This window comes from Anser anser, assembly GCF_964211835.1.
Source record: "Anser anser genome assembly, chromosome: 4".
NCBI classification, from domain to species: domain Eukaryota; kingdom Metazoa; phylum Chordata; class Aves; order Anseriformes; family Anatidae; genus Anser; species Anser anser.
The window spans coordinates 72415133-72544815 of NC_139724.1; the positions used below are offsets into that span (position 1 = coordinate 72415133).

The 129683-nt window shown below is 47.8% G+C and overlaps 2 protein-coding genes and 1 long non-coding RNA gene across 21 annotated transcripts; 1 reads left to right on the top strand and 2 right to left on the bottom strand.

Moving 5' to 3' along the window:
- Positions 1 to 1727: 1727 nt before the first annotated feature.
- On the bottom strand, positions 1728 to 18618 carry LOC310898964. The gene is made up of 3 exons (XR_014583879.1): positions 17524 to 18618; positions 3588 to 3657; positions 1728 to 3207 (listed from the first exon to the last, which is right to left on the bottom strand). It is a non-coding gene; the product is annotated as an uncharacterized lncRNA (long non-coding RNA).
- Positions 18619 to 28614: 9996 nt separating this feature from the next.
- Positions 28615 to 50149, top strand: ATOH8 (atonal bHLH transcription factor 8). Its single transcript, XM_083834768.1, has 3 exons — positions 28615 to 29396; positions 40822 to 41013; positions 48579 to 50149. The coding sequence occupies exons 1-3, from the start codon at positions 28953 to 28955 to the stop codon at positions 48582 to 48584; spliced, it is 642 nt and encodes a 213-aa protein (XP_083690894.1). The 5' UTR covers positions 28615 to 28952; the 3' UTR covers positions 48585 to 50149.
- Positions 50150 to 102020: 51871 nt separating this feature from the next.
- On the bottom strand, positions 102021 to 128740 carry ST3GAL5 (ST3 beta-galactoside alpha-2,3-sialyltransferase 5). 19 transcript variants are annotated; one of them, XM_083834528.1, is made up of 9 exons: positions 128561 to 128598; positions 121965 to 122067; positions 120898 to 121202; positions 114492 to 114613; positions 113128 to 113242; positions 110189 to 110532; positions 108613 to 108799; positions 105957 to 106115; positions 102021 to 104681 (listed from the first exon to the last, which is right to left on the bottom strand). In XM_083834528.1, the coding sequence occupies exons 4-9, from the start codon at positions 114533 to 114535 to the stop codon at positions 104418 to 104420; spliced, it is 1113 nt and encodes a 370-aa protein (XP_083690654.1). In that variant the 5' UTR covers positions 114536 to 114613; positions 120898 to 121202; positions 121965 to 122067; positions 128561 to 128598; the 3' UTR covers positions 102021 to 104417. The 19 variants fall into 19 exon arrangements, with proteins under 19 accessions (XP_083690654.1, XP_083690655.1, XP_083690656.1 ...); XM_083834529.1 differs by lacking the exon at positions 121965 to 122067 and having other exon boundaries at positions 128561 to 128696; XM_083834530.1 differs by lacking the exon at positions 121965 to 122067 and having other exon boundaries at positions 120898 to 121105; positions 128561 to 128580.
- Between the last annotated feature and the right edge of the window lie 943 nt (positions 128741 to 129683).

Here is a 129683-nt window from a genome sequence, read left to right on the forward strand (position 1 = left end):
TGACTTTACATCTTCACTGACGGGTAATGGAACTGATTTTCCCATATGCAGAAGGGGCACTGAATACCAGAAAGTTTTCACCTCTAAGTGTTTGTCTTAATTAAATGTGTTGAATGAGTCTTGGAAGAATGGCAATTAAGAGGCTCTTGTCTGCATGCAAATTAACATCTAGTGGGGGATGACGGGATTGAAACAAACACAGCAATGGAATTATTCAAGGTCAGTATGGGACTAAGAGTGAGCTGCCAATGTAGAGGCTGAGTTTTAAACCATGCCCAGGCTTGACAGCAGAAGAATCCAGCACACCACCAGTGTCTGAAGCCCTTGCTATAGAAGCGAATGCAGTAATATGTCCTCATGAGCTCATAGCCCACCTTTTGCTTATTTGGCAACCAATGCTTGCAATGTGACATCTGTTAACGAACACCAACCTTTCCATCCATAAATTGCTCTCACTGTCCTACTCTGTGAGTCTTTTCTTGAGCAACAAGATGTTTGTATGCATTAGCTACCTGTAGTGGGACTCTTCAGCCTGGGGAATAGACGATTCAGGGGGGATCTTATTAATGTGTATAATTACTTGATGGGAGGGAATGAAGATGACAGAGTCAGACTCTTCTCAGTAGTGCCCACTGACCAGACAAGAGGCAATAGGGACGAATTAACGACATGAAATTTTTACTGTGATTGTGGCCAGACACTGCAACAGGTTGCCCAGAGAGGCTGTGGAGATATTCAAAACCAGACTGGGCAGCGTTCTAGACAATCTGCTCTAGGAAACCTCAACCATTCAGTGACATTGTAATAAAGCATTGCACAACAGCCGCATTGATCTTCTTTGAAGACCAAGTACAAGAATATTCAAAGCACAGCATTATTCAGTAGCCTGCTTATTGTCCATTGGCAAATTTCTCATTGGCATATTAAAGTATGCATATTTTCAGATTGTGTTTTCAGTTGCTGGCAATTTGACACATTATAAAACAATAATTATAATTGGAAGTGCAGCAGTGATTGAATCCAAGAAGCATGTTTGGCTCCAGACTCCCAAACTTTCAGGAAGTTCCAGTGCAGATCTGCACATCGCACCTGGTTCCTGTCTGTGTAATGGGCAGAACCAGCTTTTCTTATCTGAACAGCCACCTGCTATATCAAGAAAACCCAAAACCCGCAGCTTTGAAGACATTCTTGTTTAGATTCAGACTCAAATTTTATACCCCAAGTCAAGAATGTAAATGTAAAATTTTCAACCCATTCCACTCCATCCTTCAAGAAAAATGTGTTAATACAGAAGAAAAAGGTGTTAATACATATTTTAAAAGAAAGGAAGTCATTGAATTAGACTTGAACAAGACAAGGAAAAACATTTCTAAACAGATTTGATTTTCATTTTTCTGGCAAGATTTTCAAATAACTTTTGGTGACACATATTGCTGAAGTGGAGCCAGAAAAAAAAAAAAACTGTTTACCACAAATTGTTTTTCTAGTAAATGAGAACCATGAACCATTTAATATATTTTTTTTCAGTCTTGGGATAGCTCTTTTTAATCAACTAAGCAACCTGAGTCTGCAGAGGAGAGCTCTCCCAAGGCAACAGCCCTTCCCTATCTGAAGAACCAGGCACAAGAAGGGAAATCCTGAGTCCCAGATCCCAAAAGAGAATTATTACATTACACCAGGAGGGTCTAACCTCACAAGCTGAGAATGCATTTCCTTGGCACCTTTTCCAATAAGCATGGGCTCCATTACAAACAAATGTGTATTATTGCAAATAACGTGCCCTGATGGAGCATAAATTCAGACTATATTTTTTTTTCTCATTTTGTTTTCTGCTGGGGAGTTCTGGTGAAACTTATTTTCCTGCCATTGCCTACATTCTTCATATCACTGGAGTTCTCTTAAACCGCATTTAGTGTGGATCAAAGTCCTGACTCAGAATTTAAAAGATCCCCTAAAAGAAGAAAGCATCACTCCAAGAGCATTGCTCTTTTTCTTATTCTGTCACACCCCCAAAAATATTCAGTAGAGTCCTTTTGCTGCTACTTGCACATGTACATGAAATAATGATCTAAATTTCATTAATAACTGAACAGATTAGTCTCAGATCAAACTCTTTCTATATAAAGCAAATTCTTTCTGCTGTCTAACAAAAAAAAAAATCCATTCATTACCCTAATGGTGAACTCAAGTAAGAAAGCTTATTTATCCACTCTGAGGTATTTTCTGCTTTCCTATGAATTAGCAGTTGCCACTGGACCACGGGCATAACAGGTTGTGCCCCCCAAAGTGATGCCCTCCTGCTGGGTCACTTTGTCCCTGAGGTCAGACCCCAAAGTCAGCAAAGAAATTAGCAATTTTCTAGTTTGTTGGGTCTAACCTATGTGACTCTCAAGACTACATAAGGCTGAAATTTCTGTGCATATCCACACACTACAGTTTCTTTCCCCTCTGATATTTTGTCATCTACAAAACTCCTCCTTCACCCACCAGGAACACCACTTTGGGGATCACAATAATACTATCAAAATCCAGGTAAATCTGAGTGCAGCCTGTAGCTTTCAGTCATCCTAGGATAACAATTTATAGTGAATGTCTGTTGTTCATGTCAGTCCTACCTGACAACTCTGGAGTTTACGCAACCAAGAACAAGTTGTGGCTTCAGAAACAAGAAATGTCTTCAAGTTTTTCTCCTGGGGAATAATTTTTCAAAGGTAAATCTGAAATAAGGCTCCCTTATTAATATATATCTTTCTCAATCCTCAAAAAAATGGCTAAAATAGATAAGTAATTTCATTTTAAAACTTTATGGTCCTTCTAAACATTAGCCAATGTGGAAATCTATAGATTTTAATCTATCATCTGCAAATACACATATGTATGTGTCCTTAGATGAGACAGGCAGACCTACTTTACTGGGTGGGACATAGTTTGGCCACGTTCTCCCCATCTCTTACTGCTCCATCAATACGTTTTGATGTATATTGTCCCGTCCAGTTAAAAGGTATCATCTGCTGAGCCTACCAGCATTTCTTCCTTACAACTGTGGTAAGTCTATGCACATAGCCTCCTTGTCCTGCAGCTCCTGGCTTTGGCACCAACTGTGCAGCAGAGACCTGTCTTGGAGGTTGGCTTAATTTTGTGTTGAAATTTCATGAAGTCTTAATAACTTCCACCTCCTTTGCAGCCAAAACTTCACTCCTTTTCAACCTGGAAAAAATGAAGATGCAAACAAAAGTCTGGGAAACGAATGCTGAACTGAAACAGTTTACCAGGATTAGGTCTATAATTGCTTAATGGGTAAAGCAGGTACCTTTTAGCCTCTTGCTTTGCCTTACTTGTGGCAATGGAGAAGAAATAAAGACCAGCTCAGTATATGAAATCAGCAGTCCAGATCACCCTAGGCTGTTGTTAACTACATTTTATTTTTTTTACCACAAGGAACCTCAGGGAATACAATCTGACATCTAACAAGATTTCTTGGTGAGAACTATTGCCATCATCTCCTTATTAACAGTTTTATCACATTCTGAAAAGAAGTTATTGGGAAAATATTGTAGCAGAGAAATGATAAATATTATTTAAAATACCTCCTCCATCCAAGTTTGGCAAGTCCTGAAAACGCTGAGCGAAGGTACATCATGCAATAGGTAACCAGGCCTGAAATCAAACAGAAAGCATTGCACAAGTTTGGTTCACATCTCGACAATAACTCCATACAGCTTCATCTAACAGACAAATAAGGAAAATACAATATTTAAATAATAGCATGGTGTGATTGTATTCCCTTCCTGACACTCCAAACTTGGCGCCAGACCTGCCGGGGGTTTCGCTGACTGTTGAGGATGTGTCTGACAAACCTGGCTTGAGTCTTGGGCTTTTAACCAAACAGCCGGTGTGTTCTAGATAGTTATTTGTCCCCAGATGCCCTGATGTAACAGCCAGGTTTAATACAACTCTCCCTTCAGCTGCTGGAGGTATTGGTAGTTGCCCGTCATTATTCCCTTTTCTGTTTCTAGCAGATGGGAATTCTCCTCTGGGGATGAAGCTGATCAGCCTTAGAGTCTTGCAAAAATAGAAATGACGTAAATTGAGATGATAAGGCATGTTTGGAGAGGGGCAGAGATATTTAGGGAAGAAGCAGCAATGCACTGGGGAAAAGGAAGGTGCATTTTAAGTGCTTCTGGGAAATTCAGGCCCAGCCCCTGAAGTTCAGATTTATGAATCTATTCTGGTTTTCTGAAATGATTGAACACACAGTTTAATAATATGGATCCTCACTTTAAAAGCCTCACTAGCATAAATCACAGATCTGCATTGTCTGCAATATGCATGCCACGTTTATTACCTAGGTTCATGGCCAACACTTAACTTAATTTAGTGCATACCCTTTCATGTAATGTATTCCAAGATATGCATCACTTGACAATTCAGCACCACGGTGCTCAAAACTGCCTATGGTATCAATCTATATGATGATTAAATCTCATCATTTTTTAACATACCAGGCTTTCAGAGCACTAGATGGTGCTAGAGAATGCTCTTAGCCAGCTCCGGGGGCTGCATTCCTGTAAACTCTCTCCATGTACCATTTATTTTTTGTAGGATTTACCAGTCTTATCTGGATCAAGCATCTATATTCTCAGCAGTGCTTCAGATCGGCTGCTGATATTGTCCATCACTCTTCCTTGTCGTGTGATGAGATATTGTTTGTTATTGCCAGAAGCAAGCTGTCAAAACCATGAGTCAGGCTCCCCAGATCATAAGACAGCCTTAAAAACCAGGGATATATATATTTTGTAGTGTGTACTTTTTATTTGCATTCTGGTTCCTAAGCTTTAGGACTGATATGATGATGTTAATGTGCTCCCTAGGAAGGGGTAGCAGTGCTGGGCACTAAAAGCATCTGCCATTAGGGCCAGGCATGGGGCTAAGCTGCAAGGTTCAAACCAATGTCCAGACCTTGACCTGGGGGTGTTCTGGAGCAGGGCTATGACCCATCCAAAGTACAGGAACTGCCCTCAGAAAACACCAGGTGGAAAGGACAATTAGGAAATGGAGTGTTTTTCCCTCCCTGACAGCTCAGCTGTGAGGCCAAACATACAGCAAGACTCAGGTGCTTCGAGGCAGGCCATGTATCTTTGGTAGACAGGTGCTGAACCGACACCAATTTCACAGTGCTGGCACTGTAAGCGGGGCTCCCCAGCTGTGTCTATCCCACAAAGCCACGGGGCTGCAGACAGCAACTGCTGCCGGACAGCTGGAGGGGCAGCGGGTTATTGGGCTGCTCCGGGACAGCCCCAAGGTGCAGCTGGTGGTGGGCAAGATCCTTCCCCCCACGAGGCAGCTGCACACAAGAGGAGAGTAGCCTCCCCGGGCACCGACACCGCAAGGGCTTGGCCTCATCCTGCACTGCACAGTGTGGGTTGGAGCCTCCTCCATCCCACCCGGCTGTGGGGTCATGCTCATCAAAAGCCCAGCTCACATCTATATGGGTAAATTTGGGTCAGGTGTGATGGGCCAAGGCTGTGGCACATCTCCTGTGGTTGGTTCTTCCTGGGCACGGTGGAGCTACCCCATGCTCTCGAAACAGCCAGCAACACAGATGGAAATGCTGGGGTTCAGCCATTGGCCCTGCCGTGCTTCATCCCACCAGGAGCACAAACGAAGGGTGGTGCAGAACAAAAAAACATTGGATGATATGGGAAGGAAGAGCAGAAATTTGGGAAAGCCGGGTCAAAATCCAGATGGATGTTACGGGCTCTGCATTTGCACCTCTCCAGTGTCATGGACCAAAAGCAATTACTTCTCGGGATTTATTTAATCTTGGGTTTCTTGGTGACACGTGATTGCGTCCCGCTCCAGATTGATGATGGTGTTTAATCCAGATGGAAAGAGTTGAAAAATTCAGACATGATGTCATGGAACTACGACATCATCGCTAAAACAACCAATCAGATAACAGCTAAATAATGACATTTCCAGGAAAACAACATTTATTTCTGTGGCAGTTCTAGTGCAATTAAGACCTGAAAGGGACACAGTCAGATCATGTTAGGACCATAGCTTAATATTTTCCAAAAGATCAGTGGAAATGCTCCCGTGGCTTTTCCTTTAGCGCAAACCAAATCGATTGTTGGTATGAATTTAAATATATCGCAGAGGGTGAAGCTGCAAACCAAGAGAAATCCCACTGCTGTGCTGCTTGCCCCAGCTGAGCAAGTGCTTAAACGCAGTGAGAAAATCACCGTGTTGCCACATCTCTGTCTCATTTTATGTCACCCACAGTCTTCTAACAATACGGCAGGGCTAGAGATTTGCTTTTAATTGATTAGGAACCTACCAACCTCCCTCTGTGTGCCTTTTATTTATATTAGCAGTCTCAAAGGTTGAAGTATTCCCCTTCAGGTTTTATTCTGCCAGAGAAACGGGTTTGCTGTCATCACTCCTCACCAGCACAGCCTGAGACCAGCTTCTCCTCAGTCTCTCCCTTCCACCATTTGTCTTTACTACCTCATAGCTGTCAGCTTTTCCTTTAGCTGCTACTATGACATGAGCACAGGGTTATTTTGGCTAAAAAGCACTCAAAATGAGGAGGGGCAGAGGGGGGCAATTATTGATCTTAAAATGGGAAACATCCCTGGGATGGTATCCTTGACTAAGGGCTGCAATCCCCAGGTTGAAAACCTCCATCAATGCCTACCCAGTAATAAATCCAAGAGAATTATATGGGATCATGACTCATTATAGACAATTCTGTGATTCTGTAGTGGTGGACTCGAGTTGGACTAGATGAACTTAAGGGTTATTTCATCCATGCTGCCTCAGTTTCCCTACCTGTAAAATACGCATAGTGGTAGCTGCTTGTTTGACAGTGGAAGATCTTGTTTAAGGAGTAACAGGGTTTTCTATGAGCCCCTTGTATTTCCTTCCCCAGCTGAATAGGTATTCAAAAAATAGACAGAAATTCATGCGAGATGCAAACCCAAGGATCTGGGAGAAGCAAATAGCCGAAATTACTACACAGCCCTCATTGCACCACCCCATGAGAAAAGCCATGTTCAGGCCCTTTCTGTTTGGGTGATGGATGTTTCAATGGACAGTCAGATAAATATATTTATTTTCCCTGAAAAAAAGAAGCCTTGTGCAGAAAAGCCTACTATATTTTAATGTCACTGCAACTTTCAGTTGGGCCAGAAGTCTAAACATTTCTTTCCAAGCCCTTGGCTTCCCAGAGGAATTTTTTTCCAAATGGTTAGTGAAAATGCAGACAAATGGGTCAAATATCACAGGAATTGTAGAATGAAAGATGGGGTCCATCAAGACCAGAGGGTGGGCAAACTGCTCTAGGTGACACTGTTTGAGTAGGGGTTGGACCAGGTGGCCTCCAGAGGTCCCTGCCACCCTCAGCCATCCTTGTGAAGACAAGAACAGGAAGGCTCCTTCCTTTATCCCGTTCAAGCTGTTTGGCATCCTGCTGGAAGCACTGGGTTTGGGGGACACACGATGCATCCCAAGAGGGTATGAAGGGGGAAGGCGGATGAATTCTCACCCCTGCATGAGATCCTGGTAAGAGCAGCCCATTGGGCAAGCGGCTGTCACTCTATGCAATTAGATATAATTAATAACACACAGCTCGGAGCGGGGCCAGCAGGCACCAGTGGTGGTCCGGACCGTTCCCAGCCATGATGGGGTGCTGGGTGCTGCCACCCACCTACCTTCCAGGTGGCAAGGCCGTGCCCTTTTGGGGAGCCCCATACATACATGCTGCCATACATCATCCCGGCTGGCCGGGCAGCAGCCCTAACCTGGGTCTGTCCATCAGCCCGGAGCCAGGCTGTCCCCTCGCTCCCCTCCCGCCACCCCCTCGCCGGCCGCCAGGACTTTGTGTCCTAAAAGCTCATTCTTTCCATAGCGTAAAAAATAAACCAGCATGTGCTCCCTCTCCAACGCCGCCCATCTCCGCAACGGCCCCGGGTGGGTTGTTGTCGTAGTTGGGCTCGTTGGGCTCGGTGTCTGCTTAAATAACAGAATTACAGCGGGCCTAATCCTGCAAAGTGCTGAGTAACAGCTCGTTCCCAATAAATTAAGTAGGCACTCAGCGCCGCGGCCTGATATTTGTATCCATGTCCTTCTGGATTATCAGTCTCTCCTCCTTGCTCTCTCCCCGGCCCCTCGGGGAGCAATTATCTGTGAATGAGAACAGAATAACTCTTTTAGCAGAAGGTTTCCACACTCGCACACAAGGAGCGCTCTGAATGGATTTATCATGCTCACTAAAAAGGGAGGTGGAAAAAAAAAAAAAGTCCCCCCTTCTCTCTCTCATTTTTTTATTTTATTTTATTTTAAGGAGAAATCCCTGAAGCGGCAGCCATTCCCTGGTGGCTCCCCGCACCAGAAAAAAATAAAATAAAATAAAATGGATATAGTAAAACTTTTTAAGGGAAGCATGAATCGGTTCTTCAGAAAAACAAGGCAGCGGTGCCAACTGGAAATGTTTGCTTTGGGGGTGAGTTAGATGGCTGGCGTCAGCCAGGGCTAAAGACATGCCAGCGGAATGCAATATTGGGGAAGCAGCAGGTCACTCAATCACTGGCAATTTGCCCAGGAGCAACTGGATGCCTTCAGATTTTTTTTTCTTGTGTGTGTGTGTTGCTTTTTTTTTTTTTTTTTTTTTTTTTTTTCTTTTTCCAGGCAAACAGAGCCTTAGCAGTTTCAGGGCCGGTGAGAGCTGGAGAATGGTATTTCTGAGAGGCACGCTCCTGCAGGAATATCCCTCGGTCTGCGCGGCTGTGCAGCGGTGACATCTGGCAGAAGAAGCTGCGTTTCTACAGATGGGGCTGAATCTGGCCCGCGGCCGCACACAGCAGAAGATGCGGCACCACATGCAGGGAAAGGATGGGGCAACGGGAAGGGACAGCAGTGCCAGCACCTCTGAAAATACCCTCCGCAGAGAAGAAATATTTTTTTTCTTCCACTAACAAATATCAAACACCAGAGAGGAGTTTTTGCTTATATTTTCGGGAGGCAATAGGTTTTTTTTTTCAAGGTTAACTTGCTTACAAGAGTAGAGAAAGTAAGTGAAATATAAGAAGAAAAAAATATTTTGAAAAAAACACATCAACATGGAGGAGGCAAAGCCCCAACAGGCAATTTTTCTGTATTTTTTCATGGCTCTATCGCTTGTGCAGAGTGCCAGGTTGCAAAGCCTGGGGAGGGAGGGCTCCCAGCAAGCCCAGCTCGTAGCTGCCACCCTCGTTAGGGATTTGCCCTTTTTGCTAACAAGGGAAATTGGTGTCCAGTCAGCGGCTGAACGCAGCACATCATGTGCTGATGTCAACCATGGCACTTCTCCAGAGGTGAAAAAGAACAATAAAATTGTCCTCACCACTGTCCCCCTTCACCCACATGGGTAAAACCCAAATGTGAGATGGAGAGGAGCTCCCACGGAAGCATGGCCCTGAATCCATGGGGTTCGATACTGTTCAGAGGTCATCCTCCATGTAGGCAACCTGATCAACCCATGAAGAAATCGGAGAGAAAGAATAGGTTTTTGGAGGCAGATCCCAGCTATGATCAGAAGGTTGGGATCCCTGAGAGGTCTCCTGAGTGGGGTCATGCAGAGGCATTCAGGAGGAGACAATTAACTGCATGTGCAATGCAGCCACTGACGGCAACCAAGTGACAAGCTCAAGAATTTCTTGACCACCTCTTGGCTCCAATTCTTTGGGCTTTCTTGAGGGCATTGGTCCAAATTTTCTGCTGGTGGTAACCCCACCAGGGGCTCTACGCATGCTCTGCCAATGTCCCCTGACCTGGCAGCTGTCCTTGCACTGCCATGCCATGGTGCCTGGTGCCTGCCACCAGTCCACCCAAGCTTGGAGACCATCAGGCATTGAACAGCAGCTTTATCTTGGGACTCATTCCCCACCTGAAATGCAGCTTTTCTGCTACTCCTGGCTTTCAGAGCAGCTGCTCCAGCAAACGCGATCATAGCATGATCATTCTTGTCTCTCCATTGACTCCTTTCTTTTTACATTTTCCTTCTGGCTTTGGATCTTGATCCAACTGTGTTACAGAACACACCTAAAAGCACTCAGCATCCCAGCTCTCCATCACTCTTCTTTTCTGCTTCTCTTTTCATCTTAAAAGAATCATATTTGGAACAAGAGATGGTCATTTAATCACTGGACAAGGGCTTTAGTTAAAATGAATTGCATTCCCAGGTCAGTCACTACTTTCTTGTGTGATCTTGAGAATGTCCCTGCCCCAGATCTTTGTACTGTCAGATGGATATTGCAACCTTTTCTTTTCCTTGCTAAGTCTTTCTTTGCTCTCAGGAGTGGAAGGAGACTCTCTTGCAATGTGCATGCATGGCAAACTCGTGAAAAGAATTTGGTTTTACTGTAAAGTATCTTGAACAATTATTTAATAAAACACCCTAGTTCTTTACAATGATCTGAGGGAAAGAACATTTCCCAACTTCTTTTCTAGATGATTAATCTGGCTTTCTCTCCTTGCAGAAAGGGTCATATCAGAGCATCCAGCACGTACAACCTCTCCAGATACCATAATGGCCACCTAGCCATGGCACCTCATCACCTGCCCGCAAGAACCTCCTGCTTCCAGGATGACCTCTGGTGTGGTTCAAGAGGAGCACTGATGGGCAGTGATTAAAGACAGAGTGGACATACTCAGTAACCCAGCAAGATCCTTGTCACAGTGAGCTCTCCCACCCAACCTTGTACTCCAGGGCTGCAGCACCAGGCAGGTCACCTGCTGGAGATGAGAAGGATCAAGCCCTTCTCTGCTTCTGTCTCAAGTGTTGCTGTGTTGCTTGGGCAAATCATTTTTGCTTTCTGTACCTCAGTTTCCCCATCTGGAACATGGAAAAAGTGATCTTGGCTTCTTTTTAAAGCCCTTTGAGATGTGTAGATGAGGAGCCCTTTTAAAGAGGTAAGCAGTATTATAAGCAGCGGACTCTCGTCTGCCAAGAACCAGAAGTGATATGAGGGTGATGAAATTCAGGCCACCTCATCAGCAAAGCATGTTGTCCTGGCCTTCAAGACAAGGTTAGGGCTCTCGGAGAGAGCCCGTTCCTTTTTGGGACAGAAAGGAGTGGACACAGACCCAGCACATGCTTTCCTATTATTAGTCATTTGTATCCATGCATTGCCACAAATGTATATGGCCCTTAAAAACCCAACCAAAGCAAATGCATAACCTAAAGCCATCTAACCCAGGAGCTCAACTGTGCAACATAAACTGATTTTAAGTCTCCAGCTAATTTCCCCGTGATGGCTTGAGCAGGATGGGTGCAACCAGCCCTCAACAAGCCCCCAAGCCCCACCACCTCCATGAGCCTTTCAGTAGGGCTGGAAGGGGACAAGAGCCAGCAGGTGGACCTGCCTGGGGACCGAAGCTGGAGAGAGCATCGAGGCTTCTCCAGAGGACCATGCAGGACGGTGACACACGGCTTGGCCGAGGCAGGAAAGCTGGACGGAGGCAAGCCACAGGCATGGGAGAGCTTGGTGAGGACCTCACAAACGAGGCCGGAGGCACGATCGAGAGCTGCTTTGCACGACGAGGCCAAATCCGTCCCTGGCACGGCTCCGCTCCGGCCACCTCCATATGTTTGTGTAATAATCCCGCTCCGGCCGCTCAGGGAGGCACCGGCTGTGCGGGGCTGGCGTGCCAGCCCGGAGGCCCAGACGCCAGGACAGCACCAGATGCCGGGCATATTTTGTCAGCTGCGCGGCAGCGGGGAGTCACACGGGGCCCGGCGTGCACCTGTGCGACCCTGAGCCGGCCTGCTATTAACAGCCGGCAACAGCGCTCGGATGCCGTACGGCTGACCGCTCCGTTCCCCAGCGCGGTGATAAATTAGCCTCCCCGCTGGCAGCCCCGAGCTCTTCTGCAGCAGGGATTGATGTGAATGCTGAGCGAGGCCAGCCCGGCTCCGCAGCCTCCTGCCTCTGCTGCATGGCCCCGTGGCCCTCCTGCACCTCAGCACCCTGTTGTGCACGGGGTGCCCCCTGCTCCCAACACTCTCCAGTCAGCCCCTTGAGGTGAGGTGGTTCTGAAGGTCTCCTGTTGCAGCTAATTAACATTTGGGGTCTTCCACAATGTTTGAGACTGGCACTGTTTTCCTGGAGAGGAGATAAGATAGGGAGGGTCAATGTGAGATGTGAAGTTGCTGGGAGGTGCTTGAAGCCAGAGAAAGCACCCAGAGGTAAAGTTACAGCAGACACTGAGTATGAGGGCTAAAGCTTTCTCAGATTTGGGGGACAAAAGCTAGAGGTGTCAGGAAAGGAAGCACTGATGGAGAAAGCTGCATTTACCTCTTCTCTCATTTGCCCTTTGTGCCCTGAGTGGGCACAAAGTTCAACATGAGCCAGCAGTATGCCCTTGCTGGAAAGAAGGCTAATGGTATCTTGGGCTGCTTTAGGCAAGTATCACCAAGAGGTGATTCACCGACAGCTCATCCTTCCCCTCTATTCAGCACTGGTGAGGCCACACCCGGAGTGCTGGGTCCACTTCTTGCCCTCCCAGTAAAAAAGAGCCGTGGACATTCTGGGGAGAGCCCGACAGGAAGGCACAAAAAGGGCCTGGAGCACATCTGCTATGAGGAGAGGCTGGGAGAGCTGGGGCTGCTCAGCCTGGAGAAGAGGAGGCTCAGGGGTATCTCATCCATGTTTATATACACCTGAAGGGAGGCTGCAAAAAGGATGGAGCCAGGCTCTTTGCAGTGGTGCCCAGAGCCAGGCCAAATGGCACTGGACACAACCTGGAGCACTGGAGGTTCCCTCTGACCATCAGGAAGCCCTTCTGTGCTTGGTTGGTGACAGTGCTTGGTAGGGGCATTGGACAGGATGACCACGAGAGGTCCCTTCCATCCTCAACCATTCTATGATTCTGATAAGCACCGGCCCTGCAAGACTTGCAGGAAAATTCCTGCCATGTCCAACCCCTGTGGAAGAGACACACAACAGGTAAAGTGATGGTCTTCACATTTTCTATTTTCTTTCACTGCTGACCCAAAACAAGCAAAATCTGACTCATTAACAGAGCTAGTTAGCATCAGGATGAAAGGTCCAATAGGGACTGCAGACTCTTGGGAAATAAATTTTGATGCCTTGGGACTCAGAAAAATGATTTCCCAGGCATCATGTGCATAACACAGCCGGCTTTGTGACTTTTCCTCTTTTTCTTCATCAGTTCTTGGTTCTAGCACAAAGATGATTTTTAATGCCAAATCATTGTGCTTCTTCCCTCTTTATTTCAGGCCGCAGGCTCACCACATTCTGGATTGGTTGCAACCCATCTGGTTTCACTAATACTTCTAATATAATATTTATAACTAGCTAAGGGCTGATCATATGACGGGTGTAATCAATAAGTCATGTGCCAATTGTGGTTATTCTACACCTCAAGCCATTTTTCTGTATTTTGGCATTCAGAGCCTGTTGGGGTATTTGCATGTTTTGTTGTTGTTCCTTTCCACCTTTGCAGCTGGGCATTAAAGACGGCTTTCCTGAGTCTCAGTAATTGAGAAAAAAGGCACATCACTTTGTTTCCACCCAAAAAAGGAAATGAGATGAGAGAATCAACCAAAAGCTCTGCTTGCCAGATACCACTTGCCACCATCTTTGGCTTTGCTGAAGGAACTTGCGCTTAGGGAAGTTGTTCAATCTAAACAAAACTGTCTTTTCAACAAGTTTGTCCTTTGCTTCGCCAGAAGGCTTACCCAACAGGAACCAAAACCAGGTCTGACAGTTTTAGCTCACCCGTGGCCAGCTGTGGCAGCCCTACTTCAAATTCAATGGGCACAGGACATTTCCTGGCAGATTATCGGGTAGCAGGGAGAAAAGACCACCTATATCAAAGGGGTAGGGCCCATTGCTTGCAGAGACCTCCTTCTTGTTCTCTCTGCCCTTCTCACTCTACATGGCTACAGTGGGCTTGAAGGGGAAGGAATGTCTTGGTAGATGCTCAGATAAAGCAAGAGGCCCCTCCAGAAAGGGACACTATCAAGTAACTTCAAGAAACTTTGGTTGAAGCACTTCTGAGGGTGGAAAAAAAAAAAAAAAAAAAAAAAAACACTTTTAGCTTCATTTTGAAAAGAGCGAAAAACCAAGGTTTTACCTTGGTGTAAAACCACTGGAGTTGCACCAGGCCAGGATTTGGCCCTGTGTGGCTGCATGGAGGCAGAAGAGTGAACTCTCCCTTTCCACGGGTGCTTATAGCTGGCCACAGCCTGAGAGCAGATGATTTAATGATTCATTCTGGCAAGCAGGGAAGCATGACTTCAGGTTTGAGCTTCCCACATCGCTTCTACCAGCTCCCCCTGGAGAGCCAGCACGTCGGTGGCCAAGACGATTGCACGTCGCAGAGCCAAGCGGTGCTGCCTGTTGAGCCCTTGAGCAAGAGCACCACGGAGGGTCCCTCCATGACACCGCCGTGTGGGAACTCAGAAGGGAAGCAGAGGCTGTGTGGCAGCCCCAGGAGCACAAATTAAAACATCTCCTTCTTGTGCTGAGGCTTTCAGCGGTGACAACTGCTACCTTGTGAGTCAGTGTATTCAGAACGGCCCAGCACTAACAGGATTAACAAGCTCTTCACTGCTTGGATCGCTTCACGGTGGGAAGATCCAAAATCAACTGATGGAAAAAGGATAATTCCTCCTGCAGAGGGAGCAAATTGTTTGTGGAACCAAATGATCAAACAATGAATCTGAGTGCTGCAAGACGTCCGTACGTGGAGACACACACCCAAATTCGGCTGGGTGCTTGGGCTCGCAGTGCCATCGCTTGGTTGGGACCCCCTGACCACACTCAGGTGCAGCATTGTGAGACAGTTGGTGTTTTGGGGAGGGTCAAGGTTTGAGTTGAGGGTGGGAGAGGTGAAAGGAGAAAGGAACCAATGTTCTCTCAGGCACTTCTCACCTGCTCAACCTCAAGGCCGGAGGCTCAGCTCCAGTCAGGAGCTCACACTGTCGAAGCAATATTAAGTCCTGAAAAGCACCAGCTCTGCTTCACCTGAAGCATCACAAATAATGTATCCATGCCCAAAACCATACAGGGACATGCAAAACCTTTCTTTTCTTTGCAGAGCTGGGTTTCTCCTTCCCCACAGACACTGCACGGCCTTGTGCCTTGCACAAAACCCTGTCTCCAAGGAGGAAGATACGCTCAAATTCTCCCAGTACCAAGCTTGCCAAACTCATTTTCTCATTCATCTATCTCTCACGGGGTTTGGTGCTGAAGAGGAAGAACTGGCTGAGCACCAGCACCCAGTAGATGGCTAGAGTTTGTGATAGATGAAGCAGCAAGTCTCCACCGTCAAGCCTGAGAATCACTCAGTGGGCCTAGTTTCCTGCTCAGGCCATATCTCTACTATGCGCCAAGGGCTGCACTGCAAAGCTAGGGCCCTGCCTGCTCAAGGCATCCTGATTTGGGGTGGGTTGATCATCTCAGCTTGGTACACGTGCTCAGAGATGGGCAAACACCAGAATGCCATGTTCCTTTGGGAACGAACTAACTTGCTAGCACCAGGCACCAAAAGCAGCCATGCTCAGCAGACCAGGGAGGTGACAGTCGTGTGGCCCCAGAAAGGGTTACAGCTACAACCTGAGGCAATATTCCTTCCCCGTTCACATAACCTGGTATGTGGGGTCCACTTCTTAGGAAAGAGGAATGCTCAAAGAGACCTCATGAGTGCAAATGGTTTATGCTAAAGGCAGTCATGCGTTTAATGTGTGTGCATACTTTCAACTCTGAGAAGCTTTAGGACCCTGTCAGAAATTGTTATGAAAAGTTTCATACATGTTGTGTTTTCCTTTTGTCTTTCCCATGGCAAGGAGCTAAGCCATTTGACAGGCATGAGTGAAACTTATCTAGCCAGGACCCGACTAAGGGGTTCCAGTGTTCACACAGAGCTTGACACTTCAAAATGACATTGTTCGGGCTCTTCTCCATCTGGAAGAGTGAATGAACTACAGCTGGTCTGAAAAAAGAGTTTTCTTCTTCTACAAAATAAAATAAAATTTAAAACCCCTATCTTTTAGTTTAAAAAGAAAAAAGAAAAAGAAAGAAACAGCTGAAAATAAACTTTCTGCTTCTAGCTGAAAAGCTTCAGTAAACATCTGAAATTTCATGCTGAAAACAGACACTTCCCAAAAAAATGCATAATCCATAATGGCATTTTCTGTCAGAAAACATTTGAGAGGTAAACATTTTTAAACATCCCTGGAAATGCTTTTTTGCCTAGCAAAGTTCAGCGCATGTTAAGAATTTTAGATATAGCTTGGAATACTGTCAACTGGACTTTTAAAAAGAATTTTTTTTAACCCTCCTTCCAGGTAAGCTCAGCAATAGATCCTCATAATGTCTCTGTGGCTTTCCTCCCACCCCATTTCCATCCTGATTGTCACTACATTTAATAGTTATAAAGATGTGTACCTGCAGATTTAAAAGCAAATGAGTCTCTCAGGAATTTATCACGGTCTCTAAATCTCATTAGGAGTGATTGGTAGCACGAAAATGGTTGTAAGTTAGGGTGAATGCTAAAATTAAAGCACCTCAGTTTTTTTTTCTGACTGCACATGATGTTTAGCTCTGCTAAAAGGGGGTGGAAAGCACAAGAATAAAAATGTCCACATGAAAACTGGACTCATGTCCACACTGCATATTTCAATAGGTTCGTGTTTCAGGCTGGCTAAGATTGCTTTTTGGTCAGTTTAGCCTGGTATCACAAAGAGAAACATTATCAGTTCTTTCTGTTGTGTTAATATCCAATTTATGTTTCAGCATTGCAATTTCCTGCCTGCTCTTTGAACAGCTATCAAAGGACTAGACAACAGATCATGGTACACATTCTTCCCATGGTGACATCTGCTAAACTAGTCAGTCTGTTCCTATACAGCCCACTCAGCGCATCCTAAAATATTTTATAAGCCACCAGTGAAACAGAGAATGGTAATATTGGTCCCTGACCTTTATTCAAGCCACCTTGATGTTCACTGCAGATGGAGAGTCACACTTCAGCAGCCAGAATTTCTGGGTCCATTCAGCTTAGGGTTTCTGTGTTACCTCCAAACCCAATAAATTTCACTTAATGCCATCTGGCACTTCATGTCCTTCACTGTTTTTCATCTGACAGTACTGGCAAATCCGCATGTGAGGCTCAATCCAAAAGCCTCTGAAAACCAATGGAAAGATGGTTTTGGATCATAACTAAAAGTGCAAGACTTTATTTAGCAACATGCCTTCTACAGCTTTGCTGGAAGATGCTCTTCTTCGGAACAAGCACTCAACCAGCAGTGGGCACTTTCCAAGGAAAGTACACCAAGGAAAAGGTTGGTCTGATTACGTTTAGAGAAGCTAAGAAATATCATTAATAAGATAACTAACCTAAACTCTTACATGTGAGAGCACCATTGCTAATTTTGTGTTGGGCAACACCACTGATAACACGGATATCAATGTGTTTCACAAACATAGGCAAGTTCTGCTAGGGACTACTTACAGCTAATTTTCAGAGTTATTCATAGGACTTGCAGTCTCTGCGTCACAGTCTCTCCTGTGCACTCTGGCTATATCCCAACATGTTTTCCATACCAGTGATGACTTCAGCCTGAATTTCCTGTCCTCTAGCCAGAAAAATAAACAAACAAATAAATAAATAAATAAATATTTTTTAATTACTCAGACACCTGAGAGTTTTCTTGAAGGCTTGATTGGTGGTTTGACCCAACCAGTTATTACTCAAAGAGTGCTTCCCATTCTTCTCCGCCCTCACTATCTTTCTGGGTTGTGGTTGTATCTCCTTAGCCATATCTCTGCTGCCTTTGAGCCCTGGTTTCTAATCCCCATCTGCCTGACCTCCCCTTCTGCCTATTCCTTGTTCTAGATCCTATCCTGTGACACTGCTCTTCCTAATCTTCAACAAAATCCTAGGCTGAACTTTGATTTTGTTCTTGAAACAGCTCCTGCATAGATTCTGAGCAAATTTATGGCCTTTTATCTCACTTTTCTGGACCACTGTGTTCTTCACATTCCCATCCATTGATCACAGTTGTCCTCATTCACTTCTTTTGAGCCCTGCCTGAGCCTGACCCCCTTACTGGCACCCCTTAATAAGCAGGGACCTGGTTAAAGGGCATGGCTGAGTAGCAGTGTCATTAACTGTTTGATAACCAGCAGATCTATACCGCGTGCCACATGGGTCAGTCACAGAAAATACCACTTTTTTTAGCTCCTCAAGATTGTTAGATGCAGTTATTTTCCTGGTGTTGACAATCATTCTGAGCACTCCCTATTCAACCAGAAAGCTTGGTCCTCTTTTCTCCCGCACAGAGACTGAGCTGAGCAGTACCTATGAAGCTGATGGCCCAGCAGGCTGGAGGAAAGAGTTTAGCTTAAATTTACACCCAAGACTGTTCAAAAACAGTAGTGAAGATTTTGGTAGTATGTATAATAGCAAATAAAACAGGCAAAGGCTATTTTCCAGCTATAAGGCCAATTGTCACAGCATAATAAGGGTCTAGATGGATAAATGCTCCTTGCCCCCCAGCCCTAGAAAAAAAAAAAAAGAAAAAGAGAAAAAAGAAAAAAAAAAGAAAACAAAACCCCCCCCCCATGTTGACCACTTGTGAGCTTTCCACTGGGAATCTCTCTTAGCACAGGCCATCCCCAAACCTTGCCTGCAAGTCGTCTGAGAAAACTAACTTGGCCCAGACCCAAACTGTCCCATGGAATGTGCTTGTGATCTAACAGCATGGACAACAGCCCGTGCTCTGGTGTGATCTGGCCCTCTGGGTGCATACCAGAGGATAGCCCTCTTCTGACAGTCTTTCTTCCCTACAAGAAAAGCTGACTATTTTTTTTTCCAAGAAGGGCCTGGCTGGTGCATTGATACAGTCCTGCTACAAACATCTTCACCTGGGAGGGGCAGGAGCAAATTCAACAATAATAACGAACCAATCCATCTATCAGCCAGCTGAGGACTATCACTCCTGTGACTAGCCAAGGGAAAAAGTGCCAAATCGCAGACACGGCAATGGAGGATCAACCTCTTCACATTCTCGCCATGATAACCCAGATGGATGGACGTGTCCAGTTCTCAGCACTGAACAACTCAACCCAGATAGCAGGATACCCAAAGGCAAGCCTGAAGGTAATCTCCTACTCTGAGGAAGCTTCATATTTGACAATGTATTAACGTCTCCCAACCTTCTAGGCTTTATAGAGAGACTTTGAAGTCTCTATCAAGGGTCAGCTGCTGTACCTCAGCCCGTCACTACTTTCTCTTTTACTTTTTGCCACTCTGTTCACTAGGACACCGATGAGTGTAGATGTCAGAAATTCACAGACCATACTGTCAGAAAGATGATAATGTCCACAGAGCATTCATTTATGTGGTGTGAAATGTGTTAGGAGGCCAAGGTGGAGGATTTTTATTGCAGAGATGGCTTGATTCTTGGCAGTGTTTATATTTTATATCAGAATAAACCTAGGAAGACATTTACTGACTAGTACTAAACCAAGTTCTGCAGTGAACTGACATATGTGTTACCAATCACATCTTTCATACATTAAGTAGTGGAGCTTTTTCTCTATTTGTAGGATGCTGACAGGCAGGAACAAAAAAATGAAGAGCTGTACTGAAAGGAGTTGAAAGGGAAAGTTAGGATTTAAATTATTTCAGTACTCACAGAGTCTATTTTAAAAGTACATTTTTTTGGTGCTAAATGTTAATAGATATCTCAAAACAACAACAAAATTAAAAAAAAAGGGGGGGGGAGAAAAAACAAAAAACTTTAAAAGAACCCCTAAAACCCAGAATTGTTAAACACCAAAGTAAAGTTTATTAGAAGTAAAATATGAGAATGATGTTCAGAAAGGAAATATAGAAAAGACATACACTTAGGCTAGCCAATGCTAAAATTAATATAAATATATTTAAAACCATTCTGAAGAACAATTTCCTAAAGCTCTAAAAGCTATTAATAGAAACTGCTCCGAACACACCCAAAGAAAGTGGTTTGCCAGAGGACTGGCTTGGCTAATAGATGATCTATATGCGATAGCTGAGCACTCAAGAAATATTATCTCATGATAGCAAAGTCAAATAAATACTTAGGATGCATCCCGCACTGCAGCTTTCCTTACTGGGAGCACGTCCGAAGAGATATCTCAAATTGAAGCGTCAGTAGAAAAGATTTTCAAACAAACTGATAAAGTGAATAAGACAAATCTACAGGACCAGATGGTATTCACCCAAGAGCTCCATTGGAATCCAAAGAGGAAATTGCTGAATTTCCACAGCGCAGAGCCAACCTGCTGTTTAAATCAGCCTATGTCAAAAGAATAGAAGCAGTAAACATGATGCGAAATGAAATAGCAGTTTCCAGAGATGGCTCATTGAAGAAACAGAGACAAGTGTGATTCTGTATAAGGCGAAGTGATAAATGTTCTAAAAAAGAAGAGTAGACAAATCAGGGAGCAAGATTTAATAGGTAAGAGTCAAGTATTGCATCCGTAGCTTTAAGTCATGTCTCACCAGTCAAGTCATCTGTGGGTGTCATGGAGCTGTGGGGGTAGCGATCTGTGTAATATGGTCTACCTGGATTTCCAAATGCTGGAACCTATTAGGTTATTCCTGAACAAGGAAGAAAGTCCTCTCATTGTCTCAACAAATGGTTACAAGTAGGAGACCAAACAAGGAATAAATGACCACGTACCTAACAAAGGCGGCCAGTCTGCAGGACTGGGTGAGGTTTCGTGCTGCTAGGACCTCTGGTGTTCAACACATATACTTATTGTAGACAAGCTATAAGAACTGAAAAGCAAGGCGACAACTTTTTACTGACGATACTGAAACAACTAAAATATTTCAAACTAAAGCTGTGAAGAAGAAAAAAATCAGAAGGACTTAGAACGCTCAGTGATTCTGCAATAAAATGGAACTCAAAATTGAGAGTAATATAAGTAATGAGGAAAAAAAAAAGAAAAACAATAATCCTAAGGATCCATGCACAATAATGAGCATTGCGTGAGCTACTACTGTTGGAAATAAGATCCTGGAGTTACTGTGCATGGTTTTGTAAAAATGAGAACTTACTGCTCTACAGGGATCAAAAAGGCAAAGAGAAAATTAAAAACTAGTAGGAGAAGCGTTCAGAAAATGTAAAAAACTTTTGAACATAGCTCCAGTGCACCCATCTCATATAGGATATAGCAGAATGAGAACAGTTACAGTAAAGGGCAACAAGGCACCTGAGACAGGGAGGAGTTTCCAGAAAGGAAGAGCCAAAATAGGCTAAAACTGTTCATTTTGGGAAAAAAAGAAGGCAGAGGCGATCTGAATGATGTCTGTGAAGTCATGAGTTGCATGGAGAAGATGAAGAGAAAATAATTATGTATCATTTCTCAAAATATCAAGGGCCAGAGATTAACTAATGAAACAATTAGGCAGTGAGTTTAAAACAAAGAGAAAGGAGTTTTTCTGTCCCAAATGAGTTATGGAACTCATTGTGAACAGAAAAAATTACAGTAGGGTTAAAATACTGAAGTGGATAACTCTGGCAGGGCTACCAAAACCACGGACCAAACTCAACCTTTAGTTCTCAGTTGTGGACTGCCAGAAGCTGGGTTGGTGTACCAAAAGTAGGACCACTCTGCAGTCAACTTGCTTCCTTTTTTATTATTATTACTGTTATTTATTTATTTTGACTTTCCCACCATCATTCTGTTTTATTACTCTGACCCTGCGTGACTCCGGACTCCCATGTCCTTATCTACTAACATGCCTCTAAAGTAATATATCCCAATGTGGAGTCCAAACTGAACCAGAAATAAGCTGCTACAAAGAAAAATATCGAGTTACGCTATTGATATACACTATTAATAAATTCAGACCTTCTAATGAATGGTCAACAGCAGAAAACAATGAACTTTATCAGGCAATAAGACCTCCTTCATGAAGATGAGCCTCTCTAGGAATCCTCTACTACCTCAAACCCAAGACTTCTGCATGATTATGGTGACTGCCCACTGGAGATGTGGGTACTTAGATCCTGTAAATTAAGTTCTTAGTGGTAGTACTCTTCCCTTTTCACCAGCAAAAGCTCTTTTACACCCAAAGAATATGACTAGAGAGTTTATAATAAATGTGCCTCTAATGGCACTCTCTTTACTGTAATCACTAAGAGTCATTGAGGATTCTTGGGACCTTGCAAACCACACTCAACGGCCACCATTAAAAAATCTGGCAGACTAGCGCTTGCTTTGCCCTCACCCACAAAAGTAAACTCCTATTCAAAATATATATGTTTGAACTAAAATAGAGACTGTAGTAACTCTACCTATGTTATATTTAACATTCGCTGTCCTTTTTCTGAATCCAAAAAATATTAAGTGAAAGACTTCAGCATCCTCACACCTCATCCTTTTTTCCTTTTTTCCTTTTTTTTTTTTTTTGTTTCGTTTTGTTATATTTCTGCCTCAATATATCCACGAAGAAGACAGCTCTATCCAAGGCCATCTCAGCCTCTCGTTCACCTGCATTCCAGAGTTGGCCAAGAGCCGTGCAGCGAAACAAGCAGGGCTGGAAGGGAGCGGTGTTGGAGGTTGACCAAGAATATTGGCTTGCCCTCACTGACCAGAGAGCAGGAGCAATGCCTTGACAAGCTAAAGGAGGAAGAGTTTGAGCTAACACGATGCTGGGTGTCTTGTTGTTGCTGTAGGGCACAGGGAGCCCAGCGAGGAGGTGGGCTGAGGCAAGGAAGGACTCGGTACTGCTGCTCACCAGAACCCACAGAGACCACGAGCACTTTAGAAACAACCCACAAGAGAAGTATCGGCAGGGCAGGGACTGGACCTCGTGTCCACCTCTAGGCACAACCCCTCTCCTGACCACACGAACAACCTCGAGCCACAGACAGGTCCGAAGGAAACAAATGGGAGGATTTTTACTGGTTTCAGTGATGGATCAGTTCAGACTGGGATGGAGCCAGACCAACTGTGCATAAATCAGTGAATTGGCTCACAGATGAAGAAAGAGTTGAGGTTTGCTTTCAGCTCTTTCTCCAGCTATTCAACCTCCCATACATCTCGCAACCCTGCAGTGCAGAAGCCCATATCTGCTCTTCCTGAAGTCAATGGAAGAGTTGTCCGTGGCCTTGACAGCTCCAGAGTCGCTCTAAAAGCTGATACAGTGCGGCTAAGCCTCTCAGCAGGTTAGTGGAGACAGATTTTTCATCTTGCCTTAGCAGGAGGAAGGCAGCAAGGCACTGGCCCTGAGTAAAGTAGTACTTCCGCTGGGGCTGGGCTGACAGCTTCAGGCTGAGGTTTTTAATTTTCAATAAAATTGTTCTTTATAAAACTGAGCCTTTCAGTCTATAGTGGAGTGCATCCAAGCCAATATGCGTGACTGCCAGGCACCCAGCAGCTCCCACCAAGATGTACATCGATGTTTCAGAAAGTCAGATACCTAACCAGGAATCAAAGGTATTAAGACCAGAGGGATCCTGTATGAGTGTTCAGTCCAGCTTCCCACACAGGAAAAAAAAAAAAAAAATAAAAATAAAATAAAATAAAATAAAATAAAATAAAATAAAATAAAATAAAATAAAATAAAATGAAATAAAATGAAATGAAATGAAATGAAATGAAATGAAATGAAATGAAATGAAATGAAATGAAATAAATAAAATAAAATAAAATAAAATAAAATAAATAAAATAAAATAAAATAAAATAAAATAGTACAGTAAATCCTGCATCAAGCTTAACCTATAGCTTATATTTTTAAAACCTCTCCAGTTTATATGTATATGCTAACTACACTTCAAGCAGTGTGGACTCAATTATCCCTTTAGGTAATATATTGCAAATATTGTTATGTTCATTGTAACTACATAGTTCTTATCACAAGGCTCATCTCTTCTGCCTCTGGATTGCACTCCTTCATGATAGACTAGAAAGCCACTGGGCAGCAGCGATGTCCTCTTTGTGAAGATGTGAGTAGGATAACAAGCATCTCACCCACAACCATCTCACCCCTTGCTGCCATACAGTGACAAAACATATTTTTCAGACCTTGGGTCACTCTTACATCCCCTCTTTAAACCTTCTGGAAGAGAGGAGAGGAGAGGAGAGGAGAGGAGAGGAGAGGAGAGGAGAGGAGAGGAGAGGAGAGGAGAGGAGAGGAGAGGAGAGGAGAGGAGAGGAGAGGAGAGGAGAGGAGAGGAGAGGAGAGGAGAGGAGAGGAGAGGAGAGGAGAGGAGAGGAGAGGAGAGGAGAGGAGAGGATTAAATTTCATCATTTCGTCTAAGAAAATAAAATAAAGATGCTGACTGCCATAAGCACTTTTTCCTCTGAGTGCATATTGACTGTGTTATGTAAAAAACAAGCATTTAAAAAGAAATACAAAGTTAAGCCAATGACAGATGTGACTCCAGTGCACATTGGGTGTGAATAATTCTCATTTGTTACCTCATTTCACTATTGTTCCTCAGTTTCATATTATCCAAGAAGACTATCCTATAATCCTGCCCATGCACATTTGCCAAGTCTCCAAATAGCTTTAAAAAACCCCACTGATGAGAGACCACCAACTTTACGATTTCTTGCAGCTCCCACTGTACATTTTATGGGTATTTAGCAATGCTTTCCTAATGCTGGAGAAATTTCTCTTCTCTTCATTAGTAATAGATGTGTTTCATCAGCCTTCTCTCACTTTCTCTCTCCTCTCCTGCCCATATTCTCAAATTGCTGATTTTTAAGATGTATTTTTCATAGAACTGTAAAAATAGTATATTTTTTTCCTTTTCTTTTTTCTTTTTTTTTTTTTTCGGATTAGGGACTGGACAAACTTTTAGCCTGCCAAGCCTTTTTTTATTTCTTTTTTTTTTCTGTTGTTGTTGTTTAAATACTTCATAATAAAAGAATGTGCTCCTGATGGAATTTTTATTGCAAAAAAAAAAAAGTTCTCCCATTCTCCTTTTTTGTATCTTACACACTTCAAAACACAAACTGAAATTCTATAACCTCCAAGAAAGAGGGCTGCTCAAATGCTGCCAACCTAGTAAAGATAATGTCACAGTACATGGCACAGACGTAAAAGTGAGAGGAAGAAGATTAATGCTGCATCTCCATCTTGCCTGGGTGACTCAACTTTACATTGACATACTCCGTGTGCCAATTGCGATCAGACTTCTGTTTTTGCTCTTCTACAGCACTTTAAAACAATTCCTCTTGCCTAAGGAGGTTGCTGGAAAACGTACATGGGAGCACACATTCCTTTTTAACAAGTGCAGAGCCCTAGTTTTTCACAGCAGTTGGAAGCGTGTTCTGGTTTTCAGAGAGCACAAAGCTGTCATCAGCCACATCACCTTTCAGAAATATTCGAGACGCTTTCCTGAGGATGACATCCCACTGCTCGTTGTCCTTCAGCCTCAGCTTTGGGGCCATTTCCCCAGCAGCCTCCCACAGCAGGTCTGTCCGCATTGCCTATCCTGGGAGCTGAAGAGAAGCCCTTCAAACACCCCAGATTGCACCTACTGCTAAATCTTGCCATTTAGCCACTCGATTGTTTCTGTCTCCTTTTTTCTATTTATCATTAAAAATACATATTAAATGAAGACACATTCTAGAGTTTCACAGTCGTGTCTTAATACGGTATCAGTTTTAGCAGAGGTGTTTCACCCACTGGCAGGAGGCAGAGATCAGCTCAGGACATGGCACTGCAGTGTCAGGGCGAGCTCAATCCCTTACTGGATCCACACTGGATTTAATCCATGACTTTGAGTAACTCGGTGCCAGATGATGCCGGAATGAGAGGTTAACACTTCTCCAGCAATAGTCTGCTCAGATTTTTACCCAGGCTTTGTATGCCCTTCGCAAGGGACTGGCAAAGGGTTCATTTCCTTATTTATTTACCCTTAAGGCAGAGGTAGCAAAGCTGCGTGGCACCACAGGACTGTTAGGACTGACGCCGAGTGGCCAGAAGAAAGGAAAAGTCAGAGGTTTCTCTGCTTCTCACAGCCACAGTCCTGTTCCTCCACGCTTCTCTCCCACAGGCAGGCAATTCCCTCCATCTGTTTTTTACCTCATGTCATCATTTTGGCACGTAAGTGCCGCACAGCAGAATGAGCTGCTACATCCGTATGGCACGGAGCAGCCAGCGCCGCGCCCAGATTTATTTTGTCCCCAAAGCCGTGTCACTCCAGTGGCGTGGCACCAGGCTGTGCTCCTCGGAGCCACAATACCCACACAGTACAGCCCCACTGTTGTGATTTCCACCAGCAACGTGGGCTCCGTGAGCTCAGGCATTGCTACCCATCTCCATTACATGTGGCAGGCGTGCCAAAGGGCTCCGGAGCCACCGTGGCTTGCACAGAAGGGCAGGACCCTTGTGCTTGTTTCATGGAAAGCCTAACTTTCGGTTAAATACCGTAGCCCGGCAGAAGAGGCTGTGCAGAGAGACCCTTTCATCACGGTTTAAATCTTTCTCCCTTTGGTGCAGCTTTGAGCAAGCTTCCATTTCAGCCACGCTTTGGTTTCAGCCACCCTAAGTTAAGCAGCAGCAAGGCTATCGGATGCTAACATGCAAAAGTTAAAGGAAGCAAGGTTCAAAGTTAAAGGAAGTTCAAGGCAGCTTGCACTGCTTTGAGTAGTGGAGCGCAGGCAGGTTCTTGCCCCCGGTGCGTGCTGGTGTGCACGGCTGGCAGCTGGCACTGCCACATCATCTGTGAACGGGGCTGGCCGCGGCACTGCGTGCCACCCCACGGGACAAGGACCACCACGTCCTGGCCCATAAACCATGGAGCCCTGATTCAGCCCAGTCCTCTTGTGATATCCATACCACAGGGATACTAAAATGAGAGGAGGGGAAGGTCTGACACATGGTTACGTGACCAGAGAGGCACAGGTTTAGGTTTCTTCTTGGAAGCGCTCTGTAATGCAGCCACCGCCAACGGAGACGCTGTATAACCAGCACCCAGAAAGTATCCATGCCTTAAGGTCATCAGGAAAAACAAATGGTGCAAATAGTTGCAAATTCCTTTGTCTGGAATGGGCTTCACCTATCTACCACCCAAATGGATTTGATCCACAGAGCCAAACTAGAACAGCAGGGGATTTTAGGGAGGCAGGATTTAATGGCTGAGTGAAATTTGGCCAAGGTCTTGGGTTTAATCCTCCTTCTCTTGTGAGAAGAGCCTCAGAAGGTTTAATGTAGGCTCCTACTGAAAGCCAGATCTCTTGAATGATGAGGGTAGAGCCTGCTGGCAGGGCTGGTGCCACTGCCACCCAGCAGGACATTCGGGAGAAACCAGGTCAATTATGAATCCCGTTGTTGGCTCTCATCTTGGAGAGTGAGAGGAGGTCAGAGACGAAAGATGGAGAAAATGGTCATTGGGGCATTAGTAGCCGAGGGTCAGGCACTTCTGAGTTCAACTGGCTCACCTAAGTCCTTGTACGACAGAAAACCAAACTCCAAAGATTGCTTGGGCAGAGGATTTCATGGAGGAGGTGGCGTGGCCATCACAGAACCAGGACTCGGCATATCTTTTCTAGTATCTCCCCTTGTTATGTCAGCTCTGGGGCAGCCTGGCCATGGAAGCACAAAGCAGAGGACCTGAGCCACCAGGCAGAGCTTGCCTTGCTGCTTGGACCTCAGCTGGGGCACCGGGAGCACCCCCTGCTCCCCCCACACGGTGCCGACGGGTGCTGTGTGCCATGGAGGAGGGCTAGGAACCAACTTCCCTTTTCCAGCAGTGAATACAAGCATCTCACAGCTTACAGCCCGTTGGTTCTCAACATGGCACAATCTCTGGGGGCTCCAAGTGACTGGAAAACAGAAGCCAGGTGCCCAGATAGTGCAGATACCCCTAAAAAAGCCAGAGGACCTCCTGAGGTCCCTTCCAACCCGCATTTTCCTACAACCCCGTGGCACACAGCTCATCCCCGGCTCTGCCACTGCTCTGGCGGTGACCCCAGGCAAGTCCCTGTTATCTCCATCCCTTTCTCACCCCATCCTCACCCCGCCCTGGGGCTGCTTGCCCCAGCCAGGAGACTTAGGTGGGGGGGGGGGGGGCCGGGGCCAGCAGCATTTCCCCCCGCGTCCTGGCTGCCTCGTTCTCCCTGCAGGAGAATAAGGATCCCAAGCGGATCTGGAGTCGGTAGCAGAGCGGTAACCGAAGGAGAGCGGCTTTTGGGGAAGGCACGAAGGGCAAAAAAGGGGCGAAGGGAGAGGACCGGGAGGGTGCTGGAGCCTCCCCCGCTCCCCATCCCGCCGCGCACGGCTGGGAAGGCGGCGTGAAGCCGGGCACCCCCCGCCTCGCAGCTCGGCATTTCGGTGGGGGAAACGAGCGTTAGGAAGGGAAAAGTGTGTGTGTGAGGGGGGTGCCGGCAAGCACAGCAAATCCCCGATTTCCCCGGGGAGGGAAAGGGGTGAGAAAAAAAAAAAAAAAATTAAATAAATAAACCGCAGAGCGCGCACGGTGTGGGTCGCGGCGAGGCTCCGGGGGGCAGGATTTCTCTTCCATCGCCTGGAAGGGCGAGATTAAAGAAGAAAGTGGGAGTGGGGTGGGAGGGAAGAGAAGGGAAGAGGGGGGGGGATGAACAAAGGAGATTGGCAGCACAGCTGTTTTGGGAAGAGAAAAAAAAAAAAAAAAAAAAAGCCAGCCTTCCTGTTTCTTTAAAGCCGCTCATCTGCGCCGCGGCGGCGGCGGCGGGCCGGCTGCCGGCGCTGCGAGCGGACAGCCAGCCAGACGGACGGACGGACGGACAGAGCCGGGGCTCCGCTGCCCGCCGAGACCGAGGGGGGAGCAGATGGGAGGCTGGAGGCACGGGCAGGCAGCGGCCCCGGGAGCGGAGCGGTGAGGCTCAACCTTGCGGCTCCCCCCCCCCCCCCCGCCCTCTCCCCGACCTCCCCCAGCCGCCGTGCGCCATGCGGAGCACCCCGCTGAGCGAAGGCGAGCCCTGGCCTCGCCTCTGCACCTCGGAGCTGGGCTCCCTGAAGCGGCTGAGGCGCAAGCAGCCAAGCTGCAAAAGTTTCCGCGTCCAGCTTCAAGTGCTGAGCGGCAGGAGGCCGGGGCTCCGGGCCCCCCCGACTCCCCCCGACGCCCCGACGGCCGCTTGGGACCCGCGGGGCGCCGCGCTCCGAGCCGCAGCCTCCGCTCCGCCGCCGCCGCCCCCCGCAGCCTCCGCCGCAGCCTCCCGGCCTCCGCCGCCGCCTCCCGCCGCTGCCTCCCCGCGGCCCCGGGCCTCCGAAGCAGCCGGAGTGTCGCCGGAGATCAAAGCCCTGCAGCAGACCCGGCGGCTGCTGGCCAACGCCCGGGAGAGGACCCGGGTGCACACCATCAGCGCCGCCTTCGAGGCGCTGAGGAAGCAGGTACCTGCCGGCCGGCCGGCCGCCCGTCTGTCTGTCTGTCTGTCCGTCCGCTCCTCCCCGCCTGGTTTCCAGCCCGCTTCGGGGTGCTGCAACCCCCCCCCCTCTGGGAGGGAGCTGGGATTTTGGGGGAGAAAGGCTGCTGTGGGGTGCAGGGGGGGGAAGCGGGCTGGGAATGCCTGGAAGCCCCAACCTTACTTGTAACTCTACTGACAGTATGGATAAATAAGGGGTTTTGGTTTTGCTCGCGCTCGGAAACTTTTGGACCTTTTCCCCCAGAGGCAGGACGGAACAGAGGGAAATGAAATAAACCCCCCAAACCCCGCTCTGAGCAAACAGTGAGGGTGAAGGGAGGCGTGTGCCCAAACTGCGGGTCGGGGTGATGCTCCTGTCCTGGGAGCACGTGTGCTCGCTGCCTCTGCTGCTGGGGTGGGTGGGCTGCCCCCCCCCCCTCAGTGATTTTTGCGCAGGGTACCTCGCCCCTAAGGCCCCGTGGGGTTCCCACAGCCACCCCCGAAGCTTTCAGTGTGACAGCTGAGTTAGGCTGGGCTCCCTTCCAGGCTAGTTTCCCGTGCTTTTTACTATAGCGCCTGCTTGAAGTGTGTACAGTGCCGGGCTTTCTCCTCGAGAGGTCTTGAAAAATCCTCGTGGGCTCCCGTGAATGAATAATAGGGGCGTTCTCGCTGGCAGGGTGGAGCTTCCGAAAGGTAAACAGTGTTTTGGACAAAATCCATCCATCCCCATCACCTCCCTGGCACGTGGAAGGTGATGGGGGATCTGGGGAAGGAAGCAACGCCGTGCCCCGGTGTCGAGGTTCCTGTGCCTTCCCCGTGGGGATAAATCAGTGCCCGACCCCACTAGGGCCCTATATACCTCCGTGTGGGCAGGCACCCCGCAGCAGCTCGCTGCTGGCCAGGGATCTGCTGTCAGGCTGCAACCCCAGCCGTGCCGGCTGTGCCACCAGCTGCCAGCAGGACTGATCCAGGTGCTCAGGAAGGAGGAGATGTGCAGGGCTTGGAGGGCTGCAGATTTATCTCTGAGACATGCCGAGCATCAGACACCCCAAGCTGGTCCCTCCAGCCCGGTGGGGGCAGCTCTGCAGGCAGGGGGCTCACAGACCCCCACGGGCAGGCTTTTGGCTACCGTCTTCCAGCTTTGCCCCTATTCCCCGAGTGTGCTCGCTTTAGGGCTCAGCCCTGCATGTTCCCACCTCATTTTCTCTCCGGGATGCCTCAAGCCTTTCCCAGTGACCGCTGGGTGCTGGGTGGCTGCACCCCGAGGATTAATCCTGCCCCAGCACCCAGCTCCGCAAGGCTCCCACCTGGCAGGGAGTGCAGGCTGAGGCCGTGCGTCAGGATGAGCACCTAAATCAGAGCGGTTTTAATCACCACGTGGCTGCGGAATCTGACAGCTTCTGCTCTAATCGCAGCAATCCAGGACGTGCTGGGTGCTGTACCTCCGGTGCTCAGAGACTGCCCCTTGTAAATGCAGGCTCCAGGCCGGACGGATTTTGTTTCTGTAAGCCGCTTCCCTATCTCGGTTGTTTGGCGACTGCGTGAAACGCGCTTGGAAGTGTCAGTCTAATTCTCCATGGACAGACATCTACACCACCAAAACCGCAAGGGGAAGTAGCACTGATTTCCCAAATCACTGGCAATCTTGTTCTAGGCTGAGCCTCAAGCGCAAGTCAGGCAAGCAACAAATTAAAGCCGCGCTCTTTGGGGAAATGGGCAACTCTTGAAAAGCCTCAGATTCCTGGCCTTGGCCCTGTCTCCATAAATCATTTCAGCCCTGGACTCAGCTGGGAGCCCAAAGAGCCCGGAGAACAAGTTGCTGTCCTCTCTTCCCGTGAAAGCCAGTCTCCAGGGTCGGCACCGGAGCACACTGGCGGGGCTGTGCTCGCCCTGCGGAGAGAAAGCGATCATTCTCCAGGAAACGTCTGCTGCGAGGTTTTCCGAGCGGTTTGCTGAGGAGTGGGCTGGCCGTCCCGACCGGGCGGGTGACATTTGGATTCATTTCTGGCCGGGCTGCCAGCGGCGTGCTTGGTGCCGTGCGTGACATCAGGTGACAGGCGGCCGCCTTGCACGCCCGCGCGGCGCTGGCTTGTCACTCAAACCATCCGCGCCCGTCAGCGAGGTTTTGGGGAGCGGGTCGGAGCCGGGGATGTTGCTTTCTGCCACCTCTTGGCCAGCGGGGCTGTGAAGCGAGAGCACGGGGAGGTTCGTTTTGGGAGATGGACGCCCTAGGGGGGGCTTTCCTCGCGGTCTTTTCACACCCCCAGGTGTACAAAAAGCCTTCAGCCCCGCGCAGGGTGAAATCCCCGGCTGCTGTCAGCCGGCGAGGCTGCACGCAGAGCTCGCTTTGCTTCTCCTTCTTCCCCTGTCCCCTCCTTGTCAGCACGGATCAGGCTCTTAACCAGCTGGGAACCTTTTCCTGAGGCTTTGAAACTGATACGTCCCCGCAGAGCTCCGAGGAGCGCAGCGGCTGCGTGCGGCCGGCCCCGTGCCCTTCCCCGGGCCGGGATCGGGGTGCGGGATCCGGCGGCACCCAGCACCCCCAGGGACCTCGTCCCCTTCCCCACCCTGCTGGGGGGCACGGGGCTGGAGACACCCCTCCTTGGGGATGTGCAAGAGGTGAAACCCAAATCAGGGTCGGGCCCACCGTGGGCAAGCTGTAGGGTGCCTGACCATGCCAGGTGAGGAGGAGGAGGAGGAGGAAGGGCAAGGCATCGCAGCGTGATGCCCGCTCTTCCCAACCCCAAAGCGAGCGGCTGGCACGCAGCGTGCCGGGCAGACGGGCGGCAGCGGCGTCCCCGCGTGCCGCAGCTGTGTGCATATGGCACACGTGTCTCGGCTCGCCTGGGCTGGCTCCCCAGATGGCAGGAGGCTTCTTGTTGTTGTTGTCTTCGTTCGTGGTGGAGAGAGAGCCGACCATGGATCGTTTCACACAAGGAGAGGCTGATCCAGCCATGCCGCTGAGCCCGTAGCTTGCCTCCGAGGTGGGAGATGGATGGGTGGCTGCTGGCTCCAGAAGGCAGAGCCCGCTGTTGGGACACATGTGCCATGGCCACTGTCCTCACACCTTTGTGTCACGGCCACGAGGAACCAGGATCTCTCACCGTAAGGGTCACGATGCTGGAAGAGGGACCAAATTGCTCCTGAGATGCAGCCCCTTCTCCTCAGTCCCGGCACTTGTGGCCTTCAGATCTCAGCCTGGAGATGGTTTTGCTCCCTGCATCCCCCAGGTTTCATTTCTCAAAGTCTTCTCTTGGTGGAGGCCTCGAGGCTGACAACATGCTTCCCTACGGAAAACACCGCCTCGCTGTGTGCCTGCTCCAAAACACCTAAAAGAAGGGGAGACACCTCGCTGTGCTTTGCTCTCCCTCTGCTGCTGCCTCTCCGAGCATCGCTCCTGGGTGCTGCCCCTGCCCCTCCTTCCACCTCCTTGGTTATCCATGCAGGCACTGCCCTGCAGGCTCCTGCACCGTGTCCTGGAGGGCTCCCCACGGGCACCCAAACACCAGAACCCTTCCCCCCAGCACCTTGCACGCTGGAGGGTCGCGCTCGCGCTTCTTGGCTGTGCCGACAGACCCTAAGGTGGCAGCAAACTCTCCCTCGGTGGATGGAGACAACCGCAGCAGCCTCTCCGATCTGCTCGCTTGCACATCTGGTTCCTCTCCGGAGCACTGCTGTCCAGCTCCTCCTCGAGAAAGAGCTGGGGTCTGCGCCGGGAGCAAATGTGTCCGCAGACATTTATTTTCCCTTGAAGTGCATCGGCATTTTCCTAAATCTTTTCACCACTGCGTCAGCAGGGCTCTCTCCGCTTTAGCAGCTGACAAGCTCGCTCTCTGCACTCCTGTGGGTTCTGGGGATATTTTTGAGTTTTATGGGGCTTTTTAGCTGCTGGAGCTGAGTTTTTCCCCCAAGTAGCATCCTTTCACTTGGAGCTGCTGGCATCCACGTGACTGCTGTGGCTTGTAGTTAAATCGGTGCAGAAAATACCCCGCTCGCTCCCGCCGGGAGCCTGGTGGCACATCAGGAGCAGCGGCCCCAAGGCTATGGGGTGGCGTTGGTGCAAGCCATCTGTAGGGCTTTGCAGGAGCAAGCTGGGCACTAAATGCAGGCAGGATCTGCAGCTCGAGCATTGCCTTCATCACAAACCCACGGAGCCTGAGACTGCTTTGGGGATGCATCACCACGTGCTCACCCTCTTTGTGCATCTTCCCGAATTTGTCACCTTCTTTGTCACCTTTGCAGACACAACACCGTGTCCAGCTGGTGTTGGCTGTGTCCTTGCTGCGTGGCAGGGAGGCTGAGAGCTTCTTCCATCACCTGCTCCCCGGGTCTCCCATCCCAGTGCTCTGCTCCCCCCGCGATCCCCCGTGCCTTGCCATCATTAACCGGGGCGGCTCGGCGACTGGAGCCAGCCCAGAGGGATGCTGCAGTTATTTAGAGCGTGGTCGGGGCAGAGCAGGCTGGCACTGGGGTTTAACAGCCACAGCAGATGACAAAATACTGGCCTGGAGCAATGCACGGAGAGAGAAAATAAGGGAGAGCCCAGACAAAAGGACAAAACTCCTGAAAACAATGCGTGCATGTCACCAAGGAGGAGGCTTGTTCGCTCCCTTTGCTGATTTTATCCTCTGATACAAATCCCGCTGCTGTCGGGAGGTATTTGCTCTGCCTGCCGCCGCCACCCCGCGCTAACCTCTGTGTTTTCTTTCGGCTCCCGCTGAAATCGGAGGAAGGAGCCTGCTTTCCTCCAGCCGGGCTTCGCGTCCAGCCCCTGCTCCCGGCCTTCAGCCACTCTCAAATTACTCTCCAGGCTGCAGGCCCGGTGGCGGGGAGGTGGGATGCTACCCTGCAGCACGTCCCCCGGGGTCTTTGTCCCCAACCTGCGTCTCCTTGGCCCCATACCTCTGGTTTCACAACACAATGCATCCCACCCCAGTCCCAGTTTGCTCTGCTGGGGACAAGGGAGCAAGAAAACTCCAGCTCTGCCTGGTGGCCACAGCTTTGATGGAGCTTGGTCTCCTCTTCCCCGGCAGAATTTGGCCCATTCAGAGGCAGAGGTGACAGCCACCCTGCTAAAATGTCACCTAATAAAGCGTTCCCCACTTGGGGTGGCCCCTTGTGGAGGAGATTTGCTGTGCCCCATAGCCCCAGCCTCTCTCCTGTGATACCCCCTGTGTGGTTGTTATTTTGGGAGGCGGTTCAAAGCGCCTACAGTAAGGTAAGGCTTTGCTGCAGTGTGATATTATTCATGCGTGACACTGAGGGTATGTGCTGCCTGCTCCGAGGATGTGCAGGAAGCTCTGAGGGTGTAAAACATCCCGGGACGGTGCTGGAGGACCATCCAAGCCAGAGCGGAGCCAGGCCCGGGGCAGCGTTAACCAGACTGCTGTTTGGAAGGGATCCCTGGGGTGAACTCACCCAGCACCACACCTAGGTTTTGTTTGGAGGAAGCCAATTCATTCGCTCCAAGGAGTGAACTCATGTTCCTGCAATGCGAGCGCCGGGGGAGCCAGGGGCTGGGAGCGAACCAGGAGCACGGTTATTTCACCGCGTGGACCCACCCGAGAGGAGAAGGCGCCTGGGTCGGGGCCGGTGCTGCCGCCCGAGCGATGCTGCTTTTGTTCTTGCTGACGTTTTTAAGCTCAGTTTGGCCGCCGGGTGCTTTGCTGGTGGCAGAGAGACAAAGCCTCCCACACCGACGGCATAAAATAGCTGCCCGTCGCTGGCCGAAATAAGGAGCTGCGGAGCACCCGACGCCGCGACGCCCACGGGACCTGGGGCTTGGGACCACATCCAAGGCCGCTCCCCTGCAGACCGTGCCGTTTGCCCGCAGAGCTCGCAGGATTGGGCCTGCTGGGTGCAAAGCCCTGCTTTGAAGGGGCCCTGAAGGTCCCACTCGTTGCAGTAGATGTCGGTGGCAGCTTCTGCCTCCGTGCCATGGGCAGGAGGAGCGATGTTTGGGGAAGAGAGAGGCATATCAGGCTTTGCTGATGTCCTCAGTGCTGCAAAGTTCCCTGTCCGGGAGCTGTACATCACAGGAGGTGTGTGATGAGCCCATGGGATCACGGTTCATCCTTTGGGGCGTTGCTCAGAGGCTCTCCTGGGTCCTGGCTTCGGGCACTTCATGGGCTTTGTTTCATGGGCTGCTTCCCTGGTGTGGTGACTGCCATCTCCATATCCACCCACGGAAAGCCTGGTGTGCCGGGGGGGGACCGGCAGGACCATGAAAGGATGCTGCAGCTCCACCTGGAAGGATTCCATCATGTACGAGTCGTCATCGTCCCTCCTGGGGTGTCAGGAGGACTCGGGGGATGGACGTAACTGCGAGCAAGGTGGGGAAACCAAGCCCTTTACCGGCAAAAGTGAACGCACCAACAACCAGTCAGACCCACATGCGTTCACCCCAAACCACACAGAGAGAAAAATGCCTGCTCCAAACCTACTCCAGGAAGTAACATGACTCAAAACCAAGCGGTGATGCTCTGCACAAGGCCTTCAGCCTTTAATCAAGGCCGTAAATCTCTCCTCCTCCTCCCAGTAGCTCCACAGACGCCAGCCCTGCAGAGGTGACAGGCAGGAGAAGTTCCCTCTGCCCCGACCTGCTGCATGTCCCCGAGATGCCTTCACCCCAGCAAACATCCAGCTCATGCCGGGGTGGAAGGAGCGATGTGAGGACGCCAGGACTATGAAGCACCGGACATTTATGTGAACCTTCTGGAAATATTTTTGGCACACAGCACCGCACAGACAATGAGGCAGTGAAGTTTCACTGCGTGCTCTGAAAGGACGGGAGGAAGAGGCAGCCAAATTCTCTCCCGGGGGGGCCCTGACATGTTTTAACTCCCAGCGTAAAAATAAACCAGATGAATTAGAGGGCAGGTAGATTCAGCAGCTTACGGCGTGCTGCGGAGGAGCCGGCTGTCAGGAGGGCTTAGCTCACGGCGTGCTGCAGGCGTTCGTCTGCCTCCCCGTCCCCACTGCTGCAGCCCAGGGGCCGAATTCCCCTGAAATTCCCAACCTCATCCCCCTGGCTCCTCTCCTGTGCCCTGGGTGGGAATCGACTCTGTCTCGTGTCTCTGGTGGACGACAGCGAAGTGCCTGGCAGATGGCCCGTGGACTTCAAAGGGAGCATCTCTGGGCTTCCGAGGGCACCGCCTCTGATCGCAGACGTCAAGGATGGAAGAGATCTGTTAGGTCACATCCCGTCCCATCTTCCTGCCAAAAAAAAAAGAGCTCTTCTGCTTGGGAATCTGTCTCAAGAGCACCCATCTTGCCTTGCGTCAGCCCGGGGGTCACTGGTAAGGTCCCTGAGGCTGCAGAGCCCTATGGCCATGACCAGCGGGCATCCTCCGGCCGAAGCCCTGGTCCCTGCTGATCTCCCAAAGCCAAGGAAGATGCCAGCATCCCTTCCTTCCTAGCAGACAGCTGCATTCTTTCGGATCGGTGTGAAATTTCAGTTGCAGCCCCTTCCTAATTCCTTTTAATCATTGCGAATGTAGCGGGCAGGACGGTGAGCTGCGCTGCCGAAAATCGATGAGGTCAGATTAGGGAAACGATTTAATTAACAGCAGGGGAATCCGAGCTCTCCCCTGCTTCCTCCTGGCACCAAGCAAACCCTCTCAGCTCCCGTCTTCACAGCTCTCCCTGTCGGGCTCTGACGTGATGAGCAGGGGAGGAAGGCAGGAGGAAAAGGGTCATCGGTCCCCAGGAGCATGGCAGACACCTGCCTGTGCTTCCTCCTGATGAAGACCCGCATAACACAGGTCCCTTGGGAGCTGGGAGGATGGCACCTGCATGGCCATGCTGGCTTCAGGCATTTTTTTCCCGTTTCGAAGATACTCTGTCCAGTTTGGGTTGAATTTTGAAGATTTCTTGGCATCCAGGTGTGTCACCGACACCCTTCACTCAACCCGAGCAGAGCTGTCCCCTCCTTGCTGCTGTCTCTGTGCTAATGAAGGGCCCAAACCAAATTTGCTTTCTTCACCCCCCTCCCACACACACCCACACACACTTGGGGAAGCTTTGGATCTGGATCTGAACTAAGTGGCTCATTCCTCTCTCAATTTCCCATGTTTAATTCAAAAGGAAGCATTCAAATGGCAGGAGCCGAGCCAAGACAGGGAGGGTTCCTACAAAACAGTTATTCTAACACCGTTACCATGGCAAAAAAAACTCTTATCTCCTAATGTTCATGCCCTGCACCCATCGCTGTGGTATCTGAGGTGAAACTCTTCCCGTGTACGCACGGGGCAGCTCCAGTTTGGACTTTGCTGCAGCGTGTGGGAAACGGGGTTGTGTAATCCCAGCCGAGGGCTTGGTCAACTCTGTTAACACTGAGGTCTTTTCTTGGAATCTGTAGCAAACATGCCCCACAAAGCAGTTTGGTTTTGATTTTGTTTCTTCTTTAAATAATAATAATTAAAAAAGAACAGCACAAAGAGAGCAAAACAGATGAGGGGAATAGGCGCTCGCCTGGCTTCTCGTGTTGTAACTGGACAGCGTCTGTGCATCAGCCTCAAGGACTTCGTGGTCTCTTTTCCTTCCACTTGATTTAGCTTCCTCCTTGCTCTAATTCTGAAATTATTCCCACATTTCACTGAATCTTTCCATTTTAGTTTCCGCCTTGCTTTGGTCTTCCCCGCTGCCGTTTGATCTGGGATCTCCACTGCTCTTGCTACATCAGTGTCGAAAGAGGCTTGGGTGTTTCTGCCGCCCGAAGCAGTGCTTTCAAAATAACCCTCAGCTTATTGCATCTGGGGCCAGGTATGGCCATCTGAAGGCAGATGAGATGTTCCTCTTGGCGTTAGTGTTAGCAGCAGAGGTTTCTGTTCTGTGCAAATGCCACTGGAGGCCAAAGCACTGGGTATTCCCTGAGGATAAATAGATTCCTGGCCTCCACAGAGGTATCAGTAGGAGATTATACGTACGGAAAAATACCCTTTGAAGCTTGTTGGCTTGTTTATGGAGAGGTCAGCTACTGCTGGGCACCTCAGCTGTAACACAAATGGCCCACGGGGTCAATGGCATTGTTCCATTAAAATCCCCGTGCTCATGGATAAGGGTGACCCAGCTGGTATGTAGCTGTTTGGATTTCCCTAAGCGTTATGGCAGAGCTCCTCCCTTGAAGTGGTTGGAGAAATTAAGCAGCTCGGACTCTCCTGTGGATTGGGAATTGGTGGAAGGGCAGGGAACATTGGTAGGGAAATAGGGCTGTCACGGGTGGGTGAAATGGATCCTGGCTTGGCATTTAGCCCTGCTCCGACCAGGGAGTGGGGCTGGAGACCCCAGAGGTCCCCCTGCTTGAAGCTGTGTCTACATGTTGGTGTGTGTAAGTGAGCAGCAAGATGGGAAGTTTGCTGGCAATGCTCAGCAAAGGTACAGATATTTGTTGCGGGCAGCCAGGATGACAAGAACTACAGAAGGACCGTATGATTCAGAGTGACCAGGCAATACGTGGCAGGTGAAGTAGTGTAGATCTAAAATGATGAGTAAAGGAAAAACCATACCAGATTTCCATGTGAAATGATAGCTTCTGAGCTGACTATAATCTCGGAGCAGAGACCTTTACAGTTTGTGTAGGTTGTTCAATGGAAGTGCCTGGTAGTGGTCACAAATCAGATCAGGAGTGATCAGAAAAGGAATAGAAAATAAAGTAGGGAACATCAGCATCTGTTAGATAAATACACAGAGCACCCACAACGTGAATACTGCGTGTGGTTCTGGTCCTCCCAGCTCCAAAAGGAAATGCCAGGACTAGGGCAGGTTCAGGGAAGAGCAACAAGAGTGCTCAGAGGCTTCCACACAACAGTCAGCTAAGGAGGTTAGCTCTTCTCCTTCTGGAAAAGGGGAAGGAGAGATGATGGAGGACTGAAAACGTGAGTGTCACAGCGGGGATGAACCAGTTGTTCTATCTTCTCATACAAGAACTGGGGGAGCTGAGGTGAAGACAGTGGGAGCCAAGTTCAAACAAGCAAAATGAGGGCTGTGTTATTAGGAAGGGGGAGGAAACTTTGCAAAAGGATGTTGTGGGTGCTAGAAATTGACAGGGGTTCAACTTACTCAACCAAATTCATCAACATTTGTGGGTTGCTAATACAGAGAAAGCACATCTAGCTGGGTTCATGGGGCTGGCATTGGTTGGAGCCTGGCAAATATTTGGGGAAATACTGTGTTTGAGCTGTTCTACCCTTCCCTTGGCATCTGCGTGTGGCTACTGTGGGGTTAGTGGAGGGGCAGAACCTGTCTTACCTTACCTGAAGTCAGGGACGTGGCTCCGGGGATGAGCCTGGCAGAGCAAAGGGAAGCTCAGGCGTGAGCATGGCAAGAGGCATTAAAAAAACTCCAGCCGTAAGTGGAGCGTGACACCCTAGAGGGATGAGGAGGATGGAAGCTGGTATGGAGGCAGATGGTTGAGGGACACTCGGCCATTCCGGTGATTGATGTTGTATGAAAACTTAGATTGACGGGCGCTCGGACAGCCCGGGTGGCTAGGATGGATTTCAGATAAACGCCCGGCTCCAGTTTCCCGTAGGCAATAGACTCTTGTGCATTAAAGGCTGAATGACCTTTAGCAATTTTGCAAACTAGCAAAGGGGGCCCCAGGCCTATTTGAGCTCAGAAGATTTCTCTTAAAGCTGGACACATCGAAGTTGCGTGCCTAAAATTGAGCGCACATGTAGCGCTTTGCTGGATCGTGATCTAAAGGCAATCAAACCTTCTGCAGCAGAAAACGTACACCATGCATTTATTTAGACACATGCTGTTTAGTTTGAATCGTTTGAATGTTTCACATTACACTAAAAATCTTCGAGGGTGAAGAGGTAACTTGCATCAGATATCATGAGGGTCCTTCCAGAGGGGCAACGTGACGGGTGCTTCGGCAGATGCTCAGCATGAGGCAGCAGGGTAGGAATTGCAGAGCAGATCTGGAAGCTGTAACCAGCGCTGTCTGAGCACGAAAGCACCAGGTCGTGACACATGTCCCTTATGCCACCATCGTTGCCTTATTCCACCAGGCCCCGATGGCTCTGTAGCCATACAGTTACTTGGGGCGAGTAACGCGGCGCAAGCGAGGGGCTGGCACGAGGGTCTGAGGTTTCCAAAAAAAACAGGGTCTGGCCTCCGAGAAGCCAACTGAGCGACAGGCAGGCGTCCTGGGCCGTATCCTGCCATGGCGTGTTCAGCAGAACTGCCCCGCTGAAATCAAGAGGGTTCGTGCTGCTTCGTTCCCGCGGAGATCAGCGGGGGAGTTCTTCTGCAAAACCTGTTGGGACCATATGGCTTCGTATCAGCAGAGCTCCTATTTGTGTTAAAAGCTGCAAAGAAAATAACCTACAGTTGTTTTGTCATGCTTCGAGCGAGGTATTTTGTTTATCTGCCCTAATTTTTTTTTCTTTCCCTGTTACCCTTTCTAGGTTCCCTGCTATTCTTATGGTCAAAAGTTGTCCAAACTGGCCATCTTGAGAATAGCCTGTAACTATATCCTTTCCCTGGCCAGACTAGCAGACCTGGATTACAGCGCTGACCACAGTAACATGAGCTTCTCTGAATGCGTGGAGCAGTGCACTAGGACCTTACAAGCAGAAGGAAGATCTAAAAAAAGGAAGGTATGTTACAGCCTCCCCCCGCCCCCCAAATAACGGTAAAAGTTACAAAAGAAGGGGAAAAAAAAAAAAAAAAAGAAAAAAGAAAAGAAATCCAAAGCGATTTCCTTCCTTTCTCAGCCTTTGAAATTTCCCCCGTTCTTTATTCCCCGTCTTTCTCCCACTTCTCAGCTCTCGCTTTTTCTCCTCTGATCTCGCAATAACTGCATTCTTCTCTAATCAAAAGCTTTGCTCTCCTCCCTGTGCTCCGCGCCGGGCTCTTCCTCTCGTTAGTCACCCGGAGCGTTTTAACGCGGGCATGATCCTATTAGCGTTGTCTTGTGGCGGTTATTTGTTAAAAGAAACCAGCCGCCAGTCGCCTGTTGGAGAGCACAAAACGCCATCGCCCAGCTGTGTTTTCTGTTTGGTTTAATCCAACACTTATCTCTGCGAAAATTGCCCGACAACAACACCAAAAAAAAAGAAAAAAAAAAGCAGCTAATGGAGACGTTGGACATATAAACACATTAGGAAGATGTACGACCTGAAGGACGTGTGGGTATCTTGAGGAAACAAGGCTAAATCTAATTACGCATCGCATTCCTTTAGGTTACTTAACACTGAACCAATTAGGTGAAATCATCATCAAGCTGGGGTAGGAGGAAGCGGAGCGCTCGGCCAGCTTTCCTCTTGGAAAGTGACATGGGTAAATTAAAGGAGTGATTGATGTCTTTGTTCGGGCTTTTATGACAAAAAGAGTTTTGTAAACTCGAATTGAACTTCCCCCTGCTTTCTGGGCTCACTTGTCATGCAGGATAATAAATCAGCAGGACTTTAATGGATGAATGGACAGCCAAGTTGGGGAGCAGGCTCCTTCCCGGTGTCGTTAAGGTCTGCCTCCGATTCGGGCAGGTTTCCTTGGTCTTCCTCTTCTTCAGCCCAACAGATCATCCTGCAGAAGCTCAGTTTATAAATAAACACAATAGCACACTCCCTGTCGCTTCCTCTGCCTGTCCCGGGCCATGTTTATGCCCCCGGAGCAGCAGTGCCAAGCGAGATGTGCGCAGAAAGATGTGGTCCTCCTTGCTTGTGGCTGAGGAGGTGCAGGGGATGGGTCTGGGGACGGCCTGAAACTGGGGGGTCATTGCGGGGTCCATGGCCTGAAACGGGGGTCCGTGGCACCACAGGAGGTGTTATCCCAGGGACCCAGTGTGGTGCCACCAAACCCAGGGCAGGAGGTGGGAGCTGGGATGTGGATCCCCAAGTGGGACGTAGGAAAAGGAGGAGGATGAGCATCCTGTATGGCGCTCGGGCAGACTTCATGGCTGGTTTTGAGGCTTTCAGTGCCCGGTGGGCTGAGACTCATTGTCTTGGCTTATGCGAAGCGACGCGAGCTTCAAGACAGAAAACTCCGAGCCAGATTTCAGACGGCTCCAAATCCCAGGGTGTTCACATCTGAGGGTTAGGGCTGGGCCCACCCTTAATTAAAAAAATAAATTAAGAATGAAAATCCTTCCATTTATGGCGTTTGCTCTCTACAGTTCTCTCGGAAGCGTGTGCGTGGAGAAAAGCCCCGAGCCTACCGAAAGCATATGAACAATGAAACTCTCACGGGGCACTGGCCCTGCTGCCTCCATGCAGGCCACCACCAGCCCCAGAAACAGCATCACCAGCAGGCAATCTGCATTTTCTTCTCATCCTCCAAGGACACCTTCTCCAAAGACCCTCTCCTAAAGGAAATCTGGGCTTTGTCCCCTTGGGGACGGTCCCGGTCCTGACCCTGCCTTGCTTTTCTTTCTGGAAAGGGTCTTGAAATCTATTTCTGCCATATAGGAAAGTCCGAGTTGAGGATTGTCTGGGCAGCCCAAGACCCTGTGGATTACCCTTGCTGATAGGAGTCATTTTATTTTGAGTGCCATTTTCCCAGCTGAGGGCAAGAGCACGTTCAGTTGAAGGTGAAGCCAAAACCAGTAGGTATCGTGGAGGAACCCCAAGCAGTCAGCAAGTCCCAGGAGAGAGAAGATGCAAAACCAGGGTTGAGGGGACGCCCCTTAAGGTGTCTCCCTTTCTCCTGGAGCCAAGCAATGGATGGCTTAGTGGGCACGAGGCAGGGAAAGGCTGTTGTCAGAGCGGAGCTATAGATCTGGGATAACCGGGCAGTGAGGATCCGAGCTCTGGATGTCAGGTGGTGTGAAAGGATGTCTCTCCTGGGGGGTCTTGCGCGGGCGGCTGGATGAGGATACAATGGCTTGGCCCGAAATCACCACGCGCTCATTAATTTGGAAATCGGCACGTTTTTCTAAGCCCTTGTGTGGTTTTAATCAGGTCTCAGAAACCACTACTCGCTGAGCAGTTCCTCTGAATTATCGACTTTGGGTCTTTTGTTGTTGTTGTTGTTTTTCCCTTTTTGTTCTCCTTTAAAAATAAAATCCCAGCAAGCCCAAACGCAGACCTCCGGTGCTTGAGCCACGCTGCTCTGGTGGCAGCGCCCCGATCCGCTGTCCTCTCCCTCTTGTTGTGTCTCTCCCTGCCTCTATCTCCCTCTCTCTCGGCTCCCCGGCAGATCACAGCGTGCTGGGCACCATGAGCTTTTCACACAAAAAAGTAGCTGGTTGGAGTTTGTTTTGGCAGGCCGGAGCTCCAGATGTTGCATTTGCTGGATGGTGTGTAGCCTTGTGCTTTGTTTTTTGAGGGCGAATTATCTGCTATCCCTAACGTTAGGTTGCTGTGCAGACTTAGCTGTTGCAATAGGAAACTTAATGGGTGTTTTTTTCCCCCCTTCCACTCCGTTGTGTTAATTAGAAAAGTTGGCGTTAGCCTTTCCGACTATTTTGGCTAGGCAAAAAAAAAAAAAAATCCCCTTCCAGTCCTAGCTGCCGGTATAGAGTGATTTAAGTTGTTGCAATTGAGACTTGACCGAGGGTGTTTGGTGATTGGAGATCTCATTTATAAGTGGCCAAGGGGGTAACTGAAGGCCTTCAAATGTCTTTTTCCTAAAAAAATAAGCTGCATTGAAAGGGGGGAGGGGGCAGCGGGTTCTGAAGAAATCTTCATTTTTGGTTGGTTATAAAAGTGCTCTGGACCGAGCCCTGGCCTTCACAGCACACGCAGGAGTCACATCACGATGGAGATTTAGGTTGTGGCACCCCCAGCAGAGTCCCGAGTCCCCCTGGGGCTGTGCTCGGGTCCCATCCCAAGCGTCACCCGAATCCAAGCATGGATTTTGTGGGGCTTCTGCTATGGGACGCTATTCACAGCCCTGTCCCCCAGTGCCCTGCAGGATGGCTGACTTAACTGGTCTGTTTAGGGTATTAGGGATGAAGGGTGCAGAGCTGCACTCCCCAGCCCCACAGAGCTCCTGCCCCATATCTATGGGGCAGCCCCCACCCCCCCACCAAGCAGCACAACCGCAGCCCTTGGGTCAACACAGAACAGCACCTGGCCCCCAACAAACACCCTATGCAAAGCACCCCATTCCCCACAACAGCCAGAAAACCCCTCGAAGTCAAAATTAAAAATAAAATTTAAAAAAAAAACTAATTTTGCCCCCTAAAAAACCTCCCCTCTTTGCTTTGCACCGGTCGCTCTGCTCAGCAGCAGCGGCGCGGCGTGCATGGGAGCCGAGCCGGAGCGGGGAGGGAGGGCTGGGTGGTTGGGTTGGGTGGTTGTGTGTGTGTTATTTTTTTTTTTTGGCTTCCCCCCCCCCCCCCCCTTCTCCCCGGCTCTTCTGGCAGTCGCAGACTCCAGATGTTCGGAGCGCGAGCTGGGAAGTCCTGCTGGCGCCACTTGGGGCAGAGGGCAGGGGAAAGGCACGCGAGCTGGAACCCGGAGTACTCAGTCACTGCAGGACTTGGCGCATTCCCCAGCTCGCTGCTGGCACATTCCCCGGCTCTCTCCTGGCCATCTGTTCCAAAAAAACACTTTCAGAACCTCATCATCACTCAGGATACAACACTGCGAGCAGCTGTTAGCAAGGCAGAAGGAAAAAAAAAAAAAAAACCATGCGAAAGGTCTCTTTGTGAGAGAGGAAACTGGGTTATGAATAACAGGCGAGCAGTTGGAGCTCAATAAAAGTTTTCGGCTGGAATTTAGTTTCTTGGGTTTTTGAGTCCCCGGGCCTGCGTGTGTGTGTGGATGCGCACAGACGCAAGGAATTAAAAATTAAAGATGCTATATATATGTATATATATATATATTCCCCGATAATTAAATGATATAGGAGCGTACACGGAATGAAAAGCCGCTCTATTTGTTGCAGTCTGTTGCACCGAAATTGCTCACGTTATGTATGTAATTACTGCATTATAGGAAATAGTTATTGTGGTGTTCTGCCATGCCTTGATGCCGCCTCATTGCTACTTTGCTCAGAGCAGATTTCCCACTGTAGGTAACGCTTGTTCCCACTGAAATAAACGTTCAGAGCAGTGCTTTCTGCGGGCGCAGCTACTTGCCAGAGCGAGCAAGTCAGGGGCTGAGGCTGTAGAAGAGAAATGGTAGCGGCGGGCTCCATTTGTGTGGCACCGAAACCACTTGCTTGGAGCATATTTTTTCTATAACTCTGCATCGGGATTCGGGATTTATTTACGCAGAGCCCCGAGATAAAGCCACGGCTCCCAGCCCTGCTTCGCGCGGCCGGTCCCGGCTGTCGGTGCTCGCTGGTATTGATCAGCTGATATCGATTATCGCAGCGCGATCGATAAACCCTTGGTGATCTGCGTGGCATTTCTTCCCCACGGACTGTGGTCCTGTGTGCCGGGGGGGTGCTGGTAATGAGGTCCATAGCTCCCTTTCTCTGCAGTTTGACTTAGCAGAGGTTCCTCTTTAAAAATAGCTCCCTTTCCCCGCTCACACTTGCAGGCGCGGGCGGGCAGGCAGCCAGCCTGCTTCCCCGGGGAGGAGTTGGACCACAGGAGAGCAGCGACCCTCCCCGTCTGTCTGTCTGTCCGCCTGCGGGATGGCAGGACGGCAGGAGGGTCCCCGGGGGGGGGCTGGATCCCCCACGAGTTATCCCTGCCCCGTGCTTGTTGCTCCTGCTTTGAGATGTCCCCACGTCCCAGCAGCCCAAAGGGCAAATGTGACCAGGGCAGAGGTGGGAGGCTGAGGGCTCCCCGCAGGCCAAGCAAATTAACGGGGCTGCGAGGTTTTCCTTGCCGAAGGGACGTGACGTGGGACCCCACTGATGTACGACAGCACCAAGCCCCTTTCCTCCGAGGGGCATCCGAGCGGCTCCAGCGCCTGCCTCCCATGGTGGGCTCCGTGCTGTGTTACCCAGGGTAGGGCAAGATCTGCCCCGCAGCTATCAGGTAACTGCAGAAAAAGGAAAATGGGACTCGAGGAGACGGGAGAAGCCCTGGAACAAAGGCTGACTCAATTCCAGCAGTGCTTTGATTTATAGAGATTGAAATGCTCCAGGATGCTGCGAACTCACCAAGGTCGTTGGGCCAGTTGTCAAATTCAAGAGCCAGGGGAGTTCTGATTATTAGTTTAAAGCAGACCCCGTTTAATAAATGTGTCTTTGGAGCTCCTGGCTGGAGTGGGAGAGGGTGGGGGAGAGGCAGGGCGCCCCTTCCCACCCAGCACACCCCACCGTGAGCCCCTGGGGACCGATGGCACTGCTGAGCTCCTCCAGCACGTTGCAGAGGGCTCCCTCCCTCCATCCTCCGTCCCACATCCCTCATCCCAAGTCTGTGGCACTTCGACCTGCCTTCGGTCACCCCCCTTCTCTTCATCTTTCCCAGCTGCGATATCAGGCACGATTTATTCAGCATTTTAAAGAGCCCCCGAGGCACCAGAGAGGGAACCGGAGTCCCTCTGACTCCGGTGGCTTTGGATGAGGGCACGAGGCTGCTCCTGCGGGGTAATTCCTTCCTGCGGTGGAAAGGGGTTTGCTCACCAGGATTGCTGTCCCAGACAGCGACAGGGGATTTGTCTCTCTGCTGGCTTTTAATATTAAAGAGAGCATTTGTCACTTCCCTCCTTTTTCTTCTTTTTCTTTCCATGTGTGATGAATTAAACTACCGGCATTTCTTTTACAGCTTATTAATATACATTATTTATCGTTGGAAATTCGTTTTAGGCATTTCCTAACAAACGTTTGCGATACACAAGGCTGTTTAATATTCTCACACCTAACCCTCATTTACTCAAAATCTCGAGTCCCAGTTAATTGGGGCAGTTGTTCCTCCTGCTCAGGGCAGCGCTAGGTAGTGTGTTTGCAGAGACACCAAATCGTTGATGATAATTGCAATAATGAGCTGAGTTTTCATATTCAGTGTGTGCCAATCCACAGGGTGAGCTCAAGCTCCCCAGGGTCTGCACTTGGCAGGAGCGGGTGGCAGTGGGGGTCTTGTGTCCCCCGTCCCCTTAACCCGGTGTGGATGCTCAACTGGGATGGGTCATCTCACAAGCAGCAACCCTAATTTTAGTGTTAATAAAATAAAACATTGGTGTCTTAATAATACATTCATAGATCATAGCACCATCAAGGTTGGAAAAGACCTTCAAGACCTTCAAGTCCAACCATCAAGCTGACCTAACAAGTCACACCACTTTCTACCTTAATGTTATAAAATTCAGTAATGGAAAAGGGGAAAGAGTACAGCAACAAAATGGCTTGAGGAAAAAAAAAATGCTTTTCAGCCCAGCTTTAAGGAGTTTGACCTTTTTAGATGGTCAGCAAGATGACTAGTCTGTCTGGAGAATTGATGACCGTGTCCAAAGGACCATCAGGGATGCACTGCACCCCAAAAGGCTCTTAAATCCACTGGCGAAAAGCAAGAAACAGTGGTTGGACTCAGAAAACGGGATCTGATTTCCAAGTTTCTAAATTCCTCAGTTACTTAAAGGAGGATTTAGGAGCCCACGTGATGAAGGCAGTTTGGCCAACTGCGATGTGACCTCATGAAAGAGCAGGCCCAAAGGATTTTACTGTGTTTTGAAGTATGCTAACGATTGTTTGTGGGATATTCACAGGGCTTATTTTAATGTCAGAGGGGGTTTAGATGAGGTTTTCCCTGTCCGGAGCTGCTGCACGTTGGAGCTGTGCGTTTTCCAGTGGCAGCTGCGAACCTGGCCTTAGCATTGTGTACTGAACCCAGTTACCCAAACACACCTGCCTCAGCCCCTCCTGCGGGCTGAGAAGCCGTGCACGTGGGGATGAATCCAATAACCAAAATACCACCGTAAACCCCACCTCCTGCCCGAGTCCGGGCTGCCCCAGCTCACTTGCTTTCCCTTTGTAGTACAGAGATTGACTTCTGAAACTGAAAATGGACCCGGAGGTCTTTTCCAAAGCAGGCGTTTGCCATTGTTTCTCATTTCATGCAGCGGGAGCTGGAGCCAGCACCGAATTACCTTGTTCTGTTTCCTCCTCAAACCTTCCTTGTTCTCTCTTTCTCCCAGCCCCTCTGCTCTACGAACTCTGGCCGCGGCCGTCATACCTACACGGTGATGCTGTACAAGCCAGACTCTTAAAAGCTTGCACCGTGGGTCAATGAGTCCCAAGGAAACCCCAGCGTGCGTCACCCAGGGTCGTTCGTGTGAGGACGGCACGTGCTCGCTGTTCTGACGATGCCTCTTTCTCTTTCCAGGAGTAATAACCGGGAAGGGAGGGTGGAGGAGCTTCCAGCCAGAGTTACATCTGTTCTTGGCAAAGGTTGCGTGATCCAGATGAAGACTGCAAGCAGCTTTTTTGCAGAAACCCCTTTTCGAGATGACGATTGGCCAAGGAACGTTCTTCATCTCTGGAACAGAAAGGAAACAAAAAGGACGACGATGCTTCTTATTGTTTTTAAGCCAGCCACCTTTTAGTACGTGCAATTTATTTAGCACTTTTCCCTTTGCTTAACTGGGAAATGTTCCCCTCTCAGCTCATGTGTACAGTCGTTTTTTGTTGTTGTTGTTGTTGCTGTTGTGCCAAAGATTTGATGGAGCTTCTACACTGTGTCTTATTTTTGCCTTAACGTTAAATCCTCGAGCCAAAGAGAAGTCAGAGGCGCCGCTCAGATCATGGCGAGTGGGCCGGCCAGCTCTCGGGGAATTTTCGGAAATTTCGGGATCCTTCTGCGAGTTCCCTCTTAGTCCTCCCGTCCTGCAGCCCTGCAGCCAGCCTTCAGTGTGGGAGCGAGCTGGGACACAGCACGTGGGGCTTCAGCCACCAGGTTATCACCTTCCTTGGAGCTGCTCCGTGGTTCTGCCTCTTTGGCGATGGCCCGACCTTCCACGGGGCAGCAATACCGACACGCAGTGAGAGCTGAAGCAGGATCTGTGGTGATGTTTTTCTAATAAAGAAATAAAATTGAAATAAGTAGAAGCTAAGTGCTATGTAAAGCAATAAAGGAAAATCAGAGGGACGTTCAGCTAGGCAGAGTGAAACGCAGCGAGGCGGTTCAGCGCGCGTTTCGGTTTCATGAAGGCATTGTTTCCATGGGGTTTTCGAGTGGTCAGAAACCCATGTAATGCAAAGGCATTTGAATCCTATACTGTACCTTTCACTTCAAATTGAAGTAAAAAGAAAGAAAAAAATGGAGAAACATTTGCTTGGAGTAAGCAGACTTTATAGGTAAACGCAGTTCGTGTGCAGGACATCTGCTAATGATGGGGGACAGAGCTCTGTGTTCACGTAAAATAACATGGGTTTCCAAACCCAGGAGATGAACGTATTTTGTTTCCAGTAAAGGGAAAGGTTGTTAGCGAGGCTGGGTTCAAATCCCAGTTACAGCAGCGTAAATCAAGCACCAGGGGGGTCTGAAGCTGGCCCGGAGCTGGGAGGGCACCGCTGAGCACCCTCAGGCGAGCCCCTGCTTCGCTCCTCCGCCCAGCGGTGAGGCCGGACTTGAGCTCCTCGAGGCTGCCCGCTGATTTCCCTGCACGAGCCGATGCCCTGAGCAGTGTGCAGGGGAACGTCGAGCATGCCAAAAACCTGAGCTTGCTTGAGCAGCATCGGGGGTCTGTGGGAGGACCACGGTGACCCCCTCCCCACTCTCTGCGTCCCCTGCCCAAGGCGGGGAGGAGAGAGGTCCCGCTGAGGATGCTCGAGATGCCCAGGGCACGCAGGGGACAGCTGTGTCCAGATCCCCAGCTTTTCATTATCCTGCTCACCACCCCCTGCCCTCACCGCTGTTCATTATTAGCAGCCCAATAAAATACATTTTTAGATTGACGTTTGTATTTCTTTCTTAAGCGTGTTTTTTGACCCTTTCTTTCACTTTATACATTAAATACGTCTTTTTGGCTTATAATTGGGAGAGGGGCTGAGTGCACCGACTCGTGCATGGCCACAGGAGCACAAAAAAACACTCTGAGGTGTTTGCACCCACAGCAAGGGGCTGGGTTTAAAGTGCATTTGCTTTCAAGGGCCATGTTCCTCGTGGCACACACAGGCTATGCAGCGGAGCTAGGGGCTATGGAAACGCTGGGCATTTCTCTCCTCAAGCAGCATCAAATATGCATTAAATTTCTGTAAATTTGAGAAATGCCATGTTTTAATCCTGAGCTCTGCGGTGGCTCTCAGTTTGGGAGAGTTAATGATTATCAGTACAGCAAGGTCTGCAGGGAGAGCCGGTGATACAATACCGCTGATCTTTATTTGCCTTTTTCCCCCTTTTCAATCGCTGCTGATAGATAAGAAATTTGCTGCAAGTGCGTAAGCCACAAGCTGGGCAGCACCGTCAGGCTGTGATTGGGGCTCTAGGTCACGCAATATCGTTTGTCCCTCTGATGAGGGAAACATTAACCCTTCAGATCAGGTTGCTAATTTACACACATTCCCAGTTTCACTTCCCTTAATCGTGCCCTGCTATTCACACCCTATCCATTTCCCTCCGGTAAATGTCTCTAGAAGTTAAAAACTGAATTACTTTCCTTGATTTAAGTGAGCAAGGCTCTGCCAGAGGAGACAAGGTGTTTTCTGGCTGGGCTTTGGAGTCCAACTGGGAGGTGAGATAAAGCCAGGGGGCTGGCAATGATCCCCCATAACACTGCCCCGTGTGTCCCAGCCCAGCCCAACTCCACCAACCAGCTCCAAAACCAAGAAGAAGGGTAAATTTTTACCAAAGGATAAAAAATACGTTGGTGTTTTCCTTGAAAACCACGGTGGAGATGACGCTCCGTTGTCCTGGCTGGGGTCAGCCGAGGTAGGGAGCTGACCTTGCCTCACTCCTGCCCAGCAAACACGGCAGGTGATCGCCCTCCTCATCCAATAACGTGGTGACGATGTTTGTTAGCATGCTGGAAAAGCAAAACCCTCCGTGTTGTCACCCTCCTGCCAAAGCAGAGCAAAAGCCTTGGCTCCCAGACTGGGATGCACAGGAGAAGCTGGTGGGTCACCTCTGCCGTTGTCCTGTGACATCCAGACCAACTGGGACCCACCATAGGACAGAAAGGTGATGTGTCCCTGAGCAAAGGGGACCCTGAACAAAAGGTGGGGGCTTTCTGATTAAAAAAATCATGTTTCTCCTCCCTGGGGCTGCTGAGGTATGGACAGGCTAGACAGGACCAGATCCTGCTCTGACAGCATGAACCTGCAGCAATTCCTCAGAGGCCAGTGGGATGTTTATTTTATTTTATTTTCAGATCCTGAATACCGTATTAAACCAGAACTCATACACCAAGCCAATAACATCCCCCTGACACAAAGCACGGCACCTCGTTGCTGCTCACACCACGCCTGCTGCCTCGGCTGACAGCTGCAGTGGGTGAAGGGCAGTGACATTTCCCCTCATTTCTGACCTAAAGGTTTGTGCAGAAGTTCGATGGTGAAGGAGATTCCAAGGGTGAGGACCAAGGAGAAGACCATCTTATGAACATAGCACCACCATCATTCCCCCACTAGGCTTGTTCAAGAAGAACAAGAAGACCATTCACAGAAGCAGCCATGTCTGTGTGCCCCATAAAACCAGATTATTGTTTCATTCAAAGGTTTTCTTTTACTCACAGGTGGTGGGATTTCACCAACATAAATGTTTGGTTGTGGTTTTTTTTTTTTTTCACATACCTGTGCTCTCATGTCATGCTGCTCCTCACATGCGCACATGCACTTTCATGGGCAGAAGGTTTTCCCATCCTTGTAAAACATATCCCTGCCCTGAAGTGCTTCCAGCCCCAGCCTGGAGCAGGGACAAGCACGGTCCACCCCTGCCAGGTGTATGGGAAGACGACCAACACAACCTCATTGCACCCCACCAGACCCAACAAGACCCGAGCTGAGCGCCTGCTCTACCACCCATGAACAGGCTGACCTCTCAGTACCCCCGTGGCTGGGAAAAAAATTGTTTTGGCAGGCTGGAGTTGGTCCCCATGGCTCCAGTTCATCGTCGCTGCTCTAGCTGGGGTATTTCCATGCCGAAATAGGATGGCAGACAGACGACGTGGAGACCTCTGCCCAAGCCAAGCTGTCGAAATGCAAGCCAGGTCCCGTCGATAACTACGGAGTGGTGCCTGAATTAATATTCCCTGGTTTTCAGCAGAGCTTTTACTTAATGCTTTCTAACACCTACAGCTGGCTCCCAACCACATGCCCCTGAGCATGCCTCAGGGCAGACTCCAGCCTATGGGTTTTTCTCCCTGTATTATCCCTCCGAGGTGCTCTTGAGAGGTGAACAAAATTCCCATCAACTTGGGTGATGCGGAAAAAGGGGGCTTGGCATTGCAAATCCAGGGTCGTGCCATCAGAGGTGCTGATGGGCTGTTGCAGACAGAGCCCAGAAAGCAGGTTAACCCGTCGGTGGAGGAAAGATTTCAGCCTAAACCGTGCAGCAGGTATAAATAGGCAGCTGCTGAAACAGAAGTCATCGCCCGAGCTTTTTGAAATACTGGCATGGAAAAAAAAAGAGGTCTCCGTGGCATCTGCCCTCCACCTAGCTGCCCTCTGGGCTGCAATGATGCACCTTGGGCTGCCAGGATGGCCGTGCCTAAATCAACCCCCTAACCAGCCCAAATCCCCCATAAAGGAACATGCATCAACCCAAATCACCCGTAAAGCCGTACCCACAGGTTTACAGCTGGCCGGGTACCCCGCCGGTGCCATTAACTCACACCACGCTGCTGCTGCCTGATGGATGCCAGCACTAACACCTCTCCCCCACAGGCTACCCGCGTTTGCCAGGGATCCGTGGTCGCCTTTCGGGGAAGGTTTAAAGTGCCTCAAAGCACCTTTATTACAAATTGGGCCAAGCCCAGCTCTTCCAAACTGGAAGGTGAGATTCACGAGTTGCACATCTCACCTCGGTGACCCGATGGCCCAATTCTGCTTGCTGCTGCTGCTTTTGTTGGGTTTACTCCCCTTGTCTACAGCCTGGATGGCCATCTACACCTCCCGGAGGACTTCTATAACCTCTAGACTTATGGAGGACCATCTCACCCCCATAACTAACTAGGAGAGCCATCATCTAAGCACGACAATGCAGAACCCTGCCAGGTGGCTCCTCCGATGAATACAATTGTCGTATTTACCACATGTGCACATGCACACACAGAAAACTGGAGGGGGTTTCAACCATAACTTTTGGATGCAATGTTTCACAGGCTCCAAGGCATTTCACTGGGAGTTTCCCTACCCCTGCCCCTGCCCTGCTCTGTGTCACAGTGGCACCGGTTACACTGCAGCTGTAAGATGTGTATGGCAATTATTCGTAATTGTATTCACTTGCTCCATATAAAAATATCAGCACGGTTGCATGAATGATTTGTGTAATGATATATTTGCTGTTATTAGGACCTAATATGTTATGCCTGTAATTACATACTGTGCCCCATATAATAGGCCTGGAATTGCTGTGTAAATTTTGGGTAATTATAGAAAACTATGCTACAAACAGGTCCCCCTAGACCAAGTTGAGCATTCACTACCAGGAAATAACCATTATTAAGGGCTCTGCAATAGACAAACCGATAGACCGAAAGCCAAAAGCTGTCTGAATATATAGCAGCAATGATTGTGAAAAGAAAGAGCTTGTGAGTATATTGGGGGGGAGAAATCTCTAGTGCAGGGCAACAAGAGAAATATCAGCCCAGGTAGTGCTACGCCTGGGGAACATTTCTCCTAACTCCATTTTAGGTGCTGTTCTGGCAGAAATCCGAGGGATCCCTGGTGCAACGCCGCGTTTTGCTTCAGCTCCAAGTCGCACAAGCTCGCTCAGATGCAACTGCTCCAAGTGAAGTGGAAGCAGTGCTCATCATTAGGAAAAAAAAAAAAAAGCAAGTTATAACACTGCATCTAGATTAAAAGTCTGCCAGAGGTCATTACAGCTTACTGCATAGTCAGGCTTTTCTAAATCGGCTGGAAACATTGACATTGATTAAAATTTATCCTCTCCTTCCCAGATGCAAGAGCTTTTCCAGATTTCAACACACTTCTTTTTTTGTAAAGCTGATCCTTCCCCCTCCTCACTGCAGTATCTGCACATCTTCTGTTGAAAATCAATAGCAATAGCAGGGTCCCTCATGGGCTTCTTGCAGTCATGAGCCTTTCTCCCAAGAATGGGCCAGGGTGGGAAGAAATGAGATCAGCCATCTTTATGGCTGAGTGAACAGTTACAGGCTTTGAGGGCTTTCTCATGGTCGTGAGCCTCAGAACAACTTCTGATTATTTTAATTTCACTGCAGCCTTCCAGCTTCATCAACTACACTGCCAACTTCTATTAAGGTTCCATTAAAAGCCAATGAAACACAGGGCTTTTTACAATACCCTTGACGGAACAATTTCCCTTTCTGGATACAGTAAAAAATTTCAGCCAAAAATACATCTTTTTGGTTAAAAAAAAAAAAAAAGGAGACAATTTCAAGCCGATCAAAATATTTCATAAAATGTTGTCAGCTTTCTGAGCCAGAAAAAACAACCTAGAATAGGCTAATTTTCAAAGTAAAACATCAATTTTCCTTTCTGCCTATCATAATTACATTTGTTTCCACTTGCTTATTAAAAGCCCTAGATATCAGACAATATTTCACTTTGTACCGAGCAAAGTGTTTTGTTCAGATCAAAACATTTTCTACAGCACTTCATTACTGATAGATGCTTGGTAATTGAATTTTCTTGTTATTAGTTTTACCTTTTGCTTCAAGGATCCTAACAGCTCTTTGCTTTAAGTTTAACTAAACTTAGCAACAGAGAGAAGGACAAAGCCTGCCCTCAGATATAATCAGCTGAATTCGAGCAAATCATGATTAAAACAAAATGTGTAGTAAAAGGTGAGGGCTGGGGGGAAGGATAAAATTTAACCCCAAGTTACACATAGAATAAGCTTGCCCAATACACTGTTGAAAGGTTTTAACCCATAATATGCCAATAACTAAAATCTGTGGCTTTTCACAGCAGTGTTGAAATACCAAGTCTAATTTGGGAACGCCCATGCACGTGCTTGGGCCTCCTGGGGTTTTGGGGATTTTTTTGTAACATCAAGCACAAGCGACCACTTTGGTGCCCAGTGACCCAGTATCAGGGATGGGTTTTGCGCAGGGAAGGATTGTGTGGCTTCAAATACTGGGAAATACTGTTAAAATTAAGTTCCTGCCCCTACTAACATGCTTCCTTCCATTTGGCACTTTGCTCTAAAAGAGATGACCAGGGCTGGCCCCCGCCCCATGTACATAAGTGTCCATAAAATGTGGGCTTAAACGTATGGGCTTGTCAATGAAAAGGAAGATCTCATGGCTCTACCCCTTTTGATGCGTTATAATTGTATTGAACTCATGAATTATACCACAAATCACTCTGCTGGGCTGCCATGGGAGGGAAAACAAGGGAGTTTCTTGGGAAGAAGAAGCCCAAGAAGGCCAAAAATGAGACAAGCTGGCAAGACCCAAGGACTGGCTTGAGTCCCTGGTTGAGGAGCTGGCAGGGAAGGGCCATGGGAACAAGGGCTCATGTGGGGAGAGCCGTGATGGACCAAGATCCCCACCCCATCACTAGGACGTGTGTTGGAGAAACCAGCGGTCTGGCACAAAGCACTGAGTGGGTGCTCCTTGCTAGAGTGATGTCTCTTCTGTAAGTAGAAGGGAGAGGATCTTACATAAAAATACTGCCTAGTTATCATGAGACAGTCATAAGACAGGCTTGAGGGAGCTAAACGAAGATGAGAGATAAAAACCTTCCTTCTGGAATCTCCTAATTTACCAGTGCTTGGGTTTGCAGCCTCGAAGCAGTTTGTATGCGTACACCACCTACGCACTCCAGCGCTGCCCTGAGATTTACGGACTGCACATTTGTACGTGTCCCGTTCAAACTAATTGCCATGACCTCACATAAAACAGCAATAATCAACTATCAATAATACTTTGGGAACTGGAAAAAAAAATGGAAAGGAAAGAAAAATGCTCATTCTTAATAAAAACTGGTGCTGTCAGGAAATTGAACCTTCTGTTAGCATTGGTTACAGGAGCCAAAAACATCGCTGCTGAATGTTTCTGGGGAGCATATGCTTTATGTAGCTGAAAGATACTCTTCTACATCAGGCCTTTGTAATTGCACAGACATGGAAAATCAGGTAGAAATCGTAAAGATTTCCTTTTCCTCTGGTAGCTAATCAGCCCAGGATGCGTTTATGTACAAGCAGAGGGCTGTCTCCATCCCAGCCCCTCTCTTCCCGGATCCCCAGGATGCAGCCCGAGGTGCAGTGTGCTGACATTTCCCTAATGAATCAAGCCATTTGCTCCAGAATTACAAGATGTGGGGCCAATATTTTCAAAACCTGCCTTCAAAACTCTGGCAGCAATTTAATGTGGTCGTGTTTCCGAGTGCAAAGTTCTTCATGTATGAATGCTCGCACTCAGGGTTTATTTGCTTGGACTGCACCGACATCTGTGTGGGGAGCGTGAACCCAAAGTTTTCCATGTGCCAACTGCTCGTGGGGGAAAATGGGTCTAATGGTTTAGAATACAGATAAGGACTGATTTGGAGATCCTGAGTGGTGTTTAGAGCAATAGAGCAGGGAGTGAGTTAGAGGAGGGGACAATGAGCCATTTTTACAGTGCCTTGAAGCGAGCCCAGCAGTATTGCTACATTCCCTACGTCTCCCATTCCTTGCACTTCACTAAGGGGGTGAGAAGTGCCTTTCTGCACCAGTCTGGGAGCGATGCAACGCAGAACACAGTGCACAGGTCCCACGGGTGGCCTCAGGCCTGGACACAGCCTGGTCACATCGGCATCATCCAAAAACCAAGACTAATTAGTCCTCGTGGGAGCAGAGCAGTGCTGGGGCTGCGGTGCTCGCAGGGATGAGATCAGGAGCTGAGTGGGGGCCTATCCTTTGGGTGCACTAAGCCTCGCAGACCCTGCCTGGGGACCCCTAACACCTCATCTGTTATGCTCTGCTTGGAAGGGAAGGGCCACGGCTCCACCTGAGCTCGATTTTTGCACTATGCTTGTAGTTCTTAATTATTAGAGACATTCGCTGTCTCAGATGCATGGAGGGGGGGGACTGTGATGTAGCGTGCACACAATAAGTGCAAAACAGAAAGATGCCCCTTGCCACAGCCCCCCCATAAATCTACACCAGCTTTCCACCATCCCCATTTTTTTTTTCTATTTTTAAAGAAAAAATAAATTTAATGCAGGAAAAAGAAATAAAAAAAAAAAGAAGAAGAAGAGTTGCAGCTTTTACAGAGGAAAGTGTGCTTGCTCAGGAAGCATGAAATTAAAAGCTCTCAGGCATGTGTTTGCCCAGCTCCACGCCGCCTGTACCTCGCCAGCTCCGCAGAGGGCTGGGAGCTCACTAATTCCCTCCATGGCCTCATCCTGCAAGCACGCAGCCCCACGAGCGAGGCTTACTCATGGAAACGCTATGCCTGCATTCCCGGCCGCGAGCGGCTCGGGAGGGACCTGCTGGTGGGCGCCCGGGGACACGGCTGGCACCGGCCGAGCCGTCAGCCTGGCACCGACGGGAGGGCTCCAGCAGCAGGGCAGCAAGCCACCCACCTCGGCCGGGAGCATGGGATCCCACGTGCTCTGAAGGACACCCTCTGGCCATGGCCGAGGCCACACTTGGATGTTTTCTGACAACGCAGGCAGCAAAACCTGCTCTTGGAAGAAAGGGGATTCAGGCAGCTCTCAGCAGGCTGCTGAGACACATCCAGGAGTTTTACTGGAACCAGCTTGCCTGTCTGTCCACCCCTGTGTTATCAGAGCATGTCCTGAGCTGTATTTCCCTTTCGAAAATTCATTTGCTGTACATCCCATGGTCCCCTCCAGCAGCAGGTGGAAAATTCGAGGCTGGGTGCGAGACACACAAAGCTGGCTCCTGCCTGTTGCCCCCCCAGCAGTGACAGTGCCTTGCTTGGTGCCCTGCTCCTCATCCTCCCAGCTCAGACTCAATGGGGCAAGCTGGTCTCTGCTCCACCGATCACATCTCCTGGGGCAGGAGAGGACCCCTGGGGTCTGGAAGCTGCGGCACCTCCCGGGTTGTCCAGCCCATGCGATCCCCATGGGAGGCTGTGGCCATGCATTGTGCCACACTGTTGTAACCCTGACCCTCCTGTGCCCCACCAAGCACCCTCCCTTCCCCTTTCTGGTGGCTCAGTGTGTGTCATATCACGCTTTGGAAGAGAAGAAAGCTGAAGGACCTGCTCTTCTCTGAGAGCTGGGGCAGCAAAAGTAGCGTGCTTTCTTTCAAACCCAACAGGTTTTAAAAGGTTTGCCCCCACTGGGGACAAATCCCCCTGGGACTGAGGTTTGTGCCCATCACGACAGAGGCTGAGGTACTTCCCAGGACCCCAGAAATCCCCCGAGGACCGTGGTGACCCCCCCAGCACAGCCCCAGCCGTATCGGTAACGGTGCGCCAACGTGCACGTAATGCCTTCCAGACTCCTCCGGTTTGACTGAGCCGTATTTTGACATCTCGGGGAAAACATTTTGCAAGATGCACAGTCAAAGCCTCTTTCAAGCCGAGATGTTGTGGAAAGCGGCGCGAGCTCTCCAAGGCACTATCTCTCTCTCTGCCAGCTGCTCTGATGAAAGCTCCCTGTGCAGGCCAGAAGATAGAGCAGGGAATAATACATTCCTTTAAATAGCATCCTAGCTGGCTTGGGGAGCCCACGGCCATTTTAACTCACTTATAATTTGCCTGTGGTTCAGCCCTCTCTTCTGCTCCAGGCACCGCGGCCAAGCGAAGATATGGGGAACCTTTAAAATGGCATTAGCTGGTCCACGACCATCCAGGGAGTGCTTGTGTCCATGTCCTTGCCTGAGCAATATTGCACGCTGCACTGTACCTTCCCTGTAATGTGCTGCTCAGACCTTAATTACCCAGAGGTAACTGGCACGGGAAGACACCGAGGTCAGCAGAGGAGGCTTCATTCCACCAGGGATGCATCTCAGTGCACTGATGGCTCCCCTAAGATGTGGCACTGGCCAGAAAATACTCCCCTAACATCTTCCACGTGATGTTTTCCAGAGGCAAAGCCGGCTAAAAAGGTCCCTGAATGTCCTCTTCCTTCAGCCCCGTGCAGCCATCTGCAAACCAGCTCAGTGAGAGAGTCAAATGCTTGGGGCCAATGGGGGGAACTGAAATAATTGAGATTTTAAAAAAATTACAGACCCCATTTGCAGCATGACCCCAGAGCAATTTCTGTATAGGAAGAGTTATTTAGAGTAGTTCCCAGTCTCCCACTCCACAGGAGATTTTGAATGAAAACTTAAGATTTAGTGGCACAAGACTCCAGCTTAAATTAAAAATAAAAAATTAAAAAAAAAATGGGGGGGGGGAGAAAAATACCAAAAAGTTAATTTTCTTCACCAAAATCTGAAATTCTTCCACAAAGAAGTCATTTTTTCCAGTCCCCAGAAAAAAAAAAAAAAAAAAAGCGAACAAAAAATCAGCATTTTTCTGCGGACAATTTGTAAATGTGGTGTTCAACTTCCAATAGCCTTTCTGCAGAGCCTCCCAGCCCTCACTTTGCTGCATCCCTCCTCTGCATGCAAGCTCTCCAGGACAGGGCAGGTTTCTCCATCACACAGTTCATAACCCACCCTGCTCAGTGTTGTGGTTTTAATCAGATTACATGACTGATGGTCAAACCAAAGGTTTGGTATTACAGAAATATTTTGTGGTGCTGTAATATTGTGAGCCAAATGGTGTCAACCAGCAGTAAAGTGTCCCGTGTTTTACATGACCATTTTAGGGATTATCCCTAAATTTCTTTCTGGTGTCTTTCTGTCCTAAAAAAGAAAGAATGTCTTCCATTCTGCAACTCTACAGAGGATATTTTAAATAACCCATCTTGGCATGGCTCTATTTGTTAGCTGGTCTGAAAGGTTTGCATCACATAGGTCTGTAAGAAATATATTCAAGTTCATCATAGAGTATTGGGAAAAAAGATTTACATCCTCATGAAAGTCTCAGCTCCTGTGTGACAAGTGGATGGCACGTGCTTTTCTTAGCTAGTAAGATCTGTTTTCACTATGAGCTTTTACCTTGGGAGAAAAAAAAAAAAAAGAAAAAAAAAAAAAGAAAAAAAAATTATATTTGCTTTACAAGGAGAACTTCGGGCCCAAACCTCCTTTCCTGTCTTATTTCCAGAGCTTGGGAATGGGTTAATTTACACTGAGCCAAACCACAGTCAGGGTTCCTCAGACCCACAGCACAACCCAGTTTGATAGAAACCCATCTCTATGTTGCGTTTGCAGCACAAGGAGAGGCCATCGAAACAGCTTTTCATGGGTGCTGAGCTGCTTCCACACCCAGCTGCAGCCATGCTGAAGAGGACTTTGGGTTTTCAACCAAAATATTCCAGTTCTCCTGGAGATGGTGGCGACAGGTGACCTTCCTACACTCCCCCAAACTGAAAATGCAGCAGCCTCAGCATTTTTTTATTTTTTTATTTTTTCTGTGTAAAGCAGCCCTTGGGTAGCTTTTCAACGAGGACAAGCATCGTGCTGGGTCACCGGCGCAGCACAATGGGGAGCGGGGCACGCTGACAGCAGCTGCCTCGGGGTGAGCACGACATGGTGGCCACCTCCGTCCCACACACACTGCCACGACAGCGCCGGGCACGGACCTGCTGCCGTGGGGCCGCCCTCGCTGGCAGAGGTTTGCAGTGACAGCAGTGGGGACACTGCCTTTGACTTTCTGTTCTGGACATGGCTGTGTCAAAATCCAGATCCAGAGCAGCTCCGTGCTTGACGATAAGTAAAGCTGAGGGCTTGGTGAAGGCTCTTGGAGAGATGCAAACCAGCTGGATTAGGTACCGCATCTTATGGCCATTCCTGTCTCATTCCCTCAAATTACACATAGATCACAACTACTCAGCTCCATGCCTTGCACCGAAAGCCTCCATTCACCCCAATTATTTCAGTTTTTCCTTACTTTCCACATTATTTTCACCTGTCTACTTCTCCCCCCCATCCCACCATTACCCATGAGGTGGTTCAATCTTCTTGCTTCTTTCTCTCCTACCCAAGGAAGGGAAAGACAGAACTGCTGCAGCCAAGGAAAGGAGCCTGTTATCCTAGCAAAGCTTGAAGTGAAGGCGTATTCCTGCTCTGGGAGGGGATCGTGCCAAACCAGTGCCCCAACATGTCTGTTTAATTTGGGTATCTTCCCATGGCACTGCATTCAGCCACCTAAGCCACTGCTGGCTTCGCACACTCAGAGATGGCACTGCTATAAACGCATACACCCACCAAAGCATGCCCAGCGTGGGGACACCGGGAGGCAGGAGGGAGAAGAGGAGCTGCGTGTGGTGGTGCTCCCACCCTGGGCCCGGCCCTCAGATGAAGCCCGGTACCTGCAGGGGTCCCAGCTGTGGAGCCCACCAGGCCTCACCATCCCCTGGCGCTGTGAGAGCCGCCCAGGAGCACGCGGGCCGCTCACCGCGGCAGCCTGCAGCCCAGCGAATTAAGTATTCAGCAACCACTAAACTCACAAATAGACAGTAGGCGCCAGAATCCTCAGCTGCGGCTCCTTGGCCTACGCTGGCTTTACGCTGATTTAAGCCAGCTGAGGATCCGCGCCACGGGGCCAAGTCCCGCCGGCCTACCTCAAGCTGATGGCTAGCTGACGTGACTGATGACTAAGATTTCCATTTAGCCTAACTCAAAGCATGAGCAGTGCCTGTGTAGTGCTACCATTGTTGACTCCAGCCTTTTGTCTCAGGCTGTAACCGATAGGCCTAATAACAGAAATCATACTGCATGCATTCATTCACCCTCTTCGCAAACAGCATGTTATTGAGCTCAGTGGTGAAAAGGCATGCACAAACACAATGGGGCTGGGATTAAGCCCAGCTGCATTACCAAAGTAAATACTTTTGCTGCTGACAGTTTGTCTGTAGGGATTTGGAGAAAAGTTTTGTGCATCTACTTAGGCAACATATGGTTTTATTTTCCCTGTTAACAAAAACAGTAGTGGTCAAAAGTCAACACCCTCTGATGACTGTTCAGTGGCCAATGTGGAATGGACTTGGTGGTCTAAGTCCAGTTCCTTACATGTCCACATTAAAATGATTCTCTTCCTGCATTCCTCTCTCACTTGGCACTGTGGTTTACAGGCTCCGCAAGGAAGCAGAGGGGTTTTTGAGGTTAATCTCATCTGTCCTCCTTCCTGACTGAAAGCCATCGGTGACGTGGTTTGGGTTAAGATACCTTGCTCGCTTCTTTAATTCTCCTGCTGATGAAAACCCGTCCACAATCTGTTTCCTTGCAGCCTGAAGAGAGTCAGAATTAATCCGCATTAGCCGGCGGCTGGGGCACGCCAGCTAGTCAGACTTCTAAAGCAAACACAGCGCTGATGAGGACGAGGATCATGCCAAGAACACAAATGGTCTGAATTTAGCCCTTCATCTCCAAGCTGAACGCGTACAGTTCTCCAAAGACCTCTGCAATACTCAACCAGCAGCTGTTCACCTTCATGTCTGAAATTGAGAAGAAAATCCTCAAGGGCCTGGCTTTATATTTGGCAACAACTTCAGTGGGGTAGTAGAGGGTAAAAAGCTGGCTGAGCTTCCATTGGTGCCCATCTCCCACGGCTCCAATGAAGGTACTGGCAGATACTGGCACTCAGCATCGTGGGGAAATAAAAAAACAACCGCTATCAAACCTTCCCGAGCTGATTCACTTAAAAGATTTTAAAGCTCTCAAGGTGCAAACAGGTCTTGTCTACACTGAGGTAATGAGAGTTACAGCAACTAGAGCTGCTAACACTTAGCATCTGCAGGGTCAGTTAGCTAGAGCGCTGCGCAGGGGTGTTAACTAGACCCGCCGCATGAAGTAATTGTTTTTAAGGGAGTGCATCCAAGCTGGAACACAGCAGTGCAGAACATGCACACTCAGACAGGTGTAATCCCAGGCACAGTGGGTGGGAAGGAAGGCTGGAAAATCACAATGAAGAAGCCAAGAGGTGTTGTGTAATCCAGATGTCCCTGCCAATACGAAGGTAGTTTTATTGAGGGCCAGATCCCGTGCGATGCCCAGTTACTCCCACAATGTATTTACCATCCTCAGGATGCTACCGACAACTCAGGAAGCCAGAGGTCCGAAGTATTTTGCAGGGGATGCTCAAACCTGCCCAGGGACAGCCCGCGACGGGCAGGCAGCCAGGGCTGGAGGAACGAAGCCAGAAAGAGAAGATGCTGGAGCTCGGGTTGACACAAAGAGTCCATCGCAATCCCACGCTCATGCAGGCACCATCCACGGAGCAGAAGGGCAAAGCCAGAATTTTTTTTCTGTTCCTAAGAGAGGAACATCAGTGACAACAAAAGCTTATCTTAACGGGTTCCTTTCTGAAGAAATTTGGGGGTTTTCATTGAAAAAGCAAAAACTGAAAAATGTTTGGTTGCTGGCAATCAAAAACTGGAAACTTTTTGGCCACAAACCAAAACAGTTTGGGGTTTCTGGTTTTTGGCTTTGTTTTGGGATTTTGCCAAACTCCATTGCCAAAAAAAGTGCACATTTTTCAAGCTTTTTCTTTCTCAATGAAAACCCCAAAATTGTTGTTGAAATTGGACATTTCCCACAGAAAATTTTTGATATTAAAAAAAAAAAAAAGACATTTTCGGCAGAAAGAATGTTTTCAATGAATGATTTCATCCAGCTCTATAAGCACATCCCTTGGAGGGACTATCACACACACCCTCACTTTTATCTCCTCTCCCCAGCTCACTTTTCTCACCCACGGGACTCCAGGGCTGGGACCATGGTCTGGTTTTGGCCACCACGTGGCCAAGTTTTACAGACACAAAGCAGCCATGCTGGCCCTCCCAGGGACAAACAGCTCTGGGGTGGTTATGGCTTCAGCTTTTCCTGTGAAATACCAACTATCTCTGTGGAAATCAGGATACGCAACAAAAGAAAATAAGTATCTGGAGTTTAGATTCAGCAGATCTTGTTTGGACCACACTGACATTTGGGCCTGCGGGTCTGGGAGATGGAGGTGCTGGTTCCTGTCCTCCAAAACACCCCAAAGTCTACCCACAGGTCCATTGGTGCTGCTGACCCTCGGTCCCACAGAAGCCCCACGAAGTATGGGGCAGATACAGACTGCATTAATATTTGAGGTTTGGCACATAAAAAATGGACAGGAACAATCAAGCATTACGAAGTTCTGATGCAAGCACAACACTCACGACTAGAAAGAAAATGCAGAACTTTCAGAATTTTCTACCCCAAACACTGAACTCGGAGATGGAGCCGAAGATACAGCCAAGCAGTGACCCGTCTCAGGACTGGGAAGGTGTTTGCACCCCATCCCCAGGGATCACTTACACCTGACCCAAGGCTGAAACCAGAAGCTGCAAGAATGTGATGGAAATCTGGACTGGAGTCTGAGTGCCAGGGTTTAGTCTGCACTTTTACAAGGCGGATCCAAACTACAAATCTCAGCTGCCTGAAGTTCTGGGCAAATGTGAATTTGGACCGTGTTTTGCATTTCCCTTCTCCAACCAATCCTCCATTAAAACGGCAATTGAAAGGACCATTGTTTGCCTGTTAAATCTAGGAGATCTTGGAGTCTTATAACAAAGTAGAACCATCTTATGTCTGCCTTTTTTTTTTTCTGGAAATATCCTCTTTTCTTGCTTTCAAGGTCTGTTTGGATTTTTTCTTTGCTTGGGACACTGATTGAGGTATCTGATATCCCTGCCAGAGCCAGGACTCCTGTAAGGAAGGTCAGGAGAAGGAAGGCCAACAAGGGGAGGGCAACCACGCACGTTGGTGGCAAGTGAGTGTGCCAGGAGGGGAGGGAAGGAGAAGAGTCTCAAGTTTAGGGACAAACGGGGTTGCCACACAGCAAAAATGCTGGCCTGGAGGACTTTGGGCAAGACATTTGGAGGGTATGGCCAAGATGAGAACCGCCAAGAGGAAGGGGTGGAGTTGGGCAGGTTGGAGAAGGGAAAGGATAAGGGACAGATGGGAGAGGAGGAGGCAGGCCAGACGCTGGCCATGAGGAAGACAGTGCCTGTCAGGGGCTGGGGACAGGCTGGGGACAAGGAGGGTCTGAGGGATTCTCTGTGTGGTTGGTGAGGAAGAGGAGCAGGTGAGGTTTTGCTTTTTGGGAGGGTGCATTTGGACCTCACACTATTTTAAATCTGATTCTCAGTAAAGTTTATTTCAGTCTTGTCACGGTGAAATGCTGCCTGTCAGCTGAGCTGTGGTTCCCAGCATTGTGCCCTGAGCCCAAGGCAAGCGAGGGAGGGGGAATACATTAGCTTAAATCTCTGCGAAAGGTTTCCCAGTGGCAGCAGGCTGACAGCACAGGCACTGTGACTGCTATTCAGCTCACAGCATGCTAAATCGTGCATCTGAACACTCCAAATGCAGAAAAGATGTTCTGCCATTAATACAGACCGAGAAACAAGATAAAATGCCAGCACAGGATGGTTTTAGAGGCCCCTAGGTGCAGCTGCTAGCCTGGAAGGTGAGCTGGGGCTGCTCATGATGAAAGCCCCACCAAGAGAGGTGCGTGAAATGCCAGGTAGCCCTGGGAGAGAAGGAGCTGTTTATATTGGTTTAATCTGACATTTGAACTGTAGTGTCCTTATAATAAACCATGCCCCAGAGCAGGCATTATTTGGATTTCCTCAACACCAGACAGTGGGAAGCCCGGGAAGGGGAAACTGAGGCAGGGCCAAGGTTTGACCTGCAGCTGCATGAACTCCTTTTGCAGACTTTTATTGGGGCTGCTTTCACCCATCTTGTACTCACACAGTTAAGAGGATCTAGGAAGCAGCAACCCCTTTGCTTTCCAAAGCCGTTACTCAGGAAAGGACTAATTAAGTGGTGGTGTTATTACAGCAGGTCCTCCAGGCTCCGAACACAACCAGCGGCGATTAGCCAGGCGTCAGCTACTGGGCGGGATTTCCCACTGCCCAGCTGTGTAATTATCATGGCAACTAAGCCAAAATCATTTGACAAAGAAAACCAGCTGCGGGCTGTGGGGCTGGGAGATAACATATGTCCAGCAGAGAAAGAAACAATAACATCTTCTCCTCTGTGTTTCTCCAAAAGAAGGATCAATTAGGACAAGCATGCCACATTCTTGCAGAGGAGCAGATAGAAATACTGATTTCTGGGGAGCAACTAGAATAAAAATCAGGGGTACAATATGATTTACTGCAGTTTTTGTGAAGAATTCAACATTCACCACCACCTTCCTTGCATAACAGCACTGCTAAAGGGAGAGGATGGATGCTGTGCTGCGCTGCTTGGAAATCTGGACCCTGTGCTACAGCATCCTCCCTGCCAAGAGGGGCTTTAGCACCCCAAATAATGCGCTTAGCTGGAGTCAGAGTGGTGGAAAAGCTTTGTGTTTTTTTCCTGAAAGAGAATTTCTGTTGTCTGTGACCTTGTGTAACCTCCTGCCTCAGTTTCCCCAGCTACAATATGACAGCAGCCGTGTTATCTACCTCACCGGCTGTCTCAGCCGTACTGCACAATGCCTTCAGCAAACTGGGCAGAGCCTGGACAACAGCTCAGAACCTTTCTTCTGCCCCGTTCTGTACCACCAGGTGCACTTTCAAGAGATGTCCTTACCTGTCGATGGTCGCAAGGTTTTAGTTTGCACATTAAATGGTCATTAGCCTCTCCAAAGTGGTTTCTCCCTCCCAGGTGCCTGCCAGCAGGGATGGATGCTGCACAGGAGGGAGTAAGAGAGACAAACTGGGCTGCCAGCACATGTGGGAGAGGAGCTGGGTTATTTGGGAGAGCCTTGTGCAGCTCCTTGCCATGGGCCAGCGATGCGTTCAGTAGCTTGGCCATGGCCAGGACTGCAGGAGGGACTCACCCAGACCTCCAGGCACAAAGGGTGGTGTGAGAGGCTTGGAGAACAAGGACAAAGTGGAAAGCCAACGTTGTCCAGCACAGCAGCACAAAGGTATCTATTTCTGTCTATACGTAGCAGTTCCCTACCCAATTCCAAATTCCTATCAGCATCCAATGGTATCTCTTTGCTCCCGTCCAAATTTATTTGGAGCAACCCGCTCCCTTCCTTCACAAAGCCAGGCAGGACCTTTTCAATAGCTCCCTAATGAACATTGTTTGCCTGGTGGAGCCTGTTAGCAGGGATAGACCTCACTTAATCCGCCGCACAAGGAAGTCATCGTTTTCGTGAAGGTCCCAGCCTCAGCCTCTAACTACATCCTCAGTGCCTGTGTAAATCTGCCAACCATTAGCAAATGGCTTCTCAGAGGGCTCTTCAACCTGCAAATCCATTTGCAATTAAATTGCCCGACACACAGCACTTGGCCTAGATGAGTAACGAAGTGTGTGACCTTCCAGCGATCAAGCATTGCTAATATCTCAACTATTTCAAATGTTTAATAACTTAATTTAATGCAGTGAGAATGATTTGATTGAATGCACAATATCTGTAGCAGCTAATTAACCACAGTAGCCCAGAGAGGTCTTGGACTTCATACAACCTTTCAATATAATTACAAATTTTTAACAGCAAAATGAATTTAAATCCAGCCTGACACAGCAATCCATCTTCATCTCCAGATAAAAGGTAGCACACATGGAATTAACATTTAAACAAAAGCCATGGGCGAAGGAGAGAGACAAGGAGCATTAGCAGATGTGCCAGAGGAATTACCATCAGCGCTGTGGGAGGGGTGGAGTAGAGCATTGTGTTGTACACGTTGAGCTTACAACACGGCTACTCACTTCGCTGGCTTTGAACATAATCCGTGAGTTTAGACTTTATGACAAGGACAGCGACAGGCCCTTTAGGTCTAACTGCTTCTCCTCTGGAGGACCAAGTGTATTGGGACCAGCGTCCTCCTCCTCCACATGCAGCACCACACGCTCTGGCAGGAAAACAAATACCCCTGTTTTCATTTCCCAGCAAAGTGGAGCCAAACATGACAATCCCATTCTTCTGTGCTTGGGCAGGCAAGGAAGTGGTCTTCTTGCTCCCACCTTGCAGTGTCCCAGAGGAACCCTTTGCCTCCTGTGAGCCACGCCAGGACCCTCTCCTGGAGTGTCTCCTCTCCCATTTTCCATGGGTTATGTGCTGTGGCTTGCAGAGGCATGAGGATTTGGGTATGGAGCTGGTAGGGTCAGGAAGTTTGACTACACTAGTTATAGCCATGGCAGTGATGAAGCTGGACTTTAGGATGGGACTCGTGCCTCCTGATGCGGTGTTTCAAGTAGTTCAAGGGGGCTGGAGGTGTCTGTCTCCCTGTTGGCTGTAAAATACATCAGATGTGTGATTCATGAAGGGAATAGGTTCAGGTCCATCCCAAGGGCAGAGCAGCTCTGCGCACAAGGCTGTTGCTGGCATTAATGGATGTAAGAAGTGGCCTTGGGTCACCTCCTTGCAAAGTCCTGCCGTTCAGTAACATCTGACCTGAAAACTCGAAAACCACAAGGCACCCTCCCAGCCACCTCCCAGGTAATAATAACAACAGGGGAAAAGTATATTTGGAGTTTTAATTTGCCTTCTTGGTTTGAGCCTTCCACATTCGCAGCCATGAAGGCGAGAAGCAGATTTTAAGTGAAAGGTGAGATTTCTCCTCCAACAAGCAACTGCCTGCCCACAGCTGCCTGCCCCAGGCATTTTAAGCCTCTCTGGAGCCTGTGCCAGTGTAAAGCCAGTGCAGTTAATTTCTGTGGAAGTGCTCCCTATTTACTCTGGTGGAAATAAGAACAGGATTAGACTGACAGTAAAACAGATAAGAAGACAATGAGAATAAAATACAGATGTCCTACGATCGTGATAGTGAGTAGCATTAGTGGATATTAGTAGCTCTGAATAAATAGATAGGACACAAAAGAACTATTTGTCATTGATCTTAAGAACCTTTCAGATTCCTACTTAGCTCGTATCTGACAAAGACTTTTTTTTCCCCCAGCAGTTTGTGAAATCTTTCTATAAATCTGTCCCATGTAGAGCTTTAATTCCTGAGTTCAAAACCAGGCTGACTCTGCCAAATGTGATAGCATCAGCTGGTGGCGTCATTTGTCATTGTTACAGGCAAATAAACCAGCGAGTTTATCAAAGGGGATGAAAAATGAGGTGGTTTCATTCTCTGGAGTTCTGAATCTGATTCCTTCTCCTTTCTTCCCACCAGTCTGCACCAAAATGCCAAGAGCACCAGCTGGCCAAAAGGCACTTGTTCAGAAATCCTTTGCAGAAAACACAGAGCCACATTCTCAGCTGATAAAATCAAGGACAAACAGGAAGAGATAATAGTAAGTAGAAGGCAAAGAGGGAAAAAATAAAAATAAAAATGAAAATAAAAATAAATAAAAATAAAAATAAAAATAAAAATAAACTCTCTGGACAGTGCAGCTAAAGCAGATAAGCAATCACCATGGCTGAGGCTGCACAGCAGCCCGAGGTCCGTCCCATCCCTTCTTGTCAAAGTGACATGAGGGCTCTGTGGAAGAGCAGAGCAATGAAACCTATTGTTTTGAGAGCCCCACAAACTACTGCATAAGGTAAGCAGAGATCAAAATCTGAATGAGTCCTGGTGTTTGGGAATCGCATTTGTCAGCAATATGTTGGCTGGAAGCTCAGATTTGGGCTCCTGCTAATCCTGCACATATCCCAGCCATGAGGTTCTGGTGTCTGTACAGTCACTGCAGATAGAAGCAGGGAATTGTTGCTGGCAAATCCTTGCTCTGTTTTTTAGCAGCCTAAAAGTAGATGAGAACATAATGGTTTTTGGTCAAAACGTGATGAAACTCATGGGTAAATTCCCCCGGGCACTCCTGCAGCGGCCAGCACACACAGCAAGGAGCGAGTTGGAGGGAGGGAGGCCATGGAGAGCTCACGCTGGCACCTTGCCCTGGCTGGCGTCAACCACTGTCCTTGGTGGGATTGGACCTGAACCTGAAGTTAAGGACCTTGCAACATAGGAGGGAGGAGAAAAAACAGCTAGAGCTCCGATTCATTCCCAGCAATGACAGCTTTGGAATACAAATCTTGACACCTGCCTCCACAGGGATTTGTCTCCTCCTTCGATCCCTTTGCTGGAAGGACAGGAACTGTTTAGCAGATGGAGACCTAATGTATTTCACGCAGTAACTCCAAGTTAAAGGGTTCGCTTACACAGATACCTAGCTCCCCTGAACCACCGTGGAAGTCTGTGGAGATGTACAAGCACTCATGAATGACCACAGCAATAGGTTTGGTGTTTTAGCTGCCAGTGTGAATGTTCCTGGCCTGTTATAGAACTGGAAAATTAACGTATGAACCTTTATACGTTGCTGTTGCCAATATCTGCCATATAGCTGACCTCAGGACAGAGCCCAGCCCTCCCAAGTCCATGGCCAATGCCAAAACGAGCATCTCTCCTCACTCTGAATCTTTTGAAGGTATCTTCCCATACTTTATTTTTCCCCTTCATCTATCCCACACTAACTCCCCTAGAAAACTATGAATCTAACCTCAGTAATCCTGAGCTTACAAGAATTTGTAGAGAAGTGGAAGAGCAAGAGCAAAGCAAGGTCTACGCAGCCCTCTCCTTATCCTCCACCTAACTACCCTTAGTCCAGCCACAAATACCCCCAGACCTTGCACACATAATAGTTCTCACTCCACCTTTTTCACTTTTTAAATGTTCTCTCTCTTCAACAAGAAAAACATACTTTACCTTGACCTAATCTTTTTTTTTTTTCAGACAGGATCAGAACTGAAGAAGGTGGGGACCATATATTTCTCCACAATCAGCTGTGACTCCTTCAAGCTTCTTCTTTTTGGTGTCTCCATATCCAGAGATGAGCAGGTCTGGTAGTGCCCAGGTGTTGTTCTCCTGATTAATGTGTCAGATGAGGCAAGGTGAGCTGCTGAGCTTTGTGCTTTGAGAAGCCAGAAGAAAAAGCTGTTTTCTTCCTCAGCATATGTGGAATAGCTTCCTCTATAGGTGTGGAAGAGCTGGAGAGAACAGAGTGATATTCCCTTCACTCATGGCTCCCGTAGCTTTTAGGAATTTTATACTTTCTCCAGAAAAGCAAATGGGGACTTACCCCAGAACCAAACAGCAATCTGTAGAAAAACATAATGCTCATTTAAACACAAGCAAAGTCACCTCTCCTGGGGTCTGATCTTACGTTCTCTGAATTTGACCTGCCGTCCACTAATGTGTATGAAAACCCCTCCACAATGAAACTTTTCTTCATGGGTAATTATCTTAATTTTTATTACACAGGAATTCCTTTTCCTGTCAGATGGGGTTTGGGTGAGCGGAGCGCAGCTCATGGTATCTCCAGTTCCTTTAGCAGATATCGCGGTGGATGATCTCACAGAATGTGCATTTCCCTTCAACACATGTTTCAAAATGGGACCACATCCCTACCGATTTCCTGCAGCCTGGAAGGAGGGTGCATCTGATTTGCCCTCCGACTCAAGAACAGTGGCCAGACATGCTACAACTTTCTTGGAAGTAAAACATGACACAGAAGAGAGAAATGCCCTCATAATAAGCAAGTGGATAGCAAACAGATGCTAGAAGGAAGGCATAAACTGCAAGAAAGCAGCCAAATGAAGGAAATTTGGAATAACTGGTACAGCAGCATGCTCCTGCACATAGGACACATGACTGGGATGTGTTCTGCTTGCCTAAAATCAGCAGTCAACATGCTAGCTTAGTGCATACGATAAAGACCTTTTCTAGCAGTTGGACCCAGGATCACCTACAAGGTTCAAGATCACCTCTTTTACCATGAATTTTACCATGAGAGATCCTGCTGCTGAACATCTTGACCTCATGTCTATGAGGACAGTCTTCGTATCCCTGCGTCTGACACCGCAGAGCATTGGTCATGGTCTCAGACCCCAGTGCCATGTGCCAGTGGATCACTACATCGGCATGTTCCTGTTCTAAAAGCAGAAACCAAACCAAAACCAAGCTGCTTCTTGCCAGAACTCACGACTCCATCCCAGGTCTCATGACTGCTGGAATCTGAGATCCTGGAAGCAAGTCTTATACCTCTACCTGGAAAGAATTCCTCGGTGGAGAGCATCCCACCCCGTGCACCCATACAAGCAGAAAAACAGCTCATGTTTTCATTCAGCCCTACCAATGAGCTCCCAGCCACGCTGAAGAGAGCCATTGTGGAGCCACTGCATTATAAAAGATGTTAAGACCTCTTCCAGACCATAAAATATGCAACAAAACAGAGTGCCAAATACCAGTCCTTTCCATGGCCCAAGACAAAGAGCCGCCCTGCAAAGCATTAATCCCCGCAGCTGCCTTGAACTATTCATGTCTCTCGGCTTTACGTAAGGAGCCATTCCATTCTGGCTACTGCTCTCCCTGCAACAGAGATTTGCAGAGTCTTTAAAACAATTAAAGGTCATTCTGTGAACAGGGAACCCAAAGATTTGAATGGGAGACTGTGACTTCTCAGTAGAGAAGGCCAGACTATTTATTTTCAGCTGAGAGTAAATTTACCCAAAAATGCCGTTACGATTGTTTCTCACTCACACACATCAACACCCCTTTCTTTTATCTAATAGCTTCACGGTTAGTACATTCAGTTAAACTGTGAGGGACCCTGCTTCAATTTCCTCATCTTCCCGGGGCTGTCTGAATTCACATCTCCCATCTTCCTGCCCCAAACCACCAGGCTTTGGGACAGAGCTGCACATTTAGGCGTTACAAAAGCAGCTCTGGGCAAGACGTACTCACAGTCCACATCCAGACAATGTGCCCTTCGAGTCACCGTGTTACAAGATCTCCAGTGGTATTTTTCATTTTCTCTTACTGACACTTCAGCTTTTCACACATGAACCTGAATATTTGGAAACCTAAGCTACAGGCATGAGACAGTCATGGTTTCTCCCTTTTTGGCACAAAAAGAAATTTTAGGGTTTCACCACGCTGTGTGCAAAGCTCGAAGAAGTAGATTTGAGGAACATCCTCTGTAGGCTATCACGTAGCTTCACGGTGGGACTGATTAGAGATGGGATTTTGAAGCCAGACCCTTCACCAACTGAGGAGAAAATGGAATCTAAGTTTCTTCACTGTGGGCAAAATCCCCAAAAGATGGGCCTTTGGATAAAAGGCAACTGCTTCTTCCACACAGATACTTGGTTCTCTGCTTTCTCCACAAAGGCCTGAAAATGAAATGTTTTCCTTTAAACCAAAAGAACATTTGGCTTGACACAAGAATGTATTTTAATTTTGTTGGGTTATTGAAAGAAAGCTAAAAATTTTAAGCTTGGCTGGAGCAAAACCTAAATTTCTTACAAATGTTTGGTTCTGTGACTAAGGCCTACAAACAAACAAACAAAAATCTGTTTCTCACAGCTCAGCTTCTCATCCCAATTAATGGTTTCTCTCCAAACCGCCAGTTTTCTGTGGGTCTGAGATGCCACCTTTGTTGGTTTGCTTATTTGGAGGCTTGGAGACCTCTGCTTAAAAGCAACTAGAAGAAAATCTCCGTTGTGACAACAAGTCTGTGTTTCTCGCACACACACAAAAATACATTTTAATCCTTCAGGTGACATTTTATGACATAATTTCTAATAGCAAGACTCATTCCACCAGCAGCCAGGCCTGTGTCTCACGTATTTTAACTCAAAATGAGGTGAAGTGAGAGTCCGTGATGCTGCGCTTCAGCTAGGGTAGGTCGCTTAGAGGGGTCCCGATGGCAAAAGGCTCTCTAGAAGGTAAGTCCCCAGCTGCCACCCAGCATGGTCCCTCTGAGGAGTAAGTGATTTGCCCAAACCTCTCCCCAGGGTGCCCAGCTGGCACCTTTGGATGAGCACTGAAGCCTCCTGAGCCAAAAAATAAAAAATAAAAAACCACTAAGAGCTGGCAATATTGAGCCAATATGTCCTTCTCTGTGAACTGCACCACACATACAAATGAAGCTGATTTTGCAACACCCCATGCACACACCCCGGAGAGGTCTGTGGCCTGTTTTTCCCAAATGCCAAACATCTGCCATTTTCCCCAGGGCCCGGAGTGGCAAGGTTCAGCAGTCTCCTGGCCAGCTTAAAACCAGGCCACAGGTGACCTCTGCAAACTCTTACAGCGTGCTGTCAGTGCAGACAGAAGCAGGACTCAGGGCTCCTGGCTGTCACCAAACCACACGGATCCAGGCTCTTTCAGCCATCGGCGGGTTTTGAAACAGACCTTGAATGACACAACCCTCTTCACTTGTAGAGTCCCAGTGGTGGATGAGAGCTCCTGGCCCTGGGCAATGTCTTCTGGGGAATAAGTAGGAAAGAGAAATAAAGTTGTCTCATTAGTGGAGGGGCTGGTTTTCCCCACCACTCCAGTTCCTGGCTGTTTTCAAACCCCTAAGAGCTCCAGTGCCCTCACTTAACAGCCTGCCTGCTTGTTGACCCAAAATGGCTCAGATAATTACAGATCTGTTGGGACTGTGAGAGCTGCTGGGTGCACGGAAACTTGTCTGTAATGAGCTGTTGGTTGTGAAAGCATTTTCACTCCTAAGTATGTGAATGAACTGTGTGTGGGAGGGATTCGGATCAGTGTTTTTCCAGTTATTATGGACTTTACGATCTGAATTCTTGGGTAAGCTATCGACAGAAAGCTGGACACAAGAGGAAAAGTTCGTGTTGGTGAGGGCTCATTCCATGCCCTACTGGGGTTAGAGATGGTGTCACCCCAAACACCCCAAACAGGGGTTATTAAACACAGTCACCCCAAACAGGGGTTATTAAATGCATGCTGTCCTATACCTTCATGTGTTAGCGTACCCTACTGCAGCAGTCTGTCAGTAACATCATGCAAGGTAACCTGGTCTTAGAAGGGAGCCACATCTACAGTTATACCCCAGCAATTTGGGAAAAGCTCCTTTCAGAGTCTTCCTCCAGCTATGTCAAAAGGCTATTCAAAAGAGTATATAAAAAAGCCTAACAAACCCCAGAGAGATATATTTTAAGATACATCAAAATGACAGGTGTTGAAGTTTACAGATTAATTGTTTCAACAGTGAAGCCAGCTTTCACGAACACTTTTTCCCTTTTCCTCTACAACACCCCCACACACTGTCCCACACCGGTTAAGATGTGATGCGTGCACTCCCCACACAGCCTTGCCCCTCCATATCCTTACTCTCCCTGCCATCAGTTTACACAGATCCAATAAAATTAATAATAATAACAATAATAATAAAATGTATGAGCTCACCTTGCCTTTGTTAAATCTGGTTGACCAAGTGATTCAAGAGGGATGAGTGGAGGGCAGAGAGGATCCTGAGGAAAGGCAAAGGACCAAAGACAGTAGAAAACCAGGACAAGTGGAAAGATCCCTAGGCTTTGAGCTGGCTACCAGTTAAAAATCACAGGCAGTGTACATTGGGGCGGACTTGTGTATTTCTCCTGCAACAGCCTGCTTAGCAGCGTGCACATTAACACTATTGAAAATCCTGGTCAGGACATATTTCATCAATATTTCACTGATTTGTACTAACCAATCTGAATTTGCAGGGAAGACGACTTGAACTGTGTTGAGCTACAAGCCCATGCTCAAATATTATTGGTAAAGGCACTGGAAATCCGGACCAGGCTTTGAAACTATGCATAACATACACTTAGGTAACTTCAAGCAGCAGTACAAGCCTCCTGGGCAGGGTCGAAATCCTGCTTCCACCCAAAAGCTCATTGGTCCCCCATTCCCCTGGCTAATTCTCCAAGTGGTCCAGAAATGCACCACCTAAAGCCTCTTTTGGGGGTGAACAGGGCTGAACCTCCAACCACCACACTGCAGCTCCTCTGGCTTTGGGGTTTGGCTGAACACCTGTCAGCAAAAGACTTCTATATGCTAGCATGAGATAAATACCATTGAAATACAAATGCTAATGCCCAGCAGGGAGCATGCAAGGGTGTAATCCACACGGATTTTTTCACCCGATCACAGAATCAACCACAAGGTAAAGTTCAGCCACAGAAGCTCAGCATGGAGAACATTTCAGCCATTCAGGTTTCATAGGGGATTTTTTTTCCCTCTCCTTCACTTTACCTGGGTGCTGCCTCCTGTTCCCATCTCTCCTTGTTTTCCCCTTCCCCAGTCCTGTCTCTCAACTCACCCTTCCCTCACTTGGGAGGTAAATGGGAGGTTTTGCACCAGTCTTTGGTGCATTCCCAGGATGGAAAACCACAGCAGATCCCAAGAAATGGGTTCTCCCTTCCCCAAAATCACAGCCAGCCTGCTTCAGCAAGGAAGGCAGATCTGCCCCAGGCGCTGCAGGGTTGTGGATCTGAGCATCGCCGAGGAACTGCTGCCCCAACACCACTCTTTTAGTGCAATGTGCCTTGTGCTCAGCAAGCAAAACCCTGCAGAGTGGTTTGGGTGCGATGCTCGTGGCTGCTGCTTCTGCTACCGAGTGCTTGGCGTTGATCTGGTGATGCCGCCTCGCCGCGACAGGCACCGCCACGCAATTAGACAAAAGCACGATGGAGGGAGTCCTAGATAAAGAGAAAAAAAATGGGGAGATCTGGCACACGGCCCGCTGTTCTCTTCCTTTGTTTATAGTACGTACGAGAGAGAAAGGGCGGAGGAGAACGCAGGGTTTTGTGTGTGTGCAATGCACGCGGGTCTCGCAGCATTTATTAGGGTTAATGCGATGATCTGCGGCTTTACATTCTGTTCTTCCCCGGATTTGGGAACGAGTACATGGGACAGGCAAAACGCGGTGTGACGGGACTCTAAATCTCTCTCCAAAGACAATTAACTGCTATGATTATTCCCTAATAATGAGTTCATGTTTGCGAACGGGCCCAACCACAAAATATGCTAAACACGTTATCGTCAGCCCCGAGCACAGAGAAACCTGATATCGCCTCCAAACACACCGGGTTCCTCGCCACGAGGAGCGGCGCTCACTTTTTTTATCTTCTGCCTTGAAATTTCAGCTTTTTTTTTTTTTTTTGAACTGTAATTGAATTTCAGTCCTCTGTGTGTGTGTGTGTGAAGAAAGGAAACACTTCTCTCAAGATTTACTGCATGTCTGTTACTGTGTGGGCTGTTTTGACTCTGCAGCGTAGCAGAGACCAGGCAAACCGCGCGCTATTGGAATCGGTTCAAACTTTTACAGTCTTTCAAATTGGAGCTGGAGCCGGAGAGGAAATACTAAAATCCTGTATATACAACTTCTGTCTGTGAGGGGGAGAGAAATTCCATGAAAATTAAGAACTCAATGATGTATAAATTTATATTCTGTTTAAAGGGCGGGTTGTTTTTTTTCTCTTTTTCTTTTCTTTTTTGGGTCTTTTTTTTTTTCCTGTTAAAGAAACAATTGAGCTCTTATATAAGGATATCCAGGATCTTTAAATAATACTGGATCCTGCGAGCTGATAGTAGAATAGGGGTTCGATCTGCTTAACCAAGCCATCTAATTAACTTGTAAGCCAAGCTTTCTGAAGGCGAGTCAGTTCAGATGTGTCGCTCCCCAGAAAGCCAAACCAATTTCTTTTAATAGCGTGTTGTGCTGTGAGCAATTAAACTGGATTCTGCAATCAGCAAGCCGGCCGTATTGTCCCTCCTGGCCACTAACAGCCACCGGTGGGCTACGGTCCCCGGGGACATCCCCAGCAGCCCCTGCCCAGGAGGGAGCAGCAAGCCCCCTGGAGGAGAGGATTCAGGATGCTTTGAGCACCCTCTGATGGTTGCATAGCCTTGCCCCAAAGACTCTTCCCACAGGGAAAAAAGAAAAATAAAAATCAAAGATGATAACCTCATCGTGGGGTTTCTTGTCCTGCCAGCATGATGCCCTGGGGCAGGACTGGTCCAGCTGAAGCACAGCTCTGGTTTTGGAAAGCCGGCCGCCGTGACCTCCCCTCGGTGGCTTTCCAAAGGCATCTCGCAGCTTCCCCGGCTTCTGCGCACGGCTCCCATCCAGAAGGAAGCTGCTCTAACCAGGACTATTCCCATCTTGTTCCCATTATATTTTTATGACTGTCATGTGGACAGGGGAAAAGGGGAGGCCGGGGGGGGGGAGACAAATAAGAGAAAAAGAGAAGCAGGACATCAAGTTCTGCCTGTGAGGAGGGAGCTGACAAAAATGCGATGGTCAACTCCCTCTAGCACAGACTTGCACACACTGAAAATCTGAGTGAGCAGACAGCCTCATGATGGGAAGGACCAAGTGTTTCCCTCAAACGCAGTTTTGCAGCCCTTCTTGCAAGCTAGAAGCTACAACCTCAGTCTTCTTTTCTTCTTTTTTTTTTTTTTTTCTTTTTGCCTGGGCAATTTGCTCTCCATCCCACAGGTCAGGAGAAAGTAAGCACAGCAATTTGATAAATTGCTTGCTGCCTGTCGGCAAACCCTGGTGCAGCTCCAGCAGGATGCTCAGCACATCCCCGGCTGATGCCACGTGTGGCTCGGGGATGGCAGCAGATTGTCCCTGACTCTGCCACAGCAGGGGCACCACAAACATGTGGGTCACGGCACATCCCAGAGGGCCCTGGCACCATTCACAACTCACATCCGTGGGGTCGTGCACACCTACACATGTCCCCAGAGCCTGGCTGGCCACCAGAGAGGGCCAGGTGTGCCCTGTCCCCCCATTCCTTGCGACAAACATCTGACCTTGCTGAGCAACATCACAAAATGGGATCATCTTCTTCCAGTAGGGATCCCTCAGCCAGTTCCTGCTGGTGCTCACAGCTTGCAGTGCTGTGGATCAGCCCCAGGATGATCCCTGGCGCTGGAGCTCATCTCTCTTACCCCACATCGGTCTCCATGCCACCAGGTTCGGCGCTGCTGTGCTGGTCTCCTTTGGTCTCTGCCCTCCATCCGTGCACTAAAATGTTTCTGGAGTTTGTCCTGGTGCCAAAGGGAAGAAAAATGGGTATCTCGCAGAATTTGTCAGAGCAAAAAAGAAGCTTACTAACCTGGTCAGGGTATCAAAGGCAGAACTGGAGACTTCTCATTCAGCTGAGAAATAGGCAGTGATGTCAGGACTTGACCTCAAAGGAAGAGACAGATGAAAAGGGGAGTCATCTTCTCCAAGTGCTTCTGCTTACAAAAAAAAAACCTGCACTGAAAGCTAGCTCTTTCTGCAGCTGATCCTCACTGCCATATTTCTTTGAGTTCTTTGTGGACACCTCTCCTTAAATCTCCATTATCTCCTGAAATAAACGATGGGCAGTTAACGCCTTTGGATTAGGGTACAGAAGAGGTTCAAAACAGCACATCAAATGCAGAGTGGTTGCATCCAATGCTCTTACCTCTTACAGCATGACAGCAAGTGTACACATAACTAGGGTGGACTTTCCAAGTACGCCACATGTTCATCAATATTGTTTCCACCTGTCCCCCTGTAAATGTCATTTTCATCATGGAAAGTTTTTGACCACACGCAATGCATCAGCCCTAAAATGCACATCACAGTGCTACACGGACCTGCATTTTTCTCCCAGGGTTTCCACTTTCTGCAGGCTCAGGAGGCGCAGCCAAGCTGCATCCCCACAAATGTACCACGAGAACAGGTTGCAGCCAAAAAGGAGGCCTCGGGATGGGCAGCCAGGTGGCAGAAACTAATTTTTTTAAATTACATCTGCCACTTTCAGCAGCTTTTCAGTTCCGTTTGACAGACCTGAAAAGACTTTTGTTTTCATCAACAGTTTCTGCAACAGAAAAATCGCTCTAAGGCAAGGACTCATTGTTTCCTTTCTTTCTGCTGAGTGATGACAGATCTCGCTGAAGCCCTAAGTAGAGGTGGAGTAGGAGACCCACATAAATACAAGCTAAAATGCAGCAATACTTCCTTCCCCTGGAATACCGTCAACTCTAGTAAATTCTGCAACACGAGCAGCTGGGTCAGAGGCAGAGGGAACAATGATCAACACAGGAAGCGGTTGCTGGCATTGCTGGAGAGGCTCCTGCAAACCCAAAGATTGGGGTCTCCTGCAGTGCTGTGTGTGTGTGCTGAGTCCATGCAGTCCCCAGAGGGTCTACAGGCCAAAGAAAGAGATGATGAGAAAGAAAAAAGAGGTGGAATAGCTGCTGCAGGGTCACCTAATGCATTCATGGCAAAGCCACGCTCTCCATCCCTTGACATGCTGCCTGGAGGCCTGTGTAGGCACCAGAACAAGTCAAGGATGGGCAGCCACCTCTCGTTCCCACAGTTGGTGCCTCTTCTCACACCCACACGCTCCATGATGGATGGAGAAAGCCTTCAATACATCTTTTCAAAAGCCATCCAGAGGTACAGAGTGCAGCACCCCTCCAGCTATGGGATTTATGGTAGGAAGAGGCATCTTTGAATGGAAACCTCGTGGTTTGATCTCATGCTTGCACCAACTCTTAAATGTCTTAGGGGAAAAGTAGAACAATTTACTTCGGAGCTTCTCACCAACGGGCTGTGCGTGGCTCCTGATGCATCGGCACAGCTTCTGCCTGAATCATTAGCAATTTTTTGGCTTACTTTTGGGTGTAGCACAAAGGCAGCGTGACTGCACTACACTTAATGGCATGGACACCGTATCTCTTCGGTGTCATCATGCTTGGGTGGCACCTAGGAGGTCCCAAGAAGGACTCTGGCTGCTCAGGTTGCCCTGTGGCTCTTCATTGCAGCTCCACAGCCCACTCTGCCCCAACAGCATGGGGCTGCCACAGGCACCAGCCACTGTCAGGCCAGCTGAGATGTGCCTATACATCTCTGCTCCCAAGGTAGTCGTCTCCTAAAAAAGCTCATTTAGGCCACAGAATGAAAGCTAAGAGGGGTCATGGTTGCTGTCTATAAATACATCAGGAGCAAGCACCAGGGAAGCAGTAGAGCTATTGAAGCTAAAAGACAATGTTGGCGTAGGAACAAATGGGTATGAAGGGGCCAGGAATAAATTTAGGCGAGAAATTAGAGAAAGAAGACAACCCTCTGAGAGGCTTTTGCCTGGAAGAGCAGTAAGGCCTACAAGACACACAACGCATTTTGGTTAGATAGCTCTGACTAAATTAATGAAGATGTGGGGTTTACACGGGCTGGCTGTACATTGCTTCTGTCTGAAACACAAACCATGATGGTACGCATCCAAGTGATACCTCCTAGTCCCACCTCCCACGTTCTTATGAGAGTGTAGGTACCTCTACACCAGACACACAGGCAAATACAGAGATAGAGCTACAAATGTTAGATTTGACTTACACTGTTTGAAAATGAAGCTCAGGGGAAAAAAATAAATAAATAAAACTACTGAAGCTTTTCATGAGTGAGGCCATTTCTGTGGCATGTTTTGTGCTGGTGCTCACCAGGACTTACTGCAAAACATACCGATGAGGAACCATGGTCTCTGCTCCACAGAGCTATCCTAGGTCTTCTCCAAAGAGCAAGTAAAAGTGGAGATCGCTGCTTTGATGCGGAAGAGGTTGGACCAGTGTGCTCATCCTACGGTAAGGAAGTGATGGGACCCAGGCAGAAGACCATCTGGAGGAGAACAGTAAGTCTTACCTTTCCTAGTGTCTAGGGATTAATAACATAGCACATCCTGGTTGCAACCACCATGTCACACCCCCGGCCTTCCAAAGACAGAGGTAGAAATGGAACAAAGCCCTAACATTAGGAGATGAGAGGTCCCTAACACATAGGGGAGGTCCTTCCCTTTGCTTTCAGAAGGACAGGAAAGCTGCAGCACAGACCTGGCACAGCAGCACTGGGCATGGCCATGGCATTGGCAGTCCCATCTCCCTTCCAGCATGGATAGTGCTCGCAGAAGGAATGCAACCCCCGAAACATCAGGTGGCAGCTGAAAGGGGAGAGCCCAGCTTTCCCAAGGAGCTCTGAACACTTCCCACCAGTCCTCAATAGTGACAGAAGACTAAACAACAACATCTACTGGAGGGAAATTTTAGGTGCTCCAAAAGTCATATTCATTATATATTATTTTTTCCTCCTCATTGCCACAAGAAAGCACTGGCTTAGCAGCTGGAGATTTACCAAAAGACCCCATTATAAGATCACACTTTTGAAAAGATTTCGGAAGTATATTTGTGCCTAAATACATACGATGCATAAATATATATGGGTTCCCTGACATGCCCAAGATAACCTGAGTACAGTTTAGATAAATCAGGTACTGCAACTCAGATCCATTCTGTAAGAACTTCTAGGCTCCATTATCTTTCACATCTTTCCTACTCATACTATATTGTCGCAGTCATCCCAAATGAGAGCCAATAAACCCTTCCTACCACACCCCATATCATATGTTCCTCATATACTACGTATTTAACACACGAAGTTCACTAGAGATGTTTTAATCTGACCAAATTTTCAAAAATTCCTCTGTAAAGCTAAGTCAGGGCAGATGGGTAGGTGAAAGGTCTATGAACTTAGAATTCATATACAGCTCTCACATCCTCCATACATTTCGGATAGATCCTGGGAATGATGTTACCAAGCACAGTGCTCATGGCATGTTATAGTTCAATAAAAATCACAGGCACAGAATCATCTTGCATAAAACCCTCCAAATCTCTTCTGCTGGCCCACTGTATTCAAGTATTTTCAGGATCTTTCTGACCATCGGAGACTCAGAAAATGTAAGAAATTATATCAGGTATAAGAGATATTGGATTAGGGCCCTTCAGGAGAGCATCCATTTCATGTAGCTCACCTGATTCCAAGAGATTCTTGAGAGGCTCCACCACATCTACAGCTACATCAGGAGAAAAATAACTGAATTTGACTGAAAGAAATGCACTCTTGCAGCTGTGCAATGATCAACTGTGCAATAGCTTGTGTATTACAAGCTTAATATTTACTCCAAAACCATTTTCACCTCAGATGCACTTGGTTTGCAGACTTCGGGAACATCTTCCCATTCCTCCCAAAGGAGATGAAGGCAGGGGGCATCTGAAAGTCCTCTCCTTTTTGCGTGGCCTGAAGACATTCTCCCCCTTGCCGCACACCCTGAAGGAGAGTAGCACAAGTCCAGGAGCTAACCCCACACTTGTGAATTGAGACTATCTTCCCCTTCCAGCACACAGCTCTCGCACATTTTTGTTTCAAAATGAAACGGTGTTAAGGAGGCCTTTGGGAAATGAAACAAAAAATGGCGTTTTATTTCTTGTTTTTTTCTTTCCTATCCATCACGTCTCCTCAAGACGTTGAGTCCCAGGACATCCTGCCTGACACAATCCAGAGCTGGCCCCTTCAGGCTCAAAATGAAGTCACAGCCTCAGGGTCTCCAGGCAGAAAGTTCACTGGGAGGGCCATGGGAGGGGTTTAGCTCTTCTAAGCGAAGGGTGAGGAGTTGCACAAGAAACCTGGATGCCAGTTCCAAAGGTAGGAACCAAATTCTTGCTTCTCAGAAAGAGAAGTGAGACATGGGAGAGACAAGCCCACAACAAATATTTCTTCTCATGTCTATATTGATGGTGTTTTAGCAAGATATAGCTTAATCTGGAAGTGCTCACGGTAGTGACAAGCATAACCAAGCCATGACGTTTTTTTCCAAGAGCAATAGATGGGGAATTCGTAGATGGGACTTTGTGGAACCTGTGTGATCCCTCCATGCCTTTTGTACGCTGTAAGTAAAGGAGCAGAGCTGGGGCACACCACAGCTAAGTGTACTTTTTTATTTTATTTTATTTTATTTTATTTTATTTTATTTTATTTTATTTTATTTTATTTTATTTTATTTCTGGAGATATTTCTCCTCTTTGTGATCACGCATCACTTCCCTGCCACTGTGCAGCTCCTCCACAGGGACCTCAGTAGGTGGATCTGCCACGTGCCCAAGCATAACTCTGGAGAGCTGTTTGAAGACTCACACATCCCTACATTTTAGCCCCAGATCAATTTCAATTTCCATGCTACACATATCTTCCAGTGCAGTAAGAAAAAAGGACCCACCTTGAAACCTAACAATAGCAAGTGAGTTCATTTCACCCCTTCTTCAGTCACGCAGGAACATGCAGTCTGGAAATCACCATTGCCTTGGAAGAGTGGCATTGCATTTTGAAGACCCAAGTCAGGGTTTGCTTCGTATGTGAAGCGTGGCTCAGCTTTCCTCCCAACCTTCCTATATGAAATTTTAGGCTTAACACCTTCTTTTTTTCTGCAAAATTTGCTTGTGAGCATTCATCAGCTAAAGATTGCCTCATGCTGAGCTATGAAAAATCAGGGATTTTGACTTAAAATGGATCACTGAGGTCAGGAAGTTTCTGTAGACCTCAAACTCCATAGATTTAAGTGATTTAGGCTACAACCCCAGTGTTTTTGAGCCAGTGGAGACTGTCACTTCAGAAGACATTTTACAATTTGAGATGGATTTCAAGATGGTGACTCTGACAGAAGCATCTACTGTGCAGCATGGACTTTTGAAAAAAAAAAAAGGTTGTTGCAGCAACAATGTGTTGTTTTACCTCAATCTGCATGTTGAAACACTGCAAGAAGGGAGGAAGGACGCTTCCACGGGCCCCTCTCCTCAGTCTCTGCTCCTCAGCATCACAGGCACACCATGATCGCATTGTTTCCTTTCAGAGCATTGCGAGCTCAAATTTATTCTTACAAATCCTTCACCATTCCCCTCCAAAAACCCCTCCCTCTGTCTGCTGGATGGCAGCTCCCTCGCCTCCCACGTTGGGATGCAGAGGGCCACGCGCCCCAGAGCAGCCACCTGGGGGCCGGTAGCCACGCAGGGTGCCAGGGCTGCGGTTTCCAGCACAACAAAAATAACACCAGGACTATCAGCCCTATTTCAGGACCGTTCTCTCATGCAGGGCTGCCCGGCCAAGCTATTCCAGGCTGCTACTGTACTTGCTGATGGCCGCTGCCCGCGTGTGCCCGGCATACTGTACATTCCCTTGTAAGGGCTTGCCCCATTCCCTGCTCTGCCCTGAGCTGTCGCCTGGCTGTTTGCCCCACACCTGCTGGTGGGAAGGTTCCCCACAGCGCCCACTCTCGAAAACCTGCTCCCGAGGCTCTCCTGAGAGCTCCCTGCTAGGCTACGATGGCTTTGAAGGAAAGAAGGTGCTCACAGGGCTGAGCTGAGATGCTGCATCATGATGCACTAGCTCTATGGTACAGGGTACCACCTCTCCTGTCGTACAGCACCCCACACAGAATACAGTTTCTTGTCAAGAAACCACTTTAAAAACCACTCCTGAATTTACTAGGTCCTCTGCAGTCAGCTAGGGCCCAGGGCAAAGGAGGAGGGAGGTGGGCGTCAGAGCCAGGACCAGCATGGGATGCCCTCCTTGGGTCTGTGTTGGAGGGCCTGGAGTTGGAGCTTCACTCAGGGTTTATCATTGCTGATGTCAGCGACTTTTAAACAGCAAAACCAAACTTTTATGAGGTTCCTGGAAGCATTTCCATCATCACTCAGCAGCAGGATGGCAACAGTACGTGTGGGCAACACCTCATGAAATAGGATTCTGGGCCATGCCAAGGACAACAGGGATGAGTAATATTAAGGAGAAACAGGTAAAAGCTGGTGGATGTGGTGCTTCCTGAGAGTCAAAACATCTCAAGGCACTAAGGACTGGGGACAGGCTTCATCCTATCCAGCTGTAATTTTAATTAGATGTCTCACAGTTCTGTGTTTTCTTTATAGCCTGTGAAGATGATGCCCTCTAGGTCCAGTGTGATCCCTGATGGACACCCACTTGCAAGCCAACAGGTTGGCTCCGAACTTTGGGGAACAGTGCAGACCACTCCAAATTCACACCCTTAACGATGGCAGTAATAAAAACATGTATTTGTTTTCCCACCTGCATTTTTTGCCCCACTGAAAGTGCAGAAAACACAATGCTCAAGTTGTATTTTGGCTGTCTTCTTCCTCACCACATTCCCTTCAAAACCTGCTCTGAATTCAAGCTGCTCCTTCCCTCTTGAGCTTTTTAAGGGCATATCTTCTTCAGGGGTCTGCATCCACCAAAGTCATATAGATCAAAGAGATCTATAACAGGCACTTTTAATGCTTAATTCAAAATCCTACAAGGTTTTGACTTGCAGGTTTTTGACATTTGTAGGGACCAGGGTTCCCACTAGCAAGGTGCTACCTACTGTTTTGGGGCACCTGCTCTCTCTATATAATGCTGTTTTTGCCTTCTGTTTTAAGGCTTTTCCTTAGAAGAAAGTGTTGGGACACCCCCTTTAAAAACGAGCATGTTTTTTAACATGCAATGTACATCAGCCTAAAGGCCAGCACGAGCAGAGAGGGAGGCACACTAGAAACATCCCTACCCGCAGCCACAACCCCCACGAAGGACCCAAAACACATTTTGATGTGGCACATTTCTCACGCCACGCACGACGACAGCCAGGGTGCTGTCAAATGCTCGGGTTTTGCTCGGGAAATGGATCCCTCACCGGTGTCGAGCACAGAGGCCGTGACAACTCGTGTCACCAAACGCCTGCCAAGTGCAACAGCAGCGGATGCGGCTGTGCAGGGAGAAGAGACCTTGCAGCAGGAGATGCTGCCTGTTTTTTCCAGTGATCCACAGGCATCTCGCACTCACATCCGAGGAGCTGACAACGTCAATAGCTGGCGTTTAAGCATGAAATTTTACATCTAACGAGCCCCCACTGCTCGTTTGCTCCACAGCCTCCTTCCCATTTGCCGTCCGCAGGGGTAAGTCAATCAGGATAGTTAAGCTTCCAAAAACTGACAGATGCTCAGCAGCTTTTTGGCAGCAGCGCATCCCCGCTGTCTCTGCAGAGCTGCTTCCCACCACGCACAACCTTCGGCTGAAAGCACCACTCAACGCTGGGCACCTACCAAAGTTCAGCAAGCAACCCCCGGCCAGCTCACTGCCTCGTCACCCTGAGATTGGATGAACTGCTTTGCAAAATCTGGAAGCCGTTGCCTTGACCCATCAGATAAGGCTGCTGCTGGAGCCAATTTCTCAGCAACACTCCTGGCCTGCAGCTGAAGCAATTCCTGCAGTAGCCCAGCCTGATAAAACTGCTGCTAGATTCCTCCCTTCTTGGCTGAAGATTTAATTTGAGATCTAGTATCCCACTGTGCACTCCCCCAGACTTCCAAAATGTTCTCCTCTAAACAGCCTTCCCGTCTTGCACTGCCAGGCTTTGCACATCTGGAGTCCAGACTTCATTGTCACTGACCCAGGACTCACCATAGTTCTCCTCCTCCAGCTCAAAATTAAACACATGCAGTCGTCCTGATCTGAGCACAGCCCTTCTGCCAGGTGTTGTCAGCATCCCACCACGCCAGCCCCAGCAGCTCACGTTCTCTTTTAAAACAAAGCAGAACCAGCTCGAGGCGCTCACGCCGGATTTCTAGGACCCCCAAAAAAAGACCTCAGATGTGTCCTTAGCAATCTCTGCAGCCTTTCCACCCACGTCAGTCTGGGGATGAAATCAGGGAAAAATCTATAATCGGGCTTCTTATTTCTCCCTAAGGTGGAAAAATAAAAAATAGACGATGGAAATGGAGCGTAACCATACCCCTGCAGAAGCACTGGCGGTCACTGGTTAACTCCCCACTGGTGGGAAGCCTCCACAGGGGAACATGTCAGTGGGTGCAATTTCTGTCCCCAGCCATGCAAGCCCATGGACCATTTGGAGTCACTGAGTGATTAGGGTCAGGCCCCAGAGGTCAGGATGTTCCCAGAACTATAGGAAGAGTAAAACCACCCTCTCTTTGGCTTTATTTATTTCTGAGGAGGAGGAGAGTTATCTATCTCCACTCATTCCTTGTGCAGGATCCCTCCTGCCTGTACATCACCCTGCCCAGAGCCACTGAGCAAGACCCCCTGCACCTTTAGGCCCTTGTGGTGGCACAGGATCCGCAGAGAAAAAAAAGGATCCACATCATGCAGCCTCTTTGCTCTGAGGCATAAACATTTCCCTGCTCCATATTCTGCCGTGCAAGCAGGTCTGAATTTGTCTGCAGCTTCTGGTGACTTTCAGGGTGTCCTTGGAAACATTCAGGAGGGTAAATTTGTGGTGAGTTAAGCTCCTGTTGGCTCAGCCAGATGAAGCCCCTCACTTCTGGAGCTTGGTCCCTCCGGGCATCCAGCTTACCCAAGCGAAGGAACGCTCTAGGTGTAACTTTTCCTGCTCCTGCTTGAGGAGAACATCCCCATCTTCTGCTCTCCTTCATCAGGCATAAATCAGCAATAATATTGCCCACGGGGAAGAATCTGGTGCAAACACAGGCTGGACAGGTAGTCTGCTTTCAGGAGAAAGCAGGTGATAGGCAGGAGCAACAGGCACTGTGAGAGGGGTGAGGCAGCACTCGGAGAAATGGGCCTGGACCAGCCACCATCAGCTCGATGCTACAAAGCCAAAGAGAAAAGCACAGAGCGACCTCAGTCCCTCCTCCCAGAGCTCCTTCCTCTGGCATTGCCTCGCCTGACCATTGCTGGATTAAAAATAAATCATTTTTTGTTCTAACCTTGAGCACGAGGGTCCCATCTGTCACTGAGCGCTGTGACAGGACCGTGTCCTCTCCTCTTAACAGGCACCCCGAGCATCTCAGCGCTTCTGATGCTGACAAGATGGGCTTTAACTTCGCAGAGCTTTTGGGTGCCAGAACGACAGTGCTGAAGCATGACATCTGCTGCCGGAATGGGCGCTTGTTCAACACTGACTCAAGAGAGGAGAATGCCCCTTAGTGAGCCTCCAAGACTCGTTTCCCAACAACCCGAAGCTCCTGGAGGTCTCCCGTCTTAATCCCCAGGCCCGGTGCTGCACGGCTTCCGAGACCTCACAAGAACAGTACAAGGAGGATGCTGAACTATTCGGGCCAAAGCAGGAGAGAGTCAATTCATAGCAAGACCCTCCTGGATTTCCCGCATGGATGTGTTATCTGAGCTGTCCTGCTTCAAGTTTCACCCGCTGGTGGGTCGGTGCGTGAGACACGCAGGTTGGGGTTGCGTGCATTTTTTTCTGTGCGAGGCTTTGAGAGAGGGGGTCTGAGGCCAGCAGGGAAAGGAAAGGGAGGAAGAGGTGGCTGGGAAAGGAAAAAGGCAATTATTACCCTCACGCACATTTTCGGGAGGCAGTTTTCTTCTGGCATCACCTCCCAAGTGATCAGGCAAAAACCTACCGTCAGAACGAGCCTCCACAAACCCCAAACCCTCCGCATTCACTCCAAATAAATTATGTCAGAGACAAATCCTCCCCGACCAAGAACTGCGCAAGACTTAGCGTCCTGCAGAGACCTCTTTAACCCACCCCAGTCCTACCGGAGACCCACAGCGAGCTCCGATTTTACGGGCTGGAGCCTGCGGCACCGTCCCCGTCAGCTGGGGAAACGGGAGACGGAGCCTTGATCCTGCCAGCTCCTGAGCAGCCCGGCCTCCTCCAGCAAAGCAGCTAAGTATGCGGCTTATGCTGCAGCTTAACCGGCTCGGCATCCCTGGCTGTTGCAAAATAGAGCAAAACAGCGCTTGGCCGTGCCGTGCGGGCGTCTGTCCGTCCATCTGTCTGTCACTGCCCTCTGCCGGGGAGCTACGAGGCTTCGGGACCGAGTGGGACACGGGTGGGTGCTGAGCGTGGAGAGGGGGGGGATGCAAACCTGGCCCTGCTCCCAGGGAAGCTCCAGTCCTCGCACCCCGCGAAGAGGAATTGCGATGCGGAGCAGCCAGCGACGCCGTGGGGCGCCCACGCACAGAGCCTGCGTAGCCAACAGAGACCCCTGTGAATTATACACGTTGAAAAAATCAGTATTAAATTGTTTTGAACCTAATAAAATAGCGCAACTGTTTTACACGCAGGTTTTTGTAATGCTGATGGCACGCTCGGATGGGATTTGTACATGGGATTTGCATGTGTACGTGAGCACTGCCGTCACCAAAGGGGCAGGCTGAGGTGGTGGAGGTGCACTTAGGAGGCACTCAGGAAACAAAAGTTGCTGGAGGGAGGACAAGATAAACACAAGTGGCTGCAAAAAGGCAGAGCTTCCCCCCAAGAATGCAAGGAAGGTGGCTGGCAAAACAAAGAAAACAAGATGTGCAGTATCAGGAGCAGAGGAGACCCCCTATACACATATATTTTCTATTTGGGGGATTAAGTAGTAGCAGAAAGCATCGTGCATAAACAAGGAAAAATGGAGAAAGAAAAAAAAAAAATGAAAACAAGCAGCTTGGTTCTGACCTGATCTCTCAGACGTCCAGATCTGCTCCAAAACTTGCTAGCATAATCCCTTACAGGTCTGGGCTGATGTGATCCATACAAATATCCTTCCTCTTTTTGAATTTTGCTAAGTGCCTGGATTCAGCAAGACTCTGCAGCAATGCTCTCCAGAAAGCGATTGCACTTTCCGTGAGAAAACTGTGCCCCTTCAATGAGGTGTGCAACATAAAAATAAAAATGCAACACAGTCACATAAATCAAGGGGAGATGCTTACTTTGGGGAGCGCAGCAACAGTTAGCTCATCTCAGGAAATCCTTGATGCTGAGGCCAGGTCGTCATCCTGGATTTTTCCTGAGCTCTGCACTTCTCTAACCACAGAGCCTAGGAAGAACCATAATTGATAAAGAAGTGAAAGCCGCAGCTTCTTAGCTCCTCATCCTTCCTTTTTGTCTGGAAGGAGGCTATTGCAGTGCCGAGATCCAGGATCTAAAGGCCACAGAGCTGGGTGGCGATCAATGGAAAGTATATCCGAGGGTGTGAAGGAAAAGAAACACATTTGAACAGGGGACTTTGGCATGGGTAGAAGCAACAAATGAGACGAAAAAGGTTTCCTCTCACTCAGGGGGGGAAAAAACACATGAGCTCTCCCAGGAACTTTTATGGGCTGAGGTCTCGCAGCCAAACCTGGGATCTCCTGGCTGCTGCTAAGGACTTTATGAGGTTCCCTACAACACAGGCGCTGCAGTAGCCTGTTTCATGCACTCTGCTTGTCACTTTTGATTTATATCCGTGTCTATGGGAAGAAAACCCATAAATGAGGCATTTCAAGGAGAGTGTGACTGTCAGTAGGAGTGCCTTTTTCGCATCGGTTTGAAAAGGCTTTGAAGGAGCAGCAGCTCAAGCTGCAAAGTCACAACAGCAAGAGCATCCAAGCACTTCTGCAAATGCAACGTGAAGGGCAAGAGAAGGTGAGTGTGGTCCTTCCATCCCCTTCCAGCCCAACCTGCTGATGAGGCTGGTTGTGTTTCCTGACCCCAACGCAATACCCTGCTCATCCCTTGCAAGGAATCCACCAAATCTTCCTGTTCCCTCCAGGGAAAACAAAACTCCTACCTGCAATGGCTCCCTGTTGGAATTTCAAGCCTACCTTTTCCAAACAAAATGAAAAAAATGCCCTGGACCATGCTTCTGGATCACTAAAGGCACTCCTAAAATTGTACCTGGAAAAAAAAAAAAACGAGTTAGAAGCTCAGTGAGCAGCACAGTTAAGCAAGCCTGGATTTCCAGTCCCTACTGTAGCCGGAGCCAGCTGGACAAAACAGGGTAGGAAATGACCTACCCTTCTCTTCCCCCATCCAGGCACAGGTTTTTACATTGTTTATGAACTTGTAATCCCTTTCACAGCTCTCCCCATCTGTAACGTTTGTTTGGAATTGGCCAGGAGCTACTTGAGGGGCCAACAGGCAGAGGTCAGGCTGCGGAGCCTTTGTTCCTTCAGGAAAAAAAAAAAAAAGAAAGAAAAAAATTCTTCAAAAATCTTTGTTCCTGCTGAAGAAGAAAGAAATGGGGGGAAACACACAAGCAAGAAATTCATTTGTCATTCAAAGCAGCAGCAGCTTGTGAGAGAACCCAGGGGAAGCCAGGAGCAGGCACCGCAGCCTCGTCCCCTCTTACCCATCTCAAACGTCCTCGCAGTGAAACGGAGACCACGCAAAAGCAAAATTTGACCTGATAAAAGATCCTTCCATCCCAAACTTCCCCAAGTGTTCTCCAAAGGCTCTCGGGGGCACCCAGGGGTGCTGCGTAACAAAACCCTGCACGTCCTTGCTGCCTTCCCAGTGGGCTGGCAGCACGAGGGACAGCTGCAGGCTTTGGGGCACACCGCTGGCTTGGGGTTTCAGCCGCTGTTTGATCCCCTCTTCCTTTCATCCAGCCCTTTGATGAGACGTATTGGGCAATGTCTATTTCTCATCGAACCAGAACAACCCCTTCCAGGTGTACGTGCTGCACTCGTGTGCTTTGCAGCGGCATTCCTAGCCCTGACACCTCAGAAACGACGTGCCCTTGGCTCCCACGTTTCGGGGCAGCATCACGCTGGGAAACATCTCCGTCAGAGGACCAAAAGCCGCATGGGGACGTGTTTTATTTGGAGCTCTGCACGTTGACGGCTGCCATCTGTTGGGCCCAACATCAGGATCTCTTCACGGGTACCGCAGGAGGTTGCTGTGCTACCAGGTGTGATCGTTTCATGGCAGTTCTCTCTTTTTGTGGGCCACAGAGAGAAATGACAGCAAAACCCTGATCTGGGGAGTGCTGTTTGGAGGGAGAGGGGTGGGAATCCAGGCTGCAGAAGTGAACTGCTCACAGGGAGCTGCATTAACCTGGCGACTAGCCCATGTATGCTCGGGAATCAGCTTTGGGTTAAAAGGGTGAGACTGCCAAGCAATGCCAGCTGGAGCAAGGGCACAAAAGGTGTCGTTGCACTGCTGTTACCAGCAAGAAAACCAGTTCAGAAGGGGGTGGGAGAGAGACTCGACTGTCACAAGTGTTAGATCAAGGACAGGCAACATCCCCTAGGAGCTTACAGCACAGCAGGCTCATGAGATGCCAAGAAGAAATAACATGGGGTCCCGCTTCCAAGCGCGTCCCAAAACAAACCCAGGAGTGGTATGCACATAATCCCTTTATAGCCAAGGACTGGGCTGAGGGTCAGAGATAAGCAGCTTGGGAAAAACGCTCGAGTTCTGCAGTCCCATGTTTTAACCAACTATGTTTTAACTCTCTTCTCTCCCATATTAAATGTGGAAATAATACAGCAATCAGAAAATCTGGTGTAGCGGAAAAGCAGTGGTCCTTCAAACACAACGAAGAGATTCTCCAGGGACATCAGATGGGGCAGTCGCTATCGACCTGTCCTTATTTCTGGTGAGTTTGCACAATGTGGAACCTGCTTTTGTCCCCAGATCTCCTCGCCTCAGCTGACAATCCCAATCACCAACACAAGAAGAAGAGAAATCCAAGCCCTGGTGCTCGAACATACCTGAGATGGATCTCCAGTGAAATAGCAGCCTCTGCAAGCTGATGAACTGCCTTCTCCAAGGCTGGGAATTTTAGAGCAGGTTATGCCTCTAAAATTTAGAGCTCTAATTTTGGTCAGGGTGGGGTTTGACACACAGATCCTTCTGACTCAAGAGCCAGTATTTCCCTCCCCTCTGCCCCCAGCGTCCTCGATTAGCTACAGGGGAGAGCCTGTCCCCAGCTTTATGGCTGCGTTTTGCTTTTTCACAGCACGTTGTGTAAGCAGAGCTGAAAATTCTTGAGGTGGAAGGATGAGTAACTGCAAGCTCAGCATCGGCACATAACATCAAGCATCAAGCAGAAAGGGCAGAGAGAGGGGGGCTGGAAAGGACGCTCCCTTCCTCCCCGCAGGGCACCTCAATCCATGCCCGCGGTGGGATCAGCTACAGCTGAAGCCATCCCAGCTGGAGCTGCTCCCACTCCTGTCACGGAATTTGAGGATGAAGACCTCACGGCCTCCCTGCACAAGCCAGGCCAACCCTTCTCTAATCTCATGTTAGAAAAATCTTCTTGAGATGAACCTGAACGCCCCAGGATGCTATTTGTGTCTGGGATGATGCAGAAGGAAGAAGGGAATCACTCCCTCTCACTGACCCTTTGCGTTGTCTTCTCAGGACCCGTTGGTCTGTGTTCACTCATGTACCCGTGCTTTTGGGTGTCTCAGCGTTTTGGTCACCCTCCAAATCCCTCTGGTGGGATGGAGAGGCCTGGACAGACCTCCACGTGTCACTCCAGCTCCCTGGGAAATGGAGCAGCGCCCAGCACATGCGGCAATGCTTGCTCTAAAGCTGGAGACTGCTCCCTTCCATCAACCCTCACTGCACAAAATCTCTGGAGTGAATGCACAGCACACAGGCTGGCAGAATTCCTGCTTTTCCTCACACAGTGTTTGGTTTTGGCACGACACCTTCTGTCCTACAACACCATACCTGTGGGAAGCCACCATGTGCTGGGGTGTTTTACTGCTCTGTAAAGTCCCCCCCAATACAGCTGCCCATGCAGATAAACCTCAGCTTGTCTCAGATCCAGAGGATTGCTGCTCTTTAAAGGAAAATCTCTGGGAATTGTGAACAACACCCTGTACGTCTGTGGGGGCTGCAGGAGGAGGCATCAGCGGTCCTGCATGCGTGTTCCCATGGCCAGAGAAATGAAGATCTGTCATAAAACTGCTGTCTCTCATGATTTCTTCCACTTCACATGGAATCATAAAGGCTGGAAAAGACCTTCAAGACCACCTGCTCCAACCACCCCCCTACCACCAATGTCACCACCAACCCATGTCCCCAGGCACCAGGCCCAACCTCTCCTCGAACACCCCCAGGGACGGTGACCCCACCACCTCCCTGGGCAACCCGTCCCAACGCCTGACTGCTCTTTCTGAGAAGAAATGTCTCCTCATTTCCAACCTGAACCTCCCCTGGCACAACTTGAGGCCATTCCCTCTCGTCCTGTCACTGGTTACCTGTGAGAAGAGGCCGACCCCCAGCTCCCCACATTTCCTTTCAGGCAGTTGCAGAGAGCGATGAGGTCTCCCCTGAGCCTCCTCTTCCCCAGACCAAACACCCCCAGCTCCCTCAGCCGCTCCTCACAGGATTTGTGCTCCAGACCCTTCACCAGCTCCATAGTCCTGCTCTGGACGCACTCCAGGGCCTCGATGTCCTTCTGGTACTGAGGGACCCAAAGCTGAACACAGCACTGAGGTGCGGCCTACCCACAGCAGAGTACAGGGGAATGAGCACCCCCAGGCCCTGCTGACTGCACTATTCCCAAGCCAGTACAAGCCAGTATGCCTTTGGCCTTCCCATCCAAACCACCATGCTGGAAGGGAAAAAATACATAGGAAATTCCTTCGAATGACATCAAACCCCACTGCTCCGCGAATGCTAGGAGTACAGATGTGTGCAGGCCGCGGTTCTGCCTCCAGCCCTAGCCAGGGCTTCAGGTTGGCTGTCAGAGGGCTGACACCCCCTTTGGGAGCATTTCTGTAGGGGTCATGGTTGCAAACACAGAGCCAAATACTCTGCAAACAAAGGAGAGCTCATCCCTGAGCCCAGGGAAGGGGAAGGGCCCTGTGCTGGGCTGCACCCGGGATATCAGCCTTGCAAAAAGCCCCTGAGAGGTGAGACAGGGGCAGGTCCATGCCACAGCATCTCTGCTGCTCAGTGCCTCGTGCTAGGGTTCCCAGAGCAGGGCAGAGGCACGAATTTACAGGGGGAAGCAAACATGAAGGGCAGAAGATGGCAGAGACCTCGACTTCTCTCAAATTACTGCATAGGAATCCCAGAGGTTCAGGGTTTCTGGTAAGGGCCATGGTAGTTTTGGACTGTGCATTAGCAGAGCTGCTGAAGGGGCCTGAGGAGGCCTTGGCAGGCCAGCTCCATGCTTCTGCCCTCACCAAGCTGAAACACACAGCGAGCTTTTCCTTCTTCACTGGAGGAAGGGCGGGCAGAGCAGCAGGGCCGCAGCCGAGCAGTGATTTCCCCTGTCCATGCCACCTGCAAGCACTGCCCGGCCTGCCCCTTCCAGCCCCAGGGTGCTGAGAGGATGGCAGAAACTTGCCATATCACAGCAATATCACGACACAGCAAATACACTGCTCTTGTCGGGACATGGGGAAGAGGACGATGACCTAAACCATGGAGATATCCAAAACGAAGTACGATGAGCAAGACTGAAGACTTGACAGCTGGAGTCCCTCGTCCTTTGCGTGGTACATGCAGGCATCCTGGCGTTTGCGAGCATCTTGATGGGATGAAATCAGTTTAGTTTAAAATAAATATTACCTTCTCCTTTCGTGAGGAAGGAACAACTAACTGTTGTTACGTGGGTTTCTTTTCCATGCTACACCATGATAAGAAATACACAGGTTAAACGGGCCAGCTGAAGGGAAAGGGGCAGTAGCAGCAGGAACCCAAGCCAAGGGACGTGTAGCAGCCATCCACTGAAGTCATTTCCTATATAAAGGGAACAGAGGCATTAGCATCTTCTCCTGCAATCTTCTGCCTGCTCCATCCCTGGGGAGACAGGGGGAAGCCTATCTCCTGCAAATCCCACCGCAGAGCTGGAAAAAGTAGAGTCAGCGTCACTTCTTTAGGGTGACCCAGCCCACTGGCTGCTCTGTCCCCAAGAACCAGACCCTTGCCCAAAGTCCCGGCTCAAACATGGCACCAAACTCAGCCTGTGCCACAAACGGCTTCTGCTACACGCCAAGCCATTTCACCATTACACACCAAGCCATTTCACCAGCCAGACCACGCTGTTCCTCAGACAAAGCAGACAAGGAGCTCGTCCAGGTCCCCAACCAAACATCTGAACTTCCCCGGAGATTTTCTGCTGTGAACTCAAAACCCCCACCTCCATCAAACCGCACGTGAAATCCTCCCGGCACCACCTCCGCCTCTTTCTGCGTGCCACAGGAAAGAATTCCCTTCCCACCCAAGTCTTCGAGTCCGAGGAAAGGGGATTTAGAAATATTGTTAGGTACAGGTTTTGCTGTGTTTTCTCATATGCAGATGAAAAACTGAGCTTACAATAAATAAATAAATAAATAAATAAATAAATAAATAAATAAAATGAATAAAATAAATAAATAAATAAATAAAAATAAGTAAATAGAAGAATTTAAAAGGCATTTTTGCATTTCTGGGAAAGTGCTAGCCAGGGATTAGGGTGACATGTGCCACCTCGGGTCACAGATAATTTAACAGCTGGTGGCTGTGCAATAGCTGCTTGTAATTAACTCAGCGATGGGATGCAAGTCCTTACTTCAAGCTCCACGTGCTCACGGCGAAAGGAAAACTGCTCATCCCTGCAGCCTTCACTTCTAGCACCCAGCACAGGCGTGTTGCATTAGCGGTGAAGGATTTTTTTTTTGGCTTTGACCCTTACAAGCGGCGCGGTGCAGCTGGAGGAAGGTCTCATCCAAGCCTGTGCACACCCCGGCTGGCAGCAGGGCTCTCTGCAAGCACTAGATGGGGCTACGAGCCCGCTTCTCGTGTCCAACCCTCTGCAAACGAGAAATGCTTCCCTCAGGCTCAGCCCTCCTTGGCTCTGCTTTCACGCACCATTGCGCTGCGGCTGCTTCTGCAGCGTGGCATAAAATTCAGCGGGCTCGGCTCTGCCCACGAAGCTCCAGGGCTGCTGTCGGGCTTGGGGGCATCTCCCTGGCACCCAGGTATTTCAAAGCACTGAAATTCCTAATCCAGGCTGAGCGTGAGCCATTACACGGCTCATGACCGTCCCGCGGGGTGTTTAAGGTTGGACGTGGTGCTTAGAGACATGGGTTAGTGGGTGACAGTGGTGGTAGCGGGGTGGTTGGACCAGGTGATCCTGGAGGGCTTTTCCAACCTTAACGATTCTATGGCAGCAGAATCAGTGAAACCCTATAAGCATCTGCCTGAGCTACTGCCATCCATCCATCCATCCCTCCCTCCCTCCCTCTAGAGCAGCAGCCAGGCCCAAGGACACACCAGGATGAACTGCTGGCTGGTAACACAAGGGACAGTCCCCTCGGAGGGAAGAGTAGGCTTAGAAATCAAGCAGGGTAAATTCAGACCAGAGATATAGTCACAGGGTTCAGGCACTCGTGACCTCGCAGAGGAAAAACCCCTTGGGGTTTTGAAATAAGCTGCAACCTGTCCTAATTAGCTGCCTCTATGAACAGGAAAGAACCTGCTTAAAAATAACCCCAGACCTTCACCCAGGGCCCGAAACCAAACCTGCTCGTGGTAATCTTGATACCGTTAGCACAAACCGGCCCTTCTTTCCAGACTTTGCATAGCAAGATAGGTGATAAGTTACCGCTCCAACATGCAAACTTGTCTCCTGGATAGAGCAGCACAGAGAGGTCCTAAAGCTGCTCTGGACCCAGATCCTGCTCTGCTCTCATGGGTACAAAGAGATGAGCACCCAAAAATTGCCAGCACCCTCACCAACATCCGCGATCCTCTGCGGAAGAGCTGCTCTGGCTGCTGTGGCTGGCAAAGACAGCAGGGAGACACCGCAACCCCACGGGGCCTCAGGGTGACAGGGAAAGGAAAATAGCAGGGGAAAATAAAAATAGATAAGAATAAAAAAATAAAAAGGGCCTAAAAGGAAGTAGAATTGATGTCAACGTGGGGGGAAAAGCTGTAAGCAACAGCCCAGCCCTCGCAGTGGGAAGAACCCCTCCGCAGCCGGTCTATGGGCTCTGCCCAGGCCCTCGCATCTCCTCCCCGACTCACACCACGGTGGTGGGGAGGAAACGGCTGCAGCCCGTGTGAGGTGTGCTGTGTGCATAGTTGAGCTAGGACCAGGCAGAAGAAAAGGAGAGGCTCGCAGGGAGCCTTGTTTCTTGCTCCCCTCTCGCCCCTGCCATTGCTTACATAGTCTGGGCCCAAGGCTTCCTTGGGCAACAGCAAGTATTTTAGGCACAGCAGGAGAGGGAAGCAAGGGCTAAGGAAACTATGCGGTGCCTGCTTTCTAGCTTTCCTTTGCCAGAAGGATTAAAAGGTTTGTTTTCCTGCAACTCGCCCATCACCTTCCTGCTGGCCCTTGGCAGCCCCTCGCAACGAGCGGCTCAAGCACCCGGCTGCATACCGAGGGTGCTGAGCTGCAGGGACAGGAGAAAGGAGTAGGAGCAGCTGCGCTGAACAGAAATGCTTTGTTCTCCACGAAGGCGTAGGTCAGAGGGCAGAAGCAAGTTGGTTTTGGCCTGAGCACAAGAGAGGCAGGGAGGGAAAACGAACGAAGCAGGCAGATGATCCTGGGCAGGAGCGCGGCACCTAAGCAGAGAAGCTGTTCCAGTTCCAGGTCACCTGCTGGAAGAAGCAAGGTGGCAGAATTTTGATTAAGATTCTTTTTTTTTTTTTTTTTTTGTTAAAGTACGAAGAGGTGAAGCACAAGTGCTTGGGCAGGCAGAAAAGGGCCAGCTAGCTGGAACAGGCAGGCACCTGGCGAGCTTAGCAAAACCTCAGGGCGCTTCATCTCCACTCTCCCACCTGAAACCTCAGTCCTGGCAACTCCAGGCCTTGCATTATCAATATAAACCACAAAAGTTGTCATAACACTGCTGATTTAATGCTCGAGCAGCTCAACCGTCAGAGCTGCCACAGGTGTTGTGACCTTGCGAGTCACTCACACGTGGTTAAGCTTGAACTCCAACTCCTGAGGCTCATACCAGGTCCCCACCAAAAGATTCATCAGCTTGCTTGAAGGAAGACTATTTTTTTTTTTTTAATTAAAAAAAAAGAATGCAAGTCATGTTGCTCTGAGCACGTAGGAACAACATGCTTTACCCAGCAAGGTGCAAGGAATGAAGGTGGAGTTTGAGCAGCAGGATTCCCACGCCGCAGGAATGCGGTGGGTCCCTTACGGGCGATACGGGGAGCAGCACGGAGCCGCGAGCTGTTGCTGATCCTCCCCAGGAACGGAGGGGAGGTTCGTACATACACACAGCCTGGGGACTTGCGGTCAGGCAGGAGGAGCGCCCACCCTACATCCCTCAGCCAGAGACGCGCTGAAATACAGACAAGCATCAATTACCTGAGGTCGTGATCCACACCACCCGTGGGTGGCTGCTTCAGTCCCTGCTTGCAGGAACATTTGAGGGAAGATAAAATAGCCGAGGCGGCGGCGAACACGGGGATCTGCTTTTAGCAACGGTTGAGGGAAAATAAAATAGCCGAGAAGGCGGAGAACGCAGGGCTCTGCTTTTAGCAAGGAAAGTGCTTTTTTTGTGCCCCCCTGCCCCGAGGGAAGTTGAGGAGCCCATCTTCCAACGCCCCGTGAGACATGGGGCAAGGCTGACAACAAACTGCTCAAACCTGTTGCAACCAGGACGTTCCTACACTCGTCTACCAACTTAACTCCCAGATGCCCCAGGAGCCTTCAGGTCAAGAGCCGTGCTGCTTCAGGAAGGCAAACAGTTCCAGAGCTGGGAGGCTGCAGAACAAAGAGGTTGCATTTCACAGCCGGGCTTAGATGTTCCTCTTCACTTTTGTCCTTTAGTTCACGTTTGGACCTGGCCAACGTCACTTCAGGCAATGGATTTTTTTTTCAGTGACGCTTATAAATATCATGTTGCCCAGTTATTCTCCGGATCCAGGGGCTGCCAACATCAGGTTATTTGTACAAAACCTTGCTGCTAGAAGACTGGAGGAAGAAAGTCACAGCAGCAGTGCACCTGTGCTAGAGGTACACGAGCTCTTCCTTTATCTGCCCTAGGCGACAGGCACAAGAGACCTTGCTGGTGCTACACAACCGCCTCTTCCCATCCCCTCCTGTCTCCTGCTGGAGCTCCAACTGCAGGAGGCTAAGTGAAGTCAGAAGCACCCAGAGATGCTGAACCACCCGTCCTTATCAGTTCCCTATCAGCATCTCAGCAAAGAGCCCTGCGTGCTCAATATCCACTTCTGATGTCAACTGGTCGACGCCATGGCCCAAAACCACCCCCTCCAGCACAACCCCACACTGCAGACAAGTGGCTCGCGCTCCTCGTGTACCTCTGGCACATGCTTGTGGTATCGTAACAAAAGAATTGTGACCTTACCCACGGTACTTTTCCAAGGTGGCATCGTTTTATCTGCAGCTCAAGATAAACTGCCTGGGCACAGGATTCACGTATACTTGAAAGACAGCACCGTAAATTCACACTTCGTTCCCAGCATTTGTTTGAACAAACAGGACCTAGCCAAAGTAAGCAAGCTGCTCTTCTCTTTCGCCATTCTCTAAAGAGCCGTACAATTCTGAAAAAAAAAAAAAAGGAAAAAAATCTTCACAAGTTCATAAATCCTGAAAATGCTTTCAGTTGTTCAGTCCTAATGTGAGAACTTCTATACCTTTAGGTGAGATAAAGCTTAACAAATTAGGTAAGTACTCACAACCACTCTACAGTGAAAGGAGGAGAAAGTTGAAGCTGTGTTTAAAACACACACACACACACACACACACCCCTGCACAGGAACCAGGGAAAATAATCAGCCTCATCACAGGTCAAACACACAACTGTGATTCCTCCTAGGACAATTACCAAGAGCAATTCTGTTGTGCAACACAACAGGTGTATCGCAGCTCCCAGACTCTGTTGATTTGCTGATGTTTTTAAACAAACACTAGTAATGCGTATGTACAAACGACAAGGCACTCTTTGCAAAGCCTAAGTTCTGGGACACAGCAGCACAGACACAACTTTTCTTGTTAACTCACCTCGAGCAAGACTGAGGCACAGACCAGGAGGCACAGAACTGTCTCCACCTCCTTAAGGAGAGACCCATCGTTGAATTTAAGGCCAGTGCTAAAACCCGGTCTGAAATGTTTGCATCCACATTAACTTCAAGAATCCGGACGCCTGTGGCATGGTCATTGTTAAGACGGATTAAGATGGATTCCCTCTTTCCAGGCACCAGAGATGGAATTCCAGTGACAGGTATCAAAAAGGCATAAAAGAAGAGACAGACTGAAGAACCAGCCTGAGATCTTCTTCAGTGCCTGGGATCACACTGAAACTTTAAGCTGGATCCGTAAAACATGTAAGAACCTTAATAAATGAGGCAGAACAAATGACAAACTGTGAGACAAATACATAAATAGAAAGTGGTTTCATCAGTTTATTGCTTTTTGCAACCCGAACTTTGCTGCCATTTCACGTATGGTCGAGTCTTTGCAGGAATACTCAATGCCATATACACTACAACAAAAAACAATGTTTTATCACGAGCCATACAACTGGTGGGAAAACAATCTAACCCCACATCGACATCAATTGAGAATCTGACAATAAATACATCATATCTCCAAAAAGCTACTGGCATTTACATTAATCAACTGATTATTTTTCAAGTTACTGAATAAAGCAAAACTGGTGAGGGATCAAGTGCTCTGAAACGCATGCTTTTGGTGTATTCCAGACGTCCTCCCAACGCACACGTTCTGAACTCTTCCATAATTTCATTAATACCTAAATAAAATTAAGGTACTTTGTTTCCAGTTTAAATACCAGGAGAAAATAATTAGCACATTTCAATATATTAACTAAAAGACCATCTGTATAAAACTCTTCACACATGAAATATTTTAAATTAAACAATATAATTATTATACTTACAGGAAAACAAACTAGAAATTTATTGCTAGTACAAAAATTAATGTGTTTTGAGGAGAAGTTAGATTAATATTATTGCTATAAACACAAACAGTGCCAGAGACGAGAATCTGATTTTCGTATTTGCTTATCATCCACAACTGGCTTTCAAGGACACGCAGGTACATGGGACTTAGGAAAGCTGAGGTCCACAACTTCTTTCAGAATTCTGCTTTACGATCTGATGTCATTTTATTGCCTTTTAGTGTAACGGCCAGAATCAGTCTGCTGCTCCTGTGGTCTAACATCATCACTCATTAGATCTCCTCTCCGTGGAGAAAATAACCCTCGAAAAATCGGCAACCACCATGATCTTGCTTTCCCTTATTAGTTGCTTGAGTATTTTAAACTCAATACTGCTTTTATGTTAGCCCATAGCAAAAATAAACAAGTGGGAATGTGGAGAGTCCATTACAATGTTTCGATGGCAAACTTTGATCAATTTGCTAACAAGCTTTCAATCCCCCCCAAAAAAGCATTTTTCACATCCAGTGGATTGCGTAACAATACTACTCAGTGCAAACCGTCACACCTGCTACTCCACTAGTAACAGAACCAAAAGGAACTACACCGGCTCGCAGGTCTGCACGGTCCAGTTTCTTTGCAATGCACTGGTTTCCAGTCACGAGAGCGTATATTCACATCGGTTGCTTTTTTGTTGTTGTTGTTTTAGAAAAGCATGGTGCTTTTAATGGCCATTTAGCTTGCTGCTAGGTCATATTTTCTCACCATTATTTTGTGATTTTCTTCTTACACACACGCAGCTAGCTGTTGACTTAAAAGTTGATCTGGAAAAACTAACAGTTCAGCCTCTCCATTCAATTAAACAGTCAACACTGGAGTTCATACGGGTTATCATCAGTGTAAACTATTAAGATTACAATAGCTGTAATTAATCACTAAAGGATTGTGAAGTAAATCAATAGAAATTTTAGCCTGGTCAGAGATTCTATTATTGCTAAATGAAAGGTTTATACAAACCAGTGTTTTATGGACCTAGCAATTCTCAAGTCACTCAAAAAAAAAAAAGTATTAAAGCCACTTCTTTAATCGGGGTGGCTGAAGTCTGGTGCAAATCAAGTATTTAGAAATAATTGTCTAGGTCTGAAGGAACGGAAATGTCCAAGACCAGGTTCAGGTGAAAGCCTCCTACTGGTCACATCACCTTACAACATGCCCTGGGATCCAAACATGCCTCACGATAAAGCAGGATTCTAACCCGACACATTAATGCACCAATGATTTTAACATCAAGCGTGAACGCTAGAGTACTTACTAGACAGTTGTTGCCACAACAGTTCCTTTTCCTTCACCCCCACTCCCACATTCCTCCTTCCAAAAGAAATATTAGCACAAAACCAAAAGAATATTCATATTCGAAGGAGAAACAAAACAGTCAAGTTGCAAGTGAGAGACTTGAGAAGCACACGCCTTTCTTTTCTTTTGAAAAGGAGTCATACAGCAGGAACTGGATCCACAGCGACAGTAGTTCAATGGAAAATAATTACTGTATGCTGTCAGACAACTCAGGCTAGCATTGTGCGTACCACATACATCTGAAAACAAAAACTCTTCCACAACTTAAAACATTAAATATTTTAACTGGATCTCTTTGAACTCCACTTTGTATTTACATAGCTATCCACAATAACGTGCAAAAGTAAAATTCAACATCAAAATAAATTTAAAAGTCCAACAAATTCAACTTGACATTAAAAAAGGCAGCAGAGGTTCCGAGTCCATTTTGTACACAATTTAAAGAGCTACTGAAGACAGTGAAAAAGTTGTTCCAACGAAGCTTCTGGGATTTATCAAATCCAACCATTGGGCACTTCGACCACTAGCTGTCTTTGCTGCAGAATTCACAATGTATCCCACCAGTGAGGTCTTTAACAACTTTTTCTTTGACCAGTTTTTGCAGTAATTTTGTTTCGCCTGTCACATTGTGCATAGTTTGTCTGTTCATGGCAGCCATGCAGAGGTTGTTGTAATAGTGCAAAGGAGTACTGGGCTGATCGAGGTCATATCCAAATCCTGCTATGCTCACTTCATCACATAAATGCGTCGCTAAAATAACCGCCATGACCCCAATTGTGGGTACATTCTAAAAAGCAGGGAGGAAAAAAAAATGTTGAATTCAAATGGCTTCACATATTCTCCTTTACCAGTTTTATAACACTTTACAGTATTGAATAATTTGACTACTCCCTCTACTCACTTAAAAATTAATATCAATTAAAATAATAATCAGTTAAAATTAAAAAATCAAGTAAAGATCAAGTGAAACTAAGCATTTCAGGGCCAAATATCAATACAACTTGAGTATTTGCCTTTAGCAGTAATTTTGGCTTTCGATGCTACACTTTTTTCTGTGAACTGAAGGCAAGACACCCTATTACCAGGCAATTTAACAGCAAGTAAACTCTTACTCCAAACACTCAAACTGACAGGCAGTTACAACTTGGCATTGCTCGATACGTGCTTGCTTCAGTCTTGGACAACAAGCACTCCGGCAGTATTCTTCAGGAAACTACTTTTCACTGAACAGCCTCTGAAGGTGAGTATACTCCGATACACGTAGAAGATAAATAGCTTGGTATATTACATTATTTAGATAAATAAACATTCCAAGATGTGAAAATCCTTCAGAACATTTTTGCAGCATGTTACCATTAACAGCCTTCCCACAAAGTAAAAAGGCTACTGCTGTTCAGTACTTCTCATAGCTCAAGAGAACTACAGATGCCCAATTTGTCAAATAGTTGAAATTTAACAAAAATGCAGTGCTTAATTAAGTCAGGCAATTCATCGCTCCATCCCACTGCCAAAGCTGAGGACACAGCGGGAGGATATAGCAGTAGTTCACTGCAGTACTGCTGAGCACTAGGGCGTACGCAACAATTCCCATAGTCAGGAGTACCTGCCAGAGGGAAGCCTGCTTTACGCTTCTCATCCTTTCCCCACTGCTGGAGACAGATCTGTCTGTAGGGAATCTCTGGATTGACTTAACAGGGCTGCTCTTAACACACCAGTCAATCAGATGTCTGTTTTGAATATTTAACACCGATCAAAATGATGTGCGAGTGAACACCCTACTGGAGTGAATTTGTGCCTTGCTGCATCCGGATGCTCTGTAAAGCAGGCCACCTCATGTCAGCGTGCACAGGCATAACGCCTCATCTGAAAAAGGTGAACTGAAATCCTGATTTGATTTTACACAAATAGAGAAAATGCAAGTCTTCTGAGAGACAGTTAATTTCCCATTACTTCAGACCAGCTGACATCCCACAGAACTATACTGAAAGAACCACCAAAACCTTTTTTCAGTTTCTTATTTTATTCTTTCATACAGTTTCTCTCCTAAAATGAAACTTCTTACCTTATCCCAACCCCAGAATATTGATCGAGGTTTGGGGAACTGTAAAATGTCCAGAGCTGTCTCTTTAACGATGACTGGATTCAGAATCCGAAACTGTTTTGATGTAAAAGGAATTTTCTTAGCAACCTCCTTCCAAAAGAAAAGTCGTATCCACAGAGACTAAGAGAAAGAAAAAAAAAAAATAGTTCACCAAACGGAAACTCTGACACCATGAAGTGTACAGCAGACATGGGGCATGAGTTACAGAATTCACCACTGATACTGAGAAACTCAGGAAACAGCTTAGAGCTGATTTCGTTCAGAAATACCAGCATACTGTTCGAGCGATTGGCTTAGAAGAGGAAAAACCTTCAAAGTATTTGGAATTGCAGAGGGTAGCAGGGGGAAAGTTTGCTTATTCTGAATATTTGACTGAGCTTGGTGTTTAGTCAGTCAACATATCCACCAGCTCCTCCAGGTTCTCTGGACCCTCCCCAGCACAACCGAGCAGCAGCAGTATTTGAAGAAATGGGAAAGGGAATCAGTTTTCCACAAACATTAACCAGGTCGTTCTGAAGCGAGCGCTGGACTTAAAACAACTGCTCGGGCTTTGAAGTGAACAGCTGTTGTTTGACAACATCCACCTAGTGATAAATGTACCACTTCAGAAGAGGATTTACACTAGACTCAGCAAACTAGTCTCTGATCTCATGCCATGTGCAGTCAATTATATGCATACGAATGAAAAAAAACACACACACCTAGATCAGGCTCGTTTTACAGATCTCTCCACATAACATGTAACACTACACATATGATAAAACTGACATAGCTCCAACACAGGTCTGTGTTTTATAAACAGGCTTTTTTCCTGCTCCAAGGTGCAACTCCACAACAGCTTAAACTGATGTAGTAGGTAAAAAAAAAAAACGTATTTTGCTGTGGTCCCATCTTTCTACCTGTGCTCTGAACACTTCAGTAAAGTACCAGTGCCTGCACAGGAAGCTGATCCAACTGAAAGCCTAATATTTGAAACAGTAAGTAAAAACATTCAGCTTCCAGAGCAGTTCCCAAAACTGGCTCTCTGTAACAGCAAAAACACCAGAACAAGGAAAAAGGTGGGAATGGACAGACACTGATGGGGACAGAGCAGAGACATGGCAGTCTGGTCTTGAATTCTGGTTAATTTAAGTTGCTTTGCAGCAACCCCAGCAATCCCATTTCCTTATGCTCCTTTTCAGCACAAATACAAACATCGTGTTTAGTCATCTACAGCATGTGAACAGTAACAAGGAAAGAGCTTGGAAAAAGAGCAGGATGACAAGCCTAACAGAGCAGGACAAGGAGACTGGGACCAGACACCAGAAGACCTGGTACGGGGATAGCCCTGGGTTTTCTATTCTCCTCTTCAATTGGGTATTTACATAACATTGATGCATATGAACCCAGTTCTGCTCCTAAGACAGGCAACTCAATAAAAGGTACCTCTTTCATAAAACATATACTTGAACTCACTGACAGAGGATGTTGTAGATGCCAAAAAGCAACCATACTTTCATTCCCCAAAAAATAGATTTTAATTCAAAAAGGTGTCCTCGTACTAGTCATTCTTGAAAAACAAATCTTTCAAACATGAAATAGCCAGACAGCTTGTACAACAAGAGAGGGATTCAACTTAAGTCAGAAAGTTGCTGGTTGGCAAAATTACCACGCTCCTGCAGGACCAACAGGACAGACCAACATTGTCTTGTCCCTGGTAAAAAAAAATCATTAGACAGCAGCAGCTCTTAAATTTGCACTCAGGAATATCTCCTCTATAAAAAACATACCCTGGTTATTCAAAACAAGGCAATATCCCTGGACTAAAGCAGTAGTAGATAGTCATAGCCAATATTAAACAGGCCTTCCATATGCCTTCATGTCATAAAAAAAATAAATCACAGAATTAAAAAGGGAACTTGGAGTACCTAAACTGTTATGCATCATATTGTTAAGAAATTTGACAGCCTTTCTTCTCTATCTCAAAAATGTATAGCGGTTGTTTCCAATCTGTGGACAGAAAACCCTAGCTAGGGGTTTTCAACTCATGGAAACTACCTGCCTGCAAACTTAAAGAGGCAAAAACCAACAGTTTAAAGAGTTTGGAAACACAGCTCTCTTCTATCAGTTCCTTAGGAATCTCATTTCTCATTGAATATTTACAGAAGTGCAGAGTAATTTCTTAATTCTGGAAGACCACAGACAAATGTGAACTAACAACTGCAGTTCTTCAGTTATACATTAACTGCAAGTACGCCACTGAAGGAGCACGGACCTCAGTGGTTAAAAACGTGGGACTAGCAGCCAGAAATCTCATTGCTATTTCAGGCTCTGCAGATTCAAACAAGTCACTGAAACCTAATGTGAAATTAGTTCTACTTTATTAAACACTCAATATGTCACGTAGCTTAGTGTCTGAAATCTACCAGTATCAGTGGAAAAAACTGTTACTGTCAGCATGTGGCTTAACCGGAGTGCTGTTACCGACTGTAACTAGGAGACATAGCTAAAAAAAAGTTACATAAAAGATCCCCAGTATAATAAACCAGGAAATAGGGCATCAGTCAACTTCTTAAGCATTAGACAACAAAAACTGAACGGCAAAATCATAGGTACATGCCACTGCTACTTTACATACCAAGGTTTCATTTTTTACCATTGCTTGTAGCCAATTGAAATCAACACTTTTAAACAAAACAGCCACAAATAAGCTAGCAGGAGGATACTCGTGTTCAGAAAGCGGGGCTCCTTCTGGGTAAGTCATCCGTATCGTCGTTTTGTTACCAACGTGATCTGTGTATCCTTGGACTGGCGCATCATTTAACCTAACAAAAAAAGTTGAGAGAAACTGTATTAAATAAACAGTGCGCAACCTCATTAAAACATCAGACACTAAGCAAAGGACTTGTATTTGACCCTCAGATTTTTGTTTTTAACAGAGCAGAGGACAGTGTTTTCTCAGTATCTCCATGTTCCTCACCTCTCACACTCATCCATCCCCTATCTTTGAGGAGAAGCCAGTTCTATTTCTGGGTTAGCTGGCAAAAGAGCAAAACTTCAAAAGGAAGAACTTGAATAGAAAAGTGACTTAAAAGAGCATTGCAGAATTTCACATTCACTGCCTTGTGCTAACTCAGAATCTTAACAGAAGGGAAAGAAAACACACAGACAGTTTCCTGCTTTCTTTTGTTTACACACACACACGAGTATTATACACAGCAAAGGCACACAAATTATCCCTTCACAAACACACAGGGCAAAGTAACACATCCTGTGGGTTTGCATCATTCCAGCTCACAAAAAAAAAAATAAATCAGAAGCTAGCACACTGCTTACAAGAACAGTGTCATCCAGCTCCATCAGTTCTGCAGAACAGGAGAAATCTCACAACCTTTTCTGTATCAACAGGAAAGCCACTTTCAAGCAGCCAGCCCTAATTTCAAAGAACAGCTAGCGCAAGTTCTCTGCCCCTCTCCATGTTGAGATTTGTTCACCTTTATATAAGAGGTATCAACTTGCTGTACCAATTCTTCCCTTTGTAAAAGGAAGAAGTCTTGCTTTACAAAGCTACCTATGGAAGTGCTTATATTACAAATTTGTGATTTCACATGATTCAAAATACAAAGAACAGCCCCAACAGTAACATTCAGAAAGCACAAATACAGACCATATTCTGGACTTTAGCAAATACAGGTAATCATAGAAACCATGCACTGTTCCTGTAAACATAAGGAAAGATAAGCAGCGTGTTCTGCAGTGTGTAAGCAAGCTGTACACTGAAACACTAATGCATTTTTATTGTGCTTAAAACAGCTGTTAAAAAAAAAAAATCATATAAGCTTCCCAACCAAACAAGGGGAAAAAGACAGTCTTTAGGACTCCTTTTTATCTCAGAAAACTTAAATATACGAATAAATAAAAACACTACTGCTTATTTCTCTAAGATCTCATTGGTTTCTACTTCAGTTGTGCCTGTGCTTTTTGGTATCTGAAGTCCATAAATAATTACACTGAATTCCTGCCTTGTGAACACAATGTTATTCTGCTCTTAAGACTTTGAATTCTATCAACTCACAAGTAAATTTCAAAAAATCACTTTCAGAAGTAGTCTGATGTATTGCATAAAAAGTTAGAGATATTTTCCCCTCAAAAACCAACATCAGTTCATAAAGTCAAGCGGAAGTAGTTTGAAGCCTGAAATAGAAAATACATACCTTATAACAATATCAAACTGATTCAGTAAGTGACCTAGCTCAGATCCATAAAGAATTCCACCACTGCCAACAACAACACAACGTTTACAGTGTTTTGACTTCAAATCTTCTGGCAGATCATGCTCAGGTAAGAGTTCGAGGAGATTTTTAAGCTTATCAAAGAACCTGTGAAATCCAAAGGGAGGTCCGTATTTAAATAAAGCTTCATCTTCATCTATGTTTTTTCCTACAAAGGGAGATATGTCCATGCTGTATTTCTCCGCAAATAACTTTCCCATTTCTTTTTTCACATAAGAAGGTCGGCACTGTTCCTGCAACACAGCACTGGCATATTGTTGTGCTCTCTAAAAGAAAATAAACATGATTTCAGTTAGGAAAGCTAGCTTCGGGAACAGAAAAAGCCATCTTAGAGCAACCCGCCAGGTGACAAACAGCAGTTACGCAAACACTGGGTTTTGTAAAGAAAACTTAAACATGGAAATATAAAACATTTTAAAGCAGCACAAGGTAAAAACCTGCAAGTGAATGTCTCTCCATCCAATCATTTAAATCTGGATAGGAGGGTTTTTTTACTAGGCTAATTTATCCTTCAGAAAAGAGGGAAGTGAAAATGCTGCCTTTTTTCAAGAAAGATCTGCCCCAAAGGCTGCTGGAGAATGCCTGCACTGTTACTTACACAGAAAAATTAAATGTAAAATTACCTTCACCCATCCAATTCAGCAGTGAGACAGCAAGAGGAATTCTACGCCGCTGCTCAACTGCATGACCCGAATTTTGCCTGTCGTAGGTTTATACCAGACACACACCATCTGGTTAGAAGTTCTGTCAAATGGCAGGTTGGACTTGCTTACTAATCAAAATAAAGCAGCGGCTTCTTCCAGAAGTGTTGCTAATGGTATTGCTAATGACTAAACCACAACTCAAAGAATGCAAGGGGGATGGGGAGTGGGGGAGTTTTAGGTCTTCTTTCAAAGACATGTCACCAAAATTAAAGGTTGTGGTAACAAACTCCATAAAAAATATTAAGCTGTAAGATAAGCCACAGAAATTGCTCTGTAAAAGTTAATCATACATATATTTCAGAAATCCATAGGGGCAAATCGGTAACTGAAGCAAGGAAGAAGAGAAATAGCAAAGATATTGTTTTTAGTCACTGAAAATAATCCTTTTGCATATCTTCTTCCCTGCTTATCTTTCCTCCACTTCAATCAAAACAAACAAAAAAAAACTACATTAGGCAAACACACAGGTCAGAGAAAGATTCAAATCTAGTGCTAACGCAGTTCCCCTTTTGTACTGCTACAGAAAGGGAAGTGCCTATCTGGGTACACAAAGGGTGGCACGGGAAGCAAGTTTTGTATATATTTTATTTTTAAAAAAGATGACTCTACAGAACTACCTCTGCCACAAAAGGCTCTGCAAATCCAGGCATAAACACCAAACTTCTTCCTCGGCAAAGTACAACTGAGCAGCTTCAGGCTGCATTTCACCAAGTGCATCTTTGGGAGAGCCTCATTTTGCAGGCTGACAGATGTGCAGCCAACCAGTGAAAGCTAAGGCCAGTCAGCAGACAACTGCCCCCAAACAGTTTACAAATGGCTACTGCCTTGCTAGACAAAAAGCAACACCCTTTCCTCATCCCGCATCTAACACAAACAAAAGGAATTGTGGGACGGCAATAAATACACATCCACACAGTCTTTAGGCTTGCTTGGATTAAGGTGGTGGTTGTTTGGAGGCAAGAATGTGTTCCTGAGAAAAGAAGTAAGTCAAATGAAACGCGAAGGGGAGGCAAAGAGGTTCCCAAGGTGAACCTGTAAAAAGCCTACTGAAGAAGGTGGGGAAGGAAAGACACACACACAGTGATGCTGAGATATTAAATCAGGGCTTCCGCTACATGTAAACTGTGTCTGAGGTATGAATGTAAACCATTCAAACACAGAAAAGTAACAATTCTAAGCCAAGGTAAATACTGCATTGTAAAGACCAAGCAGGTTAAGTACCAAAGGCAGAGAAGCGTCAGCAAGAACTCTAAGAAAGCTTTATTGGCTTCTGCTTAAAAGACACATGCAAAACTGCAGCAGAAGTATGTGCTACCTTAAATTAATAGTAAAAGCACAATTAAATAAAGAGCTGCACCCTCCTGCACATTAGACTTGTGATTCCAAAAACATCTGAGCGGCTACAAGGTAAAGCAGACCGGGGAACTGGCTTAGGTGACTACAACCTTTTGGTTAAACGTGTTGGGTCTGATTTTAAAAAAGCGTTACTTTCCATTTGCATTAATTTCCTGATCACGAGCTTTGCACCGACACCACAGAAAGGTAGCAAGCAAGGAGCAGAGGAGACAGCTCCCTGAAACGGAGCGTCAGCTGAAAGCTGAAAGCATTAGTCTCCCCTGGGGCTGTCCCCTCTAGGCAGCACTCGCCTGGTGGCAGTCAGGCAATGCCTCTGCTCCTGCTGAGGCACCACGCCAGGTGGGCCCAGCGCTGAGGAGCTGTGACCATGGCTGGGGGCTCAAAGCCCCCCCGGTGTGGGAGCCCAGCTGCAGGTGCCTCTGTGGCTGACCCAGTTCCCAGGGGACTGGAACAACCCGACAGGCTCGCTGCTCTTCGCTTTTCTGAAGCTTGGTCTCACGCAGTAACCATGCTAGGAAGGTGTGGCCATTTCATACATTAATCTTAAGTCACACTGTTGGATCATTTTACCCCTAAAAATCTAGTTTCCTTTTGCACTTCCACAGGAAGTAGAAAACAGACAAACAACAACAAAAAAAAAACAGTTCTACGTCATGAAGAAAACATGAACAAAATATATTTTCCTCTCACAGGATGATCTCAGCATTCAAGTCCTTTGTTACAAACCCTTATAACACTCATACTGAGGACTAATAAAATGCTTTTGTTTTAACCAAGTAGAAAATACCAAAAAATACCAACCCTTACACGATCGAGGTCCACATACGGTGTTTTTGTTCTGTCACATTCTTCAGGGTAAAAGTGTAACTTGAGGATATAAAGGAAGCACCCTCCAACCACAAACAGTACGAGAAGTCTAGAAACAAACAAGTTCACGTAGGGCTTAGGAGAAGGGGAAAAAAGCAATCCACTAACTCCTAAATAGTATTTTTAAAGAATTTCAAGACACTTGAAGAATTTCAGGTGAATATTTGCATTTGATTCAAACCAAGATAACTGATGGCTTTGTTTCCTCCAAGTCTTTCACAACTCTTTAGAGCTACTTGCAGGGAAGTATGAAAATATACAGATGCTTTGATAAGAAAACCACCGCATACCGATTTTACATATTTCTGTACCTGCATCATATATTTTAAATGCATCTCTGATGGATCCAAACACCTCTGATCATACAAAGAAACCATAAAGTGACTTTTCCTACTATAAAGGAAACGCTATTTCGAAATATGCATTTTCATGCAAGTTGTGTTGTTTTTTTTTTAAGCAAACAAAAGAACCGCAAATTGCGAGGTTTTCAGATAACAACCACTGCTCACAAACAAAATTTCAGCTCTCTGGCAGGCCAGACCGCAGAATTTAGATGCTCGGGTTTGTGCTAAGAAACTTAGTTTAATTCTTTTTTCTTCTGCACATTTTGGGGGCTTATTTCACTCAGTTTTAAAGGGTTATCTGTATTTTTGATCTACTCATTACTAAGGAATCTCAGTGTTGATCTCCAGTGTTGACTCATGTGACATCCAAACTGATTTGCAAGAATTACATAATTATTTGGTTAGATTGTGGTTGTCGCTCAGGTATATAGTTTGAGCCTTATCATTGATTTTCATTTTAAATTAATTATTTCCTATGGTTGCCTAAGGACTGCACATTTGTTTAAATGTTCTAAAAAAATTTATAAGCTGCAAAGTGTTCAGTGCTTCTTGAAACTCATTCAGACAAATTTAAATAGAGGTTCCTGAGATTTTAGGGAGGGAAACATAAAAAGCTTGTATACATAAATAAACCCACTAAACCTCACTGCCTTTCATTTTCCCCAATTATCAGACCTTACAAAGGACTTAACATTGTTACTTATTTGGATCCAAAAAGGACTGGAAGCACTCGAGCAAAATATGGGGATCTCACACTAGCTAGGGAAAACGTGTAATACTAAGAGAGAGTCGAGGCTCCTCCAAGTATTTTAGGCACCCCAACAAAAGCTGGGTGCCTAACCCTCCATTTAGGTCCTGTGGAAATCCCATACCTTGATTTCTGCATCCTTTTTGTAACTGCTCAAGCTAGGGGGAGAGCAACTGCCTCTATATTACCACTGCAATGACACTTACTTGGGAGTACCTTTTAAAAACCAGATTGGTCTTCTCATCTTCATGTGCAACTACCTTACACCATTGCACAGGAGGCGAACGATCACTTTTCAGCTTTACAGAGTTATTGTCACTCAGCATTGCTGTAAAAAAAAAAAAAGAGGAAAAAAAGGTTTTATCACGACTTTTTCTGAATAGAGAAGTTCAAAGGACACTCAAATGTTCAAATGACTCAGCTTGCTCCATTTGCCAGCAAAGACTGATTCCTTCTTTCTGTGATTATCACGTCAGGAATACTGAATCACTCTTGACATCCTTATGATCGGGAACATACTCATTTTGGATGTAGTGCCAGGAAATGGTCCTAAAAATATGTAAATGTTTCTATGTATAAAAGTCTAATAACTGCAACTCTTGTCAGACACTTGTTTGATCTCAGTCAAACACCAGTTTGTTTGAGCATTCATTACAATTCAGACAGAAAAATCTGCGTGGTATGCTTAGTGTTATTTAGGATGCCTGAATCAAGACGTCCAAGTACTGTGATACCCTGCAGGCTTCGAGCATGCTCCCAGCACGCAAAACCCGTGAGCACCACCCCATCCCCAGAACCGGAGCCCACAGCTCCCATCAATTTCCCAGGGTTAATTGAACCTAGAATCACAGAATATCCTGAGTTGGAAGAGACCCACTAAGATCATCAAGCCCAACTCCTGGCTCCACACAGGACCACCCAGCAATCTGCCCATGTGTCTGACAGTGTTGTCCAAACACTTCTTAAACTCCAGCTGCTCAATGCTGTGACCACTGCCCTGGGCAGCCTGTCCCAGTGCCCGACCACCTCTGGGTGCAGAACCTTTCCCTCACACCCAGCCTGACCCTCCCCTGTCCCAGCTCCATGCCGTTCCCTCGGGTCCTGTCGCTGTCCCCAGAGAGCAGAGCTCAGCGCCTGCCCCTCCGCTCCCCTCGTGAGGGAGCTGCAGGCCGCCATGAGGCCTCCCCTCGGCCTGCTCTGCTCTGGGCTGAACAAATCAAGGGCCCTCTGCCGCTCCTCACACACCTTTCCCTCTAGACCCTTCCCCACCTTCATAGCCCTCCTTTGGGCACTCATAGTTTTATGTCCTTCTTATACTGTGGCACCCAAAACTGCACCCAATGCTCAAGGTGAGGCTGCCCCAGCACAGATCAGAGCAGGATTATCCCTGCCCTCAGCCAGCTAGCCATGCCATGCCGTGGTCGGTGATTGCCCAGCCCTCTAGCCCATCGAGATCTCTCTGATCATTAGTCTGACCTCTTCAGAAGCCCCAGCAACACGGTCAGCAACTTCAGCAGCAAGCACCAGAAGGGACACGCAGAAAACTCTGCCTGGAGGGCAGCAGGGCCAGGAGGCTGCCAGCACAGCAGCAGTTTCTGCGCCCAGCAGCAGCTCCCCCCAGAACACCACGAGCCCAGCAGGGGTGCACAGCACTCCCGCACAGATGGGCAAGTCACTCATCAGTAGCTAAGGAGAAGCAATCTCACCACTTTGCAGGAGGCAGTTTGTAAGCTCCCGCGAGCTTCTATCGGCGTGCTCCAATTCTGATTTTGGAAAGAAAAACGCAGGCTGGCACGCCAACTTCTCATAGGCTGCTGCCATTAATCTAAGATGGGAGCAAACACAGAAACGCTATGCAAAGCCTAACTGTACAAGTTTGCTGTCTTTGCACTGAACAGAGAAGGGACACAGGCAAAGTTTTTAGGGCCTTACTGACCTCCTGAAGCAGCTCCCTTTGATCAGCCATCCACAGGACAAACAGCCTGATCCTCCGCAGCAGAGCTCAGCCCTACTCACTGCCTTTGATCTCAGCGCTTAAGGCTCCCTGCTCTCCACTGCAAGGACGTTCACACTCCTGCTCTCTTGCCAAGAACTCTGTCACAGGGAAGTTTTTTTTTTATTGGGAAAAAAAAAAAAGCAGGTCTAAGAGAAGGCTTTTATCTAGAGGCAATTCCCAATTCTCTCTTTTCTGCTCCACCTCGTTTGACTTTATATGGGGATATTGCCCGTTTAAATTAGCCTGCGCTGCCACTCTGAACCACTGCCTATTCCAACAGCCAACAGCCTGTTCTCAGACACAAGGATGAAGGAGCTGGTGAGACGGACAGGTCCCCTCCAGCCCACTAAAATCTAGTTCAGCAGACGACACAAAGGCTTCCTCTTCGCACCACCACACATTGTTTCTCAGTAACGAATCCAAGATTCACCACAGTAGGTCAAAAGCCACAAACGGTAATAGCAGGGCAGAGATCAATGCCAGCATCTTCCATCCTTTGAAGAGCAGACAACGGTTAAGTGATGCTCTCTAGAGCCACCTGCAAGCAGTCACATACCACAAAACAGTTTAAAAAGAAGTCTTATTTTTTTTTGCCAGCAGAAGATTTCACCACTTACCTCTAACATAACAATATTGAAATAACCAAGCTGCCTAAGAACCTCAAAACACCCACCTAGCTGTCTTTCTCAATGCCACAGACTCTCTGAGCTGTCACAAGCATTTGCAGACCTTTGTAACAAAGCAGCAACAACTTACTCAAAACAATGCTCCGGTAGGTCTGAAAGCACTGAACAAACAGGTCGGTATCATTATGCTTGCCATGGAACAAGGCAAACCAAAACCCAAGGGTTAAGCAATGGCCAAAGTCCCCCAGAATGCTAACAGTTAAGCTGGAAATCAATTCCAGCTCTCACACCGCCTACGAGGACACACGGCCGCAGGTCACAGGGAATCGATCAAGGGAATCAATCAATCGAGCAATATCTTGTCTCTTCTGACTGCATCTACACAATTGAGAAAATCAGCACAGAAGAGGAAAAATGGCTGTTGACACCACCAGGCACCTACAAGTCCATTTTGCTCTCACCAAAGCCCACGGGGGTAGAGACTCAGCAAGCATCAGGAAAATTTGCTCGCAGGACCATAGCCCAGAGCCAGGATGGATTACCGAGCTGACCTGCTCTGCCTTGAGACGTCCAACACTACCCCAACAGGAGCTCTCCGATCACCTTACATCCCAAACACATCCTTCCCACCACGCTACGCAGACACCACAGCTAAGCACCCCTCATCATCGTGGACCCAGAAATTTATACCCACGTGTCCTGGAGACCAGCCATCACACGGAGATCACGTTGCCAGCACACACTGGGAGCAGCCCCGGCTCAGGGCCAGCATGGTCCCACAGGGTGCAGGAGGCGAGCGGTGATCAGAGCCTGCTGCAGAGTGGGAGGAGGGCATGAGCAAAGGCTTGCAGGACACGTGCAAAGTCCAGGATTGCTCCACGCACACGGAGCCAGGTCACCGCGGAGACTGGCTCAGAGCAGCACGAGCAAGGGGCACTCGGCGCTGTTTGACAAGAGGGAAGCAGATCACTCCCTGATACGGATGGCTTTACGGCACGGACCTGATCACCCGGTGCTGCACGTACAATAAAACAATAATTCCATCTGGTGCTTCCACAGACACAGCTGGGGCAAAGTATAAAATAGGAAGCCTTTCTTTGAAAAGGAAAAAGAGGTTGATTAAAAAACAGGTAACAAGCTTCAGCAATTTGCACTACGGAACAATGTACTAATTATCTCTTGGATAAGCAATATAAAGAGGAGATTTGGTCATAGTCCATAGGACACTAGAGCAGAGCATTCTGCATGGAAGAACCACTGCCAGACTAGGTACGGAAGGATCCTGCTGCAAGGAAAGTATTACAACAACACACCAAGTGATGCAGGGAGTTCTGGCCCTAGTACCTGCAGAATTTATGAAGGAATACGCTCCAGATTAAGCACACATTATCCAGCAGTTTGAATCAAATCCATAAAGTTTTATGGCTTGAAATACAAGGGTAGGATGAAAGCCTTGCTGCCTTTGCTTTGTTCAAAGCAGATTTTTATTTGTTTGCAGATCAGTCTTTCCTACCCTAGGACCCAGGTTTCGTTGCAATTTGACAACAATGCTTGTGAAAACCCATCCGATGTATATAAAACATGATATTGCCTAATGTAACAACATGCTCCTGCAGCATGGAACGCCACGGCCAATCTCCTCTGCAGCATAAATCATCAAAAAGCAGTCTGCAAGCAGTCAGCTTTCAAGAATTTCCAGGGACGAGAACCTCCTACTACAGCACTGCACACAGAGCTCCTACAACAGACACACATTTCACGAAGCCTTTCAAAACTAAGAAATGGGAAGGCTGCAGAGATCTGAAAGAGAAGGAACCGAAGAGATGGAAAGCGGTGAAGACAGAAGGGGATTAGCGAGGAATGCAAGGCTGCAATGAACAGGTACTATCAGTCTTCCCTACCTCTGAGGAAAATAAATTCCAGTTCGCCTCACTCATCCTGGACGTGCAAGAAGAAAGCGAGCTTATTAAACAAGGCAGAGAATTTCATTAATCATCTCGGCACAGTCTCTTTGAGTCCAACTCTTATTATTTAGCATACTCAGTATTTTTATTTAGTCTGTTTATATGACAAATAATGTCAGTTTTCATTTCAACTGCAACAGTCTACTTCAGGCTGACTTTTGTCAGTTCTGTTTACTTAAGATGATCCCTTTGCTGATGAAGTAAAAATATACATATCTATGTTCAGTGCAGTGTTTTTTTTTTTACGAATTGTTTGGAGTTTGATCCTGCACTTTGAACTGAGTCAATAAGGCAAGGCTTCCCCAAGGGCAAATCATGCCTGCCCCATCTGGTGGCCTTCTGTGGTGGAGGGACTGCATCAGTCGACAAGGGAAGACCAACTGATGGCATCTACTTGGACTTCTGTAAGGCCTTTGGAACAATCCCACACAACAACCTAATCTCTAAATTGGAAAGAGACAGATTTGAAGGGTGGACCATCCTGTGGAATTGGCTCGATGGCTGCACGCAGAAAGTGCTGGTCAATGGTTCCATATCCAGGTGGAGGTTAGTGACAAGCAGTGTCCCTCAGGGGGCTGTCCTGGGACCGGTACTTTTCAGTATCTTCATCAATGACAGAGAAAATGGGACTGAGGGCACATCAGCACGTTTGCAGAGGGTACCAAGCTGAGTTGATACCAAAGGAGGAATAGATGCCATCCAAAGGGACCTGGACAGGCCGGAGAAGTGGGCCCATGTGAACCAAATGAGGTTCAACAAGTCCAAGGGCAAGGTGCTGCACCTGGGTGGGGGCAATCCCAGACTGGGAGAAGAACTCATGGAGAGCAGCCCTGCAGAGAAGGACTTGGGGGTTGTGGTGGATGATAGAAGAAGGGGGAATGGTCTTAAACTCAAAGAGGATAGATTTAGATTAGACATCAGGAAGAAATTCTTCACTGTAAGGGGAGTGAGACACAGGAACAGGCTGCCCAGAGGAGCTGTGGATGCCCCATCCCTGGAGGTGCCAAGGCCAGGCTGGATGGGGCTTTGGGTGGCCTGGGCTGGTGGGAGGTGTCCCTGCCCATGGCAGGGGCTTAGAACTGGATAGGCTTTAAGGTCCCTTCCAACCCAAACCTTTCTACGATTCTATGAATAAGTGCCTTCCACTAACTGGAATAGCATAAGAGTGCTTAAAAAAGCAAGGCAGGCAGTAACAAACACCAGAGAAGGCACCTCTCCCACAATCTTCATAAGCTTCAAAAAAAAAAAAAAAAACAACTAAAAGTCTTCAAGTTTACAGAGAAAACCAGTTAAGCTGGCAGTTAAGCAAGCAAGCAGTGCCGAGCAGCTATGCCTGCAGCACAGTACATATATTCCGATGTTGCCATTTGCATTTAAATGCCACTATGCCCCTTCAGAAAGGGACAGTGCTACATTTGCTTTGAGAGCCGTGTCTCAATTTGCTTACAAAAGATGTCTCAGTAGTAATGCTGCCTTACAATCACATTTTGCATTGACATTCCCATAGCTACCCATTGTGGTGTAATTAGTGAAGACTCAAGGGACTTAAATTTGCTTTTCATCTACTGAACTTAAGTGATCCCTGTAAAGCTGCTGTGAAAGCTAAATTGTCCATCAGTAGGAGCACACTCCAAAGCTTTTTGTGGTGTTATTCTTCTCACCATAATTTACTTTTGTCTCATTGTTATTCTTAAGTAGACAAGATTTCCACACTTAGAATATCTCAGAAGCAATTAATTTAAGTCTTTGGGACTTAGTCTTTTTATGTGGGAATGCTAAGCAACAAAAAGCAGCGTGTGTCGAGTCGAGCACAACCACTGCCACACCCTGAACAATTGCATTTGGTTATGTCGAGCACCTGCATATACCCGAGGACAAAGGGAAGGACACTCAGCCCCGTCGTTCAAGCGCTGAGACCGAACCAAAGCAGCCTGCAAAGCAGTGCAGGAGGCACGCTTACAACCCTCACCATCCTCTTAAGGACCCTGAGCTGTAACCCCACTCAGTGGATGCAGTTTCCACTTACCTCCCTCATCTGTCCAATTCAAGGACACTCCTGTCTCCTCACACACTGAGGGTCCCGTTAACAGCCTCCACGACTGAGCTCAGCATTTCACATTAGCAGTTACTGTTCCAAAATAATCTCCGTGTAGGCAGGGACTGGAGCCACATTCTTACTGTTAGGCAGTAACTCCATTCGTGCAGGAATTTATCCATCCAACCTCAGCAAGTACCTGCACATGGACAGATATCAGCAGCGTGCAATTGCACACGGGATATCCCGAGCTGGAAGGGACCCACAAGGATCACTGAGTCCATGAGGAAGCTGCCCTAGGCAGAAGGACAAGAGATATCTTGTTTTACAGCTGTATAGCATCTAGCTCAACATTAACTACACCTGAAGTCTGTAAGAGTTGAAAATACAAATCAATATTCTCTCTCCTAGTACTACCAGGAGTAGAAACAGCAAGCTTTATGAGTCATCCACAAGACAGTCCATCTCAAGGTCTTGGTGCACAGCTTTTGAAGTTCATCTATGAAGACTGGAAAGTTGCAGTATAAAGTCCAGGGCAACTGAAGAAAGACACACCCTATATAAAGTAATCACTAGTCAAGAGCAATATGGCTTGAACAGGCAGTAAATCAGGTAGTAAAACTAACACTAAACACCCCAGAAGCACTTGCTCATTTCATGTCCCCTTCTGTAAATCAGATACGCACAATTTACTTTAGAAACATACTTTTAGAACTGTAAATGATAAAATGAAACTTACTTGGTTTTAAGCAACATTTATGCTTCAGAAAACAAAGGTGAAATGTAAAAGGAAGAGGTGTTTGCACACAAAGGGAACTCTAGCAAGATATTCTTCATTAAGATGCTGCACACATTATCACTGATGAATTCTGCATGCCCTGTTCAAGGCTTGTTGTTGGAATTGCGTTTTGCTTTTTTAAACACAGACACACTCCAAAAATTCATGCAAAGCGTTAGAAGAGTACCTTTAAGGAAGCTTTAATCGCTTACAGACTGTTTCCCGGGACAGATTTGAGGAAAACAGATGACAAAAACTAAGAGACAACTACACCACTAACCTCTGTGACTGCTTGCCAGGGTTGTGCCCATGGAACAGATCACACATTTTGTCTGTCTTCGTTATTGACCAAATAGCTGAGATACCATATTCATCTTGAAAGCCTTAATGAAGAGCAATACGCAAATAGAATGCTATTAAGTAACAAAAGGAAAGTTACTTTGGTAAAATTTATAGTTAGGATAAATTTTGTTTGCTTCTGCAGTACTAAACCCCAGAGATCAAAGAAGATAAGATCTAAAATCCAAAGAAAAAAAAAATCCACAAGGGAAAATTATTAACTGGCTAGTAGTTTGTGGTTTGCCTTTTTATTTTTCTTCTTTTGAGATGTACAAAATAAGTTTAAGAGCCATCTGTTAAGCAGAGCGTCTCAGCTGAAAAAAACACCTAAGAAATTAAATTTTTTTAAAAGAAAAGAAGATTAAAAAAGTCAATAAATACATTTTTTAAAAAATTGAAATTATGCAGATTTTGGAAAACTTGGAAAGCACTCACAGTTCCATCCCACATCCTCCAAACCTGCCGAGCTCACTGTAGTGGGCAAAACAGACTTGACTTGGGGAATTTCTACTTAGCTGAATTTATTTCTAATTAATGCAACTTCTAACCATAGTCTCAAACATTGAGGGGAAAAAAAATAATTAACCCACGAGTAAACACCTCTCTCTTCCCCTTCCCAGACTTCCTCATCTCCGTTTCCCTTCCTTTTGCCCCAGGCTGCACACGAATCCCACCCCAACTCCTCTCTGGGGAGGAAACAGGCAGTGCAGGAGTGGAGGGCCGTGTCCCCCAGAGCATCTCCTGCCCCTCATGGCTTCTGCTTGCTCTTGAAAATGTCTGAGCAGGGTCACCATCAGCTCTTCCGACCAGGGGTTTTGGCACCTGTGGGTTATTTACACGTTTCCGAACAAGCTGGCGAACATCGTGGCCCACCCAGGCTCCCTCTGCTACAAGACTCCCTCATTTATGCTCAATGTGCTTTCCCTCCCAGGCCTCCTGCATCAATCCGTGACTCCTTCAGAGCCTTCCTATGCTTTCAAACTTTACCATCTCTTGACTGGAAAGAATAAACCATCATGAAAGAAACTTTGCAAATAAGCTCTGTCCTGTTGAAAAGAAATCATTATAAACAGTCTTCTCTTTTAATCGACAGTGGATGAAGCCCCCTCCCTACGACATTCAGGGACAAAAAAGATGATGCAAAGAATAAAAGAGTTGAAGCTAAGTCACGCTCCTACCTTACAACTGCAATAAAGTAGACTATTTTTATCCACCCAAAACACCGAGTTTTTTCTTAAATATAAAACCAGTTTGGAAATACACTCTCTTGTGACTTACAAGAATTTGTTCGTAATCAACCAGCTTAGAACAACATACGAGCGTTCTGCAGCACGAGAAACTCAAGAAACTGCACGCCAGCAAAGGACTGCCTTTCTTTCCAATGGCAGCTGCAGAAGTGAATCCAAATTTTTAAGCCAAATCTCAAACACAGGTTTTAAAGGCCAATTGAAAAGTTGCCCAGATGCTGAAATTGGATCTCAAACCTACACAATGGAAGTAAAAATCCTTTTATCTGAATGGGCCCACTTGTCTAGAGTAACAAAATACACAGGAAAGTGTGGGAAATGAAAAGAAACAGACAATTTGTTCTAAAGGAACTGTTTCTGACTGGGAAATCTCTTTCTGTAACACATTAAAGTTTTGAATATCTTCCTTAAGACTTTTTTTTTTGTTTTTTTTCCAGCAGCACATGACAATAATCCCTTAAAACCAGAAGCATGAGGAAAAATTCCTGAGATATTAAAGATCTGAGGCAGACTTATCAGGGACTTGCAGCAGCATGAAAGACTGTTGGGTTACAATCCGTAGCAGTGGACTAACTATTGGACGTTTATCTTCAAATAATCCTCTGATCATCACCTTACCACTTCTTAGCAGAAATGGTTGTAAATAAGAAGAGTAGTCTAAGAACTGTTGCAATTTCTTACCAGAGCTGGGAAAAAAATGGAACTAAAGGTACAAAATTGGAGACTTCTGTCAAATATTTCTTTTGTTGCCACTATATAAACCCCACGGTAACGTGGGTACTTTAACATACTCAGACATTTGATAAACCTTATTTAAATATTATCAGCTTAGTACATATTACTACTGAACGACACAAAGAATGAGTATTTGACAGACATGCCTCTTCTGATGAGCAGTAGAGTCCGTTGTTGCAGCTAATTTAATAAAGTCAGTAGAAACAATACTTCCTTGATGGCAAAGAGAAGTTTAGCCTGTAATACGGTTATAAGCACCTACAACAGACGTTGATTACATTACTGTATAATGTGTCTTACCAAATGAACTTTGACTGTTAAGGCTTTTTAATCAGACAATAGAAAGTAAAAAAAAACCAACGTACTCTGTGCAATCTCCAATTCATTTGGTCAAGATCCGTCTTCTCAGAAAACCAGAATGCAGTAATGCATCCTACACGTGTGGACAGAATTGGCAAAAATGCAAAAGGAGGAGTCAAGGAAAACTTCAGGGCAGTTAGCAGGCACTGCCAGAGAGAGGTTCACGGGCAGGAGTTTTTGTTTTGCCTGAAGCCAGGAAAACCAGCAAGGAGCAAGAGCAACTCAGAGGCAACATCATTTTTCTCTCCTTGCGTTTTCTTTTAATTGTTTAATGGCAGATTCCTACATCCTCTTTGCAACATCAGCCACAACTAGCTCATGAAATCATTAATAACCTGAAATTATCAGGTCTATTTGCCCAGTCTTTTCCTCTAGGAAGGATACACATAGTTAGGCTACGACTTGCTCTTAACCTTGGGTCAGTCAGACCCCAACACGCAAAAATTTGTTCCAGCTCAAATCCGGTTCAATTACTGACGCAATTAGAGTTATCCAGAGGCTAACACCTCCTGAAGGAATGCTTCCTTCCAGCAGCATTCCCAGGAAGCTTTCTGGATATTAAGAGCTTCTGCTAAAATAATGTTATGGGCAAAGACGTTCAAAACGGGGCTCACCCTCACGGTTTCATTCCTGCCTTGGCACCCTCTCCTCTAGTCCAGCTCTCCAAACTTTTCTAAGCCTTGCTGTGAAACCTATCTCAGGTACTCCGAAGTGAGCGGCAGCAAATTATCTCCAACACAAACACAAGAATTAACAAGATGTCCTTGCAATGCCTACGGAGGCAACCGGTGCTCTGTGACAGAAGAAAACTGCCTGAATTTGGATTTTTTCTGACTCTCAAATGAGCTACACAAAAGGACAGCGTTCCAGCCAAACAGGAACCAACAGGTGAGTCAAAGAACTGCTGTTGTGAACAGCGTGGTATTAAAAAGATAGATTTCTTTCCTGCAAAGGAAACTTTTGAGCTTCCCCCTCCCTTTTTTAATTTAAACAAAATTTAAAAAAAGAATGCAGCCAGCAAATGGCAGTTTTTCATTGTATAGGTTACCAGCGTAAGAAACGGTAGCTTGTCTGCACAGGATGTTCAGAACCCGAGGTCAGGCGCTCCTCTGAACTTGAGCCGAAGCAGGGCAACATGCACAAAGAGCAAAGCGGAGTGTCCCCAGCCAGCACTCAGCCACCCCTCCCAGGCACATCTCGCACACTCCTTTCTGCCACGCGTTCTCCTCTCCGAACCGCAAGCCCTACATCTGCGCGAGCACCAGCCGGTGCTTTGTGGACGAGCTCAGCAGCCCAGAGGGGAGGAAGAGAGCACGGCGCATCGGCACGGCACCCACCCCTAGCCGCGCAAGTTCATCTCGCACAGTGGAAGGTATTTCTGAGCCCCTGCGAGGAAGCCAAAACAAACGAGATCTTTCCCCTTACATGGGAAGCTCAGAGAATAATTCATCCCTAGAAGAAACGGTCAGAAAGGACAGGGCATAGCATTAATCTTTACTGGGCTAAGGAAACATGCCAGCAGACTTCCACGGCCAAGATGTTTCATATTACATCTGAATTATGCAGCAGAATAGCACCGAACAACTAGTAATTATGGAGCAATGTTAATGGTACAGCAGCATTTTTACCACAGTATCATCTAACACCCTAAGAGATCATGGCAAAACTCACACTTGAGGCTATACAAGCAGAAGAGTCCATGCCAGACGTGTCCCGTGAAGAAAAGGCTTAAAATTAATTGCAATATAGCAAGAAAAGTTGCTAGAATCAATTTTAGTGGCTAACTTCTGAAGTCAAACCTTCAGGACTTAACAGGTTGCAGAGCGAGCAGGGAATGATGAGCTGCTCCCAAGGAGAACCGAGGGCTCAACTTTTTTAGCTTCACACAACAGGTTATGAGTTCGTCTTTAGATACACCAAGCACGTAAACACCAAAGAGGAAAACAAATCAAACACCAGGAGAATATCAGCACGCAGGAAAAACTGGTCATAAATATATACGGACTAGGAGCATAGGACTCCTGGGCAGCAGAGGAATAATCTTCCCTTAGTCCTACGGGAAGGCAAGAGCCTATGAGACGTTTTAAGAAAGTCCTTAATAATTCATGAACGACCTCACGAGAGAGTTGCCTGCAGCAGGGGAGACGTCTCTGTCATCAGGCCCTTCATCTGAATTAGCGCTGTGTGGTTTCAAGGCGTCGGATGCGCCCACTGCAGGTGCTTTAAGCTGCTGTGTTTGATCAAGTTTTGTCCAGACTCGCCTGTAATGTGAAAATCACTCTACGACAAATTTGAAGTATTGGTTGAGTCTTGTTCAATAACTTCGCCTTGATCAAAGCTCAAGACCTTCTTAAGTTTTCCAGGATTTCTTCCTCAAGCAAAACAACCTTCACATCAAATACCAGAGCTCTGCAGCAACCTTAGCATGTAACAGCCCTTTCCACATCTCTCATCTCCAGATACCCGTAAAACAAACAAAATTAAACATTTTCCCGTTTTCCTCGCTGAAAGGAAGTTGCTGCTACCACGCTCTCTTTTCCTACATCCTGCCCCTGTCTGTCAACCATTTGGCTGACTTAATCGCGCTCCACAGAAGGACAGAGGTTATGTCCCCAGCAGCTCCAGGAAACCACAGCCCAGGTGAGCCTGTTCCTCACCAGCCCAAAGGAAGCGGCCAAAGCACCAAACCATTCACACACGCTCTAACTCCTCAGCTGCATTTTGACCTTTCAGTCAAATTCCCTGATTTTGCTGCCTCAGCAGAGGGGTCGGCAGACAGCTCAAGGCTTCCTGGCGCTTGAGCTAGGAGGGAGATAGCAACCTTGCTGCAGCAAAACAGAGTAACGCACGGTCTGCGGGGAACCGGCGCGCACGTCTAAGCCAGGCGCTGCGTCTGAATGGCCCCACCGTAAGCTGGGTTTAAAAATCCACATCCACTTTAGACACGTAAACATATATCCACACAAGAGCATTTACCTCAAAAAGCTGTCTTCAGGACAAAAAGAAATACGCATCTGTATTTTCCCTTAATCTCCGAGTTACGGCAAAGCCAGCTGTGGGAAAGCCATTTACCCCCACCGATTTTATGAACATTTCCCATTAATTTCCATAACTAAAGAGAGACGTACAATAAACAACTCTCCTCCATCACCCTTGTATTTCGATCTTATCTACCAAAACAGAAAGAAACAAACCAACTCAGCACGAGAACTCCTCTCCCTGAGCAGCGCTGAAGAAGACAGGAAGGTTTTGGCAGCGACACCAGAAATAATTGCTGGTTTGCCTCCCGATCGCTCCAGCGCGGAGGAAAAAAATGAAAATCACCCGCAAAAACACCATCGCAAGCCACAGGCAAGCAGAAGCCTATACGCTTTATTTCGGCAGAATGACTCCAAACAGCCCCAGCCGCATTCCTGGCGCTGGGAAGAGGCCCGAGATGGTGTAAAGCTGGGGAATACCTGCATCTCCGCGCCTTCCCCGGGGGCCAGCTCTCCGAAGCCAGGGCTGCCGCGGGGCCAGCTTTAAATAGGGGGCAGGGAAGGGGATGAGACAGGGGCAGGGAAGGGGCTGAAATAGGGGCAGGGACGGGGAGGGAAGGGGGCGGCGGCACGGCGCTCCCCCGGCGCTGCGAGGCCTCTCCTCGCCCAGCCCTGACCCCCCCCGGCAGGGCCCCGCACCTGGCGTGGTGGAAGCGACCCCACCCTCAAAAATAATAATAAAAAATAAAAATTTAAATTAAAAAAAAAAAAAAAACACCACAGAGAGATCGGAGCCTTCACGCCTCGGCGGGCACCGCGGGGGAGGAGGGCAGCGCCTGTGAGGGGAAAGCAGCCCTCTGAGGGAAAACGCCCCCCTCTCTGAGGGAAAAAGCCCCCCCTTCTGAGGGAAAAAGCCCTTCTCTGAGGGAAAAAGACCCCCGTCTGAGGGAATAAACCCGCTCTTTGAGGGAATAAACCCGCTCTTTGAGGGAATAAACCCGCTCTTTGAGGGAATAAACCCGCTCTTTGAGGGAATAAACCCCCCACCCTGAGAGAAAAAGCCCCCTTCTGATGTAAAAGACCCCCTCTCTGAGGCAATAAACCCCCCTCCGAGCCACGCAGCGCCCCAAAACCCTGAAACCGCCTCTATTTCCCCCCCAAGAAAGCCCCCTCCCGCCTCCCCGCTCCCCCATACCCGCCTCGCCGCCCCTACCCACCTGCGCTGGGCTCGGCCCGGGCGCCCTGCCTCCGCATCGGGGCGGGCGGCGCGGCCCCGCCGCAGGTAACGGCCCCGGCGGGGGCAGCGGCGGCGGCACGTGGCGGAGCGCAGCCAATGGGCCCCGCACCGCGGCCGAGGGGCGGGCGGAGGCGGCCGGCGGCGGGGCCTGCGCTCTGCGGCCCTGAGGGGAGCTCTCCGCCCCTGACGGGGGAGCGCTCCGCCGCCCCCTGATGGGGGCGACGTTTGGGTTGGGTTTGCTCCCCGTTTTAGGCCTTCTTTCTTCCCTTTAACGCCTGTTTCTCCTCTTTTAGGAAGTAATAAAATGATAAAAACGCGCGCGTGGGTGGGTGGTTTGTGTGGGTTTTTTTTTTTCGCCCTCACGGCCAAGTGCGGGGGCACGTCGTGCCGGCAGAGGACAGCAGCGCCCGGGGCTGGCTCCCCGCTCTCTCTCCCCCTTTGTTTCTCGCTTTTCTACGCAACGTTTTCCGCCTTCTTCTGTTGGGAAGCCGAGGGGAATTGAGAGATCTGCTCACCGAAATCATGAAATTTTAATTGCTTTTGTTTGGCTCCGTAATCCCCACGCCTCGGGTGCGTGAAGGTTTTCAGCCCTCCCCCTGCAGTTGCTAGGGACCTTTTATTTTCAACAAGAGTCGCATAAGCCCTGCCACAGGCAGCGTAAAAATGCACCTGATTCAGTGGTACACTGCAGGCATCCAGCGGGTGCTTAACCTACAAGAGAGTAGAAGCCACCCTGCAGCCCCATCTGACGTTACCATGGCACTATCAGTAACACCGTGAGCCACAAGGAAAAAAAAAAAGGAAAAGAAATGATCCGGGGAAAAAAAAAATAAAGCAAAACACTGGAGCAAAGCTAAATAGGCTGTGCACCAGCTGTGGGCAAGAGCTGATTAAGCAAGGAAACAGATTAAACCATTACAGATCGTGCTAGCTAGGAGCTTCTCTTTTTGATAGCGTGCTTATCGCTGTGGTGTCTAAAAAAAATTTTTTAAAATTAACCCCAAATCTCGAGGATTACTGCAAAACAGGAACAACGATCGTGGCTGGGGCAGCCACTGGTCTCCGAGCAGCAGTGTTGTGGTGTAGGGCGCCCAGAGGGCCGA

Excerpts from the sequence above, each read along its gene's own strand:
- ATOH8 (XM_083834768.1), top strand. The coding sequence starts at position 28,953 with ATGCGGAGCACCCCGCTGAGCGAAGGCGAGCCCTGGCCTCGCCTCTGC. Across the intron at positions 29,397-40,821 it reads TCGAGGCGCTGAGGAAGCAG|GTTCCCTGCTATTCTTATGG; the intron begins GTACCTGCCGGC and ends TACCCTTTCTAG.
- ST3GAL5 (XM_083834537.1), bottom strand. The coding sequence starts at position 128,597 with ATGCGGAGGCAGGGCGCCCGGGCCGAGCCCAGCGCAG. Across the intron at positions 106,116-108,612 it reads TGGTAAAAAATGAAACCTTG|TCTCTGTGGATACGACTTTT; the intron begins GTATGTAAAGTA and ends TCTTTCTCTTAG. Across the intron at positions 104,682-105,956 it reads TATTCTGGGGTTGGGATAAG|AATGTACCCACAATTGGGGT; the intron begins GTAAGAAGTTTC and ends CCTGCTTTTTAG.